Genomic DNA, 144,179 nt, shown 5'->3' with positions numbered 1-144,179 from the left:
ATGAAGTTCAGGTTTTGGGTCATATAATGGGCAAGGATAGTATTAAGGTGGATCTTGTAAAGATTGAGGCTGTATCCAAGTGGGAATAACCAAATACCCCGACAGAAGTTAGAAGTTTTCTTGGATTAGTAGGTTACTATCGGAGTTTTGTGAAAGACTTTGCCAAGATTGCGACTCCGTTAACCAAGCTGACCAGAAAGAATGAAAAGTTTGTTTGGACTGAGAAATGCGAAGAAAGTTTCCAAAAATCGAAGAAGAGGTTAGTGACGGCTCCAGTGCTGGCATTGCCAGATGAAACGGGAAACTTCGTGATTTAGAGCAATGCTTCTTTGAAGGGTTTAGGCTGTGTGTTGATGCAACATGATAAAGTTATTGCCTAGGCATCCAGACAGTTGAAACCCCATGAGCAGAAGTATCCAGTGCATGATTTGGAATTAGCAGCCATAGTGTTCTCATTGAAGCTGCGGAGACACTACTTGTATGGAGAAAAGTGTGAGATTTATACGGACCATAAGAGCCTAAAGTACATATTCACCCAGAAGGACTTAAATATGAGACAACGGAGATAGTTGGAACTGATAAAGGACTACGATTAATCTATTAATTACCACCCAGGAAAATCCAATGTAGTAACAGATGCCTTGAGCAGAAAGGAAAGATTGAATGCGATTAGGATTGCTGAGGAATTAGCAAAAGAATTGGAAAGGTTATAAATTGAAATTCGAATGCCAGGAAGTAACAAGGAGCAATTGTATGAGATTACTTTTCAGCCAGAATTGATGGATAGAATTAGGAAGTGTCAAGAAGAGATCATGAATCAAGGATTGGATAGTTTGACTGGAGAAGAAAATGACAGCAAAGGTATGTTTAGGTTTTCCTCTAGAATATGGATTCCCAACGTGGCTGAGCTGAATGAGATTTTGCGAGAAGCTCATAATTTAGGTTTTCTATTCACCCTGGGAGCACTAAGATTTACCAAGATCAGAAAAAAGAACTTTTGGCGGCCAGGAATGAAAAAGGAAATAGCAGATTGGATTAGTAAATGTCACACTTTCCAAACACTAAAAGAAGAACATCAAAGGCTAAGTGGATTGTTACAACCCTTAGAGATACCACAGTGGAAATGGGAAGAAGTTGCAATGGATTTTGTAGTAGGAATACGAAAGACAAAATCGAATCATGATGCCATTTGGGTAATTGTTGATAGGTTGACGAAGTTTACACATTTTTTCCCGATCAACGAAAGATATTCTCTGGAAAAACTAGTCAAGCTGTATTTGGATGAAATTGTAACCAAGCATGGAGTTCTTGTTTCAATTATGTCTGATCGAGATCCAAGGTTTAACTCGAGATTTTGGACGAAATTTCTGGAATGCTTGGGGACTAAGTTAAAGATGAGTACCGCTTACCATCCTCAGAAAGATGGTCAAAGTGAGAGGAAGATTCAGATAATAGAAGATATGTTGAGGGTTTGTGCTTTGGATTTTAAGGGAAACTGGGACGATCACCTACCGTTGATTGAATTTTCCTATAATAATAGTTATCATGCTAGTATAGGAATACCATCATACGAAGCCTTGTATGGACGTAAGTGTAGGTCCCCACTTTATTGGGATGAAGTGGGAGAGAAGAAATTGTTAGCTCCTGAGTTAGTTCAGCAAACCAAGGACGCAGTGGTATTGATTCGGATTGCAAAATTGGGAATTGTTGGTTATGACGTCGATTATGTTTCAACGGGAACTCCAATAAATAGAGGAGACGATGTCCGATGTTCGAGAAATGGATTTCGAAAATACGGGGAACATAACCTGTAATTATCGGGAATACTAGTCGAGCATATATATTTGTAAATAAATATTATATGAACCCTGATTGTTACGTGTATTATAATAATACGTATAATTACGAGTCGGGAATTGGTATCATTTGGGTAAAGTGATTAGCGAGGATATGTCAAGCATAACTGGTCGTCTAACATAGGGTATTTCGATTCTATAGGTTCAAGTCGAAGGACTCGAGAGTAAAGTCGATTTAAAGTCAGGACTAGCATCTAGTTGTAAAGCTTCACAAGGCAAGTACCCCTGACCATACTTTTATGGTTCAGTATATATGAATGAACTGTTGTTTTATTTTCAAATAGGGACATAAATGTTTTAAGTTATGTATCCCCTGTAGTTATAATTATTGGTTTAAAATCTATTTTGGGGAAAAGTAACTTCGAAAAGGTACCTATCTCCAACTGAAAATGACTTTGTGAACAAAATTTATGTGTGCTGTTGAATGAACTGTTTTAAACTGAGATAGGTATAAGTGATTTGAAAACTGGATAAAAATAATCAGATATTGGATAGATAGAGGCAAGAGTGGTCTATTGTGGTTGCGTAAGTGGCTAACTCGGTTGCGCACATTACTGAACCGATTAGTTCAGCAGGTCACAGACCTAGCTAGTCTCTAAGTTCTGGAACGGGTTTGTGGGATGGCAGATGGAGCCATCTAGTGTTGATATCCTGATCAGCTGTCTTCAGACTTGAATGTCCAATACGTATCTGATTTTGGTTTTGTGGTTCCCGTAACAGAACATATGATTTTGTGGTTCTTGTAATGAAACATTGGATTTAGAAATGAAAATAGCATGCTAAAATTGGACTCTGGTATTCATACAGCACACGACTGATGTTATGTTTTACAGAGCATACTAGTTATTGATATCTAGTTTATACCTATTTTACTGTTTTCATAAATGATTTATGATTTCTGTTCCTATAATTGTTTTCATAAACTGCTTTACTTGTTATTCATATAGTGGTACTATTGAGCAATTGATTGCTCACCCTTGCAGCTTGTGCTGTATATATATATATATATATTGCAGATTCCTGGAAGACCCATTCGACCCAGTCAGGGCAGAGTTCCAGTCCCTCCCGATCCCGGCTCCTCCGAGGTAGTTTCTGTTAGACCAAATATGGTCTGATGAGTTGCTGTAATAAGTTAGTGTGTAAGACTTGTGGAATAAGTTGGTTGTATAGTTTTGTAACTTAAGTCATACTTAAACCTGACAAAGATTTTGGGAAAAGGGGGTCATGTTTTATGTATTTATGTTGATTCAGGTTGTATTATGTTTGTTGTTATTGTTATTAGTGACGTCAAATCCTGACCCCGGAATTGAGGCCGTCACAACCAGCCTATATACTCAAAAAGATGTAGAATAGAATGGAATCTCTCCAGATATGGAAAGTGCAAAGCTCTTGCAAATTATTCTAAGCACACAAAAACATTGATTTGACAAAGAGAGGTCATGCCCAATTTTTTTAACACCAATAAAACCTTACACATCTAGATACACACATCATTTATAACTTCTTTTATTGTATTGATTATCATTTGATAAGAGTTATAGATTTTTAGAGTGATAGAAAGAATCTATTATCTTGATAGCTTATATATTTGTATTGGCTCTTATTCTTTTTTTTTAAATTTAAATCTATATTCAAAGGTGTAAGTAAACCTTTGTGGTTTAATTACTTTATATAAGAATTATTCCACGAAATCTCTAGTGTTTTTTTATTTCGTTTTAAAGTTTCATTTTCCGTCGCCTCTTAGATTTAAAATGAAAAACATACATTCACCCCACCTTTGTATGGACCTAGTGGACCTAATAATTGGCATCTGAGCCTATTGATCGATATACAGATCAGATCCGTAAGATTAGTAAGTTCTGTGTTGATTTTGGTTATTATGGAGACTGTGAGTGCTTTCATAAGTGTAGATATAATTTGGATTGATTTGTGGTTGTAGTATTTTTTTGTCCTTTGATTGATTGATTAGTGTTGGTGATTTTGACTGATTTGGAAATTCGTATTTTAGGCGTTTTATTGCAGAAATTTTTTAGAGCTGAATTATGAGTACTTGGAAAGTTGGTAACATCAAGTTTTCTTTATTCAGTAATTGTTATTCCCAGTGGACTAACAATGAGATTTACAGAAGGGGGGGTTGAATGTAAATCTCAAAACTTTTTCAAGTTTTGAGCAATTTGTAAGACTAAGTGTTTGAGTGATCAAATGTGTGTGAATTGCTTGGAGCTGATGCAGACAGATATATATGTAAACACAAATGAAATGAACACAAAGAACTTAAAAACTTTTCTGGTGGATTTGTTGTTCCACCAGAGATGTGTTATTTCAGAAAATCTGTGATTCAAAATTAAATCACAGCTGCTTCCTAGTACAAACTAGATGATTTTCTCTCTTGATATTTCTAAACAGCTCAGGGAAAATTCACACCCAATTACTAGCTACTACTTGGTTTATATATCACCAAGTTTACAAGTGAAGACAAAGATAAAGTACAATAAGACAATAGTTCTCCACTTGTTTCTATTCCATTTTTATCCAGTGTAATATGGAATTATCTGTTGACTTTCCATTATGAACCAGACTAAAAACGGCTGCTTTTTCTGCTATTCCTGAAATAGGCTACCACATCTCTGTCAATCCATGTGCCTCTGTCAGCTTTGTTAACTGTCACTATCAACTGCTATGAGACTGAGCATCCGTTGAAGCTTTCATCCGTTGATGACTTTATCCGTTGATGCTCTAGCAGTGCATCCGTTGAAGCTTTCATCCGTTGATGGCTTTATCCGTTGATGCTCTAGCAGTTGAAGATTTATCCGTTGAAGCACTTATCCGTTGATGGATATTATCTGTTGAAGCGTTAGAGACATCCGTTGAAGCTTAGTTTCTTATCCGTTGAAGGTCTTCAATATCCGTTGACACTTCTTCACTTATACAAAATTACAAGGCATGAAATATTTACAATTAGCCCTCCTACTTGTACATCCATTAGTAGTCAACATGACTGATTATCTCCTAACAACATCTAAGAATTACAGCTTGAAACCAGAGAGTGAGATGTGCTACAATACCAAACTTATTGCTAAGAAAGGCTACTCCTTCAACGGATAGACAAGATGGTCTTATCCGTTGAGGCTACAAACACTAGATTTCTACTTAAGTGTTTTGCTGAACTTATCATCAAACTAATACACATATTCCTAATAATCTCCCCCTATTTATGTCTACTAGAACTGTAGGCATAAATTTGGGTTTAGCTTGATGATAACAAAACACTTAACAAATATATTAACTGTAACAAAGCAGAAATTCAAAAGTGCTGCAAAAGTGTATATGCTGAGATGAAATTGAAGAAATACATTGTTTCCAAGGGTGCTCCTTTAGCCTGAGCAAATTACTTTCTTTTCCTTTGATCCCTGGTTTTCTTTCCTAGCCTCCTGTCATTCTCCTCTATTTGAAGTTGAAGTTGTCTGTAGAATTCAGCTTTATCTTCTTCATTGATATCTAACTTAGATTGCATATCCTTGAGAGTTTCATTACTGGCAATCTTTAGCTGATCTTCAATTCTGAAAAATCTTCTGACTCCTTTGTTGTCTCTGAACTCCATCAACCAATGAGGTGATTTGTGAATTGTAATACCTCTATCTGGAATGAGTAAAGTTCTAGGCAAAGCATTGGGCTCCCTCCAAGTTTTCCTTATGTTGGCAATCTTGTTGAGAATCTCAGTCCTGGCAGTTCTGGTAAAGCCAGAATCCTTATGTATGGCTGAGTAGACTTTAATCAAGGTAGTGTAGCCTTCATTCAGAATTCTGTGAAGAGGCCATGTTCTTTCCCCAGCTCCTTTGTATTTGAACACTAGTCTTTCTGGTAGCTGTCTGTAGGCAGCTATTCCCCTTACATCCTCCAGCTCATCCAGATAGAGTTCAATGTCTGAAAATTCTTTTATGTCACAGATGTGAGCATAATCATCTTTAGAGGTTTGAGGTTTGGACTTAGGCTTCTGTGTGAATTTGATTGAGGCTTTAGAGGGTGTTGATTTGATTCTTCTTTTCTGCTTCTTTGATGGTGGAGAAGAGGTTAGGAAGGTGGGCAATTTGATGGTGTCCCAATCAATTGGTTCCTCTTTGGGAATGATTGTTTCACCATGAATGTTCATGAAGGGGTCAGGTACAATGGGTTCAGGAATAGAGGGTAGTGGTTTGGATATTGATTGGGTTTCTTCAGTCTTATCTACCTTCTTTCTCTTTGCATTGACCTTCTTTCTTTTCCCTTTCTGCCATTCTTCCTTACTTCTTTCCTCCATCTCAGTACCAACCATGTCCCCCATAGCTTCATCTTCACCTTTGTCTTCAATTTCTTTCTGATCTTCAGCCTGACTTGACTCTAGCTGTTTTTCAAGCTTTGCTTGTGCTCTTTTGTCAGCCTTTAGCTGTTTGGCTTCTTCCTTCAAACTTTTAGTTTCTTCCTTCTTGGCTATTGAGAATTTGGGATGTCCTTGCATCACACATATGCTCTTTCCCTCTCTGAAAATAATAGCCATGTTTCTCCTTACAGCCTCATCCATGGTCTCTTTGAGATATGCAATACTTCTTCCTAAAAGCTTGTCCTCATCTGCTTTTGGAAGAGGAAAATCCACCTCTTTTAGAGGATTCTTTGTAGAGTCCTTATTGGATCTATTGTTCGGCTTGAGAACCATAGGTTGCAGATCTTTGGAAGAAGTTTCTCCATCCTTATGCCTCCCTACTGGCTTGAGTTCCATAATAATTGATTCCACTTTTGTGCTATGCTTCACAGATTGTGATTGAGAAGTTGTAGAACCAAATATTAGTTGCATCTTTTCATCAATCTTCTTCCTTTGCTCTTTGACTTGCAATTCAACTGCTGCTATCTGGATTAGATCAATTCCATCTAGCTTTCCTTTGACTTGAATTGGTGGAGAAGTTGTGATGACAGGAACTAGCACTTGAGAAATCTGAACTGTTGTAGATGGCTCTCCTTCCCCTTCCCCTTTATTCTCCCCCTTTTTGTTATCATCAAAGGTAGGGGTCAAGCCTTGTGCTTGTGCCAGCTGCATGAGTAGATTTGTTTGAGTTTGTTGATTCTGAAGAATGGTGACCATAGAGTCTTCAATGATTTGAACCCTATCTTCCAATCTGGCCAGCCTCTTGTCAGCATCAGAGGCCTTCCTTAGTCTCCCCAACAAATCTTGCATAGTACCATAGGGTATAACTGAATCCAATTTCTCAGCATTGTAGGATTTCAGATCAGCAATGTCCAGCTTGAGCTCATCCACACTTAGATTTTGCTGGTAATGGTGCAACTGCAAGAGATGCAGAGATTCCAGATGAGCTTGAAGAATTGCCTTGGTACCAGCATCCTAAGTCTCCTGAATGGCCTGCTGAATTGTCATGACTTGTTTGACCAAAGTGACACCAAACTCTCCTGGTGTTGATGGTTTTGCCCATGCCCAGGCAGGAAGATTAGGAACAGAACTTGGGCATGCTACTCCCCCTAAGTTCATGCTCTAATTCAAAGAATTAGAGTCATCATCATTAGAATTTACTCCAAATTCTTCAGATGGCTCACCAGCTTGAGAAGGCAGCCTGTTGACAGCAGCTTTGTCTCTGAGAAGAGATTCTGAAGTGTGTACAATGTGTAGTGTCTGTTCTGCCTCCACATTGCCCTGTGCAGCCAATAATTGATAGGCTGAAACAGGGTGAGTAAAAGTGTCAGCATCCAAGGAAATGTTATCAATGACAGCTTTGTAGTGTTGCTGAAATTGTCTTCCCTTATCTGCATCATCCACTTTCATTAACTCACTAGCAATGGCTGGATCCACCCTTATAGCTTCTGTACCTGCCGTTCTCTCAATTTCTCTCTTTTCTTGCATCAGGGGCTCCCCCTGGCTCACACACACCCTCACACCCTCACCTTCACTTCTAAGGTGGCACTCCTCTCACTTACTTTTGCCATGCTGGAAGAAATAGCATGCATTTGGTGACTCTCAACCTCTCCTTTTGCCTGGGAGCAACCCAGCCTCTCACTCAAAAAATCACTCCCTTCCCTCAAGCCTAAAAGTGATTGTACAGTTGCCATGTCCTCTACAGTTGGAGTTGTTTCTGTTAAGTGTGTAGAGGCCATCAACGGATAGGGAGTATCCGTTGAAGTGGAAACTGATGGTATCAACGGATAACTGCTGTTAAGCTTATCCATTGAAGAACAACCACTTGTCAACGGATGAGAGATATCCGTTGAAGAAGGAAATGATGTAGAGATAGAAAGTGATATAATTGTTGAATCTGTGTGGATTGATTTTAAGTGAGGTGACACAGATTCTGCAACTACATCTGAAAGAATTGGCTGATGATCCAACAAATCATCTAAAAGATGATGATCACCAGGTTTTGAGTGGGGCTCCTCCCTGAGTTTTAATGAGGGAGAATCAGGAATTGATGTGAATATCATATCCACATCCAGAGAGGTTGTATGAGAGTTTGAGGAATGGTGTGTGTCTATATTGAGAGAATGGGGCTGTGATTCCATATTTGCTGGAATCACATCAAGCTGAATTTGAGAAGGCACAGATACTGGTGGGTGTATCTGTGCTGTGTGTGTCCCTTGTGTGGAAACTAGGGTTTTGGCCTTCTTCCTCCTTGAAAAGGCTTGAATTGGTGAATGTGTAGCTTCAGTGTCCCTCCCTCTTTTGTTCTGTGTCCCTGGATGGGGACTATTTTCAATAGTTACATCCTTTTGGGAGGATGCAACTAGGGATGTGCTGGACTCCTTTTGAACCACTACAATCTTTTGAGAGACTGTGGCTTGGCTGGAATGGGTACCACTCACTTCTCCCACCTTATCCTGGGGGGCTTTTTGATGTTCACCCCTCCCCTCACCACTCACACCCTGTTCACTCCCTTCAGGGTTTATGGTAGTTGTTACAACTGTTGTGTTTTGAGAAACAACAGAGGTAGGTTTCTTTGACTTGACTTTGGAGATTTTAGATTTGGTGGCTTTGGTAGGAGCCTGTTTGGACAATGACACAGGTTCCATAGCCACACTAGAAGGCAAAGAAACATTGGGGTTGGAAATAGTAGGAGTTATAGAAACATTTACCTCACTTACCTATGGTGCATTCATGATTGGCAAGTATACCAATGGCACCTGGCTGTTGAGGTTCATTCTCAAAAGGTCTGCAAGGACCCTTTTCTCTTGTGCCCAGCATTTGAGTTTATTATTCTCATTGGATATAACCAAACCTTCAGCAACATGGTTAGCCAATAACATAAAGAATCTAGCAAAGTAGATGTTATGTGGTCTATTAGCTTTGTTACCTAATCTGGAACCTAATTCTAGCATAACACAGTTGCTAAAATTAAAGTACCTATCAGAAACTAGCATATAGAGCATATTAACAAGAGATGAAGTGATAGCATCAAAATTGCTAATCTTCCCAGAGAAAACCTTAATAAAGGCATCTCCAAGAAAACTCCATTCTTTCCTAAGGCCTTTCCTTCTAATACTACCTAAACTAGCAGAATCAAAAGCATAGCCTATGGAATCTAGCATAGCAGAGACATCTTTATCAGTGTGTGGTGTCATGGCATTATTCTCAGGCAACTTAAAGCAAGATTGTAAATCATCACAATTAATGCAATAGTCCTTACCTTTGAGAGAGAAGGCAATAGTCATATCTGTGGAGTTGAACTCTGCAGTTGTCCAAATCTCCTCAATCACTTCACAGTAGATGGTTGGGGCTTCCAGCATTGCATAGCTCAGTTTGCAGTTCTTGATGAAGTCCATCATCTTGTGATAATCAGAATGGGCTTCCTTCTTTTCAACCAAGACTATGAAATTATTCTTTTCATAAACAAATCCTGTTTGAGACATAATTTTGACTACTGGTGCCATTGTTGTGAGTAGAGGTTGCAGAGAAGAACTTGAGAATTGAGAGAGAAAGAGAATGATAATTGCAAGAAAGCGTAAAGTGAAAATAAGAATTCAATTGGGCTTTTATACTTTCTTGAATTAAAACACAAATTAAAATAATTAAATGATACTTTTAAGTAAGTGAAAGCCGTTCAGGAATAAATGAAACTGTAGAAATTCTGAAAACTACCGTAAATACAAATACATACAACACTGTATATCTGTATCAACGGTTGAGTAAAAGAATCAACGGCTGTGACTCACTAACGTGACACATCAACGGATAAGGTAAATAGTTATCCGTTGATGAACAACACTATTTTATCCGTTGAAGGATAAAATTACCAGAAATGTATTATCCGTTGATAGAACAATTTTGGCTTTCAATGGATAGGGAATATCCGTTGATAGGATAAGTCTTGATTAAAGCCAACTTGTTCTTGCAACAAATTCATCTCAGGCTACAAGACAGATTACATAGATGACATAGATTATGAATAGTTAAGCATACCTAACTCACTTACTAATCTTGTGAATGTTGATTCATCAAGTGGCTTGGTAAATATGTCTGCAGTCTGCTTTTCACTTGGAACAAAATGAAGTTCCACTGTACTTTTCATCACATGTTCCCTAATGAAGTGGTACTTGATATCAATGTGCTTGGTTCTTGAGTGCTGCACTGGATTTTCAGTAATGGCAATGGCACTTGTGTTTTCACAAAATATTGGAATTTTGTCAACAGTTATACCATAGTCAAATAACTGATTCCTCATCCACAGTATTTGTGCACAGCAACTACCAGCTGCAATGTATTCAGCTTCAGCTGTTGATGTGGAAACAGAATTCTGCTTCTTGCTGAACCATGATACAAGCTTGTTTCCTAGAAATTGACAGGTGCCTGTTGTGCTTTTCCTGTCTAATTTGCAACCTGCATAATCTGCATCTGAGTAGCCAATTAGATCAAAACCAGACTCTCTAGAGTACCAAATTCCTAGATTTGGAGTCCCTTTGAGATATCTGAAAATTCTTTTAATAGCCACTAAGTGAGATTTTTTAGGGTCAGCTTGAAATCTAGCACAGAGACATGTAGAAAACATAATATCAGGTCTACTGGCAGTTAAATATAAAAGTGAGCCAACCATGCCTCTATAACTTGTAATATCCACAGACTTTTCAGCCTTGTTTAATTCAAGCTTGGTTGCAGTGGCCATGGGAGTTTTTGCAGGTGAACAATCCATTAAGTCAAACTTCTTTAAAAGATCATAAATATATTTAGTTTGACTAATGAAAATTCCACCACTAACTTGTTTAACTTGTAAACCAAGAAAGTAAGTTAGCTCTCCCATCATGCTCATTTCATATTTACTTTGCATTAATTTAGCAAACCTTTTACAAAGTTTATCATCTGTAGATCCAAATATAATATCATCTACATAAATTTGTACAACTATCTTAGAGCCATTAACATTTCTAAAGAAGAGAGTTTTGTCAACAGTACCTCTTGTGAAGTGATTATCTAGAAGGAACTTTGATAAAGTCTCATACCAGGCTCTAGGTGCTTGCTTTAGTCCATAGAGTGCTTTCAACAGATAATACACATGGTCTGGAACATTTGGATCTTCAAAACCTGGAGGTTGGCTTACATAAACTTCTTCCTCCAATTCCCCATTTAGAAATGCACTCTTGACATCCATCTGATAGACTTTGAAATTGGCATTAGCTGCATAGGCTAGAAAGATTCTGATGGCTTCAAGTCTTGCAACTGGAGCAAATGTTTCATCAAAATCTATTCCCTCTTGTTGAGAATAGCCTTTGGCAACCAATCTGGCTTTATTCCTTATGACAATGCCATTTTCATCTATCTTGTTTCTGAATAACCATTTTGTGTCAATAGAACTCTTGTTCTTTGGCTTGGGTACCAGCTTCCACACTTTATTCCTCTCAAATTGGTTTAGCTCCTCTTGCATAGCTAAAATCCAATCTGGATCCAAAAGAGCTTCTTCCACTCACTTAGGTTCCTCCTGTGATAGAAAGCTACTATACAGACATTCATCTTGAGTAGCCCTTCTAGTTTGTACTTTAGATGTAGCATCACCAATGATCAGTTCAAAAGGGTGATTCTTGGTCCATTTCCTTTGAGGTGGTAGATTAGCCCTTGATAAGGTTGCCTCAATATTGTCATGATGTGAGACAGAATGTTGATTTGTTGAAACTCCCCCTGAGTTGCTGATCCTTTGAAAGGAATTGGGAGTTCTATCAACTGATGAGGTGAAGTGATTATCCGTTGACAGACTGTGATCAACAGATGCTTCGTTATGAACTTCAACGGATGATGCACTTTGTCTTTCAACGGATGCTGCATTGCTTCTTTCAACGGAAGCTGAATTTTGACTTTCAACGGATGCAGCATTCTGTGCATTATCCAAAGGCAGACTCTGGTTTCTTCTTGAGATGCCTTCTTCATCATTCTCATCTTCACTATCATCACAATATATCTCAATATTGTCAAATTTGAGTCCTTCATGATGTCCCTCATCTGTTAGTCCATCAATCTTTTTATCATCAAACACAACATGTACAGATTCCATGACAATGTTGGTTCTTAGATTGTAGACCCTATATGATTTTCCAGCAGAATAACCAACAAATATTCCTTCATCAGCCTTTGCATCAAACTTTCCTTTGTGATCAGATTGATTCCTTAAGATGTAACATTTGCAACCAAAGACATGTAGAAAGTTTAAAGTTGGTTTTCTTCTCTTGAATAATTGATAGGGAGTCATGCATTTTGCTTGATTGATTAGAGAAATATTCTGAGTGTAACATGCACAGTTAACAGCCTCAGCCCAAAAATAAGTTGGGAGCTTTGACTCCTCAAGCATTGTCCTTGCAGCTTCAATTAGTGATCTGTTCTTCCTTTCCACCACACCATTTTGTTGTGGAGTTCTTGGAGCTGAGAACTCATGCATGATCCCATTTACTCCACAGAACATCTTCATGGTTGAATTCTTGAACTCAGTTCCATTGTCACTCCTAATATTCCTTACTTTGAAATCAGGATGATTGTTGACTTGCTTGATATGATTGATGATGATTTCACTAGCTTCATCCTTTGATCCAAGAAAATAAACCCATGAAAAATTTGAGAAATCATCTACAATCACTAGGCAGTATCTTTTCCTTGAAATTGACAATACATTGACTGGTCCAAAAAGATCCATGTGTAGAAGTTGCAGTGGTTCATCAATTGCAGATTCAAGCTTCTTACTGAATGATACTTTCTTTTGCTTTCCTTTCTGACAAGCATCACACAGTCCATCCCTTGTGAATTCCACTAGAGGCATTCCTCTAACTAAGTCCTTTTTGACTAGATCATTCATTGTCTTGAAATTCAAATGGGACAGCTTCTTGTGCCATAGCCAACTTTCAACTAGACTTGCTTTGCTGAGAAGACAAGTAATGGATTCTGCATCTGTAGAGTTGAAATCAGCTAAGTACACATTTCCTTTTCTAACTCCAGTTAGAACCACTTTATTGTCCTTTTTACTTGTGACAATACAGGCTTCAGAATTGAAGGAAACAGTATTCCCTCTGTCACATAGTTGACTGATGCTCAATAAATTGTGTTTGAGACCATCAACCAATGTAACTTCATCAATGATGACATTTTCTTTTGAAATCAAGCCATATCCCATAGTGAATCCTTTGCTGTCATCCCCAAAGGTTATGCTAGGGCCAGCTCTCTCCTTAAATTCTGTGAGCAGGGTGAAATCTCCTGTCATGTGTCTTGAACAACCACTGTCCAAGTACCATAGATTCCTTCTTTGTCCCTGCACACAACAAAATCAATCAAGTTGATTTTGGTACCCAAGTTTCCTTGGGTCCAGCCTTGTTAGTCTTTTTCCTAGACTTCATTCCTCCTGCATCTTTTGACTTAGGTAACTTTGGGTCAACCTTGGTCTCAGATGTGGTTGGTTGAAGTGTAGGGTTAGTCACAGAATCATTTAACACATTTGACTGAATTTGATAAGGCATAGGTTGTGCAAACATGTTATTCCACATAGGCATATTGTATGGCATTTCAGGCATACTAAATGCAGTAAAGTAAGGATTGTTAATGTATGGCATGTTTGCAAAATGTGCATGGGGATTCTGGTGAGACGTAACAGGCATAGCATGCAGAGGTGACATAGACATGTTAGACATGGAGGGATTTGAAGGCATGGGAGCATTTTTAACAGATTTGCAATTATCAGATAGGTGATTAACACTTTTACAATGTACACAGCTTTTTCTAGGAGCATACCTATTAGGTGTGTAATTGTTATATTTATTAATCCCTACCTTCCCATTTCTTTTAGATTTTCTTTTAGTTTCGCTCTTATCCTCAACCAACTTAAGCCTATCTTTCAACTGATCTAAAGTCATGTGTCCTATATTCACCTTACTGACATCTCTGGATGTGCTAGCTCCTTCTCTGACAAAGTTCTTGAGAGTTGAATCATTCTTTTTATTTTTAAAAGAACTTGCCTGTTTTAATTGATGAGCCTTCAACGGATGCTCCTTTTCTTCCTTCAACGGATAACTTTCATCATCCGTTGATTCCACATCCGTTGACAATCCATCAATTAATTCTAACTTCTTTTTGTTTTTCTTCCAGGCATCCTCACAGAATGATTCAATTCCATGAACCTTGGCAATTTGAACACCAACATCCCTAGATGTTTTCCAGGCCTTGATTACCTCTTGCTCACTTTCTAACTGTTTAGAAAGAATTTCTACTTTCTTAACAGCTTCTTCTAGTTCACTCTCGACAGTCAAGCATTTAAGTTTAATCTTTTCAAGCTCAATTACCTGACTCTCTAACACAACATTCCTATCATTTAAAAACACATTATTTTCTTTGATCCTAGTGTTTTCTTTAGCTAGTGATTTAAGAGAAACACACAAATGATATAATTCATTGGACATATCATTTATGGCTTCATTGCATTCATGTTTAGAAAGCTGAGAGAGATCAGTAGTAATTACCTGGTTGCTTGATGAACTAGTTTCATTTTCATCAGAATTAGCCATCAGGGCTAGGTTGACATATTCCACATCATCATCTTCATTTACCCCATCTGCTGCCCAATCATCTTGAGTGAGAAAAGCTCTTTCCTTTTGTTTGAGCAAATCAAAATACTTCCTTTTGTAATCAACTTGCTCAAATTTCTTTTTCTCAGAATTTGGCTTCCTACACTCACTTGCAAAGTGTCCACTAATGCCACAGTTGTAACATTTGAACTTTGATTTGTCCACCATGTTTTTGTTTGGCTTAGTGAACTTTGTGTTTTTCCTGAACTTCATCTTTGCAAACCTCCTGGACAGAAAGGCCAGATGTTCATCAATATCATCAGATTCATCCTGACTGGAATTGTCTTCATCCTCAGCAACTTGCTCTTTACCCTTGCTTGATTCTGATTTGCTTGTGCCAATTTTGAGACTTGGCATTGTCTTTTCCTCATTTCTGGCTTCAACTTTTTCACTGTCAGCTACAAGTGCAACTGATCCTCCTTTTCTCTTTCCCTTTTCGCTCATCTTGCTCCATCTCAAGTTCATAAGTCTTCAAAATTCCATATAATCTTTCAAGTGTGAAGTCCTTATAATCTTGAGAATTTCTTAGAGAAACAGTCATAGGCTTCCATTCCTTTGGTAGAGATCTTAGAAATTTTAGATTGGAGTCCTTGACTTGGTACACTCTCCCATACAGCTTTAATTCATTCAATAGTTTCTAAAATCTGTTGAATGTATCATTCAATGATTCTCCTTCTTCAAAGTGGAAATATTCATATTATTGAATGAGAAGCTGCATTTTGTTTTCTCTAACTTGCTCAGTGCCTTCACAGATAAGCTGCACAGTATCCCAAATTTCCTTAGCAGTTTGGCTATTGATGACATTGTCAAACATATCTTGATCCAGGCCATTAAACAAAATGTTCATGGCTTTCTTGTCCGTGTGGACCTCTTCAATATCTTCAACAGTCCATTCTGCCTTTGGCTTGGGAATAGACTGTCCAACAGCAACTGTAGCAGTAGCAGCTTTGGCCACCTTGTGTGGGATATGAGGACCATTCTCAATGCAGTTGATGTAGCTTTCATCTTGAGAGAGAAGATGTAAATGCATCTTCACCTTCCAGTGATGATAGTTATCTCTTTCCAGGATTGGAATCTTTACACCAATATCCTTCTTACTCATGCTGTTAGCAGAATAGATCTTTAAACTCTTTGTATGTTAAGAGCTGGCTCTGATACCAATTGTTATTCCCAGTGGACTAACAATGAGATTTACAGAAGGGGGGTTGAATGTAAATCTCAAAACTTTTTCAAGTTTTGAGCAATTTGTAAGACTAAGTGTTTGAGTGATCAAATATGTGTGAATTGCTTGGAGCTGATACAGACAGATATATATTTAAACACAAATAAAATGAACACAAAGAACTTAAAAACTTTTCTGGTGGATTTGTTGTTCCACCAGAGATGTGTTATTTCAGAAAATCTGTGATTCAAAATTAAATCACAGCTGCTTCCTAGTACAAACTAGATGATTTTCTCTCTTGATATTTCTAAACAGCTCAGGGAAAATTCACACCCAATTACTAGCTACTACTTGGTTTATATATCACCAAGTTTACAAGTGAAGACAAAGATAAAGTACAATAAGACAATAGTTCTCCACTTGTTTCTGTTCCATTTTTATCCAGTGTAATATGGAATTATCTGTTGACTTTCCATTATGAACCAGACTAAAAACGGCTGCTTTTTCTGCTATTCCTGAAATAGGCTACCACATCTCTGTCAATCCATGTGCCTCTGTCAGCTTTGTTAACTGTCACTATCAACTGCTATGAGACTGAGCATCCGTTGAAGCTTTCATCCGTTGATGACTTTATCCGTTGATGCTCTAGCAGTGCATCCGTTGAAGCTTTCATCCGTTGATGGCTTTATCCGTTGATGCTGTAGCAGTTGAAGCTTTATCCGTTGAAGCACTTATCCGTTGATGGATATTATCTGTTGAAGCGTTAGAGACATCCGTTGAAGCTTAGTTTCTTATCCGTTGAAGGTCTTCAATATTCGTTGACACTTCTTCACTTATACAAAATTACAAGGCATGAAATATTTACAATTAGCCCTCCTACTTGTACATCCATTAGTAGTCAACATGACTGATTATCTCCTAACAACATCTAAGAATTATAGCTTGAAACCAGAGAGTTAGATGTGCTACAATACCAAACTTATTGCTAAGAAAGGCTACTCCTTCAACGGATAGACAAGATGGTCTTATCCGTTGAGGCTACAAACACTAGATTTCTACTTAAGTGTTTTGCTGAACTTATCATCAAAATAATACACATATTCCTAACAGTAATGTTAGTGAAAACAGCTATTAATTATGGAAAAAAGATCAGTCTGTATATTAAAGTAGCAAACCGTGATTACATGGAAATTTTAGAGAGTGGTCCGTGATATGTACCAACAATCAATATATGAGTAATTTGTAGAAGGGGGGTTGAATACAACTTACAAATTTTCAACTTTTTTAACTTGAACAATTGTTAAACTGAAATAAGAACACATGACATAAAAATTTCAGGTGGTTTATTTTTGAATTGCCACCTGAGTTATATATTGAAGAAATAATCTATGTAAATTACAAAAATTTCATAGCTGCATTTTACAGTATTTTTCTAAGAGATAGTACTCTCGCCTTAGCTCTATTGAAAACTTTATATTCTTATTTCTTAGAGAATATAGTGCTTCTACTTGATTTATAAATCACCAAGTTACAATGCTTTCTACACAATACATAACACAGTCTTCAAGGTCAAGCAAGATAGCTTCTTCATTATTTTTCCCGTAAGGCTTTACAAATGAGACTGGATTGTATTCTGATATATTGCTTTGAATATCCGTCCAATTTGTCATGCATGAAGAGACTTTCAATGGCTAATGGCCCATTAGCCATTGAAAGTCTCTTCTCCTTAGCCATTGATGGCTCACTTCGTTCCAGGTCTAGCTGTTCATCTTGTTAGTTGTGTTTACAACATTTAATCTTGGTACCAAATGGTTTGCCAACATCACAAGAAATCTAGCAAAATAGATATTTTTCTTTTTATCATTTCTATTACCTAGCTTAGTACTAATCTCTATCAAAATCCTTTCAAAGAATTTAAAGAAATTTCCAAACAAAAACATGTAAAGCAGACTAAGCAAGTCAGTAGTAATAGAATTAAAGCCACTAATTTTTCCAGAAAATACTTAGATGAAAGTATCACATACAAAGCTCCATTCTCTCCTCAGACCCTTTCTACCAAGGTTACCCAAATTATCAATAGAGCCAGCATAACCCATTTCAGCAAGCATTTGAACAATTTGAGCATGAGTAGGTTCTACTAACATTTTGTTTTCAGGAATCTTAAAGCATGTAGACACAACATTAGAGTTAACACCATATCTTACATTATAAAGAGTGAAAGAAAGTAGCAAATTGGTGCTGTCATATTCTGCAGATGTCCAAATATCTTCAACGACCTTATAGTAGATGAGTAGAGCTTCAAGAATGGCATACGAAAGTCTGCACTTCTTGATGTATTCCATTTTTGGTACAAACTCAGTGTACTCAGCGTCTGTATCTACATAGGCCACAAAGTTGCTTTGTTCATAGATGAACACAATGTTGGACATGATCTTAACATGAGCCATTATTAAGAGAAGATTGGGTTTTCAAGAAAAAGGATTTTAGCTTTTAGGAGAGAGAGAAAATCTTTTTGTTTTTAAGAAATTTTGAGAGTGTGTAAGAATGAATTGACAAAGTCAAATAAGTATTTATACTCTCACATAATAAACTAAAGCAATTGAAAAAGGAATTTTCTAATTTATACAAAAAGTAACTGTGAAAATGAGAGTGGGTTACTCATTACTTAAAATGACCGTGAATATAGACACATGATTGATACCCGTATCAATATCATATGCAACGATTCCGAATTACCCACTCTCAATGGCAAAGATAAAGACAACTAGCCATTGATGAAGTTGTTCATCAACTGCTAAGATAGTCATTAAGAATCAAGATATTTGTTATGAATATCAACTACTAAGAATAGTCGTAGATATAGTTGAATTGATCTACCCAATTTCTAACCTACTAAATCTGAAAACAATTTCAGAGAAGTGCATAACATTAACATCTGGCTGCATAATGTGATATTTAATAGACAATCTTATCAGTTATAAAAAATTAAGCATACCTGGCTTACTTATTAATCTCGTGAATGTTGATTCATCAAGAGGCTTGGTAAAGATATCTCACTTGGAACAAAATGAAGTTCTATAGTACCATTCATCACATGTTCCTTGATGAAGTGATACATATGTTGATATGCTTGGTCCTTGAGTGTTGGACTGTATTTTCAGTGATGGCAATTAAATTGGTGTTGTCATAGAGGATTGGTATTTTTTCCAATCTTAATCCGTAGTCAAATAATTGATTCCTTATTCATAAAATTTGTGCGCGGCAACTTCTAGCTACAATGTACTCAGCCTCAGCTGTAGAGGTTGATACTGAGTTATGCTTTTTGCTAAACCCTAAAACCAGCTTGTTTTCTAGAAATTGACAGCTTCCATTTGTGCTTTTCCTGTCAGTTCTTCAACCTGCATAGTCTACATCAGAATAACCAATTATATCAAAGCCAGGCTCTCTAGGATACCAAATGCCAAGATTTTGTGTTCCTTTAAGATATCTGAAGATTCATTTTATATCTATAAAATGTGACTCTATAGGATCAGATTGAAATCTAGTACAAAGATAAGTGGAAAATATAATATATGGTCTACTGGCTATTAAGTACAATAGAGATCCAACCATGCCTCTATAATTAGAAATATCCACCTTCTCCTCAGAGCTGTTCATTTCTCATTTAGTGGCAGTTGGCATGAAAGTCTTGGCAGGTGATCAATTTGACAAGTCAAACTTCTTTAAAAGATTCACATATTTGGTTTGACTTATGAAAATTCCTTCATTCACTTGTTTAACTTGTAAATCAAGGAAGTAGGTGAGTTCACCCATCATGTTCATCTCATTTTTACTTTGCATTAGTTTGGCAAACTTTGTGCAAAGTTTCTCATCAGTAGAACCAAAGATTATGTCATCAACATAGATATTTACAATAATACTAGAACCATTGACATTTCTATAAAAGAGGGTTTTATCCACAGTACCTCTAGTAAAATGATCATAAAGTAGAAATTGAGATAAAGTGCCATACTAGGGTCTAGGTACTTGCTTTAGACCATATAGTGCTTTTAAAAGAAGGTACACATACTCTGGAAATTTTGAGTCCTCAAATCCAGGTGGTTGCCACACATTTACCTCTTCTTCAAATTCTTTATTCAAAAATACACTCTTTATATCCATCTGATAGCCTTTGAAATTGGCATGAGTTGCATAGGCCAAAAAGATTATGACTGCTTCCAGTCTTGCCAAAGGAGCAAAGGTTTCAAAAAAACAATTCCTTCCTCTTGAGAGTAGCCTTTAGTAACTAATCTTGCTTTGTTCCTTGTAACAATACCATTTTCATCTATCTTGTTTCTAAATACCCGTCAATTCCAATGATTGATCTATCTTTTTTCCTATGTATCAGCTTCCATACTTTGTTTCTTTCAAACTAGTTTAGCTCTTCTTGCATGGTCATAACCCAGTCTGAATTCATTAGAGCTTCCTCAACTCGTCTGGACTCTTCTTGTAAGAAAAAACTGTTGTATAGACATTCCTCTTGAGTTGCTATTTTGGTCTTAACTCTAGAAGATGCATCTCCTATGATTAATTCAAACGGATGACATTTTGTCCATTTCCTTTGTAAAGGAAGATTTGATCTTGATGATGTGACTTCAGTATCTTCATTTTGTTGAATAGAATTTATGAGATTATTCCCTAAAGCTCCCCCTGAGTTTGAGATTTCAGTAGCAGTTGATGGAGTTCTAAGATTTCTAACAACTGATAGATCATTTTAAGCTTCAATGGATGCCTCAATTTAATCAACGATTGTCCTATTTGACTAATCAATGGTTGCTTCATCTTATCGATCAACTGCTCTTTCCACATCAGTTGAATTTACAGGCACTGCGTTAATTCTTCTAGGAACATCATCAGCTTCATCTTGCCAGTCCTTCATTTCATCAACAAATACAAGTGCATCATTGTACTCCTGGTCTATCAATCCTTAAATCTCCTTGTCATCAAAGACCATATGAACTGATTCTATACCAATGTTGATTCTCATGATGTAGACTCTGTAGGCCTTGCCAGCTGCATACCCAACAAAAATTCTTTCATCCTCCTTAGCTTTAAATTTGTCAATATTTTCTCCTTGATTTCTCAGAATGAAACATTTGTAACCAAACACATGCAGAAAATTCAAGGTTGGTTTCTTCCCTTTAAGCAGTTGATAGGGAGTCATACCATGAGCTTGATTTATTAGATAGATATTATGAGTATAACATGCAGTGTTAATAACTTCAACCCAGAATAAGGTAGGTAATTTTGATTCTCCCAGTATTGTCCTTGCCAATTCAATGAGAGTTCTATTTTTTATTTTAACAACTCAATTTTTATGGGGAGTTCTTGGATGCCAATGAGAAAAATCATGATGGATGCCAACCTTTTCACATAATTCTGCCATAACTGAATTCTTGAAATCAGTTCCATTGTCACTCTTGATTTTTCTAACTTCCAAGTCTAAAGTATAGTTAATCAACTTGATGTGATTGATAATGATTTTAATGGACTCATTCTTTGAATGGAGAAGAATGTTCAGGTAAATTTGGAGAAATCATTAATAATCACAAGACATTAACTCTTCTTTGAAATAAACATGATATTGACTGGTCCAAATAAATTTATGTGAAGCAGTTTTAAGGTTTGTCAATTAAGGAGACTGTCTTACCTTTGAAAGAGGCTTTCCCTTGTTTACCAAGTTGGTAAGCATTACAGAGACTATCCTTGGAGAATTCAAATTTTTGCATTCCTCTAACTAGGTCCTTCTTAACTATATCATTCATTGTTGAGAAGTTGAGATGATAGAGCTTCTTATACCACAATTAGCCTCCATCAATACTTTCCTTACTGAGCAGATAAGTGATATAATCAACATCTGTTGAGTTAAAGTCAGCTACGTAGACATTTCCTTTTCTGACTCCTGTTAACACCACTTTGTTGTTTTTCTTATTTGTAACAACACAAGTTTCCAGGTCAAAGTCTACTTTGAGACCTTTATCACAAAGTTGACTGACACTCAGCAATTTGTGCTTCAGTCCTTCAACTAGTTCTACCTAATCAATGATGATATTTCCTTTTAAAATCACGTCATATCCCACAGTATACCATTTACTGTCATCTCCAAAGGTAATGTTTGGGCAAGCTTTTTCTTCCAACTTTGTGAGCAGAGATGAATCAACAGTCATACCATAGATGCTTTCTCGTCTTTCCCTGCACACTAACAAAACCAACTCAATTCAACTTTGGTACCCAAGTGTTCTTGGGTCCTGTTTTGTTAGATGCTTTCGTTGCCTTATTACCATTCTTAACTTTAGACTTTGGAGGATCAAGATCCATTCTAGCCTTTGATCCATGACCAGAATTAATAATGTTTGAATCAGATGTAAAATGTTACGGATGCATATCATTCATGTGAGGACTAAACATGTTATTTATTTAATTCATGTTCCATGGCATGGCATATGCAGTGAACTAGGAATGAATGGCATGTTATTGTAATTTTGATTAAACATATTCGGCAAAGGCAAAGATTGCATAGAAGACATAAATATCTTAGGCATAGACATAATAGGCACATGCATAGACTTGCAATTTATAAACAAATGATTGAAACTACCACACTTAGTACAAGATTTTCTCAGAGCATACTTATCTGGAGTGTAGTTGTTATGTTTGTTAATTCATATCTTTCCATTTCTGTTATTCCTTTTCTTAATGCCTATCTTAGTCTCAACCTTGTCCTTCAATTGCTTGTTAGATAGGTGGCCAATGTTATGTTGCTTATCCTGCCTAGCTTTGCTACACTCACCAATCACAAAGTTCTTACTAACTGGACCATACTTCTCATTAAGTTTTTCAAGTTTGGAAGAGCTGATTGGTTCCTTCGACGGATAGATTTTATTCGTTAAAACTTTTTCTTTCAATGGATAATCACTATCCATTGACACACAAGGTTTACTAATAGGTTCAAGCTTAACTTTATCCTTGTTTCCAACAATATCACGGAGGGATTCAATGCCATGAATTTCTATGATCTTGTTGGTTGCGTTCCTCGATTATTTCCATTTAGTAATAATAGTTTGTTCATGTTCAGGTTAATTTTACAAAGTTTTTACGAATCCCATTTCACGAAATTGCTTTCCTTTCTTCTTCTTCCCTTTTTAACACATCAAGCAAATCATCTTTAACAACCAAATGATCTCTTTTTAATTTCACAAGTTCTTGCAACTGAGTTTCTAACATAGTATTTTTCTCAACAAGTAAAAAATTAGATTCTTTGACTCGAGCATTTTCTTTCTTGAGAGATTTAAGACAAACATGCATATTATATAGTTCAAAAGTTATGTCATTCACTCTTACTCGGGTTAGATAGATTAGTAGTGATTACCTGATTGCTTGATGGACTAGCTTCAAGACTATCATCATTAGCCACCAGTGTCAGATTCACATATTGAGCTTCTTTGGAGATCAAAGTATTTCTTCTTATAATCAATAGCTTCAGTACTCCTGGAATTTTTTGGCTTTTTGCACTCATTTGCAAAGTGCCCATCTATCATTCAATTATAGCAGTTAAATTTGGATTTCTTAACCAAATTACTGTTAGTGCTGAACTCTTTGTTTAATGGCTTGGATAAATATTTTCTTTTGAATTTCAAGTTAGAAAATCTTTTTGATAGAAAAACCACATGTTCATCTAGCTGTTCAAGCTCATCAGTTAAGGAGGAGTCACTCTCAGTCTCAATAGCTTTGGCTTTTCCTTCTAATGATTTTAGTCTTGGTTCCTCAGCTTCATTTATTATAGATTCCACCTTGACTTCCACTTGCTTTCACAATGATTTGATGCAACAAGAGCTACAAATCTATCATTCCTTTCGCTCATAAGTTTCCTCATTCGATTTTCCTCAACCTGTTGCATTTCCAACTCATAAGTTTTCAGGACTCCGTACAATCTATCAAGAATGTATTCCTTGTTATCAATTTCTAATAGAGACAGTTGTTGGCTTCCATTCCTTTGGAAGAGATCTCAAGAACTTCATATTAGAGTCCTTAACTAGATAGACCCTTCCATGCAACCTTAGGACATTCAACAGGTTTTGGAATTTGTTGAATGTTTCACTCAAACCTTCACCAGGGAAAGAGTGAAAATACTCATACTATTTTATGAGGAGTTGCATTTTGTTTTATCTGACTTGTTCAGATCCTTCACGGAGAGTTTGAATGGTATCCCATACATCCTTGGTTGTGGGACTGTTCATGACACATTCAAACATGTCAGAATCTATACCATTAAACATGATGTTCATAATCCTCTTGTCTTTGTTAACTTCTTCCAGATCTTCTAATGAGTAGTCATCTGGATTCTTTACCACTATTCTGTCAGCACCAATGGTACCATCGGCTATTGCAAGTCATATGTCTACATCTGAACATGAGGACCATTGTCAATACAGTTGACAAACCCCTTATCCTGAGACATGAAGTGAAGACTCATCTTCACTTTCCAGTGAGAATAAAATTCTCTGTCAAGAACTGGAATCTTCACATCAACATCCTTTTTTCCCATAATTTATTGTATAGCTTCAAGATCTTTAAACCCCCTATAGGTTGAGGGCTTGCTCTGATACCAATTGATGTGTACCAACAATCAATATATAAGTAATTTGTAGAAGGGGGGTTGAATATAAATTAGAAATTTTCAACTTTTTCAACTTGAAAAATTGCCAAACTGAAGAAAAACACAAGACATGAAAATTTCACGTGGTTTATTTCTAACTTGCCACCTGAGTTATATATTGAAGAAATAGTATATGCAAATTACAAGAATTTTACAGTTGCATTTTATAGTATTTTTCTAAGAGATAGTGCTCTCACCTTAGCTCTATTGAAAAATCTATATTCTTATTTCTTAGAGAATACACTGCTGCTACTTGGTTTATAAATTACTAAGTTACAATGCTTGATAGACAATACATAACACAGTCTTCCAGGTCCAGCAAGATTGTTTCTTCATTCTCTTTCTCGTGAAACTTGACGAATGTGGCTGGATTGTATCCTGATATATTGCTTTGAATATCCCTTCAATTTGTCATGCATGGAAATTGAATGTTTCTTCTTTTTTAGTATCCAAGATCACATGCACATTTTGTCTTGGCTCCTATTTTTCAAACTGAGATCTTTTATCAGCCCATGTGCTCTGTCAGATTTGATATATGTACTCTGTCAAGTCACTATCAATTGCTACTTGCTATATTAGCCATTGATAGTGTAATCTTCTTAGCCATTGATGGACTAATCCATTAGCCATTGAAAGTCTGTTCTCCTTAGCCATTGATGGCTCACTTTATTTAATCAGAATTACATGGGATCGAGTATTTACAATTATCCATCATATTCTATTTATCCATCGAGTCGGTGATGACTATGAATAAAAAATTACAACAATGACTGTCAATTGAGATTGACATGAAAAATACTACAAATTCTTATCACAGATAAGCTACTCTACCGATGGTTATTAGACAATGAGAATTTAGCCGTTAATAGCTAATTCTACTTAATGAAATATTATGCTATATATTTTGTTCATCATCAAAAATAGATGCAATTCCTAACAGTCCGTTTGTACTAAAAAAGGACATTTATGTACCTACATATTCAGACAATAGAGTTCCTCAAGAGTTTATCCTAATGGATCCGTCTGAATTCACTAATAGGGACAAAGAGTTAGTTTTATTGAATAAAACTCTTCAATCAGTTTCAGTTAATTCAATGGATTCCAATATGCTCCATCAAATTAAAGATTATGTTACTGCTAAGCACATGTGGGAAACCATTGAAGCTATAGTGGAAGGAACTGAAGATAAGAATATATTGAATTCTCTGATGTTTGAGTATAAGAAGTTTAAATCTTTTTCCGGTGAAAGCATTAGTCGGTTGTTTGGAAGGTACACTCAACTTCTGCATGAGATAATTACCCTTGGGAAGAAATACTCACAAAAATAGATAAGTATAAATTTTATTTTACCTTGTCCAACCAGTTAAAGAATAAAGTGTCATCCAACCGAGAAGGACTAAACTTCAATATAATGTCACTAATGAACTTTATACCAAGTTGAAGACCCTTAAAGCTGAGGAAAAGCAAAGGAATAACAAACATGGGTTTGAGACGGTGAACAACAGAAACAAGACCATGCATCAATCAACATGTCATAAAGTAGAGATATATAGAATTCCTGAGGAAAATGTTGAATGATCACTTACTTAGGAAGGTTCTATAAGTAGATCAAATCTGTCTGGAAATGAAGAAGCTACAAATAACAATTATACTTTAGAGGAGCTTGAGCAATTAGAAGATTCTACCCTGTTTTAAATGGCTTTTAAGTGCCGTATATTTAAAGTCAGAAGAAATTCCAAATATAAGTTGAAATCATCCAGTAGAAACAATCAAGATCTTGAATATGGAGAATCTACAGAGCTAGTATCCAGAAAATGATGCAAGGAATAGTTGATTGAAAGAAGTACACATGAATTATGTGATGATGAAGAAAAAAGACACTCTAATAGTGAATTGGAAGAGTTCACACAAGCAGAGGATAAGGAAGCTTATCTGAGAAACAATGAAAATGGATAGAAGAAGTATCAGGACAAAAAATTGGTCATTGATGAAAAGAGCTAGAATGGTACAGATGTACAGCAAGAAGAATGCAATGATCCAACATTAATGGAAACCTCTTCATCGCAGGTATCTTCTGAGACCACTACTAATCTATATTGGTATGATTGCAAATACTGTGAGAAGGATAGAAAAGTAGAATTATTTCAACTTCATGCTAATATGCCCAGTATTAAGGAGGAATTTAATTGAATAAAATCTTAGAATAATATGTATTGTATTAGACATAAAGAACTACGTCTCATTATTGTTAATTTAGAAAATCTTAAAAAATGTATTGAATACCTAGAGAACATGGTCAAATCCAGTGAGGTGTTAGCTGTTGTCCGTAGGAGTCAGATAGCTGAGTTAAAATCTAAATTGAAAAACTATCAGAAATCAGCTATTAGTGCAAAAAAAATTAGTGACAACCAAATAAGTGGATCCATAATTGATATTGGATCCAGTGATTTTAGATAGAAACATGTGGTATAATCAGAGAGTGTTGATAATGTTAAATCAATTCTTCGGATGCGTCACAAGCTTCTGAAAGAGTCAATAATTTGTTATGTGAAGAAGTTGCTCCTGATTCTTTCAATGAAGATAATGTGCTTGTTAAGGATTATGTCTCAAGTAAGGATGAGTCAACTGTAGAGTCATTTAGGATTCGACTTCTAGTGATAGATCTAAAACTCAGTTAGATGGTAGAGATGATCATAGAGATAAGGAGAAACTGCTTTAAGCTAATGAGATTTGATGGATAGAATTGTCAAAGGAATCAGAATGCACAATCACTTGGGACATCCTTCATGAATCCTCGTCGTGGTAAGTAAAAAGTAAATTTCTTTGATCTTAAGAGTGTAAGCTCCTGAATAACTCTGACGTTGCCCTATAAATTCTCTCATATTGTGCCGAGAAATATCGTGTAATTATTTTTTTTATCAATAAATAATTGTTATGTGATTTTTATGTGAATTTTTAGAGAATTATTTGATAATTGGAAATGATGTTTGGATGTTTATATGTGATAAAATTGGAGTATTTTAATTTTTATTTGTCCAGAATAAAGTATAGATAATTTTGGTATTTTTCTGGTAATTTTTAGGTTGTTATATGATTTTAAAAAGATTTATGGATTAATAATTATTTTCTGAGTAATTATAAAACTATTTTATAAAACCAGGAATTGTCCAACTTCAACCGTTTTTGCGTTTTTACAACCCGAAAGTCTTCGGAAAACTCCTTCATAACCTAATTTGATTATTCTAAACATTTTCTGTGTTGTGACTTTTTCGATCCGGAGTACGGTTTGACCCGTACGAGTCCCGACGCAAAAATTTTCGATACGACAGTCATTTCGGTAGATCAAAAAAACCCGTATTCTTGGGAGACGAGATATTTTTACATTATTTTCTCGTAGGGTGTTTTAAAAGAAGCCCGATTTTGATAATTATACAAATTTGGTATCAAATTTTATCATTTTTATAGTTACTTATCGGCTAAGTAATCGATTTTCGGATCCGATATGATCCAACCAGTATTAATATTCCTTAAGTATAAATAGATTTTTTTATTTTATTTTATACAGATATTCATAAACAAACAGTTAAAACATAAAATTTACAGAGAAAAACTCGAATATTCGTCGCGTACTTGAGAATCAAACCTAAAAATGAAGGCGCTATTGAAATCGAAATCAAGCGTGTGAATAATCGAATCGAAGCTTGTGAAAAGTACTTTCAGATTATACAATCAATTTCACTACAAAAATCAAAGGTATTTTCCTATTTATTTATTTTAATTCTAATTTTATTATGATTAATATTTGAATTTTTGATTTTGATGTTGTTTGTATGATTTGATGATTGTATCTTTTAAATAATTTTGTCCTGATCATTTTGGTATATTATATGTTGAATTTGAAGTTCAATAACATATAAAAAAGTGATAGGGATAAATAAATCCTGATTGTATAATTAAATATTGCAAGGTGTGGGCTGCTAGGCCCAATAAGAAGATGTATGACATTCAGACCAAAAAGGTCAACACATTGATCAGGCCTGATGGACCAGACCAGGCCTGATGGAACAAAGAACACCCAAAAGCCCTGATTATTTATTAATTTCGTAATTAATAAATAAAGGAGGAAAACAGCTATTAAGATAAGTCCTAGTGGGGATATAAATCCTTGTAGATTGGCCTCAAGGGGACCTAAAAGGATAAGGAATCAGTTTCCTACTATCTAGGACTCCAAAGTCCATTCTAATTATGAGACTTGCCCACCAAGTCTCCTATACCAAGTCCAATTCAAGGACTCTCAACATCTATATAAGGGGTCTCACCCCACAAATCAGAACTACGTTTTTTGACTTGATCCTTGGCAATCAGCAAGGTACTTAGGCATCTTGTTAAGGCAGATTGAGTCACGAAGCACAAGAGCAGTCAAATCGAGCTTCGCAGCTCACGTTCCTTAGTATTAAATACAGCACTTATATATATTAGTTTTTTATCCATAACATTTGGCGCCGTCTGTGGGAAGTGAACAACAACCATGGCGAGAACACGGAGAACAACTAGCGCTCTGGAGGAGGGAACACCATCAGGGACAACTCAGGTGATTTCGTCAACCGTGGAGATTCCTCCCCACTCAACTTATGCATCTACTCAAGCGGAAGCCCAGATAGGGGCAACTCAACCTCAGCCACATGGGACGACTCCCCCGACTATTCAAGGTACGAATCCTCAAGTTCAACAAGTATATATACCTGTGAATTCTCGACCCGTCGGGTATGAATATTCAACTGTTGTTACTACTAACCCCCTTATGGGATGCCCCTTTACCCCGAGGTTGGAGGAAGTGGATATGCTGGGCGAAGTGAAGCACGAAGGCAATCGCCCCCTTATATACGAGGTTTGGCTCCTATCCCCGAGGATCGGGAATTTTCTGGTCCTTACACTGAGAGAGATTCCGAATCTTCGGATGATGAAGTGGCCCCAAGAAGGAGACGTCCTGGCAAGGAGCTGATGGCCGATGGAAGGCAATGCCCTCGAAGCACCCAATGGACGAATCCCCAGGAAGTGCAGGAAAGGATAAGGGCTCATGAGGCTGAGATCCAAAGGCTGAGGCGTGACTTGGAAGCTCACCAGGCCACCAGACCCCAAATACCTCCTAGGGGGAGAAATCCTCCTCCTGTCATAGACCTGGATGGTCCTATACGAAGAAGGGCTGTCGTCCCAAGAACTGATCCAAGCAATCTCCTTCCCCTTGGAGATCCTGATGATCCAACTCCACCCTTCACAGAAGAGATAATGAATGCCCATATCTCAAGGAAATTCAAGATGCCCACTATCAAAGCCTATGATGGCACTGGAGACCCCGCTAACCATGTCAGGACATTCTCTAATGCACTGCTGCTGCAACCCGTGAATGACGCTATTAAGTGTCGGGCCTTCCCTCAAAACCTGTCGGGTATGGCTCAAAGATGGTACAGTCGCTTACCCCCAAACTCTATTGGATCGTTCAGAGAGTTAAGTCAGGCTTTTATTAAGCAATTTATCAGTGGGAGAGTCCATGAGAAAAGTTCAGCATCTCTTATGAGTATTGTGCAAGGAGCTAAGGAATCCTTGAGAGATTACCTGAATCGTTTCACAAAGGAGGCTTTAAAAGTCGCGGACCTTGATGATAAGGTAGCCATGATAGCACTGCAACAAGGAACTAGGGACGAGTTTTTCAAGATGTCCTTGGCCAAATGTCCCCCTGAAAGCATGTTGCAGCTCCAAGAGAGGGCATGGAAGTATATCAAGGTTGAAGAAAGTATGAGGAAGTCCGTAGTAAGTAATGAGCCCACTGGAAACAAGAAGAGGAAAACTGATTTAAAAATATATTGCAAAGGACAAGTATCCTAGAACCGAACAAAATTCCGATTCAACCCCCAAGAAGGGAGGACCTGGGCAAAAGTTCACTGAATATGCTAAGCTGAATGCTCCTAGAAGCCAGATTTTGATGGAGATTGAGAAAGATAGAGATATTCGCTGGCCTAAGCCCTTGAAGGCTGATCCCGCCAAACTAGATAAGAGCAAGTATTGCAGATTTCACAAAGATGTTGGCCATGACACCGATGAGTGTAGGCAATTGAAAGACGAAATTGAGTTTTTGATTCGAAAAGGGAGATTGAACAAGTATACTGGAGAAGGAGGGGACATGAATAATAATGGAAGGAAGAACTTTGAAGATCGTAGGAGGGACCAAGACGATCAGGGGCGGAATCCCCAACCTAGAGGGCCAGTTATAAATGCAATTTTTGGAGGGCCGCGACCTCGAGGGCCTGTGATAAACACGATCTTTGGAGGTCCAACTGCTGCCGGATTATCCAAAAATTCCAGAAAGGCATATACTAGAGAGGTTATGCATATTGTAGGAGAAGCCCCGAAGAGGGCCAGGACAGAAGTAACATTGGCTTTTGATGATTCTGACTTAGAGGGTGTAAAGTTTCCTCATGACGACCCGCTGGTCATAACACCGATAATAGGAAATAGCCCGGTTAAGAGGGTCCTTGTGGATAATGGTGCTTCTGTGGATATCTTGCTCCACGACACCTTTCTAAGGATGGGGTATAACGACTCCCAGTTAACACCAACTGACATGCCGATATATGGATTTGCTGGAGTAGAATGTCCTGTAGAAGGTTTAATCAAGTTGCCAACCACCATAGGTACGGAACCAAGGCAAGCAAAACAGATGTTGGACTTTGTGGTAGTAAAGGCTAGTTCGACCTACAATGCTATCATGGGAAGAACAGGGATATATGCCTTTAAGGCAGTCCCTTCTTTTTATCATTTAGTTATGAAATTTCCGACTCGAGATGGGATTGGAGAAGAAAGAGGAGATCAAAAATTGGCAAGAAGCTGTTATGTGGCCTCTTTGAGGGCAGATGGAGTCGGGGGCAGGTTCTTCCTATTGAGGATATGGGTGTCCGAGAAAATGATGAGAAGAGAGGAAAGCCAGCAGAAGACTTGGTTTCGATTCCTTTAGACCCCGAGAATCCTGAGAAAATGACTTTTATTGGAGCCACATTAGAGGAGCACCTTAGAGGGAAGTTGGTGAAATTTTTGCAAGAAAATAGTGATGTGTTTGCTTGGTTAGCAGCTGATATGCTGGGTATAGACCCGGGGCTGATTACTCATAAGCTAAACGTGGATCCAAGCAGGAAGACAGTGAAACAAAAGAAAAGAAATTTTGCCCCCGAAAGACAAGAGGCTATAAAACAGGAAGTAGAAAAGCTCTTAGAGGCTGGTTTCATTGAGGAGATTCAATTTCCGGAATGGTTGGCAAACCCTGTAATGGTGAAGAAGGCTCATGGGAAGTGGAGGATGTGTATAGACTTCACTGACCTGAATGATGCATGCCCTAAGGACTGTTTTCCATTGCCAAGGATTGATACTTTGATCGATGCCACTGCTGGGCATGAGATGCTGAGTTTCATGGATGGATTTAGCGGATACAACCAGATCAAAATGCACAAGGATGACATTCCAAAGGTATCATTCATCACTGACTTTGGTGTTTATTGTTATCTTGTTATGGCATTTGGTCTTAAGAATGCAGGAGCCACCTATCAAAGGTTGGTAAATAAAATTTTTAAGGACCTTATTGGAAAGACTATGGAAGTCTATGTTGATGACATGTTAGTCAAGAGTCTAGTAAAGACTGATCATATAACCCATTTGAGGGAAGCTTTTGAGGTCCTGAGGTACCACAAGATGATGTTGAATCCTACGAAGTGTGCCTTCGGAGTAGGATCTGGGAAATTCTTGGGATTGATGGTCTCAAAGAGAGGAATTGAGGCTAACCCCGATAAAATAAAGGCGATCCTGGACATGGAACCACCAAAAACTGTCAAGGATGTTCAGAAGCTCACAGGAAGGGTTGCTGCGCTGGGACGATTCATCTCCAAGTCAGGAGACAAGTGCCTATCATTCTTTAAGTCACTAAAAAATATTAAGGACTTTGTATGGAGTGAGGAAAATCAGAAGACTTTTGAATAATTGAAGAAATATATGGCGCAAGCCCCGTTGTTGGCCAAGCCATCTTTGAATGAAGTTTTATTCTTGTACTTGGCTGTTTCAGAGAGCGCCTTGAGCGCAGTGTTGGTTAAGGAGGAGCTGAAAGTCCAGAAACCCGTATACTATGTCAGCAAAATTTTGCATGGTGCTGAGTTGAATTATTCAACTATTGAGAAATTCGCTTTAGCCTTGGTAATGGCTTCGAGAAAGCTGCGTCCTTATTTTCAGGCTCACCAGATTGAGGTGCTAACAAATCAGCCCTTGAGAAATATCATTCACAGTCCCAAGGCAAGTGGGAGATTGATTAAGTGGGCAATAGAGCTGGGAGAGTTCGATCTCAAGTATAAGCCACGTAGGGCAATAAAAGCCCAGGCACTAGCTGACTTCGTGGTGGAATGTACCATACCCAACCAAGAAGTCAGGGGGCAGGAAGATGCCATACCTCAAGACAAGGGAGTCGATAATGGGGGCAAAGAGAAGGATGATAAAGAATATTGGGTTCTTTATTTTGATGGAGCATCAAAAACAAACTCCAGTGAAGCAGGATTGGTTTGGCAAAGCCCTGATGGGTTCTTAATTGAGTATGCTATGAAGCTAGACTTTCCAACCACAAACAATGAGGTAGAATATGAAGCCCTGATAGCTGGCCTTGGTCTAGCTGGGACACTTAGAGTCAAAAACTTAAAGGTCCGGGGAGACTCGAAGCTGATCATATCCCAGGTAAAGGGAGAATTTGAGGCAAGGGATGATACGATGGCTAAGTATGTCCGCCTAGTAAGGGCTGTGATGACCCAATTTAATGAATGCCATGTTGAACACATTCCAAGGGAAGAAAATGCTAAGGCAGATGCGCTATCAAAGTTTGCTTCATCTGAGATAGAAGAAAGTTCGAGAAGTGTGTACTTCCGTGTTTTGAAGACACGAAGCATAGATGTTAAGCTTGTGGCTCCCATAGGCCTGGGGACGTCATGGATTGATCCTATCAAGGCTCATATTCAAACCGGTTGGTTGCCAAGTGATGCAACTGAAGCACGGAAGTTAACTGTTCGAGCACTAAGGTACTCTTTGACAGATGGGATTCTTTACAAAAGATCTTTCGTGGTTCCCTACTTGAGGTGTCTCAGGCCCGATGAGGCACGCTTGGCTCTTGAAGAAGTGCATGAAGGTATTTGTGGACAACACTTGGGGGGCAGGGCCTTGACTCATAAGATAACTCGTCTAGGCTTTTATTGGCCGGAAATGATGGCTGATGCCAAAGAATATGTGAAGAAGTGTGACCGCTGTCAGAAGCATGCACCTGTTTTTAGACAACCTCCCGAGATGCTGACATCTATCAACTCGCCTATTCCCTTTGCTATGTGGGGGATGGATATTCTAGGGCCCTTCCCTATGGCCACAGCACAAAGGAAGTTTCTGATTGTAGCCATTGATTATTTCACTAAGTGGATTGAAGCCAAACCCTTGGCCAAAATCACAACTAAACAGGTTGCACAATTCCTGTGGGAAAACATTATGTGCCGATATGGAATTCCCCGTGTCCTAGTCACCGACAATGGAACGCAGTTTAACAACGAGGAATTCAAAAAGTATTGTGAAGAAAATGAAATTGAGTTACGGTTCACCTCCGTGGCTCACCCACAAGCCAATGGGCAAGCGGAAGTAGCAAATCGAATAATCCTGTATGGACTAAAGAAGAGGATCGAGAAGTCAAGAAATAATTGGGTGGATGGGATACTTCCCATATTATGGGCCTATAGGACTATCTGTAGAGTCACGACATGAGCAACTCCCTTCATGTTGGCGTATGGGGCAGAAACAGTAGTTCCAGTGGAGATATCACATTCCTCTCCAAGGATTCAGGCTTTCAATGCTGAGGAAAATGAGGAAGGACAAAGGTTGGCTCTAGACTTAATCGATGAAGTGCGAGATGAAGCACATGCAAAGATTGTAGAGTATCAGAAGAAGGCTTCATTCTACTACAACTTAAGGGTTAAAGAAAGGTTCTTTAAACAAGGTGACCTAGTCTTGAGGAAGATAGAAGCCTCTGGGGTAGGACAGAAAGGGAAACTTGCCCCAAATTGGGAAGGGTCGTACAAAGTCAAGAGCGTTCAGGGTAGAGGAACCTACAAGCTGGAGACTATGGATGGTTTTGAAGTCCCGAGAACCTGGCACGCGCAAAACCTGAAGGTTTATTACGTGTAAGATAGTCGAAGTACGATTCTCACTTGTCATTGTGATAAGTAGGTTTAAAAGCACCTTGAAGCTTCGTTTGCGTAGGATTTTTATTTTCTAGCTATTATTGAACAGGGTCGAACCCATATTATGTAAGGTTTTGGAAAACAAGACTTGAAATTGAAGAGTTCGAAATTATTTCAACCTATGGATGTTTGAGTTATGCTAATACTTGTGTGGCCCATTAGGCCAAGTTTGAATGCATATTAAAGTATCGGAAAAATAAAGGAAAGAGATGCGAATAGGGAGAGTAGCATATAAAATAACCCCGGAGGGTAATAAGTTTTAATACAAACAAAAGTCCAGACATAAGTTAAGGATAAAATTACAAAATAAAAAAAAACTACTCCTCCATGCGGGAGCCTTCATTCTCTTGCTCCTTATCAGCGCCTTCAGCATCCTTCGCAGGAGAAGCGGGAGGAGAAGCAGTGTTAGGATCCAAGATGCGATCATCTGGTTGAGGGGAGTTGAAGAGGGCATCTATGCTATCCTCCGACTCAGCCTGCTCAGGACTTATAAAGTCCTTAGGATCGACTAAGACCGGGTGCTTCTCAGAAACCGCCTTTACGGCCGCATCCCATCCCTGAGTAAACTGTAGGGAATAAAGACCCTCATCATGAATCTCCATGAGATTCTTAAACTTGTCAGAATCCATGTAGTCATCAATGAGCTTATCCTTATCGTTCCTAAGTTTCACCAGCTCGGAATGAGCCTTAGCCAGCTCCTCTTTCTTCGTGTCCAGCTTCTTCTCCAGGACCTTGGCTCTCTCCTCCCATTTCTTCATCTCCTTCTCAAACCCATCTGAGTTACCCTTCCACGACCTAGCCTGATAGAGGGCCGCCTGGAAGTAGGTATTACTCTGCAAAGAAATATGTATGAGTTAGCACAAGTTCGTTGAAATACGAGAAAGTTGGGATTCAAAGAAAAAGAGAAAAAAGAAAGTTACCGCAGCTTGGGCTTGAGAACCCAGAAGTTTAATAGTCTCGATATCACTCCCTATAACAATGTCAGTAAAGTCGTGGGGAGTGATGGAATGGTACGACCAATCCTTAGCGTGTTTGGTGGATCCAACCACCGTATCGCTCCTCCTGAAGCCCCAGTTAGGCCTGAAGGAATGTGCCTTAAGTGGAGGATCCACATCGTCCCCCAGCTCGACCACCGGGACGTGGGGCTTAAGAAAAGAAGGACCGTCAGGTTTGCTCCTGGGGTCCCTGTTTAGCTTGGCCCTCTTCTGGCAGCCTGACTCCCCTTCCTTGGGCCTGTTGACATTATTGATGGCCTCGCAAGCTGAAAAAGAAAGGTAGAAAGAATATTAAATTGCAGGAGAGATAAAATGTTACAATTAAAGGGAAGGAAAAATGGTTATCCAGTTATAAATTTACCCTTATCACTGGCCTGAGAGAGACCGACTTTCTTCAAGGAAAACTCTTCTAAGAGGGTCCAGGTGTCCGTTTTCCCATCATCTGAAATTAAGGCTTGGTAGGCCACCTCCTCCTCATCAGATAATCTGATGTTACCTGGACTCCGATCTGACACTTTGCAAAAGGGCCTACGGAAGAGTGTGGCCCAATCACCCCCAGCCCAGGTCAGCCTCACAAACTCGTCCCTCCATTTGGGGTTGTTCTCAACTATGGAATTACTATCAAAGATATGAGGGATTTTGGGCCGTTGACGAATTAAAACCCAGCCTGGTTGACTCATGGAGATATTATAGAATTGGAAAACTTTCCTAAAGACAGCTACGGAAAGTGGAAAATTATTTCTAAGACAAAGGACCATGAAACAGATAATGTTCCTCCAAGCGTTAGGAGGGAGTTGACAAGGGTTGATTTGTACATCGGCAAGTAAGCGAGGAATAAATTCATAGAATGGGAACCTAAGACCCGCGGTCAGGGCTCCTCGATAGATAAACAAAGTATCCCCCTCCCAATTACAAGTCCTATCCCCAGGGGCGGCTGGAGTGATCCTAAGGTGGGGTGGAAGTCTGTACAGGGTGTTCATGGACTCTATCCTACCATCTAACTCATGAAAGGTGTTACCATGGTTATACGAATCTAACTCAGATAGAGAGGGATATTCATCACCTCTCGAGTTAATCATATCAAGTAGGGACGTATATGGAGATTGAATTTGAATGTTTGTACCTCTCTTAGAGACATTCATCTTCTGCAAATGAGCCAAGTCACGATCCGCCATTAATATGCTTCGATTGAAGGCTTGAAACCCAGAAAAACCTGAGAAAGGTGGAGCTGCGGTGGCTGAGGACGCCGGAAATCGCCTTCTTAAAGGGAGAACTCTAGAGAGATTTGTGAGAGAAAATGAGAAACATGAAGTGAAGTGAGGATTCTCACTTCACACTACACTTATATAGGAGAAAAGCTCGGAATACGAGGCATTTCTAGGCCCATTTAGCCAGGCCCAACCTAAAAGCCCATCTACCAGAAATATCAGGAATAATCTAGAAGCTCCTATGGAAAATGAAGGGTCGAAAATCGACCAGAATTTTAAAATGGTTCGATCAGAGTCCTAATCGACAAAGAAAAAAATCCTAATCGATACTTCAATCGATCAAGAGGGAAGAAACCTATTAAGTTCGATCAGAGTCCTGATCGACGCCAAACAGGATCCTGATCGATACTTTATTCGAACAGAAGGAAAGAAATCCCCTAAGTTCAATCAGAGTCCTGATCGACCCCAAAAAGGATCCTGATCGATATCTCATTCGAGCAAGAAGGAAGAAAACCACTAAGATCGATCAGAGTCCTGATCGACACAGAAGAGAATCCAGATCGATATTTCATTCGATCAGAACGGTAGAAAGCCACCTAGTTCGATCAGAATCCTGATCGAAATCGATCAGGAATTCTGGTCGAGTAAGCCTATGTTTCAGTCGACTAGAGTGTCACTTTGAAGGCCAGTTCGATCAGAGTCCTGATCGATTCCGCATAGATCCTGATCGAAGATCCCGTCGACCAGAATGTTAGTTTCTGAGCTAGTTCGATCAGGATCCTGATCGAAATCGGTCAGGAATCCTGATCGATTTTTTATACATCCTGATCGATTTTAAGGCAGAAAATTAAGGATAAATCCCAGAAAATAAGGATAAATCCCAGAAAATTAGGGAAAAATCCAAGAAATAAGGGAAAAGTCCAGAAAATTAGGGAAAAATCCTGAAAATAAGGGAAAAGTCCAGAAAATTAGGGAAAAATCCAGAAATTAAGGATAAATCCCAGAAAATTAGGGAAAAAACCCAGAAATTAAGGGAAAAATCCAGAAAATTAGGAAAAATTCCTGGAAATTAAGATAATTCCTGAATTAAAGGAAAAATCGTTGTAAATGTGTAGGTCGCTCCACACTTTATGCAAAAACGAAACCCTGTAAGGGAATGAATAGACTTAACTTCTGCGAAACCTAATCAATGTTTCCCAAAAGTTGGGGGGCAAATGATAGGGATAAATAAATCCTGATTGTATAATTACATATTACAAGGTGTGGGCTGCTAGGCCCAATAAGAAGATGTATGACATTCAGACCAAAAAGGTCAACACATTGATCAGGCCTGATGGACCAGATCAGGCCTGATGGAACAAAGAAGGCCCAAAAGCCCTGATTATTTATTAATTTCGTAATTAATAAATAAAGGAGGAAAACAGCTATTAAGATAAGTCCTAGTGGGGATATAAATCCTTGTAGATTGGCCTCAAGGGGACGTAAAAGGATAAGGAATCAGTTTCCTACTATCTAGGACTCCAAAGTCCATTCTAATTATGAGACTTGCCCACCAAGTCTCCTATACCAAGTCCAATTCAAGGACTCTCAACATCTATATAAGGGGTCTCACCCCACAAATCAGAACTACATTTTTTGACTCGATCCTTGGCAATCAGCAAGGTACGTAGGCATCTTGCTAAGGCAGATTGAGTCACGAAGCACAAGAGCAGTCAAATCGAGCTTCGCAGCTCACGTTCCTTAGTATTAAATACATCACTTATATATATTATTTTTTTATCCATAACAAAAAGTGAGTTTGATTTTCAAAATAATAAAATTAGGGTGTATGTGTTTGAATGTTCTTAGAAATTAGGTGTTTTTGCTGTGGGGGTTATTGATTTAAATTGATTACACCAGCTTATAGGTCGTTGAAAAATGAATCGAATGGTAAATATATGATGCACGGAGGATAAAGGGAATGGGTTGGCCGAAAAATTAACCGTGGCGGCGGCATAATTTTCCGGTTCAATTTCTGGCTGCGTTGTTGCTTGTATGATTGAAATTTTTGCATGACTAGGTTCCTGGAAGCAAGACCTTCAAACCCTGTTAATTTGAAGTTGTTTTGGGTTGGTTTTATGTCGCCGGAAAGCTGTTCTAGACTCAGAAAAATATTCCGCTTTCAATAAAAATACTTTTAAGACCTAAATTCTTTTGTATCAAAAGATCATTTGTTTTACGAGTTGTTCTGAGTCGGTTATTGATTGATACATACTATTTTTAACCTGATTTCAGTTCTTGAAGTTCTGAGTCCTACCTTTTTAATGATTGGACTTATGTGTTACATAAATTATGTGTTCACGTGTTATATGAGTAACATGATTACGTGTTATGTGACCCGTATGCTATCTATTTACAGTTTTCAATACCATGATTAAGTATAAACGATTGGGTAGATGTCGAGACGTATAATCACGTTAATTTAGTTTTGTCTTGTTAATTGAAATAGTATCTTTTTGATATATACACCTAGTTCAAGGCATTCAAAGCCGGACAATGATAGTGAAAGTAAAGTCTGATTATGTTTGGTAATGGAATGAGTAGATACAAAGTAGATGTGAGCATAAAATGGTGATTCAAGGCTAGAAAGAGAATTAGTTGAGGCAAGTATTCTCAAACTTTCGTGTGATATATTGCAAGTATTTCTTCCCTGTTCTAAATTCAGAATAGTAATATATTTTTATATTTAGCTGAAATTACTCTTAATTATGCAAGTACCTTTTCTTCTTGTTCCTGATTATTATTGGTGATCTCTTGAGCAAATATCTACTGTTCTGGGTTATTTGCGAACCCTGAATCGAGATGTTTGAAATCAAAATGATTCGACGTCAAAATACTCTACGGACTAGATGGTTACGATAAGGGCCAGAGATGACTGGACCCTTTGATATGAAAGCCAGGGATGGACTGGACCCTTGTTTATTGGGCCATAGTGCCTGGGTACTCAAATGGATCTATACAGGTAGGTATAGATCTGCACTATATCCTGACTGTACAACAGGGTATGGGTGTGAATATTGGTTTTAGTGTCCAGTCTAATTTATTGTTGATCGCCATTAACGATATTTCTTCTTGAAAAGTTTTATGATTACAAAACCGAACAAAGACCCGATTCATGAAATGAATCAGTGAATTGCTTGTTGCTTTCGATTTTTGATTGAAGGCTAATAAAGGCCAATGTTTTATTTATCACACCCTCCAGACCCAGGGTATAAGTTTGGGGGTTACTAGCTAATTACCAAACCTGTACCATTTGAACAACAAATAATAAAGAAATGAATCTAAACCTCTTTAACACTAACCAGGATCTTTTTAGGTTGAAGTATGAAAACAAGAACCACTAACTACTTTATTACAAACCACATTCAAAATCTTACAAACTCTCTTTATTACAACCCATTGTCTAACCAGTTTTAAACTAATTTCATCTTTTATTCAAACACGCACACACTAACTATCTACACTCCACCTGTTCGGGCAACTCAAAGCTTTCTTCTTGGATTGGGATCAACACCTTGGGTATGAGAGGATCCCGAGGCTTGACCCGCTTTTTTACCACTCGAGTCCTGATGGGTTTCATATTCCTTCTTAACTAAAAATAATAAGGTGAATAACAACAAAAAGGGGTGAGCCAAAATTTGCTCAACAAGTCCACAAAATATAAACAGTGTTAAAGCAGTTTAAATGAATCAGTAACCTGGGCATATCTACAAAGATATAGTCCCGCGAGAATAGAAAGAAGGCCACTGCTGGCGAATACAAATGAACTAAACTGGACACAAGTTCATATCTATACCCTGCTGATCAGCCAGGATACAGTACAGATCTATATCTCATATATAGACCCAGTCGGGCACCCAGGAACTACGGCCAATCTCAAGGATCCGGTTATGTCCCGATCCTTGGGATTAAGTAAAACTTAATCCCTAAAATATCACTATCCAGTCCATGGGGTAGCAAGCGGAACAATTGGTATGCTTCGATATATTCTAATCACCAGAATATATCAACATTTGTGAGTAACAATTGGAATATGAAAAATGAATTCAAATGAAAAGGAGAAATCAAGAATCGAAATGAAATATGGATAAAAGAATAACAAGTGTGTATCAGTGTTTATGAACAAGAATCAAAGGAGTGCAAGCGTGATATGAATATGAAGAAATATCACTATTCTGAAATTAGAATAGGGGAAATACTTGCCTTCTGCGCGACTCACTTCAAATATGTCACATTCGTCTATCACCGACTCAGCCTACCTTGCTGGATTAGCTTCTGTTAGAGAAATAGACTGGTTTAGTCAATTCGTACTTCAATTACATCTTGAACCGACTTCACATCGTTTCTATCGTCTACCCATGCGCTTATGACTGACTTGTATATTACATATTAGCAAGTAGAACTTGATTAACCACATAATACACATAAGCACATAAGCACATAATCATTTTTATAGTTAAAAATAATTTTTAGAATCAAAATCGACTCGCTGATCGCTCAACTGATCATTATCTGACTCATTTCCTATTTTTTGAAATTTTTCGGACTCGTCTCGGCACTCAACTCGGCTGATAATCCAACAAATAACAAAGTCAACTAATTTCTAGAAGAAATTAGGCTTTAATATTATTTTTAATAAAAATAATTCATTTTTCGGAGTCAAAGGGCTTTCGTTTTGCTCGAATCGGACTAACGGTCTAATTAATATCAATTAAACACAGATAAATCAATTTATTATTCAATACAGATAATTATTACTAATTATTAAACTCTAAAATAATTTTTAAATAATTATCTAAGAAAAATTAGAACTAAAAATGATTTTTCAATAATTTTTGGAATTAAAATGAATTTATTATGAATTATTGGAAATTATTTGATTAATTATCAAAATAATAAATAAATAATAAATAAATAAGAAAATAATTAAATCTGATGTTTAGAAAATATTTTAGAATTATTTATAATATAAATCAATTAATTAAATAATTAATTAAATAATTATAAAATAAATAAAACTAATTTTTAAAATTAATAAAAATAAAAAGTAAAAATAATTTCCAGAAACACTTGTCAGAAAATTAATTCTGACAATTTTAGATCAAAACCGGGTTCTAAAAACGGGTCAAACGGGTTGGATTCCGGGTCATGAAGAACATGAACGGAATTTACCCAGAATCCGGCCATCGGCAAGGATTCCGACCAACCAAAAAAATCAGGCCAAAACAACATCGTTTGGTACGGTTTTTGAGTCCAAACCATTCCAAATCACTTCCACAACACAATCACACGTTCAATCATCAGAATCATCTCTGGATATCATTCTCCGATCAAACCGACTTAAAACTCCGGCCAAACATCGAATTTCTTCATTTGTACATGAAACTTAACGTTCTATAGTACAAATCAAAGCTAAGAATACATACAATCAAAGCCCTAACAATTCAGGGACCAAATATTCACCAAAATCAAAAACGTATAAATCAAAATTGAACATAAACCCTAATAATCGAATATCACTATTCAGGTATCGTTCGATCAATTAAATACCACGAATCGATTGCAAATAACATCAGGAAGCTATATCAATCATCAAAACATCATAATAACCTTAGAATCAAAAAGCCCTAATTTGAACATAAACCCAAGAAATTGAAAATCAAAAACAACGAATTAAAACATGAAATTGATGCTAGAAACAGAAAGAACAGATGAAAACCTTCGATTTGGATACTTGAATCACTCGATTTGATGCAGAAATCAGCTTGAAATCATAGTTTGATTCTTGACCCGATTCTAAAAAATCCGATCCGAATTTCAGAGAATTTTCCTAATTTCTGATTTTTAATTACTTAATTAATAATAATTTAATACAAATTAGGCTATTTATAGTAGTAAAATTAGTACTCCTAATTAAAATTAAGACCCTAATTTTTATAATTTTTGGCTATTGAAATTTAATTTTTAAATATTTTATATATACAATATATATGCCAAAAATTCCCAAAAATTGCGAATAATGCAAAAATGCAAAGAAATGATATAAATCAAAGTCCTAAAATTTTATAAAAATAAAAATGTGATTTTTGTGGGGTTTTTAACACCCAATGGGGCCCGGAAAAGTCATTTTTCGCAAAACGAAAAAATTTGTAAAATACCTAGATGTTCAGAATAATGCGATGGTAAAAGCCGTTTGATGAAATATAAGGCCCATTATTTTATTTGAAATATCAGCTATAAAGTCATGATTTGAGTCGTAAAACTTTTAAAATGAAAGCTATGAATGCAAAATAAAATATCCGAAAAATACCTTAAAAATACCGGGACGACACAGAATGCACGTAACACATTGAAATTAGGGTTTGACAGATAATTTCACATAAATGACACATTAACAAACATAATTTATTATAAATATGATATAATACAGACGTAAATTTCCCAGACATTACATTATTTGCTCAACTACTTCAAATAAATAAAGATGTTCCTAAATTATTTTAAGATTTTGTCCGAAAATTTCTTTTGATATTAATACCTGGAAATCAGTTATGTTACTTGCCGGGCATTTTTGGCTCACTTTTGTTTGTGAATTTTTATTTCTTTCAGTTTCAAGTAAGGATTAAAGTGAATAGCTCTTAATAAACAGCAAAACTGGAGAAATCCCAGTTGCAAGAAGTTGGAGATGTCAGAGTGAATAAGACGAGGAAGTTAGTGAAGAGGTAATAAAATTGTATTTAGTTGATATAAATTTTAGAAAGCTAGATTCTTGTTTCATACCATAACCGGTAAACGATCCGAAATTGAGGGGTTATCTTTATATTTGTTTTAATATACATGTTTATATTGTTTAAAGTTATTTGGTGACACCCAATCCCGACCCCGGATTTGGGGATGTTACAGTTGGTATCAGAGCTACAGGTTATTGGTCCCTAAAATAAGAATAAGTGGAAGTAAGATAGGAGTGACAGTCCATATAAGATAGGAAAGACCCTAAGTATACTCATTTTGAGTTTGAGTTGAGTGTGAATTAAGATTAGCAGATCCGATATGGATTAGTACGATAGGATATTATTAAGATAAGTGGAAAGTGAATATATTGATGCTATAGATATATTGAGTTCCTAGATCCTATAGTTGCGAAGAGTCGACAGCTCGACGAAGACTGGGTAAATTACCCTACTTTTCATGTGGTTTTAAAGAAAAATGAAACTGATTCTTTTGAGAACTTCGTATAATGAAAGATAGATGAGTTTCAGTATGATCCAACTTAGAAATAGTAGTAGGAAAAGCTCCAGGTTTGAGTTAATGAGTTGATTGAAGTTGACGGAGAGCCAACGTTGCAAGTTTCAAAGGCACCACCGTTGTGAGAAGTTTCTTACTACTTTTCGGGCACCACGCAAGGAATGACATCTACCTTATTAGGTATACTTAAAATTAACAAGATGATACGACCTTATTTACGGATAGAATACTGAATTGTGTTAATTGGTTGTAAATATGACATTAAGGATGACATGGAAACATCAAAGATAGTATTAGATGTCAGCATTAGAGTTAGGATCATGAATAAGATAGTATGCAACGGTAAATGAAGTTTTCGTTGACTAATGAATGAGAAATGAACCTGAGGAGGAACAGAAGATATATCAAGGTGAATGGACCATTACGTTGTTGTTTCTTTAATTAGGTACCTCATTAAGTGGAATATGAGAATAACAAACAACTCATATAGTAATGACGACCATGTGTGCGATTTTCAATTCGAAAAAGATTTTCTTAATAAATTTCTAAAAGATCTTTACATAAAATGAATTTCAAAATTTGGTTGTCGAATTACTACTTGAGTTCTTGTTATTATAAGCAGTAAATTACCTAGAAAAATAATGGATCTAGATTCTGTATTGTTAGTTCAGAAGGCCAAGTAGACCCGCTACTACGGAGAAGTTTGAAATTTTATCAGAAGAAGAGTGCAAACCTTGTTTAATAGTATTAATAATTTAATAAATGTGCGGAAACATTATTTACCCAATTCATGAAATTATTAAAGTTTAAAAAGGTTTGTTGACCTAAACGAAGCCCGAGGATGATTGAAGAGAACGGGGGAATCTTTCAGACGATTGAAGAAGAATAATATTCCTATCAACGGAGTCGAGGTGTTGCATGATCGATGGTTATTCTACGCGGCATAAATAAAATTAGAAGCTATGACTGTAAATTTTGTAAGAACGTGATTATGGTCGAACTATTAAAGTGATGAACGTGAATGACGAGCAAAGGTATCATTCTTTTCTATAACACGATAGCGTATATTCTTCTTAATTCTTGAATAAGTATAAATTTCTCTCATTACTCCATTCAATGAAGTAATAGAGAAGAAGAGGTTATGGTATCCCTTTTCAAATCATTCCTTCTTCAAAATACTTCCTTCTAATTGAGACAAGCAGTGGTATGGTGTGACGCTTTGTCAGAATGACGAAGAGTCTAGTGGGACGCCACCTAATCATGTGTTGTATACCATATAGTATGAAATACTGATCATCTTTAGTAAAAATATGGTTGTCTCATTCATATCGAAGTTATCATTTATTTTCTTTTTCAATCATGATTTATTGACTTATGGATTCTTTCACTTGTTTTGTTGCACTGTCGTTCTATACACAGCTTTCCAATCAAAATTATATACACAAATTCTCTTCTTTTGTAAAGTCTACCCTTTTAACGTTTTAAAAAAAGTGAAATAATCTCGCATAACTGGTGAAGTTACCTGTTAAGTATAGCGATAATTGCAAGTCAAGAAATGATGGACAATCACGCACAAAGAAAAATGGATATGCCAATAAAGTGGGTGACGAAGACATTAAACCCGAAACGAATATCTATTATGCATGATATATTTCAAGTCTAAGATTTTTGCATGAAATGAATTGGTTAGTAAACCGTATTAGATAAATTAACCAGGAAAAAAGAAAGGAAAGTTGCGTACACCGGACAAAGCAAATGGACAACAGAAGCAAAGGAAGGAAATTTTATTAATCTCAGATAAGCGGTTAATACGTTGATAAGGCGAAGCATACCCCAGCCATGTGGGAGATACCTGTCATAAGAGTTTGAGAATCGAATAAATTTTGAGTACGAATAAATCTCGAGCGTGTTCTTTAAGGAACTGTTAGGCTTCCCAACTCAAGTAATTTAGTAATGGTGAATTTGACGCTTATAACTGAGCCAGCGAAAAAGGTTCCATATGGAAAAACATAAATGGAGGTGAACAAATGGTGATCTAATTGTGAAATCTTTAAGGAAGTAACACTTTAAAACCAAATGAATTATCACAGGTTATGATGGTATTGGTTGAGATCATGTGTTAGTTATCAGTAGTTAAACAAATTAATTAATGAGAATAAGTAAATAATGTCAAGAATCGGGGTGGCTCCATTAGTTGAAAAGTGCCGTATAATTTCTTAAAAGTATTTATATAAGTGTCAACGGTAGAAAATATGACTAAAAGATATTCTGTAAACAGGTTTATGAATGGGTATAAGTAATATGAATTGTTAATTAGAAAACTCGAATTGAAAAATGAACTAAAAGAATCCTGGAATAAAGTTTTTGAGAAGCAGCAGAATAATTTTATATTTCATTAGTGGTATTCCGAGGTATTTTGAAGGAACTTAGGAAAGGTAGGATTATATTATTAATTGTTTGTTTATGACCTTATTTCGATTAAGAGATGTATGCTATGTCAGTTAGTAGTATATGTGGTTATCATCATGATATCTTCTGAAGTATGATCAAATGATGAGATTGAAGGATGTTGGTGGATTGATATAGTTGTTGATTGTTTGGTTGATTGTGGGTGTCGGCTTGAGTCCGACTGGTAGTCAATAATATAGAGGAGATGCTGCCCAAATTTTTGGAAAATACCCTGCTTTTAAAGGTAGAAAGTATACTTCATTGTGTTATTGATATTCCTGTTGATACTCCAAATGATTGCGATCTCGGTTCCTAAAAAAGGTTGTTATGACCAAACTGACTTTATGTAATTGGATTTTGATTTCATTTAGCCAGTCATCACTTGGTTCAATTGATCAATTAAAAGAGTTAATTGGTTAATTTTACCAACTTATGGTCAGTTAGATGGAAATCGATTCTAATTAGATTAAGTCAAGTTCCGACATGATTTTCAGATCCAAAATCAAAGCAATTAGAAATTTGAAGGAAGTAAGGACACCAGTAGAATTCAGAAATTTAGTGGAATTAGCGCGATGTTACTACAAGCGTGCGAGACCTTATCTAGATGAATATGCCCTTTTGCAATAGACAAGAGAATTAAAAAGTTATCTGTACATGCAAGTGAGAAGAATATTTTCAAGAACTAAAGGTTCAAGATAAGAGCACAGGGAAGGAAGGAAGAGACTGAAGAAGGGAGGTTGAATAAAAAGGAGATTGGTAACTATGCCAATATGGATGTTGTTAGATGATTAAAGAGATCTTATCATCTGCAATAAGGTTTTATTAAAGGACTTGAAGGTATACCAATATAGAACGACGATGTAATAAAAATTATTCCAAATACCAGAAAACTCACGAATACAAGTATTTGATGTACGATGAAAATTATACTCCTGAGGATCTTTCATCAATTATGAAAGATGCAAAAGTTAGACATCTTTTGCATAGCAGTCTTGATAGTGTCATGTCCAATAGGGTGATTGGATGCAAAACTGCCGAGGAAATTTGGAACATTTTAAAGATTAAGTGTCAAGGCACTACTGCTATCAAGAAGAATAGAAAAATAATACCCACCAAGGAGTATGAACACTTTGACTCAAAAGATGACGAGTCCTTGACTGAAATCCATGACAGGTTTCAAAAATTGCTGAATGACTTATCATTGGTTGACAAAGAATATGATCTAGAAAATTCAAACTTGAAGTTTCTTCTTGCATTCCCTGAAAATTAGGACTTGAAAGTCACATCTATAAGTGACAAGAATGATCTTGAAAACTCTCAGGATGAGATTTATGGGATGCTGAAAACTCATGAATTGGAGATTGAGCAGAGAAGCAAGAGAAAAGAGCCTAGAGCAAGACAAGTTGCACTCAGGGTTGAAGAAAACCAAGGGAGAAAGCTGGGAGAAAGAGCCATTCTAAAGGAAAGGCTATGATTGCAAAGTCCGATACTGAGTCATCAAATACTGATGATGACTAAAACTCTGATAATTTCTCAGACATCGAAGAAAAGGAAAGACCCACATTTCATTAGCGCCTGGGGAACACAAGTTTTATCTAGGATTGGAGAGTGATCATGGAAATAATGAAGAAATTCTATAGATGGCTGCTCTCTTATTTAAAAGCTTCAGAAAAATGGCCTTCAAAGACTTCAATAAAGGAAAGAGGTTTTCCAGCTCAAGTTTCTCAAACTATGTTAAGACGAACTACAGGAACAATGATGAGGAGTCAAGGTCTGTGAAAATTGGCAAGTCAAAGATAAAGTGTTACAATTGTGATATACTTGGACACTTCCTAGCCTATTGCAGAAAGCCAAAAGCTGAGAAAAAACAAGCCTTGATCACAAAGAAGAAGAATTGAGATGATACATCAGAATCTGATAAGGGTGTCAACTATGCTCTCATGGCAAATGCTGATAGTGAACTTGAGACTATTGAGATGAAGGTACCTCAAACTACTCTTGCTTTTGATACTTATGATATTTTTGAATTAGGGCTATTTCTTAAAACTCTGCATATTAGTTATAGGGATCAAACTCTTGAAAATTGTAATAACCCCAACTTTTGGAATTTTTGAAACCCTTATGAATAGTGTTATGATGAATAAAAAAAAAATTTCATGCCACACTATGTAGGGGTTCTTTTATTGATCTTCTGGGATATTATTAGTACTCTATGTGGTATATAAGTATATGTAAAGATCGTCAGAATCCAAATTTGAACCTTTTGATTTTTCCCGAGAATCCACCAGATACCGAAAGAATTGAGTATAAGGTAACATGTTGAAATGATTTAAATTCAAGGATTATAAGAGAGGATTATAAAAGGCTTATAATGTATTGAGAAAGGTTAAGGAAACCCAAGTAATAAGATCCCGGGTATGATCCCTCAAACGAGAAACGAGAACGAAAGTTAAGCGAACCGTATAACAGATCAGCGATCATTAGGCAAATAATTAGGAAGTTAATCAAGGAGGTTAGGGATGATGAGGTCATCCAACCAATAAGAAGAGGGCAAGTAAGAGATGATGACATCACAAAGTGACATAAGCATGACATAAGGGGAAGGAGGTGTGGTTGATTTAAAACCACACAAAGTTCAAGGTTAGAAAGGTAATTAACCAAAAACAAAACAAAAACAACCAAGCTAGTGAAAACAAATCAAAGCAAAACACAAAATCATTTCTTTCTTCAACATTGCTCTCGGCTTTTCTTCATTTTAAGAAGAAGAATTTTCAAAATTCAAGTTCCAAGCTTCCTAAATTAGTAAGGTAATTATCTAGTACTCCTTATGCATAGATATGGCTATCCTATAAGTTTAAGCCTCCAATTCATTCTCAATCTCTTCCAAGAAATCAATGAAGAAGATAATGAATAGTGATTTCAAGATTTTTAACTTGATTTTTCTTGTTTTTCCTTTAAGATCCAAGCATCCCTAAGACATCTCAAGGCTTCTTAAGGCTTCCTAGCTACTCACATCACTTCAAGGAAGGTATAACATCTCCAAACCCTAGCTTTACTTTGTATATTAGGATGATTTTGATAGTTATGGTAAAAGAGTAACTTGATGCTTGCATAATTAGAGTTTGGGTTGGAGTTGTGGTAAATTGGATGTTGAAATCTTATTGATTGGTTAAAGGACTTAAGTATAGTTTAAATTCAAGTTAAGAATAAGTATAAATTGTTAATGTTGAGTTGATTGGGGCTGTTATGATGTAGTTTGGATGGAGGTTGGTTGTATGAATGAATTGGGATTGATTGGTGGTTGAATTGGAATGGTATAAAATTGGGAAATCGCGTAAACATAGCCGTCGTAATGTCCGATTTACTTTAGACTGCTTTTGTTCATAACATTAGGACCCGAGAATTCCCTGCTAGGTTTTAACCATTGCCATGATTAGATAGTTCATGTTACGAGATTCGTTTTGATATGTAGTTCGTTTGATTCCGATGTACGGTTTAGGAGAAATGACCATTTTAAGTAACGGCGTTTAGCGACCGAACCATTACCCTTCGCCTTACTTTGAAACCTTGGTTAAGGACCTTAAATGACTAATTGGGGTAAGAAATAATTATGTAAAGTGGATTAGGCAGTTGGTAAGGCACTCGCGAAAGAATCGCCTTAAAACCCTTAATGGTTAATTTATTAAAAATGGTGGAGCTGAGGGTACTCGAGCGACTTAAGTAAATCGTTAAGCGCGAAAGCGAACGTTAGGACTCTAAATGGTTAAAGTCTAGTTTCTTAAGCGACCGGGGTTTAATTCCGACTTATGTTGTTGTTCATAGGTTATCGGACCCACTCTAAGCTTAAGTCTATCCGGGAGCACTCAGGCAAGTTTTCTACCCGTATAAACTGTTGTTGTGATGTATAAGTGTATATGCATGATCTTGTGATAAATGCATATTTGTTATTAGCAAATTCTTGTGATATATTGGAGCATGTGATATGGTATATATGCATGCCTGTTTCGTATTCTTGATTTATATATCTGTTAGTTCAAATGCTTATTAGTTGCATAATACCTGTGCTAGAGATAAGCAGCAGTTGCGTATACCCTTAGTATAGGGGACCCAAAGGTGAACATAGTTCTAAACCGGGAGTCGATGTTCCCGAGTATATTATATATATTTATATATATATATGGATATAGTTTTTAAAACTATTGATCGAATAAGGTTTATTCGATAACTTTATTTTATTTAATGAATATTATTTGAATATTCATTCGAGGACTTATGACTCTGTTTATTCTATTTAATGATTATTAATTGGATATTCATTTGAGGATGTATGACTCCGTTTATTTTATTTAATGAATATTATTTATAATATTCATTCGAGGTATTATGACTCCGCTTATTATTTAATAATATTCTTTATTTTATTAAAGAATAATGTTTCGATAATTAAACTTATTTTTGATTATTCAAATAAAGATAGTACTTTCCTATACGTATATCTTTGGTTATTTAATATTCATTTCAAGTATGAGTTTTAAAACTTCTACTTCGATTATTTTTATAAGGATTATCTTTATGAGAATATTATTTAAATAATAATATTCAAATATTTCTAATATATCGGGACTGATTTATTTTAATAAATCAGCAGTACTCCAAACATTCTTAAAAATGTTTTCGAGTCTTCAAAATGATTTCTAAAAGTTAGGGCGGATCCCAAAACTCATTCTTTTATATTTAAGATCCTCCTTTCGAAGGGGATTTAAATACTCGCTCAAAACCTGGGGGATCCGGCTCTGTGGTGTATTTTACATTCGCAACGTGGTTGCTGTTTTGAGAAAACAATTTGATTACTTGCCCAACGTTCGGGAAGTAAGTCCCTCTAATTGAGTCGGCATAAGCGACAGGCCGGGGTACGGTCTATCAAAGTGTAAGTGGCTGGGTGGCAGTCCATCAACGCGTAAGAGGCCGGGTGGCGGTCCAGCACAAGGTCCTTATGTGGCCAGGGTGATGACCGGTGGGGGATTCATCCATCTACTAGTAGAAAAGGTTACTTATTGGTATCTTTGCCTGATCAGCAAGATATCAGGTTTATGCCAAGGTTTTCTCCTTTCCAAAATTCATTGGATATTGCAACTCTGTTTATAATTTTCATAACAGAGGCTTTCAAGGAGTGTATGAAATGTATATATATAGGTGTATATATATATCGGGACTTAATGAAGTATCTCTTAACTTCATTATTTATAATGATATTTCAAGGATTGAATCTATTCAAGTCTTATCTTGTAGTCTCATCTGGGTGATGAACTTTTGAAACTGATTATAACTTGAACGCTGGTAGTTCAAGTAGTATTCGGATATAAGTATATTGGAGTATCATGTAACTTCATCTTTTAAACTTATATCTAGTAAATGATTATCTTCTGCATGTCAAAGATTTTCGGAAAAACGTTGAGACAAGGTTAGATATATGAGATCACCTTGCAACGATATTTTATACAGTTTTAAACGGGAACTCTGTGTATATTATACATGTCAGAGGATTTCAAAGATTGTGAAAAGTATATATGTACATATATACTGAATATTTTGCGACTTGGTCGCGGTAAGATATCAAACTTGGTTCATTTCTTCTTGACCAAGACTTTCATGAGTACTATAAGAATGCTCATATATTGTTAATCATTATACATATTATTTTGGTGGGCTTGCTGCTCACCCTTGCTTTCTTCTTTCATCACACAACAACAGATAGAAAAGATGAACAGGACCAAGCTCCCAATTCGCGAGTGGATAGGAAACGTTCCGCAGTTTCCTATAGGCGTTGATGTCGCTGTAGCTGAGGTAGGATCTACCAATAGGCTAGGCTTTCAACTTTTAATGTACCAGACTTATGTATCTTTATCAATTGTAATAATGGCAAAGAAATGTAAATCTATTCAGAAACCCCTTTTAAGGTGTAATGGCATATAATTTTGGAATAAAATGACTTGTGATTATTTTTTTAGATATTCATCTCTGAGACTATAACTTGTGGTGTGTGTGTTATTGTGGGGTCACAGTACAGAGTAGTTGATTATTTATTAAGATTGGGTGTTGTTAAGGGAACTGGAACTCGTGACAACCCGGATCCCCGACCCCGGATTTGAGGGTGTTACAGAAGGTAGTATAACCAGTATAATATTAGGAACAGAAGGTAGTAGCGATTACGAACTGGAAAAGAATGGGTATTGAGAAGCAAAAGCTCTAATGCTAAAAGCTATAATGAGAGTCTGTGCAATAGACTTGAAAGAATTTGGAATGATCACTTAATGCGGATTGAGTTTTCTCACGATAATAGATCGTATGTCAGGTATCGAGATGTCGTCTTATGAGATCTTTGAGGGAAGAAAATGTCGATCTCCCTTATGTTAGGATGAAGTTGTAGAGAGCAAGATGCTCGGACCAGCAGTGGTCCAAAGGACCAAGGATATGATAGATCTAATCAGAGGACGGCTGGTAGTAGCCCAAGATGGACATGATAAATATGTTTATTTGACACGAAAGGACAAGGAATAGGAAGTAGGGGACCTAGTGCTGTTATAGGTATTCCCTTGGAAAAGATGGATGAGGTTCGGAAAGAAAGGAAAGCTAGGCCCACGAATTGTTGGACCCTTGGATATAGTAAGACATATTGGGGAGTTAGCATATGAGCTAGCCCTACCCCCGAACATATAGCAAGTCATAACATGTTCCACGTATCAATGTTAATAAAGTATAATTCGGATGCCAGACAAATAGGGGCATATGAGCGCATAGGCATGCAACCAAACGTAACCTATATGGAGCAACCAGAAAGGGTTATAGATCGAAAAGGAACAAGTGCTTAGGAGAAGGGTTATCAAACTAGGCAGTGTTTGGTGATAGGACCATAATGTGGGAAAATTTACTCGAGAGTTAGAAAGTGCAATGCTAAGAGAGTATCCCTATTCATTTTCTATCTGATTTCGGGACGGAATCCTTTTAAGGAGGGGAGACTGTAATAACCCCAATTTTTGGAATTTTTGAAACCCTTATGAATAGTGTTATGCTGAATAAAAAAAAATTTCATGCCACACTATGTAGGGGTTCTTTTATTGATCTTCTGGGATATTATTAGTACTCTATGTGGTATATAAGTGTATGTAAAGATCGTCAGAATCCAAATTTGAACCTTTTGATTTTTCCCGAGAATCCACCAGATACCGAAAGAATTGAGTATAAGGTAACATGATTGAAAGGATTTAAATTCAAGGATTATAAGAGAGGATCATAAAAGGATTATAATGTATTGAGAAAGGTTAAGTAAACCCAAGTAATAAGATCCCGGGTATGATCCCTCAAACGAGAAACGAGAACGAAAGTTAAGCGAACCGTATAACAGATCAGCGGTCATTAGGCAAACAATTAGGAAGTTAATCAAGGAGGTTAGGGATGATGAGGTCATCCAACCAATAAGAAGAGGGCAAGTAAGGGATGATGACATCACAAAGTGACATAAGCATGACATAAGGGGAAGGAGGTGTGGTTGATTTAAAACCACACAAAGTTCAAGTTAGAAAGGTAATTAACCAAAAACAAAACAAAAACAACCAAGCTAGCCAAAACAAATCAAAGCAAAACACAAAATCATTTCTTTCTTCAACATTGCTCTCGGCTTTTCTTTATTTCAAGAAGAAGAATTTTCAAAATTCAAGTTCCAAGCTTCCTAAATTAGTAAGGTAATTATCTAGTACTCCTTATGCATAGATATGGCTATCCTATAAGTTTAAGCCTCCAATTCATTCTCAATCTCTTCCAAGAAATCAATGAAGAAGATAATGAATAGTGATTTCAAGATTTTTAACTTGATTTTTCTTGTTTTTCCTTTAAAATCCAAGCATCCCTAAGACATCTCAAGGCTTCTTAAGGCTTCCTAGCTACTCACATCACTTCAAGGAAGGTATAACATCTCCAAACCCTAGCTTTACTTTGTATATTAGGATGATTTTTATAGTTATGGTAAAAGAGTAGCTTGATGCTTGCATAATTAGAGTTTGGGTTGGAGTTGTGGTAAATTGGATGTTGAAATCTTATTGATTGGTTAAAGGACTTAAGTATAGTTTAAATTCAAGTTAAGAATAAGTATAAATTGTTAATTTTGAGTTGATTGGGGCTGTTATGATGTAGTGTGGATGGAGGTTGGTTGTATGAATGAATTGGGATTGATTGGTGGTTGAATTGGAATGGTATAAAATTGGGAAATCGCGTAAACATAGCCGTCGTAATGTCCGATTTACTTTAGACTGCTTTTGTTCATAACATTAGGACCCGAAAACTCCCTTCTAGGTTTTGACCATTTCCATGATTAGATAGTTCATGTTACGAGCTTCTTTTTGATATGTAGTTCATTTGATTCCGATGTACGGTTTAGGAGGAACGACCGTTTTAAGTAACGGCGTTTCGCGACCGAACCATTACCCCTCGCCTTACTTTGAAACCTTGGTTAAGGACCTTAAATGACTAATTGGGTTAAGAAACAATTATGTAAAGTGGATTAGGCAGTTGGTAAGGTACTCGCGAAAGAATCGCCTTAAAACCCTTAATGGTTAATTTATTAAAAATGGTGGAGCCGAGGGTACTCGAGCGACTTAAGTAAATCGTTAAGCGCGAAAGCGAACGTTAGGACTCTAAATGGTTAAAGTCTAGTTTCTTAAGCGACCGGGGTTTAATTTCGACTTATGTTATTGTTCATAGGTTATTGGACCCACTCTAAGCTTAAGTCTATGCGGGAGCACTCAGGCAAGTTTTCTACCCGTATAAACTATTGTTGTGATGTATATGTGTATATGCATGATCTTGTGATAAATGCATATTTGTTATTAGCAAATTCTTGCGATATATTGGAGCATGTGATATGGTATATATGCATGCCTGTTTCGTATTCTTGATTTATATATCTGTTGGTTCAAATGCTTATTAGTTGCATAATACATATGCTAGAGATAAGCAGTATTTGCGTATACCCTTAGTATAGGGGACCCAAAGGTGAACATAGTTTTAAACCGGGAGTCGATGTTCCCGAGTATATTATATATATATTTATATATATATGGATATAGTTTTCAAAACTATTGATCGAATAAGGTTTATTCGATAACTTTATTTTATTTAATGAATATTATTTGAATATTCATTCGAGGACTTATGACTCTGTTTATTCTATTTAATGATTATTAATTGGATATTCATTTGAGGATGTTTGACTCCGTTTATTTTATTTAATGAATATTATTTATAATATTCATTCGAGGTATTATGACTCCGCTTATTATTTAATAATATTCTTTATTTTATTAAAGAATAATGTTTCGATAATTAAACTTATTTTCGATTATTCAAATAAAGATAGTACTTTCGTATACGTATATCTTTGGTTATTTAATATTCATTTCAAGTATGAGTTTTAAAACTTCTACTTCGATTATTTTTATAAGGATTATCTTTATGAGAATATTATTTAAATAATAATATTCAGATATTTCTAATATATCGGGACTGATTTATTTTAATAAATCAGCAGTACTCCAAATATTCTTAAAAATGTTTTCGAGTCTTCAAAATGATTTCTAAAAGTTAGGGCGGATCCCAAAACTCATTCTTTTATATTTAAGATCCTCCTTTCGAAGGGGATTTAAATACTCGCTCAAAACCTGGGGGATCCGGCTCTGTGGTGTATTTTACATTCGCAACGTGGTTGCTGTTTTGAGAAAACAATTTGATTACTTGCCCAACGTTCGGGAAGTAAGTCCCTCTAATTGAGTCGGCATAAGCGACAGGTCGGGGTACGGTCTATCAAAGTGTAAGTGGCTGGGTGGCAGTCCATCAACGCGTAAGAGGCCGGGTGGCGGTCCAGCACAAGGTCCTTATGTGGCCAGGGTGATGACCGGTGGGGGATTCATCCATCTACTAGTAGAAAAGGTTACTTATTGGTATCTTTGCCTGATCAGCAAGATATCAGGTTTATGCCAAGGTTTTCTCCTTTCCAAAATTTATTGGATATTGCAACTCTGTTTATAATTTTCATAACAGAGGTTTTCAAGGAGTGTATGAAATGTATATATATAGGTGTATATATATATCGGGACTTAATGAAGTATCTCGTAACTTCATTATTTATAATGATATTTCAAGGATTGAATCTATTCAAGTCTTATCTTGTAGTCTCATCTGGGTGATGAACTTTTGAAACTGATTATAACTTGAACGGTGGTAGTTCAAGTAGTATTCGGATATAAGTATATTGGAGTATCTTGTAGCTTCATCTTTTAAACTTATATCTAGTAAATGATTATCTTGTGCATGTCAAAGATTTTCGGAAAAACGTTGAGACAAGGTTAGATATATGAGATCACCTTGTAACGATATTTTATACAGTTATAAACGGGAACTCTGTGTATATTATACATGTCAGAGGATTTCAAAGATTGTGAAAAGTATATATGTACATATATACTGAATATTTTGCGACTTGGTCGCGGTAAGATATCAAACTTGGTTCATTTCTTCTTGACCAAGACTTTCATGAGTACTATGAGAATGCTCATATATTGTTAATCATTATACATATTATTTTGGCGGGCTTGCTGCTCACCCTTGTTTTCTTCTTTCATAACACAACAACAGATAGAAAAGATGAACAGGACCAAGCTCCCAATTCGCGAGCGGATAGGAAACGTTCCGCAGTTTCCTATAGGCGTTGATGTCGCTGTAGCTGAGGTAGGAACTACCAATAGGCTAGGCTTTCAACTTTTGATGTACCAGACTTATGTATCTTTATCAATTGTAATAATGGCAAAGAAATGTAAATCTATTCAGAAACCCCTTTTAAGGTGTAATGGCATATAATTTTGGAATAAAATGACTTGTGATTATTTTTTTGGATATTCATCTCTGAGGCTATAACTTGTGGTGTGTGTGTTATTGTGGGGTCACAGTACAGAGTAGTTGATTATTTATTAAGATTGGGTGTTGTTAAGGGAACTGGAACTCGTGACAACCCGGATCCCCGACCCCGGATTTGGGAGTGTTACAAAAATGTTACGATCAGAATTGAAACCCTGACTTAAAGAAAAGAAATGATCACCTAGAAGATGAGTTGGTTTTCATGTTGGAAATTAAAAAAAAAGAGATGATGATGTGTATGTTAAAGATAAATTATTAAAAAATCATGCTTATCTTGAAAAGGAATTAGCTAAAGAAACAGAATTTATTAAACTTTGGACTAATTCAGGAAAATCAACTCAGGATTTAATAGAAAGTGGTTGTTGGGGATCAGGATTAGGTTAAGCTAATAAATCTAATTTTGATGAAATAAACGGAAAAAAACTGAGAAGGTCAAAACAATAAATGCTGATAAAAAGGTTAAGCTGAACAAGTCTCAGTTAAAACATGTTAAGTTTAATTTAAGTGCTGAAGCGGTTAAGTCAAAAAATGATATAGGTTCAACATCAACACCTAAATTAAGCTTAAAAACTGATAAATGTGAACAATTTCATATCAAGTCAGTAAATGTTGGTTTAATGACTCGGAAACAGCTTAAGCAAAAGCTGAAGGAAGTAAAAATGAAGAACAAGGAAAAATAGTGTAGAAAGCACAGAAATGGAAAAGTAGGTGTTAACAAGGAAAAAAATATAAACCCATTCCTAATGCACCAAGAAAGGCTTGTTTAAATTGTGGTAGTACTAATCATCTTGCTGATGCTTGCAGGAAGAATAAATGGATAAATAATGTTCCTCATTAATCAGAGTTTTAGGAATAGAACAGTTAGATATAAATTACAGAATCCATGTTTTTATTGTGGTAGTGTTTAGCATTCCATTTACACATGTAAAGAGTATCACAGTTTGTATTATGATTATTATGAATTGAAACCCACTTTAAATAAGACAAAAATTATTTCTGCATGTGTAAACTCTGATATTAAGAATGTTAGCTTAAACTTTGATGTAAAGACTTATGTTGCAAATGTTAACAAACTTGAAAAGGCTAAATGATCCAAGCAAGTCTGGCTCCTTAAAAACACTAATTAATGGCTTATCTGATTGCAGGGTAACAAGAAGAATTCTTTAGTCTTGGATAGTGGATGTTTAGGACACATAACTTGAAATTAAGCCCTGCTATCAGAGTTTAAGGAGAAGGTTGGCCCAACTGTTTTTTATGGATATCACAACTTAGGAAAAACTTTGGGATATGGCAACATCAAACTTGGAAATGTCATCATTGAGAATGTAGTTCTAGTTGAAGGACTCAAGCATAATTCGATCAGTGTGAGTCAAATCTGTGACAGAGGTTACCATGTGGATTTTTATGAAGAACATTATGAAATTTTTAACAATTCAGCTGGCAATATTGCAATGACTGGGTACAGACATGGTAACTTATATGAAACCAGGGTTTCCACAAATACTGATGGTTCTGAAATTTTTCTAATGACTAGAAAAACTGTGGAAGATAGCTGGAACTGGCATAAAAGACTTTCTCATCTCAACTTCAACAATATCAATGAACTTGTGAAGAATGATCTTGTAAGAGGATTGCCCAATGCAGTGTTTACTCCTGATTGTCTATGTGATTCTTGCTAGAAGGCCAAATTAAAAAAATCATCTTTCAAGAGTAAGACTGAATCCTCAATTATTGAACCATATTATTTGTTACATATTGATTTTTTTGGTCTAGTTAATGTAATGTCTATAGCTAAGAAAAGGTATGCATTTGTGATTGTTGATGAGTACACAAGTTATACATGGGTATAATTTATGCATACCAAGGATGAGACTCCATGCATTCTTCTTAATCATGTAAGAGAAATGGAAAAAGGATCAACACACAAGGTGAAGATTATTAAAAGTTACAATGGAACTAAATTTGAGAACAACACTATGAAAGAATTCTATAAATATAAGGGGATCAAAAAAGAATTTTCTGCCACTGGAACTCCACAGCAAAATGGAGTTGTTGAAATAAAGATCATAAATCTTATTGAAGCTGCAAGGACCATGCTTGAAGAAGCAAAATTTCCAACCTACTTATGTGCTAAGGCTGTGCAAACTTCATGCTACACACAAAATGCAACACTGATAAACAAGCATGGAAAAACACCATTTGAGATGGTGAAGGAAAAGAAGCCAAATTTGGAGTACTTTCATATTTTTTGCTGCAAGTGCTTTGTTCTCAAAACTCATCCTAAACAGCTTACAAAATTTGATCTAAAAGCTGATGAAGGTATTTTTGTTGGATATCCAATGTCCACAAAAGGCTCCAGAGTTTACAATCTGAGCACAAGGGTGGTCATGGAATCTATTCATGTATCTTTTGATGACAAAAAGATTACATGTCTAGAAGATAAGTATTATCATGAAGAAATGAGATTTGAAAATGGAGTACCATATGTTGAATAGCTAAATCCTGATGAACTAACAAAATTTGATAGTACAAATCCTGATGTCACTTTAAACACTGATGAGCCATTAGTCAATAGAAATAATGCAAATATTGAAGAACATATTGAGGGGGATCAACATGATTCACATCAAAATTCAAGTGATTTAAATCAAGAAATATCAATAAATACTTTGTTAGACTATGATTACCCAAATACTGATGAAGCAAATATTGATAACTTTGGAAGCACTGATTTGAGGGAAGCTTCAGGAGATAATAATGGTACACAACAAAGTGAAAATAGAGATTTCATGAATCAAGGGGGGATTTAATTCAAGAAGTCAACTTCCTTCTGCAAGAAAATGGACTAAGTCACACACTCCTAACTTAATCATTGGAAATCCTCATAGTGGTGTCAAGACCAAAAGAGCCACTCAAAATGAATGTCTTTACCATTCTTTTTTATCTCAAACTGAACCTAAGAAAGTGGAAGAAGCCCTTTAAGATACTGATTAGATCACAACAATGCAAGAGGAGCTTAATGAATTTGAAAGGAACAAAGTCTGAACATTAGTACCAAGGACAAAGAATAGATCATTAGTTGTTACTAAATGGGTGTTCAAAAATAAGACTGACAGTGAGGGCATTATTATAAGAAATAAAGCAAGGTTGCTTGCAAATGGTTATTCACAGCAAGAAGGTATTGACTATGATGAGACTTTTGCTCCAGTTGAAAGACTTAAGGCCATCAGAATTTTTCTAGCCTATTTTGCTCACATGAAATCTAAGGTGTTCCAAATGGATGTGAGGAGTGCATTTATGAATGGTGAAGTTGTTGAGGAAGTTTATGTTGAACAGCCTACAGGGTTCATTGATCCAAAAAATCCAAATCATGTCTATAATTTGGATAAAGCACTCTCTGGACTAAAGCAAGCTCCAAGAGCCTGGTATGAAACACTTGCTCAGTTCTTATTGGAAAGTGGTTTCAAAAGAGATACCATTGATAAAAGTTTGTTTATAAGTATCATGGTAAGGACTTGTTGCTAGTTTAGATTTATATTGATATATTATTTTTGGTTCTACTAATGATAAACTTTATGAGAGGTTTGCCAAGTTAATGCAGTCCAGATATCAAATGAGTATGATGGGAGAATTAAGTTATTTTCTGGGATTACAAGTCAAGCAGACTAAAGAAGGGATCTTTATTAATCAAGCTAAATACACTAGGAATTTACTTAAAAGGTTTGGAATACAAGACAGTTCAACTGCCACAACTCCCATGGCCACCGCAACCAAGTTAGACTTAAATACTTGTTCATTAGTTGATATAACTAACTATAGAGGTATGATTAGCTCAATCCTATATTTGACTGCTAATAGACCTTATATCATGTATGATACCTGCATGTGTGCAAGATTCCAAGATGATCTAAGGGAACCATATATGTTAGGTGTCAAAATAATTTTTAAGTATCTCAAAGGCACCATGAATCATGGATTATGGTATCCCAGAGATTCAGATTTTAAGCTAATTGGATATTTAGATGTTGATTTTGCAGGATACAAAATAGATAGGAAAAGCACTTCGGAAAGCTGCCAATTTCTTCGTGGTAGATTAGTTTCTTGGTTTAGTAGGAAATAAAAGTCAATTTCCACTTTGTTGAGAATTGGCTAAGTCAAAGATCAAGATCTGTCTAACAGTCAGGATATGATCGACTACTGTGATATGATTATTCGTTAAAAGCTTCGTTATCATCCGTTGATGAACTTTAGTCATCCATTGATATATACAAGTGATTATCCATTGAAGCTATAACATATATCCGTTGATCAGGCTATCCGTTGAGAATGACTTGGATGATAAGTCAGGCTGCAAGATAAACCAGAAGATGCTGATTTATAGGATCGTAGTTGATTTAGATATGTATGGAAAGTGTTAGACTTATAATGTAACATATCTTGTAATTGATAGAGGACTGATTGTAGCTGTGTAGTATATAAACACATAATAGGTTATCACAATGTGAAGAGCAGAACTCGAGTATTTGTATAACTTAGAAGCTCTTAAGAATATTTTTCTTGAGAGAATTTTATAACAGTTTATTAAAGATCAATATAAACTGTTATTTGATTCATTTGTTCTTACTTTACTTTCATAATACATCGATTTGTTCAGTAATTGTATCCAACCCCCCTTAAACAATTACTTTACTAGGCAATAAGTGGTATCAGAGCGGTCAAATTAACTGTTAATTTGAAAATGTCAAGATGTTTGGAAGTAAGTTTAAAAGCATGAAAATTCCCATCCTGAAGAAAGCCGATTATTCTACATTGAGAGTAAAGATGTTGATGTTCCTTGAAGCTATTGATGATTCGTATATTGATATCATCAAAACAGGACCTCCATACGCTATGGAAACCATGGCTATAACTGCAGATGCTCCTGAACACTATGCCATAAAGGAAAAATCAAAGTGGTCAGATCCTGAAAAAGCTGCAATGCTTAAGGATGCTAAAGTCAGGAATATTCTGCACAACATTTTGGACAGTGTGATGTCAAACAGAGTTATTTCCTCACAAAGGCAAGGAGAAGATGAGGGAGAGGTCAAGGAGAAGGAACATTATGGAAGAGTCAGATAATGATGATGTATCAGATCCTGACACAGATACTGACGAGGATTCTGAGATTGATACGGATGATCCTCCAGTGGTTAAAATGGCTCTAATGCTTGTGAAAGGCTTCAAAAAGACGAGATTTGCAAAACCACATAGAAAAGGTGGTTTCAACAGAAGGTTCTCTGGTCAAGGCAAAGACAGGTTCAGAAAGAGTGATGGTCAGTACAACAAGAAAAGAAAGTTTGACAAGACCAAGGTGACATGTTACAACTGTAATGAAAGGGGACATCTAGCTAATGAGTGCCCCAAGACAACTGGAAAAGCTTTGATCACAAATAACTCCAACAGAGACTGGATGGATTCATCAGGAACTGACAATGATGATGAATGCTAGCACCCATGGCAGCTCATGGAGAGGATGCCTCAGGAAATAATAAGGTACCTTCAATTATATTTCCTGTATATATTGATAATTTGTCCGAACTAAAAATTTTCTTATACTCTTTGCATGATACTTTTAAAAGTAAGACTATTGAATGTGATAGTTTGATTGCTGATAATAAGAGGCTTAAAGAAATAAATGATTTCTTAGAAGTTAAGTTAGTTTGCATTCATGAGAATGAAAAGGCATGTAAGAAGGCACCATATAATGAAACTCAGATAAACATCAGGTATACCAGACTAGAGAAAGTTCTAGAAAAGGAAAAAGAGGTGTTTAAAACATGCATGACCTCTCGAAAGAAAGTTCATGATTTTATTAGTGATAAAAACTGGAAAGAATGTCTAGGTTATAACAAATTTGCTGATAGAAATATCAATAAATCCATCAATAACATTAATCCAGTCAAGTTTGCTGGAACTGATGAAAGAGGAGTTGAGTCTGTCTATGAATTTGGTTCTACCTCTAAGAACAATACTAAAAAAAAGCTGAACCTAGAGTCCCTGCTAAAAAGAAAGAAGATCTTAAAATGTAAGAAAAGAAAAGTAAAAATATAGGACTTCTCTCTAAGAGTCAATTAGACAAGAAGATATGTGAAGTAACTTCTAAGGCTCCCAAACCTAGGTCTAAGAGAGGTAGAAATGGAAAACAAGGAATAAACAAGGTAAACAACTATACGAATATTCCTAATGCTCCTAGAAAAGCTTGTTTTAACTGTGGTAATACTAATCATATTGCAATTGATTGCAAGAAGCCTAAAAAGAAAGTTTCTAAAATTCCTGAGTCTGATATTAGTGGTAGATCAGTATTATACAAACCACAAAATCCTTGTTCTCACCATGGTAGCAATTGCCATTCTATTTACACTTGTAAAGATTATTATAGTTTGTATCACAACAATTATGATCCTCTGCCAAAATTCAATAAAATTGTTATTTTAAACAGAACTGCTAAACTGAATGTGCATACATCTTATAGAATGAAAAATGTCAAGACAAATCCTAATGGAGTAAATCCTGATGGATCAAATCCTGACAAGAAGTCTGCTAAAGTAAAAATACATAAGATGTCAAAAAGGACCCAACAAGTGTGGGTTCTTAAAAATTCTGACTGATTTCCATATTTCTGATTATAGCGAAACAAGAAGAATGTGCTTGTCTTGGACAGTGGTTGTTCAGCATACATGAATGGAACTAAATCCCTGTTGTCAGAATATGAGGAGAAGGCTGGCCCAATGGTTTTCTATGGAGATGGAAATGTAGGAAAAACAATGGGATATGGCAATATTATCATTGGAAATGTCATCATCTCAAACGTAGCTCCGGTAGATGGACTGAAGCACAACTTGTTGAGCATTAGTCAAATTACTGAAAAAGGTTTCTATGTCGTGTTCTATGATACGCACTACGAAGTAGTTCATATGATCACAGAGAAAACTATTTTCAAAGCTTATAGACATGGAAACATTTATGAAGACAAACTTTATGCAAATACTGATGGTCCTGAAACTTTTCTGGTAACCAAGGCATCCGTAGATGAAAGTTAGAATTGGTACAAGAAGCTCTCTCATCTTAACTTCAATAATCTCAATGAATTAGTGAGAGAAGAATGCAACCATGAAAATTTTGGACAAATGGACGAAAATCTTAATCAGGAAAGAAGGCAAATCCTGATGAAAATGCACATGTTGAGGGGGAGAAATGTAAAACTATCAGGAACTGACACCAAAGTTGCAGGGGGAGCTTTGCATGGAACTAATCCTGTAATTCACATTACTAATGATTTGTTAATTTCTGACAGATTGGTCAGCGGAGAAGAGATTCTTGATTTTGCTAATAATTTTAACAATACAAATGTTGAGGGGAAGAAATCATGATTAAATTCTTGATTTTGGATTACAAATTTTATTTCATCAAGTGATGGACAAGACATGATTTTTCTTGAAAAGGACGGTAACATTATTTCTTTCATGACTTTTTAAGTGTTACAAATTTGTTTTATTCTATTTTGAATAATCATATATTACTTGTCATCATTATTTGTTTTATATTGGGAATAGGTGCATGTAAAGAGACTTTGTTTTATTTGCCTAGATACGCGTAATTTTATGCATGCAATATTTATTATTACACAGTCAATCAAAGTGTCTCTTTAGATTCCCAGTAAGAATTGGCTATAAAATCACTTCTCCTACTTCTCATAAACCTCATACACTACTCAAACGTCAATCCCTCTCATCAAAGCTCAAACTCTAAATCTAAACCTTCAACTCTACACACATTCTTTCAATGGCTCAAAATAAATTTTTCAAAAGAACCAATGGCGAATATCTTCCTATTTTCAACTTCGTCGATGACACGATGTACTTCGACCCTGTCGGACTCCAAATCTAAATCAGTGGTCAAGCCTTTCATCCAGGGCAGTTCCTGATTCGATTTTTTATCATCTCTCATGGAATGATCAACTCGACTTGCACATCTTTACTATGGAGGTTCTTATTGAAGAAGAACGCTGAGCTGAGTTGGCAGAGCGTCAACGCCTAGCAGCTCTAGAGCTGGAAGAGAATATCATTTCTCCCGCAGTCTCTATGTCCCGTATCTTTCACCATCGGGCGGCGAAGAAGGAGCAGGAGAACAAGAAGGCGAAGAAGGAATAGCTCTAGTTTTTAGGAGTTAGGGTTCATTTTCTTTGTAGTCATGCTTGTACATCAAATATTATTAATGAAAATCTCCTGTTTCTTTTCTTTTTGAACTTGCAAAAATGACTGTTCATATTCTTCTAATGTTTACATAGGTGAATATTGTTAAATTCATATTTATCTATTTCACACTCATAATTCACACATGTATAACTAGTTATTCTTAAGCAATCTCAATATTAACAAACAGATCAAGCATACATGTTTTAACAAGATTCAGATCATATTTCACACTATTTCCTGATGACAACATAGTTGTGTTGGTTACACTAGGTTCTTACAATTGATTTTTACATATCTTTTACCTGGTGAAAGTTTTGAAAAAGATGAATTACTAATGATCTTTCAAATCAATTTTAAATCTCTGACTGATTTAGCAAAAAGGAAAGATACTTTCAGGAGAGGAACAGTTTTACCACGAGAATTGTGGGTGTTTTTGTCTAACAAAGTACTTGACAAATATAATTTTCAAAATCCTGAGGCTGTGGAACAGGGCACATCAAACCTTGTTCCTGACCAAAGTGTCCATTTTTCTTCAGTTATATCAAAACACAGTATCACCTCTGGTTCTTCTCAATAGGAATCAATTGCAAAATAAAAAACAATAGCTAAGACTGATGTGTCTCAGAGACAATCAGGTCTAAATATTATTTCACATTCACCTACATCTTTGGAGCAAAAAGGTAGAGTAAGGAAGAAGAGTGGTTCATCAGTAACAAAAATCAAGGAGATTCAAGAAAGAAAGAAAAGGAAAATTAGAGCTGGTGTTAGGCTGGTTGATGACTCATCAAACACTGAAAGTGACAGTGATGATCCAATTGTATTCAAGAAGCCTGTTAGACCAGTGGAGGTTACTGGTGCTAATGCAGAAGAAGACCAAACTTTGTTTACATCTGCTAAACCTAAGAAAAGAAGAATAATGAAGTTAGCAGAAAAGGTTCATAAGAAACCAGATGGTCTTACAGTATTGGCTGATATTGCTCTAGATCAGAAATCTACAAATCCTGACAGATTATTGTCAAAAAACAGATCTCAAGCAATTCCTGACAAGATAGTGACAATTCCTGATCAGACAGTTACTACATCTCACACAGCCAAGATAGAGAAAAGATTTAGTGAAAAACAGAATTCAAGAGAGGCATGATCCTTACCTGGCAAAAGGAGAGGTAGATGAGAGTCAGGATTTACTTAATCCTTGTGAGGAAGCTCTGACTATTAAAAATCATGAGATGAACGGTGTGAGAAGTGATGAGATCACTTTAAAAGAATGGAGAGATTTAGGTACTCATGGTTCTTTTCTTACAGGATCTACACAGGTAACTAAGCCTTCTAAGTCAAATCTTGATTTCAAGCTCAAAAGCATAATTCCTGATTCTGATGTTGATTATGATATTCTTGAGAAATTTTCTAGTAATCAAGATGATTTTGATGACTCTGATGATGATAATCCTGATGATGCTGTTTTGAAAGATTGTATTGAAGCATCTAAATTCTCTACTTTTGGTTCATCATCTGGTCATGCTGCTGTTCTACAACCTCATAGGGCTTATGAATGGAATCATTCTTGGAGATTACCTAGTGAGAAGATATCTATGGAATCTGCTCAGACTTAAGATGATCATGCTATTCAATTGGTTTCACATACTGATATGAAAACATCAATCAAATCCACTACAGTTTGTCAAAGGACTGCATTCTTCCATCTCTGCACTCAAGGAAGATACTGTTAAAATCAGAGAAGAGCTTGCTGATCTTTTCGTGACTATTAAAGGTACAAATAAACAAAGTGGTTTGCTAAAGAGAATGTTTAGCTTGGAAGCAAAACAAGATCACATGTCTGGAAAGCTAACAGCTTTGGAGGCTGGTCAGAATGCTATAAATTCTAAGTTGGATGTTATTTTCTCTCTTCTACAAAGTCGAGATGCCAAAAGGGGGAGATAGTATCAAAGACAAAATTTCAACCTGAATCAGTTTTGAGGAGAAATACCAATTCTGATGATAATGGTGATGAGCAAGAAAAAGAGATCTCTGATGCTGTGAAAATTCAAACTGGAAGTGTAATTTAAATTCAAAAGAAGACACAGTCAACTCAAGTCTCTGAGGATAGATCACATGGATTTAATATGGAAGCTGCTCTTGTTAGTCCTAGTTCAATTCCTGATGACAAAGTTACAAGTTTTGATTCTTTTCCTGATACTGAAAGAGTAATAGTGATTCCTGATTCTGTGAAAACTGAAAAAGAAGAAATTCTATTTAGAATGGATTTATAGATTCTCTCTGCTTATGTTGATGCTGTTATTGTTGAAAACTTTAAGGAATAAGAAATGGTTTTTGACAGAGAAGAAAGGGCACAAAAAGGAAAAATCAGAATAGCTGTTGATAAAGCAGATCAAGAATACAAGAAATATGCTTAAAAGATCTGAGAGGAATAGATGGAGGAATATATATATAAAGATGTTGCAGAAAAGACTAGAAAGGTGAGCTCAAGTACTTCTAAAGATCAAGAACAAATACAAATGGAGAAAAATTGTTGATCTTTATTATAATGATAGATTGAGTTTTACTCCTGGAGGAATAAGGATGGATGGTTTACTTGGTTCTACTACCATGGGAGACAAGAAGTCCTGGTTAGTACACACTAAGAATCTTAAGTTGATTGAACCATTCACAAGAGCTGGAATAGGACATCATGAAGCTAAACTTGTCAACTTAAAGTTGTTGAACTTCACACTTAGTGATAGTCTTGGTCAGGAAATAACTGCGGATCATTTGGATAGACTTGAAGCTGTGAAAATTATTCTTGACAAACATGATGGTTCCGAATCTAAATAGAAGATCTTACTCGTATTGCAAAATGATCAAGTTCAAGTTCTTTCACTTGATGAACTGATGATCATATCTACAAAAGAATTGAAGTGCGTTCACTATTTGCTAAAAGTTAAATATGAAACATCTAGGTTATGGTCAAACATGATTCTTGCCAATATCAGAAGAAGGATACTGGATGATGGTCTATATTATTTTGGATCATATGTTCCTAAGTACATAAATTTCATAGGGCAAGAAGTCAACATGAAGAAAGGAGAAGCTGTCATTGAAAATGTTCTAACTCAGAGGCATATAACTATGAATCCTGATGGAAGAAAAACTTGCTATGTTTCACTCGAAGACATGATGACAGAAAGAGCTCAAATCAGAAATCTGAGAGCTTTTATCTATCAATTATCTGACAAAATAGAGTGTGAGAAGAATTTGAAGATCAAGTTAACAGATATTCTATTGAAAAAGATTGATGACAGAGTTAAAGCTTTTGTTCAGAGATATTGCAGAATTTATCAAGAAATATAAAGATCAAAGTCTGAAACAAAGTAAGATTTACAGTACTTATTTTGTCCATCTTTTTTTTGGCACTAGACAATTCTATTAGAATTCATGCTTATTCTGCAAAGCATAAATTGGGAGAGATTGTTGAGAATTGGCTAAGTCGAAGATCAGGATCTGTCTAACAATCAGGATATGATCAACTGTTGTGATATGATTATCCGTTGAAAGCTTCGTTATCATCCGTTGACGATCTTTAGTCATCCGTTGATATATACAAGTGATTATGCATTGAAGCTATAACATATATCAGTTAATCAGGCTATACATTGAGAATGACTTGGATGATAAGTCAGGACTGCGAGATAAATCAGAAGGTGCTGATTTATAGGATCGTGGTTGATTTAGATATGTATGGAAAATGTTAGAATTATAACATAACATATATTGTAATTGATAGAGGACTGATTGTAGTTGTGTAGTATATAAACACATAATATGTTATCATAATGTGAAGAGCAGAACTCGAGTATTCGTATAACCTAGAAGCTCTTAAGAATATTGTTCTTGAGAGAGTTTTGTAACAGTTTATTAAAGATCAATATAAAATGTTATTTGATTCATATGTTCTTACTTTACTTTCATAATACATCAATTTATTCAGTAATTATATCCAACCCCCTTAATCAATTACTTTACTGGGTAACACACTTCAACTACAGAAGCTGAGTACATTACTGTAGGAAGCCGTTGTGCACAAATTCTTTGGATGAAGAATCAGTTACTGAATTATGGGTTAGAGTATTCTAAAATTCCTTTATATTATGATAATCAAAGTGCTATTGCAATGACAGGAAGTCCAGTACATCATTTAATGACAAAACACATCAACATAAGGCACCAAAGGGAACATGTGATGGAATGTACAGTGGAATTGCATTTTATGCCAACAGATCGGCAAGTAGCAGATATCTTCACCAACCACTCTGTGAAGCTACATTTACAAGATTGGTGAATGAGTTCGGAATGATCTCAGGACAATTTGTTAGGCCCTTAATCAACTGTAGATGGGGTGAATACAGTTAACACAATCTATTCGACCAAGCTTCAACAGAATCAAATATTAACTGAAATAAACTTATTACACATGTACTCTCTCGGAAGGATGAACAAATATCCTTGAGAGCTGCTAGGTTATGCGAAAGATATAACAATATCGCAATGCTTATAGCATAAACCTAAATTGTGCTTTATATAGAGCACATCTACCAATGTACAAGGAATTCTATTCTATTAACAACAAGGAAACCTATACTATTGCTTCTGAGATAAAGTCATTCATCGCCCTGAAATTCTTGTTTCCTTTTCCTCCTCGAAGAATAACTGATGTGACAAATACTGATTTCATTATACGTTGACATCATCATCCATTGAAATCATCATCTATTGATATTTCATCATCCATTGATGTTGTCATCAGCATCCGTTGATGTATAAGTTCTGAAATGAACTTCTGATAGTTCTATTTTGATATCATCAATTGCTCCTAACAATCTCCCCCTACTTGTTCATTATGGAGTTATGGACAAGTTACAATTGATGATGTCAAAACTATCTAAATGCAGGAATCAAGTATACATATTCAATCTTGCTTCAGTGAATATCATATTTTAACTCTTCATCCTGAACTGCTTCTTTAACTTGAGCAATGTCAAAGGTTAACTCCATTTTCTCAGCTCAGAATGCTTCTAGAAATCTTCCTTCTTTGACCAGCTTGGATGATTTCTGCATCAAGTAAATTTTCTTCAGTATCAAGAGCTTGAACTAATGTATAGATTAAATCTAACAGAATTTAAGATTTAGATTCCTTAGATACTGACTCCATCTTTGGCTTTAGTCTTTGAAATCCTTGACTTTTCTTCTATCTTCTCCTTTCCTTTAAGCTTCATGTCAGCAGTCCCAATAGCTTGTGATCTGAGATATCTTTCATCTTCTTCCTGACTGATTTCCCTTATAACTATACCTCTCTTTAGTCTGTTAGAAGGATCATCTTCATAAAGTACTTCAGAAATAACAACATTTGTTGTCTTCATAGAATTTTTAAAGTCTTTCTCCATTTGCTTTAGCTGTTCAAGATCAACTCCAGGATTTTCTTTTGCAAATATTCTTATACTCACCTCAGAATCAAATAATTGAATCTTTGGATCCTTGTAGAACAAAGTTGTCTTTCTTCCTTTAAAATTTAGAGTTTGAAGATATTGGCTTGCTTCAGCACCAGCTTCTTTCTCCAGAATACTGCGGTCTTCATCGGCAACAGTTGTGACTTGTGAAGATTGTTGTATTTTAGTAGTCACAGTTAATTCTTCAACTCTTCTTTCATTCCTCTTGCTTCCTCTTCCTTGTCTAGACTAAAATCTAGTGATTGCTTTTGATAAACCACTAACTCCAACTAGTTCTTCACCTCTTTTATTTTTACTTTCCTTCTGTTCCCCCTTATTACCTCCATCAGGATTTCATCATCAGTACCTATCAATGACAACTGTTTGCATTTAGATTTATCAAATTTCTCCCCCTTTTTGGCATCATCACCAAGCAGTAGAGAAAGAATCAGCTCCGGTGAATTCTGTACTTCGGTAAGTTAATCAGACATTTGAGCTTGATGAGCTTCCAATCTAGCTTAACTGGCTTCAATTGTAGTTTGTTTGGTAACTTTTGGTGAAATTAGTTTCTTAATTTCCTGATGAGTAAGCAGCTTTGAAGCAATCAATGATTCTTTAATCTGATTGATTTGAGTAGTAGTTGCTTCATGAGCTGTATGTAAGGATCTGAAAACCAAATTTGATGCTTTTAGATGATTCAGCATATCAGGATTTATAATCTTCTTTTCTTTTGTTTCCAGATGTTCAATTGCATGTGTTCTGGAAATAGGATATGTATTATCTTTCCAATAAGCATTCCAGAGATTATCAGAATAATCCTTCTTCTTCTTAGCATCTAACTCTTTCAATTTCTGTTGTCTTACATGCATATGCATATCTTCAGGAAAGAAAAGATCATCCTCAAGATCCAGCATAGCATTAGATACAATAGTTTCTTAACCATCATTAGATTCTTCAATTGTAGCTGGATCTTGCACTAATTTCTGAACTTTATCGTCAGCTTCAGTATGCAGAATATAATGAGAAATTGATCCAGTGGCTTCAGAAGCTTCAACACCATCAACAGTTTTCTCCACATCTTCAAGTATTGTAGATAAATGAATTAGAGATTCAAAGTTAACTTCTAGGAGCTCAAGTCCTGTAGAATGCTGTGGTGATTCTGAAATGGATGAATCTTTATAAATGGATGTTGTGCTACTACATCTTCAACAACAACATGGATTTCTTCAGGTGATGGAAAAGTAGAGTAAATGGACTATTTTTCAACAAAAATAGGGATTGTCTCTTTGGTGGAATAGTAGAATATATGGACTGCAAGAAAGTATCAGTTCTTAGACTTGCAGTGAGATCAATAGCCTTTGATACATCAATAGCCTTTAACAGACTGTTGTTCAGTATCTATTCCTTTAGTACTCTGAGCATCTGCAAACATATAACAAATAAAACTTAATCTCTCTATTCTTTTACAGTAGTCTCACTACTCCTCACACCACACATTTTATGACTTTTAATAGTCAGAGCTTCCTCACAAGGATTACCAAATTCTATCTTTCATCTACCTCTCCTTTTTCCAGGAAGGATCCTGCCTATCTTAAATTCTATTTTTCTCTCAATCTTTTCACACATCTCACAGAAAAAGGCTCAGAAAGATTGTCCTACAGAAATAAGAGGTGGCTAAAGAAGGGTGATCTGTGATTATACAACTAGAGATAGTCCTTAACTAAGGTCTAAATATAATCATATCAACATGACTTATATCATGAAAAGCATACTATAAATGCTGAAAAAACTAAATCAGTATTTAAAATAAATGCTGATAAAGTAACACCAGTATTTCTACCTTGTGAATCTGAAGATGCAGATTCTGTGTGAACATTCAGTTGGGGTACTAATAGAATATCAGTAGACACTTGAGACGGATGAACTCTGCCTTCAGCATCAATAATGGAGTTACTACAACAGGAGTAAAACTTACATTGCAACTTTGATGTAATGGTTGTTGTGTAGCTGGAGAATTAGGAGTTGCTGGATGACTTTGACAACCTGGTTCTTGTGTACTCTTCTCCACAATTGCAGTAATAGACTCCTGAGCAGTTTCAATCAGAGGCTCTTGTGCTTCAATATCAGCTGCACCCCTTTGAGATGCAGGTTCTTGTGTGATTGGATTAGGAGATGTAGCTGTTGTACCCCTTTGAGATACAGGTTCTTGTGTGCTTGATCCAACGAAAAGTCCTTTCCCTTGCAGCCTCTTAACACTAGCTTCTACTTGCTCATGAGAGCCTTCCCTTGCTCTCTTGTGATATTGCATTACTGGAGTTTCAGACAATTTTACAAGCGCCTCAACAGTAGACTGGATATCAGAATTTAGATTTGATGCACTCTGTGTCTCCTCAACAATTTCCTGTTTAAGCTTGAGCAAATGCTGATTATAATAAGCTTTGACCAATCTTCTTCTCTTTGGTCTGGAATTTGTATGAGAATCAGCAGCTGTGTCTTTTCTAGTTGATGAGATAACTAGTTTTAGAGAAGAATCAGACAAAAGGTTTGGAAATCTGGACAAAAGGTAGCATTGTTCTCATCTGAATCTGATTCTAATCCAGCAAGTACACATTTCCTCTTTACAATTTCTGAAGGTTTTGAAGAATGAGGAACTTAAGATGCTTCGAGTGTTGACTTAGCTACAGCAGTATTTGTAGCTTTTTGTATCAAGTCTCTCTGTCTTTTTACAACAAGTGTCTTTTGAGAGACACTTGAGGTGGCTTCTGTTTGAGATGGTTTTAGTGTTTGAGTTGTTGTGCCGAGGTTATCTACAGGGGGGGTTTCCGATGGTTATTTCCTGTAGCATAGAACTTTGACTGTTAAGCAAACCATAAGTCTCATTAAGTCTTGCTAAGAGCAAGTTTCTTGCAACTAAAGGTAACCTCAAAGGAGCTAAATGCAACCACTTTTCATCTTGTGAAATTAAGTCAGAAAAAGCCTTTTTTGTCAACTTAAACACAGACACTATTTGATTAGAGGGGATAGGGGTATTAGGAAAATAAGCATTGAAAATCAACTGACAGAATCTAGCATAATATACTATATTTCTATCAGCATTTATCCTATCACCAATAAAAGATAGAACTACTCTACCATAATCATAATGTGAACCATGAATTAGAGAGTAAACGTGTGAACCATGAACTACTCTACCCTATCTATTGTGTCATAATGGGCAAGGCATCAAAATCTAAGGATTTGTGGTTGAACGCCTTTATGATGCAATCAAAGAAGAAATTCCATTCCTTCCTTAGCCCATTCCTTTTTAATTGACCAAGGTTCTTCAAATGCTTGTCATAACCAAACTCAGTAAAGAATCTCCTCATCTCAGTATCTCCTACCAAATTTGAGTAGGAGGTATGAGTAGGAAACTGTAACACCCCCAGATCCGGGGTCGGGGATCCGGGCCGTCACGGTCTTTCTTTCCACAATATCACTTCACTTAATTAATAAAAATAACCTTATGCTGTGACCCCACACTAACACACACCACAACCTGTTATAGTCTCAGAGATGAAATTGAAATAAGTACAAGTCTTTGAATCCAGTATTTAAAAGTTATTACAACCCAAAACGATTACTTGATAAATTTACAGTTAATTGCCATTATCTGCCACAAGTTATAATTATAAATAATTGATTCTCAAAAGTAGATGGTCTGATCTACAATAGATCTACCTCTGCAGCTATAGCAGCTACAACATCATCGGGAAGACGCGGGACGCTTCCCACGCGCTTGCGCTGGGTCTACTGGAGTCTGGCCATCTTTCCTAACTGTTGTTGTGTGATGAAGAAATAAAGCAAGAGTGAGTCTGACAGCTCGCAAGATAATATGTAGTGATAACAATAATATAAGTATCTAAATGGATACTTACTAGAATCTTTTATCAAGTGTAAGATAATTACTTACTAGATATAAGTAAAAACAAGGGATGAAGTTACCAAATACTTCCCTACACTTATATCATTTATAAAGCTACTTGAACTACCACTGTTCAAAGTATTAATAGTTTTCAACAGTTCATCACATAGAAGAGACTACAAGACAAGATTTGAATAGATTAAATCTTTGAAATATTATTAAAGGAAATGAAGTCATGATATACTTCATTAAGTTCTGATATATATATATATATATCCACATATACATCTTCTTTATACAATTTCCTGAAAACCTCTGTCATGTAAAGTATGAACAGAGTTTGAAATATCCAATAAATTTGGAAAGGAAAAGAATTTTGGCATAAACCAGATATCTTGCTGATCAGGCAAAGATACCCATAAGTAACCTTTTCTACTAGTAGATGGACAAATTCCCCACTGGTCATCACCCTGGTCTCAATAGGACCTTATGCTGGACTGCCACTCAGCCACTTATGCATTTGATGGACTCCCACTGAGCCACTTACACTATTATGGACGCCCACTGAGCCCATGCTGCTTATGCCGACTCAAAATATGGACTTACTTCCCGAACATTGAGTAAGTAATCAAGTCATTTACCAAAACTGCAACCGTGTTGCGAATATAAAATACACCACAGAGCCGGATCCCTCAGGTTTTGAGCGAGTATTTAAATCCCCTTAAAAAGGAAGATCTTAAATATAAAAATGAGTTTTGGGATCCGCTCTAACTTTTAAAAATCATTTTGAAGACTCGAAAACACTTTATAGAGTGTTTGGAGTAAAGCTGATTTAATGAAGTAAATCAGTCCCCAGAATATTTAGAAAATGACTGAATATTATTATTTAAATAATATTCCCATAAAGAATAATCTTTATAAAAATAATTGAAGTAGAAGTTTTAAAACTTATACTTGAAACGAGTATTAAATAACCAAAGATATACTTATATGAAAGTACTATCTTTATTTGAATAATCGAAAATAAGTTTGATTATTTACACCTTATTCTTTAATAAAATAAAGAACAAATCTCAGCAAATAATCGGAGTCATAGATCCTCAAATGAATATTCAAAAATATTCATTAAATAATATAAACTAAGTCATAAGCCCTCGAGTGAATATTCAAATAATATTCAGATAATAAAATAAAAGGAGTCATAAGTCCTCGAATGAATATTCAAAATAATATTCATTTAATATAAAGGAGTCATACGCCTTCGAATAATATTCGAAATAATATTCAATAATAAAATAAAGTTAAAGTTATCGAATAAACCTTATTCGATTAATAGTTTTGAAAACTATGACCATATATATATATAAGTATATATATATATATTTATATCCATATATACAAAATCTACTCGGGATCCTCGACTCCCGGTTTTAGAAAATATTTTCACCTTTGGGTCCCTGTACTAAGGGTATATGCAAATTACCGCTATTCTCTAACATAGGTATTATCAACTGAATCAACAGATATATATGGAAAGAATACGAAATAGGCATGCATATATATATACCATAGCAGCATGCTTCAATATATTGCAACATTTGCTAATTAACCAACATGCATCTATCGCAAGATAATGCAAATACATATATACATCACAACAACAGTTATAACTGGTAGAAAACTTGCCTGAGCGACTTGGGGTGATAAAAGGCTCGGGACGAGTCTGGTAACCTATAAACAACAAGCAAGTTGGAATTAAACCAAAGTCACTTGTAAATCTATACTTTAACTAACTTAGACTCTAACGCTTGTTTTGCGCTTACTGATTCACTTAAGTCACTCGAGTACCCTCAGCTCCATCATTTTTAATAATTTAACCTTTACGAGTTTTAAGACGATTCCTTCGCGAGTGTCTTACCAACTGCCTAACACACTTACCATAAATGTTTCATACATTAATTAACCCTTTTTGGTCTTTAACCTATGTTTCAAAGTAAGGCGAGGAGAAAAGTTTCGTTCGCGAAACGCCGTTACTTGAAACGGTCGTTTCTCCTAAATCGTGCATCGGAATCGAACAAACTACATATCAAAACGAAGCTCGTAACATGAGCTATCTAAACATGGCAATGGTCATAATCTAGCAGGGGGTTCTCGGGTCCTAATGTTATGCACAAAAACAGTCTAAAGAAAATCGGACGTTACGACGGCTATGTTTACGCGATTTCCCAATTTTAAACCATTCAAAACCAACCCAATTCAACCTCAAATCCAACATACAACCAACATCCATCCTTATCACATCATAACAACCCCAACCAATTCAATTTTAACATTCATACTTATGCCTAAGCTTAACTTTAACCATTCTTAAGTTCTTTTAATCAAAACAACAACATTTACCATTCCAATTCAATACCATTTCAAATCCCAAACTCTAAATCACAACATCAAGCTACAATATCACCCTAATAATCAAAATCATCTTATAATACATAGGAATCTAGGGTTTGGAGATGATATACCTTCCTTGAAGTGGTGGGAGGAGCTAGGAAGCCTTAAGAAGCTTTGAGAAGTCTTAGGAATGCTTGGATCTTCAAGGAAAACAAGAAAAATTTCAAGTTAAAACTTGAAAACACTATTCATAGTCTTCTTCTTTGATTAAATGAAGAATATGGAGAAGGAATTGATGGCTTAAACTCATGATATAGCCCTAACTAAGCATGAAGATGATTAGGGAATTAACTCACCAATTTAGGAAGCTTTGATCTTTGATTTTTGAATTTCCTTGCCTTTTGAATAGTAAAAAGCCGAGAGCTCTCAAGAACAAAGCCTTGGTTCTTTTTGATTTTGATGAAAAATGATTTTTCTTGGCTTGGTTGACTTGTTTTTGTGTTTGATTTAGTTAATTACCTTGTTGCCCTTGAATTTGTGTGGTTCTCATTCAACCACACCTCCTTCCTTCCCATATCATGCCTATGTCATGTTGTGATGTCATCTTTCCCTCCTTGTCCTCCTCTCATTGGTTGGGTGACATCACTCCCTCTAATCCCTTTGCTTAACTTCCTAATCGTTTGCCTAATGACCGCTGATCTGTTATACGGTTCGCTTAACTTTCATTCTCGTTTATCGTTTGAAGGATCATACCCGGGATCTTATTACTTAGGTTCCCTTAACCTTTCTCAATACATTATATTCCTTTTTATGATCCTCTATTATAATCCTTTAATTTAAATCCTTTTTATCCTGTTACCTTATACTCAATCCTTTCCGTATCTAGTGGATTTCCGGGAAAAATCCAAGTGTTCGGAAATTGGATTCTGACGATCTTTACATACACTTATATACCACATAGAGTACTAATAATATCCCAGAAGATCAATAACAGAACCCCTACATAGTGTGGCATGAAAAGTTTTCTCATTCAGCAAAAACACTATTCACAAGGGTTACAAAAAGTTGAAAATTTTGGGGGTTATTACAGTCTCCCCTCCTTAAAAGGATTCCGTCCCGGAATCAAACAGAAAACAAATGGGGGTACTTTTCTAGCATTGCGCTCTCTAGTTCCCAAGTTGATTCTTCCACATTATGATTCTGCCATAGTACTCTGACTAGCTTGATCACTTTGTTCCGAAGCACCTGCTCCTTCTTATCTATAATCCTTACTGGTTTCTCCACGTAAGTTAGATATGGCTGCATATCCACCTGCTCGTACTCCACTATGTGTCTGGCATCCCGATGATACTTCCTTAGCATTGACACATGGAACACATTATGAACTTGTTGCAAATTAGGGGTAGGGCTAGCTCGTAAGCTAACTTCCCAATCCGTCTTAATATCTCAAAAGGTCCAATGTATCTTGGGCTTAGTTTTCCTTTCCTTCCGAACCTCATTAATCCCTTCCAAGGGGATACCTTTAGCAGTACTAAGTCCCCGACTTCATATTCCTTGTCCTTTCGGGCTAGGTCTGCATATTTCTTCTGTCTGTCTTGGGCTGCTACAAGCCGCCCTCTGATAAGATCCACTATATCTTTGGTCCTTTGGACCATTTCGGGTCCGAGCATCTTCCGCTCTCCTACTTCATCCCAGTATAAGGGAGATCGACAACTTCTTCCGTACAGGGCCTCATAAGGCGGCATTCCGATGCTAGCATGAAAGCTATTGTTATAAGAAAACTCGATCAACGGCAAGTGATCATCCCAACTCCCTTTAAAGTCTATTGCACAGACTCTCAACATATCCTCTAGTGTCTGGATGGTCCTTTCACTCTGCCCATCCGTCTGGGGATGGTACGCGGTACTCATATTTAACTTGGTCCCCGCACATTCCTGAAAGCTCCTCCAAAATCTGGAGTTGAACCTGGGGTCTCGGTCTGAGACAATGGACGCTGGGACTCCATGTCGCGTCACTATTTCCTTAAGGTAAATGTCCACCAGTCTATCGACTGTGTATCTCTCATTGATAGGAATGAAATGAGCTGACTTTGTCAGTCGGTCTATAATTACCCATATGGCGTCGTGATTGGCTTTCGTCCTTGGCAAGCCTACAACAAAATCCATCGCTATCTGTTCCCATTTCCATTCGGGAATCTCCAGGGGTCGTAAGAGTCCACTGGGTCTCTGGTGCTCTGCTTTTACCCTTTGGCAAGTCAAACATTTGTTTACCCATTCTGCTACGTCCCTCTTCATGTTGGGCCACCAGTAATACTCCTTCAAATCCCTATATAGCTTGGTACTTCCCGGGTGAATGGAATACCTTGAACTATGGCTTTCATCCAATATCTCATCTTTAAGCTCTTGAACATCCGGAACCCAAATCCGGTAGGAGTACCTCATTATCCCTTTATCATCTTTCTCAGTATGGATCTCCTCTCCAGTCATTGACTCTCTGCCTTCATTCATTATTTTCTCCTGGCACAATCTGATCTTTTCCAATAACTCTGGCTGCATTGAGATCTCAAAAAGCTTTTCAGTTCCGGTTCCGGTTACCTTTACTTCTATTTCCATTCTCTCAAAATCCCTTATCAATTCTTCCGAAGTCGTTATCATTCTGAGTCTTTCCTTTCTACTAAGGGCATCAGCCACCACATTGGCTTTCCCTGGATGATAGAGAATCTCACAATCATAGTCCTTGATTAGTTCTAACCATCTCCTCTGGCGCATGTTGAGCTCTTTCTGCGTAAATATGTACTTGAGGCTCTTATGGTCTGTGAAAATCTCGCACTTCTCTCCATACAAGTAGTGCCTCCAAATTTTTAAGGCAAATACTATTGCCGCGAGCTCAAGGTCATGAGTAGGATATCTAACCTCGTATTCCTTCAGTTGTCTCGACGCATACGCAATCACTTTACCGTGCTGCATAAGCACACATCCTAGTCCTTTGTGCGACGCGTCACTATATATCACAAAATCTCCTTTTCCGTCCGGCAATGCCAATACCGGAGCCGTTATCAACCTTTTCTTTAATTCCTGAAAACTGTTCTCGCATTTCTCCGTCCATTCAAACTTCTCTGTCTTACGAGTAAGTCGTGTCAAAGGGGCTGCGATCTTCGCAAAGTCCTGTACAAATCTACGATAGTAGCCGGCCAATCCTATAAAACTCCTTACCTCTGTGGGTGTGGTTGGCCTTTCCCAATTTGAGACCGCCTCTATCTTGGAGGGGTCGACCAATACTCCTTCTTTATTGATCACATGTCCTAAAAACTGTACTTCATTCCGCCAGAATTCACACTTCGAGAATTTGGCATATAACTGTTCCTCTCTGAGTATTCCTAGAGCTATCCTCAAATGCTCTGCATGTTCTGTCTCAGTCCTTGAGTAGATCAAAATATCATCGATAAAAACTATCACACATTTGTCCAAGTACTTCTTAAATACTCTATTCATTAAATCCATGAAAGCCGCTGGGGCGTTGGTTAATCCAAAGGACATTACCAAGAACTCATAATGCCCATACCTAGGTACGGAACGCTGTCTTGGAAATATCTTCGGGTTTAATCTTTAGTTGGTGATATCCAGTTCTCAGGTCGATCTTGGAAAAATAAACAGCATCCTTTAGCTGGTCGAACAGATCATCTATTCTAGGTAATGGGTACCTGTTCTTTATGGTTAGCTTGTTCAACTCTCGATAGTCTATGCACAGCCTCATGCTCCCATCTTTCTTCTTAACAAATAAAACTGGTGCTCCCCATGGAGACACACTGGGTCTTATCATACCCTTATCCAAGAGTTCCTGCAATTGGATAGCTAATTCCTTCATTTCTAACAGGGGCTAACCGGTAAGGTGCTTTTGAAACTGGCGCCGTCCCGTGGGGCCAACTCAATAGCAAATTCAATCACTCTATCGGGTGGTAATCCCGGAAGGTCTTGTGGGAATACATCTTCAAATTCGTTGATTACTGGAATATCTTGTAAGTTGGGCACCTCCTTCTGCGTGTCCACCACATAGGCTAGGTAGGCCTCATTTCCTTTTCGTAGCATCCTTTTAGCCTGGGCCATAGTCAAAAATTTCTGCGTCTGCCTCTTTCCTCTAAATATAACTTCTTTCTTCCCTGGGACATTTAGCTTAACTTTCTTCCCTTTACAGTCTATATGAGCATCATTGCTAGATAGCCAGTCCATTCCCAAAATTACATCAAACTCCCCTAATTTAAAAGGAATCAGATCAACACTAAAGGATTGCTCCCCTATGCCTATCTCACAGGCGGGGTGAATCTGGTTAACAGGAATAATTTCATGATTGGCTATTTCTACTTGCAAGGGTTCTATCAAGGGTTCAGCCTTAAGTCTTAACTTACGCGCAAAGTCCTTTGATATAAAAGATTTAGTTGCTCCCGAATCAAATAAAACATTTGCACTGACTGAATTTAGAGAAAGGGTACCTGCTATCACATCTGAATCTTTCATAGCATCCTGGACTGTCATGTTGAAAGTCCTCGCAGTAGGTGGCTTATTAGAAGCAGCCCTGCTTGCTCCCGAAGCTGCTGGTTTGTTCATTGGGCATTCCCTCTTCCAATGACCCTGGGCGTCCACACTGATGACAAGTGGTGGTTGGAATGACGGCAGGGGTTGATGATGGGCACTTAGTTGAATAGTGGCCTTCCCGACCGTACTTAAAATAGGTTACTGGCTTTCCTTTACACTCCCCAGTGTGATTCCTTCCACATATGTTACAGGCTGGCAATGGGGGTCGAGACTGGTTGGAATAGGACATTCTTGACTTCTGTCTGCCCTGGCTCACGCTCACACTCATTGGCCGCTTAAACCCAGTGTTCCTTTCTGGTAGGGACACTGCTCCTCGATTAAATCTAGTTGGGAAGCTTCTTCCTGCGGAACCTCCACCCATGCTCATACTTTTCCTCTTTATTCCTTTCTTCTCTCTTTCCTTCTACATCTGTTCACTTCCAACTTCTACAATCATTGCCTTTTGCACCAGAGTGGCATAGTCCGTAAGCTCAAGGATTGCCACCCTATTCTGAATCCACGGTTTCAGTCCCTGCTGAAACCTCCTAGCTTTCTTTTCCTCGGTGCTCACAAACTCCGGCACAACCCTTGATAACTCAGTAAATTTCGCTTCGTACTCTTCTACAGACAAGTTATTCTGCTTTAGCTCCAAGAACTTGAGCTCCATCTGGTTTTCCATAAACCTCGGGAAATACTTTCCCAGAAACAACTGACTAAATCTCTCCCAGGTTATAATAGCATCTGTCTCCTGTTTTTCTTGGCCTCCCACCAGTAGTTAGCTTCTCCTTTCAGAAGGTAGGTAGCAAATACAGTCTTCTGTGCCTCATCGATACTCAAAATCTCAAAGATTTCTCCATTTCCTTTAACCATGCCCTTGCCTCAACTGGGTCGGCTGATCTGTGGAACTCAGGGGGCTTAAGGGACTTAAAAGCCCTGAAAGAGTTTGCCACAGTATTGTTATTTCCTTGAGGGGGTGGGTTGGGTTGACGTTCCAAATTCTGCCTTAGGAGTTGCATGAACTGGCCCATGGGATCCATGCCTGGGTTTGGTACTGGTTGCTCAATCTCGGTTTCTCCTTCTTCAGCCTCTATCTCAAATCCCTCAACATCATATGTTTCCTCTTCCTCTTCATACAGGGAGTCATCCTGTTCCACATAATCCTTGTAACACCCCTAGATCCGGGGTCGGGGATCCGGGTCATCACGGTCTTTCTTTCCACAATATCACTTCACTTAATTAATAATAAATAACCTTATGCTGTGACCCCACACTAACACACACCACAACCCGTTATAGTCTCAGAGATGAAATTTAAATAAGTACAAGTCTTTGAATCCACAATTTAAAAGTTATTACAACCCAAAATGATTACTTGATAAATTTACAGTTAATTGCCATTATCTGCCACAAGTTATAATTATACATAATTGATTCTCAAAAGTAGATGGTCTGATCTACAATAGATCTACCTCTGCAGCTATAGCAGCTACAACATCAACGGGAAGACGCGGGACGCTTCCCACGCGCTTGCGCTGGGTCTGCTGGAGTCTGGCCATCTTTCCTAACTGTTATTGTGTGATGAAGAAATAAAGCAAGGGTGAGCAGCAAGCCCACCAAAATAATATGTATAATTATTTACAATATATGAGCCTACTCATAATACTCATGAAAGTCTTGGTCAAAAGAAATGAACCAAGTTTGATATCTTAATGCGATGAAGTCGCAAAATATTCAGTATATATACATATATACTTTTCAAAATATTGGAAGTCCTCTTCCATGCATAATATACACAAAGTCCCAGTGTATAACTGTATAAAAAAAATATCGTTGCAAGGTGATCTCATATATCTAACCTTGTCTCAACGTTTTTCTAAAAATCTTTGTCATTCATAAGACAATTATTAATTAGATATAAGTTTAAAAGATGAGGTTACCAAATACCCCAATATACTTATATCTTTCCCAATACTACTTGAACTACCACCGTTCAAGTTATAATCAGTTTCAAAAGTTCATCACATAGATGAGACTACAAGACAAGATTTGAATAGATTCAATCTTTGAAATATTATTGAATGAAATAAAGTTACGAGATACTTTATTTAGTCCCGATATATATATATCCACATATATATATATATATATATCTCTTAAACATTTCCTGGAACCTCTGTTATGTAAAGTATGAACAGAGTTTGAAACATCCAATGAATTTTGGAAAGGAAAAGAATTTTGGCATAAACCAGATATCTTGCTGATCAGGCAAAGAGATACCAATAAGTAACCTTTTCTACTAGTAGATGGATGAATCCCCCACCGGTCATCACCCTGGCCACATAAGGACCTTGTGCTGGACCGCCACCCGGCCTCTTACGCGTTGATGGACTGCCACCCAGCCACTTACACTTTCATAAACTGTACCCCGGCCTGTCGCTTATGCCGACTCAATTAGATGGGCTTACTTCCCGAACATTAGGCAAGTAATCAATTCATTTACCAAAACTGCAACCTCGTTGCGAATATAAAATACGCCACAGAGCCGGATTCCCCAGGTTTTGAGCGAGTATTTAAATCCCCTTAAAAAAGGAAGATCTTAAATATAAAAATGAGTTTTGGGATCCGCTCTGACTTTAAAAATCATTTTGAAGATTCGAAAACACTTTATAGAGTATTTGGAGTAAAGCTGATTTAATGAAGTAAATCAGTCCCCAGAATATTTAGAAAATGACTGAATATTATTAATTAAATAATATTCCCATAAAGAATAATCTTTATAAAATAATTGAAGTAGAAGTATTAAAACTTATACTTGAAACGAGTATTAAATAACCAAAGATATACTTATATGAAAGTATTATCTTTATTTGAATAATCGAAAATAAGTTTGATTATTGACACCTTATTCTTTAATAAAATAAAGAATATACCTCAGCAAATAATCGGAGTCATAGATCCTCAAATGAATATTCAAATAATATTCATTAAATAATATAAACTGAGTCATAAGCCTTCGAATGAATATTCAAATAATATTCAATAAATAATATAAAAGAGTCATAAGCCCTCGAATGAATATTCAAATAATATTCAAATAAATAAATAAAAGGAGTCATACGCCTTCGAATAATATTCGAAATAATATTCAATAATAAAATAAAGTTAAAGTTATCGAATAAACCTTATTCGATTAATAGTTTGGAAAACAATAACCATATATATATATAAATATATATATATATATATATATCCATATCCATATATACAAAATCTACTCGGGATCCTCGACTCCCGGTTTTAGAAAATATTTTCACCTTTGGGTCCCTATACTAAGGGTATATGCAAGTTACCGCTATTCTCTAGCATAGGTATTATCAACTGAACCAACAGATATATATTTCAAGAATATGAAACAGGCATGCATATATACCATATCACATGCTACAATATATCGCAAGAATTTGCTAAATAACCAACATGCATCTATCGCAAGATAATGCAAGTACATATATACATCACAACAACAGTATAACGGGTAGAAAACTTGCCTGAGCGACTTGGGGTGATAAAAGGCTCGGGACGAGTCTGGTAACCTATAAACAACAAGTAAGTTGGAATTAAACCAAAATCACTTGTAAATCTATACTTTAACTAACTTAGACTCTAACGCTTGTTTGCGCTCACTGATTCGCTTAAGTCACTCGGGTACCCTCGGCTCCACCATTTTTAATAATTTAACCTTTACGAGTTTTAAAGCGATTCCTTCGCGAGTGTCTTACCAACTGCCTAACACACTTACCATAAATGTTTCATACATTAATTAACCCTTATTGGTCTTTAACCTATGTTTCAAAGTAAGGCGAGGGGAAAAGTTTCATTCGCGAAACGCCGTTACTTGAAACGGTCGTTTCTCCTAAACCGTGCATCGGAATCGAACGAACTACATATCAAAACGAAGCTCGTAACATGAGCTATCTAAACATGGCAGTGGTCATAATCTAAAGGGGGTTCTCGGGTCCTAATTCTATGCACAAAAATAGTCCAAAGAAAATCGGATGTTACGACGGCTATGTTTACGCGATTTCCAATATTTTAAACCATTCAAAACCATTCCAAATCAACCTCAAATCCAACATACAACCAACATCCATCCTCATCACATCATAACAACCCCAACCAATTCAATTTAATCATTCATACTTATGCCTAAGCTTAACTTTAATCATACTTAAGTTCTTTTAATCAAAACAACAACATTTACCAATCCAACAACATCCCAAAACTTACTAATCTCTACATACACAACCATCAAGCCTCTCATGAACTAAAATACTCATATTATGCTCTTAACATTCAATAACAAAGCTTGGTTAAGAGATTATACCTTCCTTGAAGCTTTTTAACACAACACAAGAGCTTTGAATGCCTAAAGAACCTTGATCCTTGCTTGTATAACCTTAATCTTTCATAAAAATTCAAGAAAACTAAAGTTATTTCTTGAAGGTTACTATTCACCATCTTCTTCCTTGATTTATAGAAAAAGATTGGCTTGGAATTAGAAGCTTAAACTTATAGGAAGTATGTAACTATCCATGGGGAAGCTTAGATAATTACCTTGCTAAATAGTAAGTGGTGGAGCTTGGATCTTCAAATTTTAAGAAAGAAGCCGAGAGTTAGCTTGGGAAGAAAGAGATTTTTGTGTTTTGTTTGATGAAAATGAAATGATTTGCTTGGTTGGTTGATTTTTGTGTTGTTTTTGGTTAATGACTTAATTAACCTTGATTTTGTGTGGTTATAATTCAACCACACTTCCTTCCCTTCTATGTCATGCTTGTGTCATCATCATGATGTCATCCTCCCCTCCTTGTCCTCTTCTCATTGGTTGGGTGACATCATCCTCTCTAATCCCTTTGATTAACTTCCTAATTGTTTGCCTAATGACCGCTGATCTGTTATACGGTTCGCTTAACTTTCGTTTTCGTTTATCGTTTGAGGGATCATACCCGGGATCTTATTATTTAGGTTCCCTTAACCTTTCTCAATATATTGTATTCCTTCTATGATCCTCTCTTATAATCCTTTAATTTAAATCCTTTTTATCCTGTTACCTTATACTCAATTCTCTCCGTATCTTGTGGATTTCCGGGAAAAATCAAAGTGTTCGGAATTGGATTCTGACGATCTTTACATACACTTATATACCACATAGAGTACTAATAATATCCCATAAGATCAATAACAGAACCCCTACATAGCGTGGCATGAAAAGTTTTCTCGTTCAGCAAAAACACTATTCATAAGGGTTTCAAAATTTCTCAAAAATTGGGGTTATTACAGTCTCCCCTCCTTAAAAGGATTCCGTCCCGGAATCAGATAGAAAACAAATGGGGATACTTTCTTAGCATTACACTTTCTAACTCTCGAGTCAATTTTCCCACATTGTGGTTCTACCACCAAACTCTGCCTAGTTTGATAATCCTTCTCCTAAGCACTTGTTCCTTTTCACTCTATAACCCTTACTGGTTGCTCCATATAGGTTACGTCGGGTTGTATATCTATGCGCTCATATGCCTCTATTTATCTGGCATCTGAATTACACTTCCTTAACATTGATACGTGAAACACGTTACGACCTGCTACATGTTCGGGGTTAGGGCTAGCTCATATGCTAACTTCCCAAACGTCTTAATATATCCAAGGGTCCAACAAATTGTAGACTTAGCTTTCCTTTCTTTCCGAACCTCATCAATCCTTTCCAAGGGATACCTATAACATTACTAGGTCCCCTATTTCATACTCTTTATCCTTTCGTGTCAAATCAACATACTTATCATGTCCATCTTGGGCTACTACCAGCCGTCCTCTGATTAGATCTATCATATCCTTGGTCCTTTGGACTACTGCGGGTCCGAGCATCTTGCGCTCTACAACTTCATCCTAACATAAGGGAGATCGACATTGTCTTCCCTCAAGGATCTCATAAGGCGACATCTCGATAATGACATATGATCTATTGTCGTAAGATAAGTCAATCCGAATTAAGTGATCATTCCAAATTCTTTCAAGTCTATTGCACAGACTCTCATTATTGCTTTTAGCATTAGAGCTTCTGCTTCTCAATACCCATTCTTTTCCAGTTCGTAATCGCTACTACCTTCCGTTCCTAATATTATACTGGTTATACTTTTGCTCGTTAGCGTTCTATAACCTTTTAATAACCACGTCAACCTTCGTATCACGAATGTGTTCCCATTCCGCATACTACCACCACTTTATTACTCCTTTTTCAGTTGTTTCTATTTTCCAAAATTTGATCAATCAAATAGAAGTAAAGGAATTTGTTGAGAGATCACTATGATCATGAACACTTGTTATATCGCATAGTTAGTACAGAAGGTGGCCAGCCTTTAGTACTTGATAAGCAATTAAACAATAGCTGGTATCCTACTCGGCTTCTATCACACAGATAGATAGTCATTCGGCAATACCTCCCCTTCTGGAAGGGTTGTTCTTCTCAGCTTACATGAAATGAAAAGAAGAGAAAAGAACAAACTGAAGAGAATTGTATATATGAAAAAAATATACTGCCACAAAATATCTGGCTTGGAACCTACCTCTGAACTATAGAGGTTTGTCATAGGAGAACAAAACATATATGTATTTATATCAGCATCAAGCATTACAGCCTCGTATTTCCCATGTCTAAATATTTTCGCTATCCCGTCCATCATTCTATGGACCCACACTCTTCCTCGAGCTTATACATAATCACCTTTGAAACTCCCTCGACATCGAAAATCGAATCTGGGATCTCATTCTATACATCATCGTTACTAGAATTCTATGCTTGCACCGCAACCTTCCTCGTATAATAATACGACTCTCTATTGATAAGAAAGAATAATTATTCACTAGGTAGATACTCTACTTAATTAGTCTATCAATGATAACTTATACACTACCACGACCCGATTAGTGGTACTCAATCTCAACACCCATTCCAATACAACTCTCACGGTTGTAATCAGCTCAATACTCGCAGAATCATTGCTGCCTTACTATGGTCCACCACTGACCTACTGTCGTCATTCATTTTTCCATAAAATCTTAATATCTAACCATACGGAGTCTATACATGTCGTATCAAATTCTCCTAAGGAGTTAACATAACCACCAATCACAATTCATGAAGAACACTCCAAACTCTGACATACTTTCATGACATGAAGCAGATAAAATTGCAGAAGAGTTTCAATCAAAGCAATGATAGCAGGTTAATACCATTTTTAATCATATGCCTTAAATAGAAGACTTAACTCAAAGGTTCGTCTAGTCCTTTTGGAAACATGGTCCTGGCTTATCCCAAGATAGGACCTCCTAAGATAGATAGCCCGTTCCTGGCGATTACACGAATTAAACCTTTACCAACTACTATTACGGTTGGATATTGCACAGTCATCAGAAGGAATGTCAATCTTCCAAACCATAATTCAACCTTCAAATTTTTAACCATCATCACTGTATTCTTTTGGCACACGCGCCTATAATTATCCTCTTACCTTTAAAGTGTCGGCCACCTCTTTGGCCTTTCCTGATAGTAAAATTTCCTTACAGTCAATGTCATTTTAACCACCTCCAAATAAATTTTCTACCTTATTTCCGATCACTGCTTGAGTGAAGATGTTTTCCTTAAAATCAGATGGGAAAAAGAAAAAAAATATCACCATTTTTCCATAAGTTATTGCCTCAGTCTTTAGAGGCTAATCACTGTCAAGACTGACTCTCAATCATACTTAGAACATTTTTTTTTTATCTTAAGTCCTAATTGCCCTGAACAATTTCGACCATTACTGGTTCGATCCATACTTTTTCGTGGTTTAACACGTGCCCCACTTGGCATCATTATAATTACGTCATATTTCCTTTATCCACATTTCTATTCTTGAGAATTTTGAATATTACCTTTTTCCTTATAAAACCTCTAAGGTTATCCTTCAATCGTTCCTCCTGTATTCCCTAGATACAGGGCATATCACAATACCATTTACTAATAGTAGAACCATTGTCTATATACTTCTGCAAAATTTCTCCACTGATTCTTAAAGGTTGTTGTTACCTTAACCCTTTCCCAATCATACTGTCAAAACTCACACTGTCCCTATTAAGGGTGACATGCCAACCTTTATGCAGTCCCCTAGGATTCATTTTAAGTTACCAATGTTCTATCCTTAATTCCACCTTTAAAAGGTACTTGCATCCTTCCACGAATAAATCAAGTCATATTTCCTTGATAGATTATCATATTCATCATTCCCACCTCGATAGTCTATACCTAACTTCATAATAGCATCCTTATTCAAATTCAGGTCAATTCATATGGCCTCCAAAAGATAACAACGGTTATCCGCTTGTCTTGCCTAATTTGGTAACGATAACAAGGATGTTCTGGAAGATATTGGTCGTGTTCAATGTGAACTTCTTCTTAATAATTCCTTATTTACTTTTGTTGTTTATCTCAACAGTCACCTCAATGTTGGGATATCTTTCATACCTGGCGTCTCCCTTTCTGGGTATCAAGCCACCGGACTTACATTTCCCATTCTTGAAGGTCACTTCCTTCATCCAATTTTCTTAATTTCTTACTTTCTTGTCTCCTCAGTCTATCCGCGTCTCATTATTTATCCTTCAAATTACCTCAAGGTTTCCTCGAATCCTCCCAACTTAAAGGGGATAAAATATACATAACTCTTATGCCTTCAACCATCAATTTTAACTCATGGTGAATCACCCTCATCCTGATGAATGCATACTTTTCTATTTCTATTTCTACGAGTCTTTAGGGTTTCCTCATACCCAACTCCCTTATCATTCCTCAAACTCTCTTGCCTTTATATTCCTTTCTCTTATCGTTATTTCATGAACCAACACAACATAAGCATTGATTTCAAACATCCCGTCATTCTGGATTCGTGTCTTCAGAACGAATCTTGATAACTTTTACAACTTAGATTCATAATTCATCATACTCGTCTGCCTTTGTTCTGGCTCTAAAGCTTTTACACTATTCCATAACCTTGGGAATTACTTTCCCGAAAACAATTGGTTGAACTTTAATCAGTTTATTATAATCTCTTGCTCCGTGCCTTCCTTGGCCTTTCACCAGCGGGTGGTCTCTCTCTTGGGAGGGTAAGTGACAAAAACAGTCCTTTTGAGATTCGTCAATCATTTAGAATCTCAAATGATTCCTATATTTCCTTTAGCCAGGCTCTTGCCTCGGCTGGGTCAGCTTGTTCCATGGAACTCTGAGAGCTTAGCGACTTAAAGGTCCTGAAAGAATTTCTCACCGCACTGTCTCCTCAGGGTGGTGGTTGGGGATAATAGTCTAAGTTCTTTTTAGACAGGTCCATGAATTGCCGTATAGGAGTACCGTCTCGGGTCTCCTTTCCTTACTCGACTTTCTGTTTCCTTAGTATGAAATGTTTCATCCTACTCCCCATAATTGGGGTCATCTTTTAATTTAAAATCCTCATTTTCCACTCCATTATGCCATGGGTTCCTTCTATCTTGATGGCGACCTCCCTGACTATCACGTTCAGGGTTTGCTCTAAATCTTATTCCTCAAACTATGGCTCTCATCTAAGTTCTCATCCTTACGCTCTTGAACTTTCGGAACCCAAATTCTATAGGAATACCTCATTATTCCCTTATCATCTCTCTCGGTATTAATCTCATATCTATTTGTTGGCTCTCTGCCTTCATTCATCACTTTTTCTGGCACAATATGTTCCATTCCAATAATTCGGGCTGTATTGCAATCTCAAACAACTTTTCAGTACCGGCTCCGGTTACCTTCATATCTATTTCCATTTTTTTTTTCCAAAATCTCTTATCAACCCTCCCAAAGTCATTATCATCTTGAGTCTCTCCTTTTTACTAAGGGCATCAGCCACCATATTGGCTTTCCCCGAATGATAAAGAATCTCCCAATCATAATTCTTGATTAGCTCTAACCGCCTCCTTTGGCGTATGTTGAGCTCTTTCTACGTAAAAAGGTACTAGAGCTCCTATGGTTTGTGTAAATCTTGCACTTCTCTCCATACAAGTAGTGCCTCCAATCTTTAGGGTAAAACTATTGCCACGAGCCTAAGCTCATGGGCGGGGATATCGAATTTCATATTACCTTAATTGTCTTGACATGTACGCGATTACCTTACCGTGCTGCATAAGCACGCACCCTAAGCCCTTGTGCGAAGCGTCACTACACTTCACAAAATCTCCTTTTCCATCCGGCAATGCCAGCATAAGGGCCATCACCAACCTCTGCTTCAGTTCTTGAAAGCTGTTCTCGCATTTCTCTGTCCATTCGAACTTCTCAGTCTTACGAGTAAGCCGCGTTAAAGGGGCTACTATCTTTACAACTTGAACGAACCTCCGGTAGTGACCGGCCAATCCTACCTCTGGTAGTCGACCAAACCATGGTCATCAATTCATCAGTGGTCCTTTATCCAATCCTGTCAGGATCCTCCATGGGATCCTCCTTAACAACTATCCCTTCTAGGACAACATCCTCAACCGCTAAATCCTCAATATCAACATCATCCGGTCCTGCATTAGGACACTCTATCGGATCCACAATCCGATCTCCAATTAGTAATAAAATATCATCGCGATGTTGCTCCTCAACCTCAGGGTTCGGAGTCCCGCTACCATATACGATAACGAACTACGCTCCTATCATGATATTTATAAGGGTTCCCATAAGGGTTTTAACTGTCAGTGCTACGTTAGGTAGCCCGACTATGAACTTGGCAAGAGTTCTTATTATCTTAGTTAACTTATTATCTTAACGTCCCATCATCTCTGAGGTTTATAACGCTTAGCTCTGATACCATTTCTGTAACACCCCCAGATCCGGGGTCAGGGATCCGGGTCGTCACGATCTTTCTTTCCACAATATCACTTCACTTAATTAATAATAAATAACCTTATGCTGTGACCCCACACTAACACACACCACAACCCGTTATAGTCTCAGAGATGAAATTTAAATAAGTACAAGTCTTTGAATCCACAATTTAAAAGTTATTACAACCCAAAATGATTACTTGATAAATTTACAGTTAATTGCCATTATCTGCCACAAGTTATAATTATACATAATTGATTCTCAAAAGTAGATGGTCTGATCTACAATAGATCTACCTCTGCAGCTATAGCAGCTACAACATCAACGGGAAGACGCGGGATGCTTCCCACGCGCTTGCGCTGGGTCTGCTCGAGTCTGGCCATCTTTCCTAACTGTTATTGTGTGATGAAGAAATAAAGCAAGGGTGAGCAGCAAGCCCACCAAAATAATATATATAATGATTTACAATATATGAGCCTACTCATAATACTCATGAAAGTCTTGGTCAAAAGAAATGAACCAAGTTTGATATCTTAATGCGATGAAGTCGCAAAATATTCAGTATATATACATATATACTTTTCAAAATATTGGAAGTCCTCTTCCATGCATAATATACACAAAGTCCCAGTGTATAACAGTATAAAAAAAATATCGTTGCAAGGTGATCTCATATATCTAACCTTGTCTCAACGTTTTTCTGAAAATCTTTGTCATTCATAAGACAATTATTAATTAGATATAAGTTTAAAAGATGAGGTTACCAAATACCCCAATATACTTATATCTTTCCCAATACTACTTGAACTACCACCGTTCAAGTTATAATCAGTTTCAAAAGTTCATCACATAGATGAGACTACAAGACAAGATTTGAATAGATTCAATCTTTGAAATATTATTGAATGAAATAAAGTTACGAGATACTTTATTTAGTCCCGATATATATATATCCACATATATATATCTCTTAAACATTTCCTAGAACCTCTGTTATGTAAAGTATGAACAGAGTTTGAAACATCCAATGAATTTTGGAAAGGAAAAGAATTTTGGCATAAACCAGATATCTTGCTGATCAGGCAAAGATACCAATAAGTAACCTTTTCTACTAGAAGATGGATGAATCCCCCACCGGTCATCACCCCTGGCCACATAAGGACCTTGTGCTGGACCGCCACCCGGCCTCTTACGCGTTGATGGACTGCCACCCAGCCACTTACACTTTCATAGACCGTACCCCGGCCTGTCGCTTATGCCGACTCAATTAGATGGGCTTACTTCCCGAACATTGGGCAAGTAATCAATTCATTTACCAAAACTGCAACCTCGTTGCGAATATAAAATACGCCACAGAGCCGGATTCCCCAGGTTTTGAGCGAGTATTTAAATCCCCTTAAAAAAGGAAGATCTTAAATATAAAAATGAGTTTTGGGATCCGCTCTGACTTTAAAAATCATTTTGAAGACTCGAAAACACTTTATAGAGTGTTTGGAGTAAAGCTGATTTAATGAAGTAAATCAGTCCCCAGAATATTTAGAAAATGACTGAATATTATTAATTAAATAATATTCCCATAAAGAATAATCTTTATAAAAATAATTGAAGTAGAAGTATTAAAACTTATACTTGAAACGAGTATTAAATAACCAAAGATATACTTATATGAAAGTATTATCTTTATTTGAATAATCGAAAATAAGTTTGATTATTGACACCTTATTCTTTAATAAAATAAAGAATATACCTCAGCAAATAATCGGAGTCATAGATCCTCAAATGAATATTCAAATAATATTCATTAAATAATATAAACTGAGTCATAAGCATTCGAATGAATATTCAAATAATATTCAATAAATAATATAAAAGAGTCATAAGCCCTCGAATGAATATTCAAATAATATTCAAATAAATAAATAAAAGGAGTCATACGCCTTCGAATAATATTCAAAATAATATTCAATAATAAAATAAAGTTAAAGTTATCGAATAAACCTTATTCGATTAATAGTTTGGAAAACTATAACCATATATATATATATATAAATATATATATATATATATATCCATATCCATATATACAAAATCTACTCGGGATCCTCGACTCCCGGTTTTAGAAAATATTTTCACCTTTGGGTCCCTATACTAAGGGTATATGCAAGTTACCGCTATTCTCTAGCATAGGTATTATCAACTGAACCAACAGATATATATTTCAAGAATATGAAATAGGCATGCATATATACCATATCACATGCTACAATATATCGCAAGAATTTGCTAAATAACCAACATGCATCTATCGCAAGATAATGCAAGTACATATATACATCACAACAACAGTATAACGGGTAGAAAACTTGCCTGAGCGACTTGGGGTGATAAAAGGCTCGGGACGAGTCTGGTAACCTATAAACAACAAGTAAGTTGGAATTAAACCAAAATCACTTGTAAATCTATACTTTAACTAACTTAGACTCTAACGCTTGTTTTGCGCTCACTGATTCGCTTAAGTCACTCGGGTACCCTCGGCTCCACCATTTTTAATAATTTAACCTTTACAACTTTTAAAGCGATTCCTTCGCGAGTGTCTTACCAACTGCCTAACACACTTACCATAAATGTTTCATACATTAATTAACCCTTATTGGTCTTTAACCTATGTTTCAAAGTAAGACGAGGGGAAAAGTTTCATTCGCGAAACGCCGTTTCTTGAAACGGTCGTTTCTCCTAAACCGTGCATCGGAATCGAACGAACTACATATCAAAACGAAGCTTGTAACATGAGCTATCTAAACATGGCAGTGGTCATAATCTAGCAGGGGGTTCTCGGGTCCTAATGCTATGCACAAAAACAGTCTGAAGAAAATCGGACGTTATGACGGCTATGTTTACGCGATTTCCAATATTTTAAACCATTCAAAACCATTCCAAATCAACCTCAAATCCAACATACAACCAACATCCATCCTCATCACATCATAACAACCCCAACCAATTCAATTTAATCATTCATACTTATGCCTAAGCTTAACTTTAATCATACTTAAGTTCTTTAATCAAAACAACAACATTTACCAATCCAACAACATCCCAAAACTTACTAATCTCTACATACACAACCATCAAGCCTCTCATGAACTAAAATACTCATATTATGCTCTTAACATTCAATAACAAAGCTTGGTTAAGAGATTATACCTTCCTTGAAGCTTTTTAACACAACACAAGAGCTTTGAATGCCTAAAGAACCTTGATCCTTGCTTGTATAACCTTAATCTTTCATAAAAATTCAAGAAAACTAAAGTTATTTCTTGAAGGTTACTATTCACCATCTTCTTCCTTGATTTATAGAAAAAGATTGGCTTGGAATTAGAAGCTTAAACTTATAGGAAGTATGTAACTATCCATGGGGAAGCTTAGATAATTACCTTGCTAAATAGTAAGTGGTGGAGCTTGGATCTTCAAATTTTAAGAAAGAAGCCGAGAGTTAGCTTGGGAAGAAAGAGATTTTTGTGTTTTGTTTGATGAAAATGAAATGATTTGCTTGGTTGGTTGATTTTTGTGTTGTTTTTGGTTAATGACTTAATTAACCTTGATTTTGTGTGGTTATAATTCAACCACACTTCCTTCCCTTCTATGTCATGCTTGTGTCATCCTCATGATGTCATCCTCCCCTCCTTGTCCTCTTCTCATTGGTTGGGTGACATCATCCTCTCGAATCCCTTTGATTAACTTCCTAATTGTTTGCCTAATGACCGCTGATCTGTTATACGGTTCGCTTAACTTTCGTTTTCGTTTATCGTTTGAGGGATCATACCCGGGATCTTATTACTTAGGTTCCCTTAACCTTTCTCAATATATTGTATTCCTTCTATGATCCTCTCTTATAATCCTTTAAATTAAATCCTTTTTATCCTGTTACCTTATACTCAATTCTCTCCGTATCTTGTGGATTTCCGGGAAAAATCAAAGTGTTCGGAATTGGATTCTGACGATCTTTACATACACTTATATACCACATAGAGTACTAATAATATCCCATAAGATCAATAACAGAACCCCTACATAGCGTGGCATGAAAAGTTTTCTCGTTCAGCAAAAACACTATTCATAAGGGTTTCAAAATTTCTCAAAAATTGGGGTTATTACAATCCTCATCTTCCTCTTCACTGTGTTCCTGGTTCCTATCATCCTGGTTATGGCTTCCCTGGTCCTCAGATCCAGGGTTCGCCCTAGTTCCAATCTTTCTTGGCGGCATGATTCTGATAATAAAAAAAATTATTGGGAAAATTCAACGTTAGGTCACAATTATATACAATATTGTGCCCTGCACAGCTCTTATAATGGGGAGAACGTATATCGCAATTCTATTATTTTATGACAGTTCTAATACGAAGTGCAGTAATAATAATGATAAAAACAGTGATCCCGTTACTAATGAACTGAACCAAAGGAAACAAATATATACATAATGCGAGAAATACATAGTTTGATCTGGTCAAAAGTACAACAGTGCTACAGTCATCTGTCCCAAAAGTGATACACAAGAGTCTATCTGTCTAGTCAGAAAAAGGGATGCTATATACAAGTCAACTATCCCGGAAAATTGGCTCTTACTAAGGCCTCGGCTAACTAGACAACTAGACTATTCCATCATCAATCCTGAATCACACACCGGAGCGGGTCAGCTCCCATACCATTTCCATCGTACGACGGAAGATATAGTCGGCCTGCCGCCTGGAGATCCTACCATGCCTGTCCCCCTGGAGCGATCTGAGCCTCGCTCGGGATGTGAGCTATATCCCCGTAAGCTCCCTCCTCAAGGATCGGGGTATAGAAGCCCTAGTCTCATAAGCTCGGGTACGCCTACCCGCCCTCTCTGCATCCAACTCCCTCCTGGCCTCATCCAGTCGGGCCTCGGCAACAGCCACCCGGGTCTTCAGAACATCCTGAACATATCCATGAGCTAACGAAGACTGCCTGTGGGCAGGGTCAAGAGGTGGTGAATCCGGAGCCACTGAGGGTGCCTCCTCGGTCTGCCTAGGCTCAGAAGTATGGGTCTCTGAGCTGTCATCATCAGGAATCCAGGATAGTGGTGGAGGGGTAGGGTCTCTGACCACCGAAAGTGTGGGTAATGGGGTACCAGCATACACTACCATAGGTCCAACACGCTCCTCAGCTACTGGGACCTCATCCGGGTCCTCCTCATCTGGAATAGCAATAACCTCTGTCTCTGACTCCTCTGAGGGGTCCTCCTCATCTGAAATAGCAATGACCTCCGTCTCTGACTCCTCTGAGGGGTCCTCCTCATCCTCCTCCATCTCAGGCTCCTCCTGATCCTCAACATCTAGCAATGCCTCATCATGCTCACGCTCGAACATCTCAGGGTCCTCTATCTCAGGCGCCTACACATTAAACGAGCTAAGTTACTATCATGATACTTATAAGGGTTCCCGTAAGGGTTTTAACTGTCAGCACTACTTTAAGTAGTCCGACCATGAACTTGGCAAGAGTTCTTATTATCTTTGTGAGTTTGTTATTATATCGACGCATCATCTCTGAGGTTTATAACGCTTAGCTCTGATACCATTTCTGTAACACCCCCAGATCCGGGGTCGGGGATCCGGGTCGTCACGGTCTTTCTTTCCACAATATCACTTCACTTAATTAATAAAAATAACCTTATGCTGTGACCCCACACTAACACACACCACAACCCGTTGTAGTCTCAGAGATGAAATAGAAATAAGTACAAGTCTTTGAATCCACAATTTAAAGTTATTACAACCCAAAATGATTACTTGATAAATTTACAGTTAATTGCCATTATCTGCCACAAGTTATAATTATACATAATTTGATTCTCAAAATAGAATGCCTGATCTACCAATAGATCTACCTCTGCAGCTATAGCAGCTACAACATCATCGAGAAGACGCGGGACGCTTCCCACGCGCTTGCGCTGGGTCTGCTGGAGTCTGGCCATCTTTCCTAACTGTTGTTGTATGATGAAGAAATAAAGCAAGAGTGAGCCTGACATCTCGCAATATAATATGTAGTGATAACAATAATATAAGTATCTAAATGGATACTTACTAGAATCTTTTATCAAGTGTAAGATAATTACTTACTAGATATAAGTAAAAATAAGGGATGAAGTTACCAAATACTTCCCTACACTTATATCATTTATAAAGCTACTTGAACTACCACTGTTCAAAGTATTAAGAGTTTTCAACAGTTCATCACATAGATGAGACTACAAGACAAGATTTGAATAGATTAAATCTTTGAAATATTATTAAAGGAAATGAAGTCATGATATACTTCATTAAGTTCTGATATATATATATATATATATCCACATATACATCTTCTTTATACAATTTCCTGAAAACCTCTGTCATGTAAAGTATGAACAGAGTTTGAAATATCCAATAAATTTGGAAAGAAAAGAATTTTGGCATAAACCAGATATCTTGTTGATCAGGCAAAGATACCCATAAGTAACCTTTTCTACTAGTAGATGGACGAATTCCCCATTGGTCATCACCCTGGTCTCAATAGGACCTTATGCTGGACTGCCACTCAGCCACTTATGCATTTGATGGACTCCCACTGAGCCACTTACACTATTATGGACGCCCACTGAGCCCATGTTGCTTATGCCGACTCAATAGATGGACTTACTTCCCGAACGTTGGGTAAGTAATCAAGTCATTTACCAAAACTGCAACCGTGTTGCGAATATAAAATACACCACAGAGCCGGATCCCTCAGGTTTTGAGCGAGTATTTAAATCCCCTTTAAAAGGAAGATCTTAAATATAAAAATGAGTTTTGGGATCCGCTCTAACTTTTAAAAATCATTTTGAAGACTCGAAAACACTTTATAGAGTGTTTGGAGTAAAGCTGATTTAATGAAGTAAATCATTCCCCAGAATATTTAGAAAATGACTGAATATTATTATTTAAATAATATTCCCATAAAGAATAATCTTTATAAAAATAATTGAAGTAGAAGTTTTAAAACTTATACTTGAAACGAGTATTAAATAACCAAAGATATACTTATATGAAAGTACTATCTTTATTTGAATAATCGAAAATAAGTTTGATTATTTACACCTTATTCTTTAATAAAATAAAGAATATATCTCAGCAAATAATCGGAGTCATAGATCCTCAAATTAATATTCAAAAATATTCATTAAATAATATAAACTGAGTCATAAGCCCTCGAATGAATATTCAAATAATATTCAGATAATAAAATAAAAGGAGTCATAAGTCCTCGAATGAATATTCAAAATAATATTCATTTAATATAAAGGAGTCATACGCCTTCGAATAATACTCGAAATAATATTCAATAATAAAATAAAGTTAAAGTTATCGAATAAACCTTATTCGATTAATAGTTTTGAAAACTATGACCATATATATATATATAAGTATATATATATATATATTTATATCCATATATACAAAATCTACTCGGGATCCTCGACTCCCGGTTTTAGAAAATATTTCCACCTTTGGGTCCCTATACTAAGGGTATATGCAAATTACCGCTATCCTCTAACATATGTATTATCAAATATTATATATGGAAAGAATACGTAACAGGCATGCATATATATATACCATAGCAGCATGCTTCAATATATAACAACATTTGCTAATTAACCAACATGCATCTATCGCAAGATAATGCAAATGCATATACTCATCACCACAACAGTTATAACGGGTAGAAAACTTGCCTGAGCGACTTGGGGTGATAAAAGGCTCGGGACGAGTCTGGTAACCTATAAACAACAAGTAAGTTGGAATTAAACCAAAGTCACTTGTAAATCTATACTTTAACTAACTTAGACTCTAACGCTTATTCTGCGCTTACTGATTCTCTTAAGTCACTCGAGTACCCTCGGCTCCACCATTTTTAATAATTTAACCTTTACGAGTTTTAAGGAGATTCCTTCGCGAGTGTCTTACCAACTTCCTAACACACTTACCATAAATGTTTCATACATTAATTAACCCTTTTTGGTCTTTACCCTATGTTTCAAAGTAAGGCGAGGGGAAAAGTTTCGTTCACGAAACGCCGTTACTTGAAACGGTCGTTTCTCCTAAACCGTGCATCGGAATCGAACGAAATACATATCAAAACGAAGCTCGTAATATGAGCTATCTAAACATGGAAATGGTCATAATCTAGAAGGGGGTTCTCGGGTCCTAATGTTATGTACAAAAACAGTCTAAAGAAAATCAGACGTTACGACGGCTATGTTTACGCGATTTCCCAATTTTAAACCATTCAAAACCAACCCAATTCAACCTCAAATCCAACACACAACCAACATCCATCCTTATCACATCATAACAACCCCAACCAATTCAATTTTAACATTCATACTTATGCCTAAGCTTAACTTTAACCATTCTTAAGTTCTTTTAATCAAAACAACAACATTTACCATTCCAATTCAATACCATTTCAAATCCCAAACTCTAAATCACAACATCAAGCTACAATATCACCCTACTAATCAAAATAATCTTATAATACATAGGAATCTAGGGTTTGGAGATGATATACCTTCCTTGAAGTGGTGGGAGGAGCTAGGAAGCCTTAAGAAGCTTTGAGAAGTCTTAGGAATGCTTGGATCTTCAAGGAAAACAAGAAAAATTTCAAGTTAAAAACTTGAAAACACTATTCATAGTCTTCTTCTTTGATTAAATGAAGAAGATGGAGAAGGAATTGATGGCTTAAACTCATGATATAGCCCTAACTAAGCATGAAGATGATTAGGGAATTAACTCATCAATTTAGGAAGCTTGGATCTTTGATTTTTGAATTTCCTTGCCTTTTGAATAGTAAAAAGCCGAGAGCTCTCAAGAACAAAGCCTTGGTTCTTTTTGATTTTGATGAAAAATGATTTTGCTTGGCTTGGTTGACTTGTTTTTGTGTTTGATTTAGTTAATTACCTTGTTGCCCTTGAATTTGTGTGGTTAAAAAGCCACCACACCTCCTTCCTTCCCATGTCATGCCTATGTCATGTTGTGATGTCATCTTTCCCTCTTTGTCCTCCTCTCATTGGTTGGGTGACATCACTCCCTCTAATCCCTTTGCTTAACTTCCTAATCGTTTGCCTAATGACCGCTGATCTGTTATACGGTTCGCTTAACTTTCGTTTTCGTTTATCGTTTGAAGGATCATACCCGGGATCTTATTACTTAGGTTCCCTTAACCTTTCTCAATACATTATATTCCTTTTTATGATCCTCTATTATAATCCTTTAATTTAAATCCTTTTTATCCTGTTACCTTATACTCAATCCTTTCCGTATCTAGTGGATTTCCGGGAAAAATCCAAGTGTTCGGAAATTGGATTCTGACGATCTTTACATACACTTATATACCACATAGAGTACTAATAATATCCCAGAAGATCAATAACAGGACCCCTACATAGTGTGGCATGAAAAGTTTTCTCATTCAGCAAAAACAATATTCACAAGGGTTACAAAAAGTTGAAAATTTTGGGGGTTATTACACATTAGATTAGATTAATCTAATGCCTTAGATTAGTTCTTAGTTTTTATTTTAAATTTGGTTTGTATTTGATCATGTCCCTATATATATATTTGTTAGGTCACACACACTGTAGAGGGGGTGAATACAGTGTAAAATACAATCAAATCGAACTTTTAATATTTCAAGTAACAGAAAACAAACTTTATTGAAACAATAAACTCTGTTACAGTATGGAACTGTTACCTCTCAGTGATGAACAAATATCACGAGAGCTGCTAGGGTTACAATGAATAATCTTCTCGAATATGATAACACTTATAGTGTAAACCCTATGTATGTGTTTATATACTACACAGTTATAAGATAATCGCTAATTGATATGGAATATAATTCTGCTTCCTAAAATATATCAATCAGATATCTTTTCTTCCAAGTATTCTATTCTTCATGGAATTCCTTCTTCATGCATATCTCTTCTTATGTTTATCTCGATCTTCTTTCCTTTAATCAGCTACTATTCTTATCTGAACGTTTTTCAGCACTTAAGTTCTGATATCCATCTTCTGATGATTATCTACTGATAATATAAGTACTGATATCCTTAAGTCCTGACTTCCAGTAAGTACTGATTTATCCTGTTTAAGTAAGATCTGAAAACTAAACATAAATCATATTAGCCATGACATTATCAAATATATCTAACAATCTCCCCCAACTTGTAAATTAGCATAATATACAAGTTTAACAGATATTTGATGATGTCAAAAACATTAAGTACAAATGCATGAGAATTAGACTAGATAACTATAACTTACAATCCTTAAAGCTTTACCAACATTTAACTTCTGATAACAGCTTCAGTCTGTATAAATAACAGAATTTAATCAGTTGTAGATCTTGACTTGGCTTCATCTTCTGATCTCTCTGATGTCAGGAGTTGTTCTGAGATAGTTCTTCAACAAATATCTCTCAGCATATCTAAGTTCATCAATCATCCTCCTTTTAGCATCTTTAAGCTCTGCAGTATCTTCACCAATTTGAAAGATTGCAGCCCTGAGATCATTAACCTTTACTTTTCTTATATCCTGATCCAGTCTGATCAAATATGCTTTATCAGACTCAAGATTGAATTCCACAGCCCTGTAACCTAGAAAGGTAGTTATAATCTTAGCAGTGTTGGGCTTCATTTCAACTATATCACCCTTGTGATCTCTGTACTTTGGAAGATATGTGCTGTCAGACTTAACAGAATAAAGCCTTTTCTGTCTCTGAATCTGATCCCTCAAATAGTCTGCAACACTTTCTGTTAATCTGTCATTCACTTGAAGTAAGAATAGTACATGCTCCAATTCTTCAAAATACTTCAATGGAATGGCATTTTGCCTTATATGATAAACCCTACCATCTGTCATAGAGTACAACAAGATGTGTTCTTTCAAGTAGGTATGGTAAACCATTTGTACAAATTCTAGTTGATTCAATCTCTCAGGAGTTGCTCCAATACCTGGTTCACTCAAGGAAGTTGGATCATTGGTAGTGTTCTGTATTCTTCTTTCATCAGCACTTCCCAATCCAGTTTTATCTCTTGCTTGCTTTCCAGTAACTACTTTTGCTTCAAAACCACTTGCAGCAGTCTTCAGAGGTTGAGTCTGTTTTGCTTTAGTGAATCCTGGTAGGAGTGTCTTTGGTCTATCTTCTGATATCAAGTTAACTTGAGCTGTGTCATAGGTTACTTGCTTCTTTGGAATATCAGAACTTACAGTTTCTTGACTCTGAACAACTTATCCATGTCAGAGGTTGTTTTAAGAACTTTTCTTGAAGTCAGAGTAAGATCATCCTTTTCATCAGTGATTTCTTCATTCTCAGGAGGCACATAAACCTTGATAGGTTCACCAACCTTTTATTTACCCTTGGATCTTGGATCTATCTGCGGTTGTGATTTAGCCAATGTTGCTTCAGTATATGTCCTTTCTTTTATCACAATGCCTTTGAGTTTTGGAAGTGTCTTTTTACCAGAAGCTTCAGATTTAGATGTGACTTTTTTCTGATTTAAGTCTGGCTTCTTCTTCCATTAAACTCTCCAAGTCCATTCCTGGATTTTCCTGAAGAAATAACTGTCTTGACATTTCTTCATCAAGATCTAAAAGTTCATCAGAACTTATCCTTTTACCAGTAGCAGAACTAATTCTTTTCCCAGTATCAGAACTTGTCCTGTGACTTGTGATTTCAGCTTTTCTTGATGAGAAATCTCTACCTTGACTATGACCTCTACCCATTCCAGAGTTTCCTTGATCATCCTTTTCATCATCCTTCCCTTTCAGTGTCTTGTCAGTCTTGCATTTGGACTTAATTACTTTCTCCCCCTTTTTGGCATCAGCAGGTAGTAGAAGAGAGACAAGCAATTCCACTGAGGCTTGGATTTCAGTAAGTTGAGATTGCTGAGAAGCTTGATTTTTCAGAATATCATCAATCTGAGCTTGTTGTGTGTCTTGATTCTTCTCAATATAAGCAATCCTGTCAAAGGTAGGTTGGAAGAACTTTTTCTTATCAATCTTGTGAACTTGTTCTTGCTTCATTAGTTCTTCCCTTAAGAGATGCAACTCTGCATGAGTATGTGAATGAAGACCTTGTAAATGTTTAGTACTCAATGCAGTGACTCTAAGCTGTGGTTTGAAATCATCAGTATTTAACATCTCATCAGCTTTTGTCAATTGCTCAGCAAGATGCTTTGCAGTTGGAACACAGGTGACTGAGTTTCATTCCTTAGTTCACTCCTGTCCTGCGGGAGTTTCACTCCAAGGCATTGGTGCCTCTCTGGTAACAAACTTCTTAACAAGTTCTGACTTAAGAATAGTTTGTTGAGGAGCATGTCCTGAAGGACCTGCTTCATCAGCATCTGCATTTGGAGCAGCATCACCAGTATCTCCAGAATTTGCAGCATCAGAACTTAAAGAATCAATATCTTCTGATAAAACAACAGTGTGAGTAGCAATGGAGGCTTCAGCATCCTCTAATTGCTAATCTGGTTCTAAGTTCTGATCAACAGCCATATCCTGATGCTCACCTATATTCTGATCATCAGCATCTAGATGCAGAGAAGGTGTAGTAGATAACTCTGGAGTTTGTACAGCATCAGTAACAGGTGTTATTGATGGATTAGTTGCTGTTGGAGCTTCTAAGAGAATTACTTCAGGCACAACCAAGGTCTGAACATCAATATCAACACTTGTGCCTGGATCAACAGGAGATACAAATGGTGTGTTGACCTTTTCAGAAACAGCTTCCTGAGATGGAGTTGATGAAGAAGAAGTGACTTTAGCAAATTCCTTTTCTTGTGAGATCAGAGATTCCTGATCCCCTTCCTTAGCTGCTACTTCTTCATCATCTGAAACTGGCCTTTTTGCCCTCTGTTTCTTGTATCTCTTTGTAGATATGGATTCCTTGGGAGTGTTAGGAACAGTCATTCTTCTAAGCCTCTGGAGAAGCCTAGATCCCCCAATTCCAGAATCCTTCTGAGAAGTCACTTTCTCAACTTCTTTAACAACAGGTTCTGAAGAAGGAACCTGTTCCTCAGTATCAGATTCATCTCTCAAAGAAATCATCCTTCTCTTTTGAGGTGTTGAAGGAACAGTCTTTGTCCTCTTAGGTTTGGAAGATGAAGGCTTCACAGTAGGTGCTGAGGATGAGGGTTGAACTGTTTGTGAAGTGGAGAGATAGGATTTGATATATTTCCTGAGGGTTGGTTGAGTAGAATGAGTGGTAGGTGCTGATGGTTGTTGTGGTATTTGAGAGGTTGATGTTGGTTGGACATCAGAATAAACAGATCTATAAGTATCAGGATCAGCATTTACTAAGATCTGTTTTACAGACTGAGGAATCTGTAAAGGTCTAACCACTGATTTCTTAGTGTCAGCATTTATCAGGTCATTAAAGTAGCATTTTGCAACCTTAAAAGGTGGAGTTGAGGAATTGACTAATTGAGGTTCATCAGTACAAAAAGTATATATAAGTTGACAGAATCTAGCAAAGTAAACAACATTCCTATCCTCTGTCATCCTATCCCCAATAAAACAAATGAGTTTGGTTGATAATAGCATACCCGATGTGCTGACTCATTATAGGAATAGCATCAAAATTCGAACACTTGTTCCCAAAAGCTTTAGTGATGCAGTCGAAGAAGAAGCTTCATTCCCTCCTGATATGAGCCCGTTTCAACTGCCCAAGCTTTTCCAAACTCTGTTCATACCCCGAACTGGCCATTAACTCCTGAAGAGCTGATTTCTCTGGAATTGAAAAAGTACATCCTGCTGGGAGATGTAGAGCCTTGCGTATTATACCAGGAGTGACTGCATATGAAGAATCACCCACTTCGAAAACAAGAAGATCTTGCACAAAATACAATTCAGATGGAGCTTCAGCATGATCAAGAATTGCAGCATAGTTGTTTGGAACAAATTTAGCTCCATCAATGATTAAATCCTTTGGTGCCATGAGAAAAATTGATATTTAAGAGTGCCTGTTAGGTGTTTGATAAAATGTCTGTATGAAAAATCAACGTGAGAAGAAGAAAGAGAGTAAAATCAAGTAGAGTGAAAAAGTATGAAAGGAAATAAAAGATTAAAAAAAATCCTCTCTCTGTCTTACTTATACTCTTAAAAAAAATGTGACAGTTGGACACCTGTCAGACATGCAGTAATAACGGATAGTTACTGGGTGCGAGAAAACAGTAATCATTACTTACCCACTTGTAGTTTTTCAAGGAGAAACGGTTCCACTTACCCATTTATTCCATTAATCAAGGTGAAACAGTTTTAATTCAGAATTGAAACCGTTCCCACTTATTTAATTATTGTTCACTGCAACATCAATATTCTAAAAATAAATTGAGTGAAAATGACCAAGATAAATCAGATGAGTAAGTACTGATAAAGGAAAATCATAACTTAAATTAAAACAGAATTTATATGGTCATCAGAATATGAATATGTATCAGGATTTAATAATGCATTAAAATATCTCAAAGACAAGATCTTGAAACAAAAACAAATTTCATTAATATATCAAGAGAATATATTCATGAAATTTAAATTACATCAGAACTTGTACCAGATTTCCCTAAGCTGCTAAACCTAACATCAACAGCCTTTGTCCTAGCTCAAGAAGCAGGGCAAGGCTGATGATGAAGAAAAACAGGAAGAAGAAAATAAATTATTTCTTCTTCCTACTCTCGACAAACAGAATGGCGAGTCGAATGATTCGCTCTTGCTGGCAGAGAGCTTCCAGCCTTTCCTCCTCCAATCGCTCCAGATGGCGATGGTAGTCCATGTAGAAGAATAGGAGGTGGGTGAGTACCTCCTGGGGAACAGAGTCCCATATCTCATCAGGAATGGTAGTGACGTGTCATTCCTGCTGCCAATCGGCACAGCTCAGCTCCATGTTGAAGGTTTCGTAGTTTAAAAACATATTGTATCTGACCATGGTGTTTTTGATAGAAAAAAGTATGAAGATGAGTTTGTGAGAAAAGATTTGATGGGAAGGCTGAAGTGAAGTGGTTGCTTATATAGGCAGGAGAATGCCAGGAGGCGCAAAGAAATTTAATGCTGACAGGTAGAATTAATTTTACCTCGTTTCCCCGACTTGGAAAAAGAAAAACATTCATTGGAAGGAGAAAACATGATTTAATGCGCACAAGAAGCAAGTAAAAGTTGATTGTTCAAGTACGAGTACCACTATCCCTAACCATAGTGACTATTAATCTTCCACTTCAACATATTCAGGTTTAAACTGAGACTGTTTCCAAATTTTATCCACAAATAAGTCAAGTAAAGAATCATACGTTAATATCAGAACTTAACAGTCATCAGAACATAATTTCTTAACTCGAAAAAGAAATGCCTATCTTAGTAAGTCCTCTCACAAATTCTGATTTATATTCTTCAGAACTTAATCATCAGAATATGTAATCAGAACTTGTCCTCAGAATGTGTGCAATGTGACATAATGACTGTTCATCTAAAACAACATAGATCACCACAGTGATTTTCATCATTCATATGGAGTGATTAGTGTGTGCATTAAGCTAAATATAAGACAAAGAGTAAAGTCTGATTCACTTCAGTACATCTTAGAAATAAGGCATAATTAAACTTTGCTAAAGAGCTGTCATTATTCTGAAACCTACTGTTGAATGAGTTCATGTTTGAGTCCACCTCAACTATTTTGTGCTAATTTAATGCATCTTTTTAAATTCCATTTTACAGTGGCTTCTCAGTGTAAGTGAGTCATGACTGCTTATCAGAATTTATGCTATTATCAGAGTATTTCTCCAGTAATCATAGAGTGTGAAAAGTCACCAAGAAAATATTTTATTTGCTTTTCTGATGCATATTACTTAATACCAGCAATGCACTTGGGTCTTCCCTTCCACATTTTTACTCTAGATCTCAAAGGAGTACATGATTTTTAATCCTTGATTCTTTTGCTTTTTCTTTTGATAAGTGAGGTTTATCAGCACTTAGTACATTCAACAGATTTACTAACATCAGAACTTAATAGATGAGTAGCATTATTCTAGTTTGTGACTTAGTAGTAAGATAGACAAAGTAAACTCAACTAAGCTCAATTATCAGAATTTGCTTGTGTCAATAGATTTCCACAGAAATAATTACTTCTTACATGGGATCCCTTGTTTATTGAAGACTACTAGTTCAGCATCTAGCACAGTTTATCCTCATAGGATTGAATAGTTACTTAAACAGACATATCACTTATCAGAGTTTAGAAACATATATCAGACAACAGTCAGTACTTAAACACATTTTTTAATTAAGCACAGAATACACAAAGAGATTAAATTCTGTAAATACTGATCATAAAGTCTGATGCAACAGAACAAAACTAAGCAGATTTAGAGAAAGAACCTGAAACCATTCCAAGTTTATTTACCAATCTTGTAAAGGTAGCTTCACACAATGGTTTTGTGAAGATATCTGCTAGTTGTTGATCTGTTGGAACAAAGTGCAACTCCACTGTACCTTCATCTACATGTTCCCTATTGAAGTGGTACCTGATGCTGATGTGCTTTGTCATAGAGTATTGAACTAGATTACCTGTCATAGCAATAGCACTTTGATTATCACAGTAAATAGGGATTTTGAAATATGTTAACCCATAATCCAGTAACTGATTCTTCATCCAAAGAATCTGTGCACAACAACTTCCTGCAACAATATATTCTACTTCTGCAGTTGATGTGGAAATTGACTTTTGTTTCTTGCTAAACCAAGAAACCAATCTGCCTCCAAGAAATTGGCAGCTTCCACTTGTGCTTTTCCTATCAATTTTGCAACCTGCAAAATCTGTATATGAGTAACCTATTAGTTTGAAATCTGATTCTCTGGGATACCATAATCCCAGATCAACTGTTCCCTTAAGATATTTAAAAATTCTTTTCACAGCTGTTAAGTGAGGTTCTCTTGAATCTGCTTGAAATCTTGCACAAAGACAGGTAGCATACATGATATCAGGTCTACTAGCAGTTAGATAGAGTAGAGAGCCAATCATACCTCTGTAATCAGTAATATCTACTGATTTACCAGTATCCTTATCCAGTTTTGTTACAGTGGCCATGGGAGTGGATGCACTTGAACAATCTTGCATTCCAAATTTCTTCAACAAGTTTCTGGTGTACTTAGTTTGACAACTAAAAGTGCCTTCTTCATTTTGCTTGACTTGAAGGCCCAGAAAATAGCTAAGTTCCCCCATCATACTCATCTGATACCTTGACTGCATCAGTTTGGCAAACTTCTTGCAAAGTCTGTCATTTGTAGACCCAAAAATGATATCATCAACATAAATCTGGACCAGAAGTAAGTCCTTTCCATGGTTGAGGTAGAACAGTGTTTTGTCTATTGTTCCGCTGTTGAATCCACTTTCTAGAAGAAACTGAGCTAAAGTCTCATACCATGCTCTAGGAGCTTGCTTAAGTCCATAAAGTGCTTTATCAAGCCTGTGGACATAATCTGGATGTTTGGAATCTACAAAGCCTGGAGGTTGTTCAACATATACTTCCTCCTCCAATTCTCCATTGAGAAAAGCACTTTTCACATCCATTTGAAAGACAGTAAACTTTTTGTGAGCAGCATAAGCCAAAAATATCCTTATGGCTTCTAACCTAGCAACTGGTGCAAATATTTCATCATAATCAATTCCCTCTTGTTGAGAATATCCTTTTGCAACCAGCCTTGCCTTATTCCTTGTAATTATGCCATTACTGTCAGTTTTGTTTCTGAACACCCACTTTGTACCAACAACAGACCTATTCTTTGGTCTTGGCACTAGGGTCCAGACTTTGTTTCTTTCAAATTCATTTAACTCTTCCTGCATTGCTTGCACCCAATCAGCATCTTGAAGAGCTTCTTCCACTTTCTTTGGCTCAGTCTGAGAGAGAAAAGAATTGTAAAGACATTCGTTTGAAGTACCTGTTCTAGTTCTAACACCTGCATCAGGATTACCAATTATTAAATCAGGTGTATGTGATTTAGTCCACTTCCTTGCAGATGGAAGGTTTTCTCTAGAACTGGATGCTCCCCCATGATCCATGTTGTCTTCATTTTTATTTTCTGATGCTCTTCCTGAAACTATGCTCTCTGAGTTGGATTCTTCAGAATTTAGATTTTCAGCACTATCAGAACTTGGCTTATCAGAACTTGACAAATCAGAACTTGAAGAGCCAGATGTGTGTTCTGATGCTTCTTGAGATGTGGTATGTTCTTGAGTATGCTCCCCCTGCATAGGTGCATCTTCCTTTGGCGTAGTCACCACAGTTTCAATAACATTAGAGTTTAATCCATCAGAGTTTACAGTATCAGGACTTAGACTGTCAGGATTTTCAGTATCAGTACTTGAGTCTTCATTTTCAAATCTCAGCTGATCATGATCAATAAAATCTTCAAGACCAGTAATATTCTTGTCATCAAAAGAGACATTGATAGATTCCATGACCACTCTTGTTCTCAAATTATAGACTCTGAAGGCTTTTGTGGAAAGTGGATATCCAACAAAGATTCCTTCATCAGCTTTTAGATCAAATTTAGATAGCTGTTCAGGATGAGTCTTGAGAACAAAACACTTGCATCCAAATACATGAAAGTACTTCAGATTTGGCTTCTTTTTCTTCACCATCTCATATGGTGTTTTTCCTTGCTTGTTAATAAGTGTTGCATTTTGAGTAAAACAAGCAGTCTGCACAGCTTCAGCCTAGAAATAGGTTGGAAGCTTTGCTTCTTCAAGCATTGTACGTACAGCTTCAATGAGAGTTCTATTCTTCCTTTCAACAACTCCATTTTGCTGTGGAGTTCCAGGAGCAGAAAATTCCTGCTTAATTCCATGGTTTTTGCAGAACTCTTCCATTATCAAATTCTTGAACTCAGTGCCATTATCACTCCTTATAGTTTTCACAGAATCTTTGACCAATTTATCCAGATGTTTGACATGATCAATCAAGATAGATGCAGTTTCACTTTTTATGTGCAAGAAATACACCCATGTGTATCTGGTGAACTCATCCACTATAACCAACGCATATTTCTTATTTGCAATAGACATGACATTTACTGGACGAAATAGATCAACATGTAGTAGATGATAAGGCTCAAGAATTGATGATTCAGTCTTGCTCTTGAATGAAGATTTTCTTTGTTTGGCCTTCTGACAAGAATCACAAAGGCCATCAGGAGCAAATACTGACTTTGGCAGTCCTCTCACAAGATCTTTCTTGACTAGTTCATTTATATTGTTGAAATTTAAATGAGAGAGTTTCTTGTGCCAATTCCAGCTTTCTTCAATTGATGCTCTACTCATCAGACAGATTGCAGAACCATCAGTACTTGTTGAAAGCTTAGCTTCATAAATGTTACCATGCCTGTATCCTTTTAGAATAACTTTGCCTTTGGATTTACTCACAACTTCACAGTGTTCTTCAAAGAAATCAACATGATAACCTCTGTCACAGATTTGACTTATACTCAGCAGATTATGTTTAATTCCTGAGACCAGAGCTACTTCTTTAATGATGACATTCCCAAGATTGATATTGCCATATCCCAATGGTTTTCCAATGTTGCCATCTCCATAAGAGACACTTGGGCCAGCTTTCTCCACAAAGTCTGATAGCAGGGCTTTATTTCCAGTCATATGTCCTGAACATCCACTGTCCAGAACTAGAATATTTTTCCTGGTGCCCTGCAATCACAAAGACCACTAATGATTAGTTTTAAGGATCCAGACTTGCTTGGATCCTTTGGCCTTATCAAGTTTGTTAACATTTGCAGCGGATTTAGCATCAGAGTTTATGTTAACATTTTTCTTAACAGAACTTACACTATCAGACTTTGAATCAGAATTTACACTAGAAGGAACAATGGAAACTTTCTTCAAAGAAGGTTTTAATTGATAATAATCATAATACAAACTATGATATTCCTTAGAAGTATAAATGGAATGCCATAAACTACCACAATGAAAACAAGGATTTTGTGATTTATATCTAACAGACTGACTCTTAACTCCTGATTTTGAAGGTAAGAAGTTTATGTTCTTATTCTTCCTGCAAAAAGAGGCCAGATGGTTAGAACTTCCACAGTTATGACATGTTTTCCTAGGAGCATCAGGAATAAATTTATAATCATTGCTTTTATTTACACCTTCCTTTCCATTCCTATTTTTCCTAGGTGATTTTACCTTGTTTGCATTCTTAACATCTTTCAGCTTATGCTTAAGCTGCTTCTTAGTCATTAAGCCTATGTTTACTTCAGCTGTCTTTTCCTGTTTTAGTTTGTCAGAAGTTAATCCCTCTCTAACTTCTGATTTATCATTATCAGACTTTACAGTTACAAACTTAACAGGTTTTAACTTTGGCTTTTGCTTAACAACAGGCTTAATTTCTACAGTTCCTTTATCATTCTTATCCTCTCCATAACCTAAGCCCTCTTTCCAATTTTCACTACTTAGCAAATTTTGAGTTGTTCTGCCAGAGTTAGTCCAAGTCCTGATTATCTCTCTTTCCTTTTCTAACTCAGTTTTTAGAGATTCATTCATTTTTAGCACTTCATCCCTAACATAAAAAGCATCATCTCTATCCTTCTGAGTTTGATAGAACATAACTAACGCTTTTTCTAAGAAATCATTTCTTTTCTTAAAAGCAAGATTTTCAGAAGTTAATATTTCACATGTTAAAGTTTGATCTCTATGACTAACAAACATGGTTTTAAGATATCTTCTCAACTCATTAATATCATCAGTATGAAAAGCATAAGTACTCTGAGGTACCTTTGTTTCAGCAGCTTCAGAACTGCTCTCAGCACTTTCTTTATCAACATTTGCCATCAACGCATAGTTCTCCTCACTTTCAGAGTCTAAGGTGTCTGTCCAGCTTTTCTTCTTTGTGACAAGAGCCTTGCCTTTGTCACCCTTTACTTTCTTGCAATCAGGAGATATGTGGCCTTTCTCACCACAGTTATAGCATTTGACATTGGTATAATCTCCTCTATCAGACTTTCCTCCTCTGCCTTCAGATCTTCTGAAATTCTTCTTATCAGAACTTGTGCCTTTCCTGGAAAACTTCTTTCCCTTCCTGAACTTCCTGTATGCAATCTTTGTTATCCCTTTCACCATAAGAGCACACAGCTTCATCATCTCCTCATCAGCATCAGTCTCAGGCAAGCTTTCAGAATCTGAGTCATTATCACTTTCAGAACTTGATGACTCAGTATCAGACTTTGTGAAAAGAGCTTTACCCTTATCTTTTCTTGAGGTAGCTGCCTTGGGGGATTCTTCTTCAGCCTTAAGAGCAACTGTCCTTGACTTTCCTCATTTCCTCTTGCTTTTTTGTTCCATCTCAAGTTCATGAGTCTTGAGCATTCCATAAATTTCATCAAGAGTTGTTTCATCAAGACTGTAGTTGTCTCTTATTGTTGTTGCCTTCAAATCCCAACATTCAGGAAGAGCTAACAGGAATTTAAGGTTTGAATCTTCAAGATCATACTCCTTATTAACCAGTGACAGATCATTCAAGAGTTTGACAAATCTATCATATAAATCAGTCAATGACTCATTAGCCTTTGAGTCAAAGTGTTCATACTCTTGAGTGAGTATTGTCTTCCTGTTCTTCTTAATTGTATCAGTTCCCTGACACCTTATTTCCAGAGCATCCCATATCTCCTTAGCAGTCTTGCAGTTAATTACCCTATTTGACATTACATTATCAATGGCACTATACAGTAAGTGTTGTACCTTAGCATCCTTAGCAATTGATGCGATATCTTCAGCAGTATAATCACTCTTCACCTTTGGTACGGTCTTTGCTGCTTCACCTGCAACTGCAACAGCGAGCTTGGTTGGTTTGTGAGGCCCCTTCTTGATTCTATCAAGATATTTTGGATCTGTAGCTTCCAGAAACATGATCATCCTCACCTTCCATATGGCATATTCAGATGGTCTCAGTATGGGAACTCTGATGGTTTCATACCGACTTTGAATTTGTGTCTTTGGAGGTTCTTCAGTTTTGGTAGGCTTAGTTGGAGTTTCTGTGTCATACATGATTGTGTTTGGATCTTTAACTGTATGTGTGTTAACAGATAGGCTCTGATACCACTTGTTAGGTCACACATACTGCAGAGGGGGTGAATACAGTGTAAAATACAATCAAATCAAACTTTTAATATTTCAAGTAACAGAAAACAAACTTTATTGAAACAATAAACTATGTTACAGTATGGAACTGTTACCTCTCAGTGATGAACAAATATCACGAGAGCTACTAGGGTTACAATGAATAATCTTCTCGAATATGATAACACTTATAGTGTAAACCCTATGTCTATGTTTATATACTACACAGTTACAAGATAATCGCTAATTGACATGGAATATAATTCTGCTTCCTAAAATATATCAATCAGATATCTTTTCTTCCAAGTATTCTATTCTTCATGGAATTCCTTCTTCATGCATATCTCTTCTTATGTTTATCTCGATCTTCTTTCCTTTAATCAGCTAATGTCCTTATCTGAACGTCCTTCAACACTTAAGTTCTGATATCCATCTTCTGATGATTATCTCCTGATAATATAAGTACTGATATCCTTAAGTCCTGACTTCCAGTAAGTACTGATTTATCCTGTTTAAGTAAGATCTGAAAACTAAACATAAATCATATTAGCCATGACATTATCAAATATATCTAAAAATATTCAAGTAATAATTATAATAATTCTAAAGATACTGGATATTACAGTATTAGTTTAAAGGAATTTGTTATGGTACAGTGTTTTAAGATATATATATAGAGAGAGAGAGTCAGGTTCTATGGAGACCTTGTTTTTATTGGAGACCTTGGAGTCCACTTATGTTCTGCAACTAAAATCTTGCATAAAAACATTAGAAAACGTAATACTTTTCTCATATATATATATATAGTGGTTATGAGTAAGTTGTTTTTTCTGTTGTTATGGATAAAAAACTAGAATATATTAATTGATGTGTTTATTGCAAAGGTTCGGGAGCTCAAGGCCTTTAATGGCTGCTCTCGTGTTTCGTAACTTAACTCTTCCTTTACGAGATGCCTACGTATCTCTGTGAATTAGAGAATCAAGCCAAAAAATGTAGTTCTGATTGGTGAGAGTGAGACCCCTTATATAGATGTTGGGAGCCCTTGAATTGGACTTGGGTTAGGAGGCTTGGTGGGCAAGTATCTGAATTAGAATGGACTTTGGAAGTAGGAAGCTGATTCCTTATCCCATGAGGTTCCTTGGAGGCCAATCTACAAGGATTTATATCCCCACTACGACTCATCTTAATAGCTGTTTTTCTCCCTTATTAATTAATTACGAAATCAATTAATATTCAGGGTTTTGGGCCTTCTTTGTTCCATCAGGCCTGATCTGGTCCATCAGGCATGATCAATGTGTTTAACCTTTTTGGTCTGAATGTCATACATCTTCTTATTGGGCCTTGTAGCCCAAATCATGTATAACTAATGCAACATTAACTACGTAATCATGATTTATTTATTCCCTATCATTTGCCCCCCAACTTTTGGGCAACATCGACTAGGTTTCGCAGAAGTTAAGTTCATTCGTTCCCTTACAGGGTATCGTTTTGCGTAAAGTGTGGAGCGACCTACACATTTACAACGATTTGCTTTAATTCCTATTATTTAGGAATTTATCTTAATTTCCAGGAATTCTCCCTGAATTTTCTAGATTTTTCCCTTAATTCTGGGATTTATCCTTAATTTTCTGGATTTTTCTCTCAATTCTGGGATTTATCCTTAATTTTCAGGAATTTTTTCCTTAATTCTGGGATTTTTCCTTAATTTTCTGGAGTTTTCCCTTATTTCTGGGATTTATCCTTAATTCTTGCTTAAAATCGATCAGGGGACATACCAAATCGATCAGGAATCCTGGTCGAAATCGATCAGGAATCCTGGTCGAAATCGACCAGGATCCAGATCGAACTTATTGTGATATTGCCACTCTGGTCGATTGAATCTTCGATCAGGATTCCTGATCGATTTCGATCAGGATCCTGATCGAACTAGCTCACAAAATACTACTCTAATCGATGGAATCTTCGATCAGGATTTTTTGCACAATCGATCAGGATTCCTGATCGATTTTGATCAGGATCCTGATCAAACTAACTCACAAAACACCACTCTAATCGATGGAATTTTTGATCATGATTTTTGCAAAATCGATCAGGATTCTTGATGGATTTCGATCAGGATTTTTGATCGATTTCGATCAGGATCCTGATCGAACTAACTCACAAAACGCCACTCTAATCGATGGAATTTTTTATCAGGGTTTATTCCTTTATCGATCAGGACTCTGATCGAACTAAGTGGCTTTTTATACTTCAGATCAAATGATTTATCGATCAGGGTTCTTCCCTTTGTTGATCAGGACTCTCATCGAACTAAGTGGCTTTTTACCCTTTAGATCGAATGAAATATCGATCAGGGTTCCTACATTTTGTCGATCAGGATTCTGATCGAACCATTTCTTCAAAATTCTGGTCGATTTTTGACTCTTCGGTTTCCATTCCTGCTTCTAGAATATTCCTGAAACTTCCCTATGACGGGCTTTCCTCAAATTAGGCCTAGATGTATGGGCCTAAAAATGCCTCGTATTCCGTGCTTTTCGCCTATAAAAGAGAAGTGAGAAGCGAGAATCCTCACTTCACTTCTCATTTCTCAACTTTTATCTCAAAAACTCTCTCAAATTTCTCTCAAGTTTTCTCTCTTAGAAAGGCGATTTCCGGCGACCTCATCCACCGTAGCTCCACTAGCCTTCATCCGAAGAATATCAATGGCGGATCATGATCTAGCTCATTTGGGGAAGATGAACACTTCTAAGAGAGGTACTGCCATTCAAATCCAATCTCCGTACACTTATTTAATAGAAATGATAAACTCTAGAGGCGATGAATATCCCTCTTTATCTGAATTAGATTCATATAACCATGGTAACACTTTTCATGAGTTGGATGGTAGAATTGAGTCCACGAACACCATGTATAAACTTCCACCCTATCTTAGGATTACCCCATCCGCCCCTGGGGATAGGACATGTAACTGGGAAGGGGATACTCTGTTTATTTATCGAGGAGCCCTGACCGCGGGTCTTAGGTTCCCATTTCACGAATTTATTCCTCGTTTACTTGCAGATGTAAAAATCAACCCTTGTCAACTCCCTCCTAATGCATGGAGAAATATTATCTGTTTTATGGTTCTGTGTCTTAGAAACAATTTTCCTCTTTCCGTAGCTGTCTTTAAGAAAGTTTTTTAATTTTATAACAATTCCATGGGTCAACCGGGCTGGGTTTTAATTCGTCAACGGCCCAAAATTCCCCATATTTTTTATAGCAACTCTATAGTCGAGAACAACCCGAAATGGAGGGATGAGTTTGTTAGGCTGACCTGGGCTGGGGGTGATTGGGCCACACTCTTCCGTAGGCCCTTTTGCAAAGTGTCAGATGGGAGTCCTGGTAGCATCAGGTTAATTGATGAGGAGGAGGTGGCCTATCAAGCCCTCATTTCAGATGATGGAAAAACAGATACTTGGACTCTTTTAGAGGAGTTCTCGTTGAAGAAAGTTGGACTTTCTCATGCCAGTGATAAGGGTAACTCTACCTACGCATCTATTTTACTCCTTCTTTTATTGCAACTTTATTATCTCTAGAAGTTTAATATTTTTCTTCTTTTCCTTTCAGCTTGCGAGGCCATTAACAACATCAACAGGCCTAAGGAGGGAGAATCTGGCCGCCAAAAGAGGGCCAAGCTGAACAAAGATCCCAGGGGCAAGCCTGATGCTCCCACCTTCCTTAGGCCCCACGTCCCTGTTGTAGAGCTGGGGGATGATGTGGATCCTCCACTCAAGGCGCACTCCTTTAGGCCTAACTGGGGCTTTAGGAGAAGTGATACGGTGGTTGGATCCACCAAACATGCCAAGGATTGGTCGTACCATTCCATCACTCCCCACGACTTCACTGACATCGTTACGGGGAGTGACATTGAGACCATCGAGCTTCTGGGTTCTCAGGCCCAAGCTGTGGTAAAATAATACTCCTTTCTTTTTAAATTCCAACTTTCTTGTTTTTTAATGAACTTGTGTTAACTCATGTTTCATTGTGCAGAGTAACACTTACTTCCAGACGGCCCTCCATCAGGCTAGGTCTTGGAGGGGTAACTCTGATGAGTTTAAAAAGGAGATGAAGAAATGGGAGGAGAGAGCTAAGCTCCTGGAGAAAAAGCTGGACACAAAGAAGGAGGAGCTTTCTAAGGCTCATTCTGAGCTGGTGAAACTTAGGAGTGATAAGGAAACCATCATTGATGATTATATGGATTCTGATAAATTCAAGAATCTGATGGAGATTCATGATGAGGGTCTTTATTCCCTACAGTTTACCCAGGGATGGGATGCGGCCGTGAAGGCGGTTTCTGAGAGGCATCCGAGCTTAGTCGACCCTAAGGACTTTATAAATCCTGAGCAGGCTGAGACGGAGGACAGCTTGGATTCCCTCTTCAACTCCCCTCAGCCAGATGATCGTCGGCCGTTCCCATTCCACTCGCGAGAAAAGAACATCCTGGATCCTAGCACTACCTCTCCTCCTGCTTCTCCTGCGAAGAATGCTGAAAAGGATGGTGCTAAAAAGGAGCAGGAGAATGAAGGCTCCCGCATGGAGGAGTAGTGTTTCTAGTTTGTAATTTTATTCTTAACTTATTGTTGAACTTTATTTGTATCCAGAACTTATTACCCTTTGGGGTTTATTTATGCTGCTTTCTTCTTCTTACCTTCCCTTTAATTTTTCAGCACTTATTATGCTTTTTAAAGAGAATGTTCAATGACTTGAACAACTTGGCCCTTTAAGTTGTGCAACAAGCAGTCCTTATAGAATAACATTTAAAGTCTCCTTTCTTTAATAATCTAAGCATGATCTTTGATAGTATGGGTTCGACCCTTAATAATAATGAATCAACAATGTGAATCCTACTGGATTTAGAATATAAAATCCTACGCAAGTAAAGCTTCAAGGTGCTTTTCAACCTACTTGTCATTTTAACAAGTGAGAGTCGTGCTCAACTGATTTACACATAGTAAACCTTCAGGTTTTATGCATGCCAAGTTCTCGGGACTTCAAAACCATCTATAGTCTCTAACTTGTAGGTTCCTCTTCCTTGAACGCTCTTAACTTTATATGGCCCTTCCCAATTTGGGGCAAGCTTTCCTTTCTTCCCTACTCCAGAAGCTTCCACTTTTTTAAGGACCAAATCTCCTTGCTTGAAGAACCTTTCCTTAACCCTTCGGTTGTAATAAAATGAAGCTTTCTTCTGATAGTTCACTATCTTCGCGTGTGCTTCATCTCGTACTTCATCGACTAAGTCCAAGGCTAATCTTTGCCCCTCCTCATTTTCCTCAATATTAAAAGCCTGGACTCGGGGAGATGAGTGAGATATTTCTACAGGGACAACTGCTTCTGCCCCATATGCCAACATGAAGGGAGTTGCTCCAGTCGTGACTCTACAGGTAGTCCTATAGGCCCATAGTATTGGGAGTATTTCATCCACCCAGTTATTCCTCGACTTCTCGATCCTCTTCTTTAGTCCATCCAGGATTATTCGATTCGCCACTTCTGTTTGCCCATTGGCTTGTGGGTGAGCCACAGAGGTGAATCGTAATTCAATTTCATTCTCCTCACAATACTTCTTGAATTCCTCATTGTTGAACTGTGTTCCATTGTCAGTGACTAGGATGCGGGGAATTCCATACCGGCACATGATATTTTCCCACAGGAATTGTGCAACCTGCTTAGTTGTGATCTTGGCCAAAGGCTTGGCTTCAATCCACTTAGTAAATAATCAATGGCTACAATCAGGAACTTCCTCTATGTTGTGGCCATGGGGAAAGGCCCAAGTATATCCATTCCCCACATAGAAAAAGGGATGGGTGAGTTGATGGAGGTCAGCATCTCGGGGGGTTGTCTAACGACAGGTGCATGCTCCTGATAGCGGTCACACTTCTTCACATACTCTTTGGCATCAGCCATCATTTCTGGTCAATAGAAGCCTAAACGGGTTATCTTATGAGCTAGTGCTCTGCCCCCCAAGTGTTGCCCACAGATACCTTCATGCACTTCTTCAAGAGCCAAGCGTGCCTCATCGGGCCTGAGACATCTTAAGTAGGGAACCATAAAAGATCTTTTATACAAAATCCCATCTACCAAGAAGTATCTTAGTGCTCGAACAGCTAACTTCCATGCTTCAGTAGCATCATTTGGCAACCAACCAATTTGAATATGGGTCTTAATGGGATCTATCCATGACGTCCCCAGACCAATAGGAGCTATAAGCTTAACATCAATGCTCCGCATCTTCAAAATGTGGAAGTACACACTTTCTGAACTTTTCTCTCTCTCAGATGAAGCAAACTTTGATAAGGCATCTGCCTTAGAGTTTTCATCCCTTAGAATGTGCTCAACATGACATTCATCGAATTAGGTCATCACAGCCCTTACTAGGCGGACATACTTGGCCATCGTATCATCCCTTGCCTCAAACTCTCCCTTTACCTGGGATATGACCAGCTTCGAGTCTCCACAGATCTTTAAATTCTTGACTTTAAGTGTCCCTTCTTAGCCAAGGCCAGCTATCAGAGCTTCATATTCTGCCTCATTGTTTGTAGTCGGGAAGTCTAACCAATACAGCGCTCATGGCATTCTCTGAAATAGCCAAGTACAAGCATAAAACTTCGTCCAGAGCTTCCTTGGCTAATAACGGGGCCTGGGCCATATACCCCTTTAACTCCTCGAATGCCTTCTGGATTTCCTCACTTCATACAAAATCTTTAACCTTCTTTAAGGACTTGAAGAACGACAAGCACTTGTCCCCTGACTTGGAGATGAATCGTCCCAGCGCAGCAACCCTTCCTGTGAGCTTCTGAACATCTTTGATAGTTTTTGGTGGTTTTATGTCCAGGATTGCCTTTATTTTATCGGGATTGGCCTCGATTCCTCTCTTGGAGACCATTAATCCCAAAAACTTTCCAGACCCTACTCCGAAAGCATACTTCATAGGATTTAACATCATTTTATGGTATCTCAGGACCTCAAAAGCTTCCCTCAAATGGGTTATATGGTCAGTCTTTACTAGACTGTTGACTAACATGTCATCAACATAAACTTCCATGGTCTTGCCAATAAGGTCCTTAAAAATTTTATTTACCAACCTCTGATAGGTGGCTCCTGCATTCTTGAGACCAAATGCCATAACAAGATAACAATAAACACCAAAGTCAGTGACAAATGATACCTTTGGGATGTCATCCTTGTGCATCTTGATCTGATTATATCCACTAAATCCATCCATTAAACTCAATTCCTTAGGGCATGCGTCATTTAAATCAGTAAAGTCCACACACATCCTCCATTTTCCATTGGCCTTCTTTACAATTACAGATTTGCTAACCATTCCAGAAATTGAATCTCTTCAATGAAACCAGCCTCTAAGAGCTTATCTACTTCTTGTTTAATAGCTTCTTGCCTCTCCGGAGCAAAGCTTCTTTTCTTTTGCTTCACTGTTTTCTGACTTGGATCCACATTCAGCTTGTGAGTGATCAGTTCCGGGTCTATTCCTGGCATATCAGCTGCCGACCATGCGAACACTTCACTACTTTCTTGAAAAAATTTCACCAACTTCCCTCTAAGGGGCTCTTCTAGTGTTGCTCCAATGAAAGTCATTTTCTCAGGATCCTTGGGAGCCAAAGGTATCGTAACCAAGTCTTCTGCTGGCTTCCCTCGTTTCTCATCATTCTCTCGGATATCCAGATCTTCAATAGGCAGAACTTGCCCCCCAACTCCATATGCCCTTAGAGAGGCTACGTAACAACTCCTCACCATTTTTTGATCTCCTCTCTCTTCTCCAATCCCATTCCGGGTGGGAAACTTCATAACTGAATGGTAGGAAGAAGGGACAGCCTTGAAGGCATGTATCCCTGCCCTTCCCATGATAGCGTTATAAGTTGAACTAGCCTTCACCACCATAAAGTCCAACATTTGTGTTGCTTGCTTTGGTTCCTGACCTATGGTTGTTGGCAACTTGATTATCCCTTCCACAGGGCACTCTACTCCAGCAAATCCATATATCAGCATATCGGTCGGGGTTAATTGAGAATCATTATAACCTATCCTTAAAAAGGTGTCATGGAGCAAGATATCCACTAAAGCACCATTATCTACGAGGACCCTCTTCACCGGGCTGTTTCCTATTATCGGTGTTATGACTAGCGGGTCGTCATGAGGAAATTTCACACCCTCTAGGTCAGAATCATCAAAAGCCAATGTTACTTCTGTTCTGGCCCTCTTCGGGGCTTCTCCAAAAATATGCATAACTTCTCTGGTATATGCTTTCCCGGAGTTCTTGGATAATCCAGCAGCAGTTGGTCCTCCAAAAATTATGTTTATCACAGGCCCTGGAGGTCGCGACCCTCCAAAAATTACATTTATCACCGGTCCTCTGGGCTGGGGATTCTGCCCCTGATCATGTTGGTACCTCCTACGATCTTCAAAGTCCTTTCTTCCCATTGTTATTCCTATCCCCTCCTTCTCCAGTATATTTGTTCAATCTTCCTTTTCGAATGAGGAACTCAATTTCATCTCTCAGTTGTCTACACTCATCGGTGACATGACCAACATCTTTGTCAAATCTGTAATACTTGTTCTTATCTAGCTTGGCAGGATCAACCTTCAAGGGACTAGGCCAACGAATATCTCGATCTTTCTCGATTTTCATCAAGATCTGGCTTCTAGAAGTATTCAGCTTAGCGTATTCAGTGAACTTTTGCCCATGTCCTCCCTTCTTGGGGGTTGAATCATGGTTTTGCTCAGTTCTAGGATACTTGTCCTTAGCAATATATTCTAGATCAGTTTTTCGCTTCTTGTCTCCAGTGGGCTCATTACACACTACGGTCTTCCTCATGCTCTCTTCCACCTTGATGTACTTCCCGGCCGTATCTTGGAGCTGTAATATGCTTTCAGGGGGGCGCTTGGTGTAACACCCCCAAATCCGGGGTCAGGATTGGGTGTCACTACACAACTTTAAATAATAATAAAAACCTGTATATTAAAATAAATATACAGATAACCCCTCATATTCAAGATCGCTTACGGGTTATAGTATGAAACAAGAATCTAACCTTCTAAAATTTACATTGTCTAAATACAATTTCATTACCTCATTACTAATTTCCTTGTATTGATCACTCCGACATCTCCAAATTTCTTCAGCTGGAATCTCACCACTTTTGCTGTCTATTAAAAGCTATTCACTTCGCCCTCATTTGATACTGAAAGAAATAAGAGTTCACAAAGCAAGAGTGAGCCAAAAATGCCCAGCAAGTATCATAAATAGTTTCCAGGTATCAGATTAGAAAACTCCTGGAAATAATTGTTGAATGATTTTAAAAACATCTTTACATATTTAAATAGTTGAGCGAACAAAACATCAACCCTCATTGGTCTTTAATCAAAAATCACATTTTTCCGTAAAAGGACAGTAATCGTTTCAATATTTCATCCTTTTGAATTAAATCTTTGTGTTAGTTTATAATTATGAACTATTCCGAAAGGAATGCCGTTAATGGCGATCAACAATAAATTAGACTGGACACTAGAAACCAACACATGCACTATAACCTGCTGACCAATCATGAGATAGTACAGATCTATACCTAACTGCATAGACCCAACCAACATACGGGGTACCCAGGCAACTATGGCCTAAGGGTCCGGTCCATCTCCGGCCCATAGGATCCAGCTCATCACTGGTCCTCATAATAATCGTCTAGCCCGTAGAGTATTTTGATGTCAAATCTTTTCGATTTCCAAACATCCTAAATCAGGGTTCCCAAATAACCCGAACGAATGGGTATTTGCTCAAGAGAGCAATCGATAATATAGGAACAATAATGAAAATAACTGGCATATTAAGAGTAATTGCAGCGAACTATAAAACAGTTAACTATTCTGAACTTAGAATATGAGCGAATAAATATTTGCAGTATTTTAGGAGAAAGGTTAGGAATACTTGCCTCAATTGATAATCTACTGATCTTTAACTAGCTGCCATATCATTTAGTCCTGTTGTATCTGTTGCATCTGTATTCCTCTTGACAGGCTACTTGACCTTTCTTATCATTTGCTCCCTTAAGTTTATCTTTATTCTGAATCCACTGGTTTCATTTCTACACGCTATCAGGCTTTACTTCTACAAATTTCTGTCTGGCTTTGAATGCCTCGAACTATGTGCATATATCATAAATAATATTATTCAATGAACTGACAATATATATAATTGTCTAGTCTATACGTTTATTCTTATTATCTACCCGCCCGATAATAACAGATAAAGATCACATCTTATGCAGATAATGTTTAAAAGACACGCTGACTCACTATCCACATAACACGTACACATAGGGCATGTAATCATATAACACATAATCACATAATTCATGTAGCACATAAGTTGAATCGACAAAAGATAGGTCTCGATATGTTTAGAATTGAAATTGGGTCAAATCCCCGGGTCACAATTGACCCGAACGGGTCGCCCAAGTCTGAAGAACACGGTGGCCGGGGAAAGAATTCGGTGAGGCAATTCTTGACAGAAACGGGGCTGCTGAACTCGATTAGTACGGGGTTATCATTCTAAACTCAGCTAGGAACACATTGGAATCGTTTAAACCAGCAACTTACTACCTGAACTCTGATTTCGGTGAAAATCGAACCAAGCCCGACGAATATCCGGCGAGCTTCTTCCCGGAATCGTTTATAACATTAAGATATATATATATTTCAACTACAAATCAAGCCAGGAACATAATCATGCTATCATAATCAGCTAATAAACCCTATTTAAGAAATACCCAAAATCAATCAAGAACATTCAACATATAAACCCTAATTTGAATTTTTAACAGAATCAAACCCCATTTTCACCATGTTATTGACCTCTATTTTTGACATATAATATACCAAATTGATCAGGATAAAATTATCTACATGATTATGCCATCAAATCATATCAAAAACATCATGAACAAATATTCATAATTTAATTCATAATTAATTTGAATTAAAAAAATTAAACAGAGGATTACCTGAGATTTTTGGGTTTGATTTGATGATTGATTATGATTGTATATTTCGAGAGCTTCGTTTTGATATATTGCACGCTTGAATCGGAGTTCGGTAACATCCTCGCTCGTGCGTTTGATTCTCAGGAACGTATCGTTTTTAGGGTTTTGCTCTGTAATTATTATATTTTTATTGGTTATAAATGAATAAACGAATAAAATGAAATAAGAAATATGCTATTTATATTTACAGAATATTGGTTCGTTCTGGATCGTTTTGGATCGTTAAATTAGTTGATTAGCCGCTAAGTAACTGCAATAACGATCCAATTTGATATCAGTTTTGGATAATTATCCCAATCGGGCTTTTTATTATATAAAACACTTTATACGGAAATAATGTAATAATATCCCATTTTTCGAGAATACGGGTTTTGTTGATTCACCGAAATGATTATCGTATAGAAAATTTTGCGCCGGGCCGCGCACGGGTCAAACTGTAATCCGGATCGAAAAAGTCAAAACACGAAAAATGTCCGGAATTTCCAGATTAGGTTAGGAAGGAGTTTTCGGAAGAGTTTCGGGTTGTAAAAATGTAAAAACGGTTGAAGTCTGACGATTCCCGGCTTTATAAAATAATTTTGTAATTATTCAGAAAATAATTAATAAATTCATAAATCATTATAAAATCATATAACACTCCAAAAATTAGCAGAAAAATATTTTAATTATCTATATTTTATTCTGGACATATTAAAATTAATATACTCACATTTTATTATATACAAACATCCAAATATTATTATCAATCATCAGATAATTCAACAAAAATTCATATAATATTCACATAATAATCATATATTGATACAAATAATTACACAATATTTCCCGGATGTTACATCCTTCCCCCCTTAAAAGTATTATGTCCTCAAAATCACGCTAAGGAATAATATTGATACTTTTCAAGTATATCACTTTCATTTTCTCAGGTTAATCTCTCAACCTTATATTTTTTCATAACTTTAACTTATAATATCAATCTTTCCTTAATAGCCTCTCACAACATCATATTCTATTTGTTGCTTTTATAACTCAATTCAAATTTCCATCTTCTATATATAATGGAGCTAACTTACTCTTTTTGGATATATACATATAAACGCCCTATGAATTCGTTATACGGGTAGCAGTGAAGCCAGCTCACTTCTATTTATCTTGCCTATTTTACTATCTAGAAGGGGCCAACATAACACATCTTAACCCTTTTTTTTCTTTCTAATTCTAGTAACTCATGATTATGAGCGTTTCTGACTATTACTCAGTGTTGAACCTCGTCCCCTATGTTTCTTCATTCAAATAACCTAATTTGTTATCGCTTCCCATCGCATTCGAGGCTTTTTAATCGTTCCCGTAATTTTCTTCTTCATCTGTAAATGATGTAATGAGAGCATGGCGTATTTGATTTCTGACGTTGACTATGATATTTTTCCAAGTATCTTTCTTATAATTTATAAGGTCTCATCACTTTAATCGCAACTCAACGGTCTCTTACCAACATTAAATCTATCAGTTACTCACGTAACTTGAATCAACCTTCATTTTATACATAGGGAGCTAAATTACCCTTCTTAGTCATATACATTTGAACATTTTATGAACTCGTCATGCCTGTAACAACAAGGCCAACTCATTCGTAATCGTTCTATCTATCTCATTGTCTCAATAGACTAACTTAATTTATACTAATCTGCTTCTCTTTCTAATTCTAATAATTTGTGTTTATGAACCTTTCATATTCCCTGACTTTTCTACTTTACTTTTCACGTCTCCTTCTGTTCGGTTAATCTGGCCTATGATTGGTTTCAATCATATTCGAGAACCTTTAGCTGGTTTCTTGTACTTTCCATCCGTCTGCGCCCGATATACTGAGCTCATGGCGTCTGATGCTTCGAAATGTTCTGAATCTATTCAAAACTAAAAATTAAAAGAAAATCTCGACAATCGTACTTAACTCACCACTTTGTAGTATTTTTCAATTTGTTTTCAATCACTAACAAGCACATTCATCGAGCAAGAATCTTTCACTATCTGAAAGGAAATATTAGTTTGGAATGAAATGAATCATAACTTTATTCAAAACTGAACTCTTGGTACTAATACCTATTTGGTCGTCATATCAAATTAGATATCAATATGAACTTTGATGCTCTCAACATTCCATACTGAAGTTAACATCAATCATCTGTATTAATACCACCTTTGATATCTAACAACAAAGTAAGTATCAGTATAATCCAGAAGTCGGATCAAAACCTGTTCTCAATTTCTAACTTTTCCAATTCCTTTATCCACTCCCCAGTAATCTTAGTGATATTCACTCTTTCTTTTCTACTCAAGACATCTATCTCTAAATGGATCTTGCTTGGTTTGTAATTAACCATACTTCCGTGGCTCATAATTAATTATAACCAGAGTTCATACTTTTGAAGCTTAGAACGCAGTTGCAAATCTTTCACCCTTCACATATTTTCAGGTGTTCAACTTGGTCTTCCTTAGTTCTTGAATGGGCGAGGATGTTATTAATAAATACAATTGCACTATCCAATTACTCCTTATATACTACGTTCATTTAATTCTTCAGATTTACAATTTTTGATAACCGATGCATGACTTCATACCTCCTTTCTCTTTTATCCATGATCACTTTTGTGTATAGCGTGAAGTACTCTTTATTTCATTATTCTTTCATTCTGTATTTCTGAAGTTTTCCTTCACTCCATATCTCATTCCTACTGGGTTATACGATACAGGGCTTTTGACACCAGCTCGACTTCGTACAGTAACTTATAAGAAATTCTTACCTCATTTCTCGAGGTAACCTTGGTAAATCATTCGTTAGAACCATCGGGCTTTGCTTTAATTCTAAATAATTCCGATATGAGATTCATTATAACGTTCTTCTTTAATAGTTCACCACTAATACCTTGGTTTAATCTCTCCTGTTTACACGCATTCTTTGAATGAAATTTCTATCTTCAATTATCGGCGTTTCACTTCATTCTCCTATCAGTTCTGACACTGCTGACGATCACCACTTGCTTATATCCAGAACTATTTTATAAAATTTCTTTATCATCCTTTTGATTCCACTTCTTTTCTTATTTAGTTCTTCATTCTCATTACTCATTAACTTTTTTAACATAAGGAATGTCTTTTTCTCGATAATATTAATATGTGCATTATTAGATAAACCATTTTTGAAGTTAATAAAAAGATTTTATTAATAATATTTAAGTTCTTACTGACAGAATTATCAAAATTCATCGATATCTATTTCTCTTAGCTTGGCTTAAATTATCACTGATCGCATATTTGGCTTTCCCCATTTGATCAATATTTCTTTTTCCTAAATTCACATGCAGACTTCATCAGTCTCTTTCTTTCATCGGATACTTGGATTTGCGAGTTTCCCAGTATTTCACAGCATCTTTTATTAAATCATAATTCGACATGGATGTACGTTCACGTCTTTCATGGAGTATTATTACAGATGGTAACATTTCCTTGCTCTATCTTGGATCTTCAGTTCTTGCAAACGTTCTCTCCACTAATTTATGGTAGCTTCCATTAAATTGTCATTTGATATGGATATACATCCAAGTCCTTCCTGGAACGCTATTACAGATGATAAAATTTCTTTGCTTTATCTTGAACCTTCAGTTCTTGAAAATATTCTCCTTACTAGCATGCACCAATTACTTTCAGTTCCTCTTGTTTATCGAAAAGGGCGTATTCATCTAGATAAAGTCTTGCACATGTTTGTGATAACATCACGCTATGTCTACTAAACTTTCGATTCCTGCTAATGCCATCACTTCCTTCAACTTGCTAACTGCTTTGATTTTGGTTCTGAAAATCATGTTAGAGCTTGACTCAATCTAATTGGAATCAATCTCCATTTAGCTAACCATTAGTTGGTAAAGTTGATCAATTAACTCTTTTAAATGATCACTTAAACCAAGTGAAGACTAGCTAACTAGAATCAAAGACCAATTACATAAAGTCAGTTCGATCATAACATTCTTTCTCAAGAACCAAATTCACAACCATTTGGAGTACAACTGGGAGTGAGAATATACTCCTTTATCCTTACATGTAGAGTAATTTCTAAAAATTTGGGCAGCATGTAATAACCCCCAAAATTTTAAACTTTTTGTAACCCTTATGAATAGTGTTTTTGCTGAACAAGAAAACTTTTTATGCCACACTATGTAGGGGTTTTTATATGGATATTCTAAGATTTTATTAGTACTCTATATGGTATATAAGTGTATGTAAAGATCGTCAGAATCCAATTCCGAACACTTTAATTTTTCCCGGAAATCCACCAGATATCGAAAGAATTGAGTATAAGGTAACATGATTAAAAGGATTTAAATTCAAGGATTATGAGAGAGGATCATAAAAGGAATATAATGTATTGAGAAAGGTTAAGGGAACCCAAGTAATAAGATCCCGGGTATGATCCCTCAAACGATAAACGAAAACGAAAGTTAAGTGAACCGTATAACAGATCAGCGGTCATTAGCCAAATAATTAAAAGCTAATCAAAGAGATTAGTGGGGATGATGTCATCAAACCAATGAGAAGAGGACAAAGGAGGGAGGGTGACATCACATGGTGACATAAGCATGACCAAGCAAGTGTGTTGTTGGATGATTGTGAGCCACACAATATTTACCATGGTAACAACCTAATTAACAAGAAAAACAAACACAAAAATCAAAAGCAACCAAAACAAAAACATTTTCTTCTTCCCCACTCTTTGCTCTCGGCTTTTCCATGAAAAGCAAAGGAGAAAATTTCAAAAATCAAGCTACACACCTTCATAATTCAAGAGGTTTGTTTCTTTAGCTTCCATAATTCATAACTAAGATGAGCCATAAGTTTAAGCTCAAGATTCCATGTTTAACATAGCTAATCAATTCATCAAAGTTCTTGGTGAATAGTGTTTTCAAGAAACTAACTTTGTGTTTTCTTATGTTTTCTTCAAGATCCAAGCTTAGTAAAGATAGTTAGTGGTTATTTAAGGCTTCCTAAGTGATTCTCCACTCTCCAAGGAAGGTATAACCCCTCCAAACCCTAACTTTACTTTGAGTATTAGGTTTAGCTTTGTTTTTTATAGTTCATGAGAGCATGATTCTTTTATGTTTAGAGTTTGGATGGAATTATAATGATTTTGGGTTATAAATCTTGGTTGTTGGTTGATGAACCTTAAGTATAATTAGTAGCTCTTGTTTGAGATTGGATAAGTTGGGAAAATCATGAGGTTATGGACTGAGTTAGTAAGGTTTGGATGAAGTTTGGTGGTATTGGTGGTTATGGGTTGATTTGTGGTTGATTGTGGTTGATTGGAGTAGTTTAAAATTTGGTAATCGCGTAAACATAGCCGTCGTAATGTCCGATTTACTTTAAGACTGTTTTGTTCTTAACAATCAGGACCCGTGAACTCACTGTTAGGTTTTGACCATTGCCATGATTAGATAGTTCATGTTACGAGCTTCGTTTTGATATGTGGTTCGTTTGAATCCGATGTACGGTTTAGGAGAAACGACCGTTTTAAGTAACGGCATTTCGCGACCGAACCATTACCCCTCGCCTTACTTTGAAACCTTGGTTAAGGACTTTAAATGACTAATTGGGGTATGAAACAATTATGTTAAGTGTATTAGGCAGTTGGTAAGGTACTCGCGAAAGAATCGCTTTAAAATTCTTAATGGTTAATTTATTAAAAATGGTGGAGCCGAGAGTACTCGAGCGACGTAAGTGAATCGTTAAGCGCAAAAGCAAGCGTTAGAGTCTAATTGGTTAAAGTCTAGATTCTTAAGTGACTTTGATTTAATTCCAAATTATATGTTGTTTATAGGTTACCAGACTCGTCCCAAGCCATTTATAACCCCCAGTCGCTCAGGCAAGTTTTCTACCCGTATAACTGTTGTTGTGATGTATATGTGTATATGCATGATCTTGTGATAAATGCATATTTGTTATTAGCAAATTCTTGCGATATATTGGAGCATGTGATATGGTATATATGCATGCATGTTTCGTATTCTTGATTTATATATCTGTTGGTTCAAATGCTTATTAGTTGCATAATACCTATGCTAGAGATAAGCAGTAGTTGCGTATACCCTGAGTATAGGGGACCCAAAGGTGAACCCTTTTCTAAAACCGGGAGTAGATGTTCCCGAGTATATGATATATATATATATTTATATATATATTGATATGGTTTTTAAAAACTATTAATCGAATAAGGTTTATTCGATAACTTTATATTATTTAATGAATATTACTTGAATATTCATTCGAGGACTTATGACTCACTTTATATTATTTAATGAATATTACTTGAATATTCATTCGAGGACTTATGACTCACATTATATTATTTAATGAATATTACTTGAATATTCATTCGAGGACTTATGACTCACTTTATATTATTTAATGAATATTACTTGAATATTCATTCGAGGATAGATGACTCCGCTTATATTATTTAATTGAATATTATTTGAATATTCATATGAGGACCTATGACTCCGATTATTTTCTGAAATGTATTCTTTATTTTACTAAAGAATAAGGTGTCGATAATCAAATTTATTTTTTTGATTATTCAAATAAATATAGTACTTTCGTATAAGTATATCTTTGGTTATTTAATACTCATTTCAAGTATAAGTTTTACAACTTCTACTTCAATTATTTTTATAAAGATTATTCTTTATGGGAATATTATTTAAATAATGATATTCAGATATTTTCTAATATATCGGGACTGATTTATTTCATTAAATCAGCATTACTCCAAACACTCTCTAAAATGTTTTCGAGTCTTCAAAATGGTTTTTAAAAATTAGAGCGGATCCCAAAACTCATTTTTATATTTAAGATCTTCCTTTTAAAGGGGATTTAAATATTCGCTCAAAACCTGAGGGATCCGGCTCTGTGGTGTATTTTATATTCGCACCGAGGTTGCTGCTTTGGTAAATGAATTGATTACTTACCCAACGTTCGGGAAGTAAGTCCATCTATTGAGTCGGCATAAGCAACATGGGATCAGTGGGCGTCCATTAAAGTGTAAGTGGCTCAGTGGGAGTCCATCAAATGCGTAAGTGGCTGAGTGGCAGTCCAGCATAAGGTCCTATTGTGACCAGGGTGATGACCAGTGGGGAATTCGTCCATCTACTAGTAGAAAAGGTTACTTATTGGTATCTTTGCCTGATCAGCAAGATATCAGATTTCTGCCAAGGTTTTCTCCTTTCCAAATTCATTGGATATTGCAACTCTGTTTACTATTTTTATAATAGAGGTTTTAAAGGAGTGTATGAATGTATATATATAGGTGTATATATATATATATATCGGGACTTAATAAAGTATCTCGTAACTTCATTATTTATAATGATATTTCAAGGATTGAATCTATTCAAGTCTTATCATGTAGTCTCATCTATGTGATGAACTTTTGAAACTGATTATAACTTGAACGGTGGTAGTTCAAGTAGTATTTGGGAAAGATATAAGTATATTGGGGTAGCTTGTAACTTCATCTTTTCAACTTATATCTGGTTAATGATTATCTTATGCATGACAAAGATTTTCAGAAAAACGTTGAGACAAGGTTAGATATATGAGATCACCTTGCAACGATATTTTTATACAGTTATAAACTGGAACTCTGTGTATATTATACAGGTCAAAGGATTTCAAAGATTGTGAAAAGTATATATGTATATATACTGAATATTTTGCAATTTGGTCGCATAAGAGATCAAACTTGGTTCATTTCTTTTGACCAAGACTTTCATGAGTACTATGAGAATGCTCATATATTGTTAATTATTCTACATATTATTTTGGTGGGCATGTTGCTCACCCTTGCTTTCTTCTTTCATCACACAACAACAGATAGACAAGATGAACAGGATCGAGCCCCCAATTCGCGAGCGAATAGGAAACGTTCCGCAGTTTCCTGTAGGCGTTGATGCCATTGTAGCTGAGGTAGGATCTACCAATAGGCTAGGCTTTCAACTTTTGATGTACCAGACTTATGTATATTTATGAATTGTAATAATGGCAAGGAATATGTAAATTTATTCAGAAACCCTTTTGAGGCATAATGACTTATAATTGTGGAATAAAATGACTTGTGTTATTTTTGGTATTCATCTCTGAGACTATAACTTGTGGTGTGTGTGTGTATATTGTGGGGTCACAGTACGCAGTAGTTGGTTGACTGTTAAGATTAAGTATTGATAAGGGAAATGGAACTCGTGACAACCCGAATCCCCGACCCCGGATTTGGGGGTGTTACAGAAATGGTATCAGAGCCAAGCGTTATAAACCTCAGAGATGATGTGACGTTAAAATAATAAGTTCACTAAGATAATAAGAACTCTTGCCAAGTTCATAGTCGGGCTACCTAACGTAGTACTGACAGTTAAAACCCTTATGGGAACCCTTATAAATTTCGTGATAGAAGCGTAGCTCGTTATCGTATATGGTAGCGGGACTCCGAACCTTGAGGATGAGGAGCAACAGCGTGATGATGTTTTATTACTAATTGGAGATCGGATTGTGGATCCGATAGAGCGTCCTAACGGAGGACCAGATGATGTTCATATTCGTTCAAGTTTGTAAAGATAGTAGCCCCTTTGACGCGGCTTACTCGTAAGACTAAGAAGTTTGAATGGACTGAGAAATACGAGAAAAGCTTTTAACAACTAAAGCAAAGGTTGGTGGCGGCCCCTATGTTGGCGTTGCCGGATGAAAAAGGAGATTTTGTGAATTGTAGTGACGCTTCGCATAAGGAATTAGGGTGCTTCTTATACAGCACAACAAGGTAATCACGTACGCGTCAAGATAATTAAGGGAATATAAAGTTCGATATCCCCACCCATGAGCTTGGGCTCGTGGCAATAGTTTTGCCCTAAAGATTGGAGGCACTACTTGTATGGAGAGAAGTGCGAGATTTACACAAGCCATAAGTGCTCTAGTGCATTTTCACGTAGAAAGAGCTCAGCATACGCCAGAGGAGACGGTTAGAGCTAATCAAGAATTATGATTGGGAGATTCTTTATCATTCGGGGAAAGCCAATGTGGTGGCTGATGCCCTTAGCAAAAAGGAGAGACTCAAGATGATAATGTCTTCGGAAGAGTTGATAAGAGATTTTGAGAAAATGGAAATATAAGTGAAGGTAACCGGAGCCGGTACTGAAAGGCTGTTTGAGATTGTAATGCAGCCCGAATTATGGGAAAAGAAAATCATATTGCGCCAAGAAAGAGTGATGAATGAAGGCAGAGAGCCAATGACTGGAGAAAAGATTAATACCGAGAAAGATGATAAGGGAATAATGAGGTATTCCTACCGAATTTGGGTTCCAAACGTTTAAGAGCGTAAGGACTGGATCTTAGACGAAATCTGTAGCTCGAGGAATAAGATTTAGGGCAAACCCCGAACGTGATAGTCAGGGAGGTTGCCATTAAGAAAGGAGGAGCCCATAACATAATGAAGTGGAAAATAAGGATTTTAACGTATAAGATAACCCCAAATATGGGAGAAGGATGAAACATTTCATACTAAGGAAACAGAAAGTCGAGTAAGGAAAGGAGACCTGAGACGGTACTCCTATACGGCAATTCATGGACCTATCTAAAGAGAACTTAGACTATTATCCCCAACCACCACCCTGAGGGGACATTGCGGTGGGAAAATCTTTCAGGACCTTTAAGTCACTAAGCTCTCGGAGTTCCAAGGAACAAGCGAACCCAGTCGAGGCAACAGCCTGGCTAAAGGAAATATAGGAATCATTTGAGATTCTAAATGATTAACGAATCACAAAAGACTGTTTTGTCACTTACCCTCCTAAGAGAGAGGCCACCCGCTGGTGAAAGGCCAAGGAAGGCATGGAGCAAGAGATTATAATAAACTGATTTAAGTTCAGTCAATTGTTTTCAGGAAAGTACTTCCCAAGGTTATGGAAATAGTGTAAAAGCTTTAGAGCCAGAACAAAGGCAGACGAGTATGATGAATTATGAATCTAAGTTGTAAAGGTTATCAAGATTCGTTCTGAGGACACGAATCCAGAATGATGGGATGTTTGAAATCAATGCTTATGTTGTGTTGGTTCATGAAATAATGATAAGAGAAAGGAAAATAAAAAGAAACTGAAGTGGAAAGGAATATAAAGGCAATAGAGTTTGAGGTATGATAAGGGAGTTGGGTATGAGGAAACCCTAAAGACTCGTAGCAATAGAAATAGAAAAGTATGCATTCGTCAGGATGAGGGTGATTCACCATGAGTTAAAATTGATGGTTGAAGGCATAAGAGATACATATATTTTGTCCCCTATAAGTTGGGAGGATTCGAGGAAACCATGAGATAATTCGAAGGATAAATAATGAGACGCAGATAGACTGAGGAGACAAGGAATTAAGAAATTAGGAAAATTGGATGAAGGAAGTGACCTTCAAGAATGTGAAGTGTAAGACCGGTGGCTCGATACCCAGAAAGGGAGACGCCAGGTATGAATGATATCCCAACATTGAGGTGACTGTTGAGATAAACAATAAAAGTAAATAAGGAATTATTAAGAAGAGGTTCACGTTGAACACGACCAATATCTTCCAGAACATCCTTGTTATCGTTACCAAATTAGGCAAGAAAAGCGGATAATCGTTGTTATCTTTTGGAGGCCATATTGATTGACCTCATTTTGAATACAGATGTTATTGTGAAATTAGGCATATACTATCGAGGTGGGAATGATTGAATAAGACACCCTTATCAGGGATATATGACTTGATTTATCCATGGAAGGATGTATGTACCTTTTTAAAGGTGGAATTAAGGATAGAACATCGGTAACTTAAAACGAATCCTAGGGGAATGCATAAAGGTTGGCATTTCACCCTTAATAGGGATAGTATGAGTTTTGACAGTATGAATTGAAAAGGATTAAGGTAATAACAACCTTTAAGAATCAGTGGAGAAATTTTTTCAGAAGTATATAGACAATGATTCTGGTATTAATAAATGGTATCTTGATATGCCCTGTATCTAGGGAACACATGAGGAATGATTCAAGGATAACCTTAGAGGTTTTACAAGGAGAAAGGTAATATTCAAAATTCTCAAGAATAGAAATGTTGATAAAGGAAATATGACGTAATTATAATGATGCCAAGTGGGGCACGTGTTAAACCACGAGAAAGTATGGATCGAACCAGTAATGGTCGAAATTGTTCAGGGCAATTAGGACTTAAGATAAAAGATGTTCTAAGTATGATTGAGAGTCAGTCGTGACAGTGATTAACCTCTAAAGACTGAGGCAATAACTTATGGAAAAATGGTGATATTTTTTTTTTACTCATCAGATTTTAAGGAAAACATCTTCACATAAGCTGTGATTGAAATGAGGTAGAAAATTTATTTGGAGGTGGTTAAAATGACATTAACTGTAAGGAAATTTTACTATCAGGAAAGGCCAAAGAGGTGGCCGACACTTTAAAGGTAAGAGGATAATTATCGGCGCTCGTGCCAGAAGAATACAATGATAATGGTTAAAGCCGTGAAGATTATATTATGATTTGAAAGATTGACATTCCTTCTGATGACTGTGCAATACCCAACTGTAATAGTAGTTTGGTAAAGGTTTAATTCGTATAATCGCCATGAGCGGGCTATCTATCTCAGAAGATACTATCTTGAGATAAGCCAGGACCATGTTTCAAAAAGGACTAGATGAACCCTTGAGTTAAGTCTTCTATTTAAGGCATACGATTAAGAATGGTATTAACCTGCTATCGTTGCTTTGACTAAACTCTTCTACAATTTTATCTACTTCATGTCATGTATGTACATCAGGATCTAGAATGTTCTTCATGAATCATGAATGATAATTATGTTACCTCCTCAGAAGAATCCGATACGGCAGGTATGGACTCTGTATGGTTAGCTATTAAGAATTTTATAACTTGAACTTTTGAAACTGATTATAACTTGAACGGTGGTAGTTCAAGTAGTATTTGGGAAAGATATAAGTATATTGGGGTAGCTTATAACTTCATCTTTTCAACTTATATCTGGTTATTGATTATCTTATGCATGATAAAGATTTTCAGAAAAATGTTGAGACAAGGTTAGATATATGAGATCACCTTGCAACGATATTTTTATACAGTTATAAACTGGAACTCTGTGTATATTATACAGGTCAAAGGATTTCAAAGATTATGAAAAGTATATATGTATATATACTGAATATTTTGCGATTTGGTCGCATAAGAGATCAAACTTGGTTCATTTCTTTTGACCAAGACTTTCATGACTACTATGAGAATGCTCATATATTGTTAATTATTCTACATGTTATTTTGGTGGGCTTGTTGCTCACCCTTGCTTTCTTCTTTCATCACACAACAACAGATAGACAAGATGAACAGGATCGAGCTCCCAATTCGTGAGCGAATAGGAAACGTTCCGCAGTTTCCTGTAGCCGTTGATGCCATTGTAGATGAGGTAGGATCTACCAATAGGCTAGGCTTTCAACTTTTGATGTACCAGACTTATGTATATTTATGAATTGTAATAATGGCAAGGAATATGTAAATTTATTCAGAAACCCTTTTGAGGCGTAATGACTTATAATTGTGGAATAAAATGACTTGTGTTATTTTTTATATTCATCTCTGAGACTATAACTTGTGGTGTGTGTGTATATTGTGGGGTCACAGTACGCAGTAGTTGGTTGACTGTTAAGATTAAGTATTGATAAGGGAAATGGAACTCGTGACAACCCGAATCCCCGACCCCGGATTTGGGGGTGTTACACAGCACCTCCCCTATACCATCGACTACCAGTCGGACTCAAGCTGACACCATCAATCTACCAAATCATCTACAATCATATCCATCCATTTCCATCAACCAAATTCATCCATCCACCATAGCTCGAACTATATCATTCTGATTAGTATAGGTATGATTAACTGGCATAACATATATCTTTTGAAATGAGACTTAAGGTCTTAAATCAACAAGGATTAATATAACCACTCCCTTCCCAGCTCTTTCAGAATGTTACAAAATTTTATCAATAAGCTTTAAAATTTATCTCGTGTCTCAAAATTTTATTTCACGAGTATTTTGACTTATTTATTGTCGTTACTAATTATGTATAGTTACTTTTAAAAATTATATCGCATCCTTCAATTGGTCACACCAATCATCTATTGTTGACGATACGCACTTAATTTCATTAACTACTCCGTTTATCTTTTAATAACTACGTATGGTTTTCATTATTATCGCCACAGTCTGGTGAAAACTCAATTACCAAATCATTATTTCTTAAAAAGTTTCACAGTCGAGTCACCATTGATTCATCTCCACTTATGTTACCGTATCGAACCTTCATCTCTGGCCCGCTTATGGGTATTAATTTCACCTTAACTTATTTACTCAAGGTAGAGAACTTCACAATTTCTGGAAAAACACATTCATAATTTATTTGCAATTAAGATTTCTTTGATCTTGAATCTTCATGACAAATATCTTTCCGCGACGAAGGGATGTTTCACGTATTTATTACCTGTCTGAGTCGGTGTTCAGAATTCTCTTGATCTCCGATTGTTGTCCCGACATTTGTTCGCTTGCATACAACCTTTCTACCTTAGTTTATAACTAATTTATTCGTTACGGTTCGCTAACCATTCATTTCACGTCGAAATCCTCTGATTTGATGCGTGTCATGTTACCGCAATCTATCGTACTGATGAGATCCTCATAACATGAACAACTGTCTGAATTGATGTCTTCGCCACATCCATGTTATCGATAAATTCCTTCTTCCTTACCCGCATATATCCACCATTTATCGGTTTGCAGTCGTATCTATGTTTGTTATATGATTCCACATGCCACACTATTTCATTTCTTTTGAAATCGCCAGAGAACAGACTCTACGCAAGAGGAGAGTTTGCGAATATGACTTTGATTGAAAACTGAATAAGGATTAACAATACCACAAACGATTGGGAGAATTTATAATTTAGTAAATTGAAGGAAGAAGAATGAGTGAATATTTAGATGTGAATAAGACAACCATATTCGTACTCAAGATGGCCATTCTTTCGTACTATATGGCATACATCACATGATTAGGTGGTGTCCCACCCGACTCTTCATCATTTCGACAAAGCGTCATACCACAACACTGTTTGTCTTAATCAAGAATCAGTAATTTGAAAAGAAAAACGATTCAGAAGGAATACAATAAATTTTCTTTCATCTTTGCTTCATATGATTTATCCACAGAAGAAACTCATACATATTCAAGAATCAAAAAGAACATATGCTATCGTATTAAGAGAAATAATGTCGATGTTGATCACCTTCCACACTTCACCTACGTATGCCTTCAAAAACCAGTCGAATGAGAGATTCACAGTTTAGGTCTCAATATAACTTTGAAATGTCGTCTGGAAATGCCTCCACATTAAATGCTTTAATGATTTGATCGTAATCGCGTCCCTACGAAATTTATAATTATTACTTCGACTTTTTCTATACCACGAAAATAACCATCAATCCTGCAACGCTTCAATTTTGTCGATAGTAATACTATTTTTCTTCATTTATCTGGAAGATTCTTCCATTTCCTTCAGTCATCCGCTGTCCGTTCAAATTACGAATCTCGTTAAATATTAGCAATTTCATGAACTGGGTAAATAATGTTTTTAACAAGTTGATTTAATCCTTAATATTACTAAACAAAAATTTATGTTCGTCTTTCACGGAAAACTTTAAACTTTCTTCTTACTAGTGGGTCTACTTGGTCCTCCAGATTAACAATATTGAGTCTATATCCATTCTTCTTTTTATGTCATTTTCCGTTTATAATAACAAGAACATAAATAGTAATTCGACAACCAAATTGTAGAACTCATTTCATACAAAAATCTTCTGAAAGTTGATTAAGAAAATCTTCTCCGAAATCTCATTTTAAAATTTTGAAAATCAATTATTTGGTCGTCATTACTATATAAGTTACTTGCTATTCTCTTAATCCGCTAATGAAATATCTAATTAAAGGAATGCCCATATAAGGGTCTCTCCATTTTGGTACATCTTCTACTCTTTCTTGGATTCTGCTCGCAATTATTAGTCGACGAAACTTCATTTACCGTCATATATCATTTTATTCGCAATCCTATCGCAACGCTGACATTTAGTACTGTCTTTGGCATTCTTGTCGTCATCCTTGACATTATGCTTGCAACCACGCATGTGACTCAATGTTCGGTCTATAGATAGATTCGTATATTCTTGCTAGTATTACCTATACCTAGTAAGGTATATATGATTCCTTGCGTAGTTCCCGATAAGTGATAGGAATCTTCTCGTAGCAGTGGTGCCTTCAAAACGTGCAACGTTGGTTCTTTATCAGCTTCCATCAACTTGTTGCCTCCAGCATGAAGCTCGTCCTACTACCTAATTCTAAGTTAAATAATACCCAAAACTCACCTAGCCTCTCTTACGCGAAGTTCTCACAAGACTCATTCGCATCTTCTTCAAAACCGCATGAAACGTAGGGTAGCATATCCAGTCTACGTCATTCTATCGATTCCTCATTACTGTAGGATCTGAGAACTCAATATACCTATGGCGTTGTGATATTCGCCTTACGCTTGCCCCAACAATCTTGGGTTATCAATTCCGTATCGGACCTGCCAATCCTCATTCACACTCAATTCGAACTTAAAATGAGTATGCCTAGAGTCTTTCCTATCTCATATGACCTATCACTCCTATCTTACCCTCACCTATTCTTATTTCAGTGACCAATAACCAGTGGCTATGATACCAACTGTAACACCCCCAAAACCGGGGTCAGGATTGGGTGTCACTACACAACTTTAAATAATAATAAAAACCTGTATATTAAAATAAATATACAGATAACCCCTCATATTTAGGATCACTTACAGGTTATAGTATAAAACAAGAATCTAACCTTCCAAAATTTACATTATCTAAATACTATTTCATTACCTCATTACTAATTTCCTGGTATTGATCACTCCGACATCTCCAAATTTCTTCAGCTGGAATCTCACCACTTTTGTTGTCTATTAAAAGCTATTCACTTTGCCCTTATTTGATACTGAAAGAAATAAGAGTTCACAAAGCAAGAGTGAGCCAAAAATGCCCAGCAAGTATCATAAATGGTTTCCAGGTATTAGATCAGAAAACTCCTGGAAACGATTGTTGAATGATTTTAAAAACGTCTTTACATATTTAAATAGTTGAGCGAACAAAACATCGGCCCTCATTGGCCTTTAATCATAAATCACATTTTTCCGTAAAAGGACAGTAATCGTTTCAATATTTCATCCTTTTGAATTAAATCTTTGTGTTAGTTTGTAATTATGAACTATTCAAAAAGGAATGCCGTTAATGGAGATCAACAATAAATTAGACTGAACACTAGAAACCAACATATACACTATAACATGCTGATCAGTCAGGAGATAGTCTGGATCTATACCCAACTGCATAGACCCAACCAACATATGAGGTACCCAGGAAACTATGGCCTAAGGGTTCGGTCCATCTCCGGCCTATAGGATCCAGCTCATCACTGGTCCTCATAATAATCGTCCAGCCCGTAGAGTATTTTGATGTCAAATCATTTGATTTCAAAACATCCCAAATCCGGGTTCGCAAAAAACCCGAACGAATGGGTATTTGCTCAAGAGAGCAATCGATAATATAGGATCAAAAATGAAAAGAACTGGCATAATAAGAGTAATTGCAGCGAACTACAAAACAGTTAACTATTCTGAACTTAAAATATGAGCGAATAAATATTTGCAGTATTTTAGGAGAAAGGTTAGGAATACTTGCCTCAATTGATAATCTACTGATCTTTAACTAGATGCATATCACTTAGTCCTGTTGCATCTGTTGCATCTGTATTCGTCTTGACAGGCTACTTGACATTTCTTATCATTTACTCCCTTAGGTTTATCTTTATTCTCAATCCACTCGTTCATTACTACAAGCTATCAGGCTTTACTTCTACAAATTTTTGTCTGGCTTTGAATGCCTCTAACTATGTGCATCTATCATAAATAATACTATTCAATGAAATGACAATATATATAATTATCTAGTCTATACGTTTATTCTTATTATCTACCTGCCCGATAATAACAGATAAAGATCACATCTTATGCAGATAATGTTTAAAAGACACGCTGACTCACTATCCACATAACACGTACACATAGGGCATGTAATCATATAACACATAATCGCGTAATTCATGTAGCACATAAGTTGAATCGACAAAAGATAGGTCTCGATATGTTTAGAATTGAAATTGGGTCAAATCCCCGGGTCACAATTGACCCGAACGGGT

This window comes from Apium graveolens, chromosome 7 (genome assembly GCF_009905375.1).
Source record: "Apium graveolens cultivar Ventura chromosome 7, ASM990537v1, whole genome shotgun sequence".
In the NCBI taxonomy this organism is placed as follows: Eukaryota; Viridiplantae; Streptophyta; class Magnoliopsida; order Apiales; family Apiaceae; genus Apium; species Apium graveolens.
This window is presented reverse-complemented; position numbering follows the sequence as displayed.